At 48.3% G+C, this 123,362-nt stretch overlaps 1 protein-coding gene and 1 long non-coding RNA gene across 2 annotated transcripts; one reads left to right on the top strand and one right to left on the bottom strand.

Moving 5' to 3' along the window:
* Positions 1-29,470: 29,470 nt before the first annotated feature.
* Positions 29,471-111,392, top strand: Dpysl5 (dihydropyrimidinase like 5). The gene is made up of 13 exons (XM_059248587.1): positions 29,471-29,915; positions 62,506-62,770; positions 92,103-92,261; positions 93,128-93,307; positions 93,795-93,863; positions 96,352-96,396; positions 98,136-98,211; positions 99,309-99,465; positions 103,531-103,672; positions 106,425-106,567; positions 107,051-107,258; positions 109,301-109,469; positions 111,106-111,392. Exons 2-13 carry the CDS (start codon positions 62,510-62,512, stop codon positions 111,189-111,191), a joined length of 1,695 nt encoding a protein of 564 aa, XP_059104570.1. The 5' UTR covers positions 29,471-29,915; positions 62,506-62,509; the 3' UTR covers positions 111,192-111,392.
* LOC131897640 (uncharacterized) lies at positions 90,306-97,406 on the bottom strand. The gene is made up of 3 exons (XR_009375750.1): positions 96,901-97,406; positions 94,782-94,989; positions 90,306-90,409 (listed from the first exon to the last, which is right to left on the bottom strand). It is a non-coding gene; the product is annotated as an uncharacterized LOC131897640 (long non-coding RNA).
* Positions 111,393-123,362: the final 11,970 nt, after the last annotated feature.

Raw genomic sequence — 123,362 nt, 5'->3', positions numbered from 1 at the left:
GGGGGCTGGCGATGGCGGTTGTGTGGAATGTGCTGACTCAGTTTTGCCCCTGCGGTCTTAGGAGCTGCTGAGATCAGTGTCTACTTGTCCATCTGTTTTTTAACTTTCAAAAGTGTTGCTGCTGCTTTTGCCTCTGTGGTTCTCCCCCATCTTTGTGAGATTGCGATGATTTTCTTAACTCCATACAGAATCGTGTTTTGGCAATTTTCTTTCTTGACGGGAGAGAGCTGACTCCATGGTTTTCTGGGTTCTGTCTGTGCTGTCGAGAAGTCACGCCAGCCGTCACTCTTTGAAGCTAATACTATTTCCTTGATTTATCTTTTCTTCCGAGATTTCTCCTTGTTTCTGGTGCTCTGCAGTGTCATAATGCTGTGTCTAAATGCAGGCTTCTTTTTCTTACTTTGCGTGGCATTCATTGGGCCTCTTGAATATGAACTGATGTCTTTTCATCGGCCCTCGCCCGTTACCTCCGCAAATACTGCCTCTCCCCAGTCTCTCTCCTGAATCCCCAGTCACCTGCTCTTCAAGCCTTTCCCCTGCGTCCTCTGTCGATGCTTTCAGATGATTTCTTCTGCCCTACTTCATAATTCATTGAGGTTTTTTTCTGCAGCTATTCCTAATCCACCTTTAAACTTTTCCATTTTCTTTTCATTTCGTTTTGTTCTATTTTGAGACAGGGTCTCACTCTGCAGCCCTGGCTGGCCTGGCACTCACAGAGAGCTCCCTGTCTCTGCCTCCCAGTGCTGGGATTAAAGTGTCTGTCACCAGTTCTGTCCTTTGTCCATTTTCTTAATTTCAGTTGTTGTGGGGTTTGTTTTCTTTTGGTTTTAGTTTATTAGTTTTATGGTTATTATTTGGTTCTTTTCAGTTGTTACTGTTTTGTTTTGTTTTGTTTTTGAGACAGGGTCTCACATAGCCCAGGCTGGACCCAAGCCTGCAGTGTGGCCAAACATACCTTGAACTTCTTCTCCTGCCTCTGTTTCCCAGTGCTGGAGTGGTAGGCATGCATCACTATTCCTGACACCGCCATTCCCAAACCACTGTGCCTACCATTCCTTTTAATTTTTTATGTTACTTTTTATAGATTCTTGTTCCCTGCTGAAAACTCCAAGTCTGGCCTCTTTCTCTCTCTTTTAATAATGTAAGCAGAGTTGTTTCTGGGCTGTCTGATGGGTCTGATGTTTTGAGTCCCTGTGGATCTGTTTCTATATATGGTTTTAGTTAGTTCTCAGGTGTGGTCTCCTGTCTCTTCAATGCCTGTCACTTCTAGATGAAGAAAGGAAATGAGGTCTCAGGTGCCTTCTGGAGAGGGTCCTTTCTCTCCCACCAGCTACCTCGAGGCACTGAAAATCCATAACACCTCAATGACTTTCATTCACTCACTCCACAAGAGCAGCAGCTTTTTCTGGGTGGCATCCTGTGCTCCAGCCTCCACATCCCTGTTGAATTTATTCTAATGGTATTGTTTCTAGGAATTGAAAAATTCCACTAAAAAATGTGTGTGTGTGTGTGTGTGTGTGTGTGTGTGTGTGTGTGTGTTGTTTGTACTTTGATAGTATAAGTGTTTGTATCTGTGTGTGCAGAAGCCAGAGGTAACCTTGTCTATCGCTCCCCATCTTATTCCCTCGAGACAGGAACTCTTACTGAAACTGGAGCTGGCTATCCCTCAACTTCAGCAAGGCTGTAGATGGTAAGCCCCAGCAATCCTCCTGTCTCTAGCCTCCCCTACCATAGCTCCAGGGTTACGAGTGCATAAGGCCATTCTCAGCTGCTGGGGATGTCTTTCTGTATGCTGTGAATGTGTTGCTCTGCTTGATTGATAAATAAAATGCTGACTGGCCAGTAGCCAGGCAGGAAGTATAGTATAGGCGGGACAAGAGAGAGGAGAATTCTGGGAATTGAGAGGCTGAGTCAAGAGACGCTGCCAGCTGCTGCCGCCATGAGAAGCAAGATGTAAAGTACCAGTAAGCCACAAGCCACATGACAACTTATAGATTAATAGAAATGGGTTAATTTAAGATATAAGAACTAGATAGCAAGAAGCCTGCCACGGCCATACAGTTTATAAGTACTATAAGTCTCTGTGTGTTTACTTGGGTCTGAGCGGCTGCGGCCCGTGCAGGACTGGAGAAAACTCCAACTACACCCAGCTTTTTACTTGACTATCAGGGATCCGAACTTGGGTCCTCACGTTCGCATAGCAGGTACTTTAACAGCTGAGCCCTCTCCCCAGCTCCTCATTAGTTTTTTTTAATTGAAGTATTTGCATACCTTTGAAAGACGATCACAAATCACAACTTCACAGCTCTGAAACACCAATATAAAAGTGCTCAGATTGAGAATCAGACATTTCCAGCTTCCCAGAAGCCTGCCCTGGGCCCCACTCTGTAGATGGTTGCTTTACCAAGGGTAGTAATCCCAACTTACAGATCAGTGCAGGCTGTTGTTAGAAGAAATGGTAGAGGATGTATTCTCCTGAGTCCCCTCCATTTGTGAGATCTGTATTTTTTCATGCAGTCAATTCTCACGGCTGTGTAGACAACCCTTTACATGAGTTCTGCTTCCTTGGTTTCAAACAATCTCGATAAGGAAAATCTGGGGGGAAATGGCATCTGTGCTGAACATATACAGATTTTTTTTTCCTGTGACTTAGTCTCCCAAACAAGTGTAACGACCATTTTACATTGTGTTATGCATTAAAGTGGCACTGAAATGAGGTTGTGTATATGGAGAGGTGCATGTGGGTTATTCGCAAATGCTCTGCTTTAAACAAAAATAAATTAGTTCTTTCTCCTGTAGATCAGGCTAGCCTCCTGCCTCAGCTTCCCAAGCAGGCATTCACCACCATGTCAAGCTAAACTACAATGCCATTTTATATAAGGGACTTGAGTATCCATCCACATGAGATCTTGAAACCAATTCCCTGTAGGCACCAAGAAACAAATACAAAATATTCCACTGCATGGATATAGCCAAAACTGTATTGGATGCTTAGGGAGATTCATGTTTAAAGTTATTATAAGTGTTGGACGTTCATTCTGCTTAAAAATTTATGAGATGCAGTTATTTGTAAATGTTTTATAAATATTGTAAGGAAACCATTTCAATTCAAAAATATATTTCGAATTTCCACATAACTCTATGAATACGTATTTCATGCACTTTTGAGAGATGAGCCATAGCTAAAATTAGACCTTAAGGTCCACCATCCGTGGACAGTTATAAACCCCCACTCTAGAATTAGATGACCTATTTTGTCTCAAACCTCATATTCTGGATAAACACTGCATTTTGGGGAGTTTGTTTGTTTGTTTGTTTGTTTTGTTGTTGTTTTTTGAGACAGGGTCTCACTATGTAGCTCTGGCTGTCCTAGAGCTCACTATGTAGACCGGGCTGGCCTCAAACTTAGAGATATTCCTGCCTCCGTCTCCCAAGTGTTGGGATTAAAGGCGTGCACCACTATGCCCAGCTTAAATATTGCAATTCTTTTCTTTTCTTTTCTTTTTTTTTTTTTTTTTAATGCTGAATGCTGTTTATTGAAGGAGGGAAGAGGTCTTAAATACAGGCTTACAGCACAATGGGAGAACCCCAGAGGGCAGAAGTTCGCTACCGATGTTTTACGATCTTGCTTCTAAGCTGTTAACGCACATTATGCAGGATACACAGACAAGGAACTTCCCTTAAGCATTCAGGAGGGTGGAACCCCGCAGGGAATTAGCATAGGGAGGATATCAAGGTCGAGGTCAGCAAGCAAGGCAACAGTTACCCAAAACGGGGCCAGGGCAATTCTTTTCTATAGACATTTTTATATGTTCAAAGCTCACATGGCATGCATTTGTGGAATATCTGCCTCAATTCTCCATCCCATAGGACATCCTTCTACTTGAGTGAGAGTAGTGATGGGTTCGTCTTTCCAGTGATAATGCTCTTTAGCCCCCCACGTGTGCTCATGACGACAGACAGCACATCAGCCGGGCAGCAGAGTGTTTTACCAAGGGTTTCTCTCCCCTCCCCGACCCACACTGGGCCAATACTGCTGTCCCACATGATACCCAAGGGAAGAAGTTGATTCCTAATTGTTTCCAGGATCGATTTAAAGTTATTTCTGCAACCCCGGTTATTGCTGCAACCTTTAAATCCATGTCCCTGGGATTTGATTCAAGACACAATCTTGACTGCCTTGGCATCTCCCAGCCTCCCTCCTGACTCCAGTCTACTTGGCTTAACTCACCCCATCCAGTCGGCTCCCAAGTCCCTGTCTTCTTCCCAGCCCCGGCCAGCACCTTTCAAACGCCACTGGCCTTTAGCTACTTAGAGATTGAGTGCCTTTTTACAAAGAAAACAATCTTTCCCATTTATCCCCATGTACCTCGGACTCCTTGGCTGGGCTTGAGCTCGGAGTATCTGCGGCTCTGGGCTTTTACATGGGCTATGAGAGCAGAGCTTTAGTTGTGCGCAGTTATGGAATTTTCCAGGGCCGTGGTTCTGGGAGGCAAGATTGACTTTCTATCCTCAAGGTAGTGGCGTTCCCTGGGGGAGGAAAGTCAAAGGGTATCCAAGGCTCCACCTTTGGGTGGTGTGAGAGGCAGAGAGGCTCCAGGTGCTGAAAGGAAAGGCCAAGGCACTTCCCAGGGTTACACTAAATCCAAGACACTATGTCTCACGGTGTTTTTTCCTTTGAGCTAAAAGGTCCCTTTAGGAGGCCCCTCAGCTGTCTTTGTTCCCTATACCTTACGTTTAGCCCAGATCCATCACAGATTTCAGGGTCCAAAGGTATCTGAAGTCATTTAACCCAATCCTCTAGCAAATGTAAATGTCTTCTGTTAACCTAGCCTTTGTTCCCAAGTCTTACTTAGTATTAGGAGACTCAGTATTTACCCATGGGATCAAGTTTTAGAAAGCTGTCTTGACATTTAGTATGCACAGTGTAAAATATGCCCATAGTTTATTAATCATGCTCTCTGAGATCCCAGAAAACAATTGAATGTTGACTCCCTTTAACTAAGGAGAGGAAACATGTCCTCAATTGACGGATTATCATGGTCAGGATTAATGGGTGGTTGACTTACCACTATTCTTTTTAAAGTAGGTTGTGGGCTGGGGATGTAGCTCAGTTATTAGAGTCCTTGCCTGGTTCAATCCCCAGCACCACATAAACCGGGTTGGTGGCACACTTCTGTGATCGCAGAGCTCAGGAGGTGAAGGCCAGAGGATCAGAAGTTCAAGGTCATCCTTGGCTAAGTAGTGAATCTGAGGCCAGCCTGGAATACGTGAGGCCTTATCTAAAATGGACCCAGGCTGAACAGATGCTTCGTGCTTAAGAGCACTGGCTGCTCTTGCAGAGGACCCAGTTCCATTACCAGCACCCACATGACAACTCACAACCATCTGTAACTCCAGTGTCAAAAGATCCGGTTCCTTCTGGCCTCTGCAGGCACCAGGCATACAGGAGGTGCCCAGGTGTACATTATATTCAGACAAAACACCCATACACATAAAACAAAGTAAATAAAAAGTTTAAAACACCATAGATTTTATGGGGAATATACATTGACAGGAACATATCAAAGTCTGGTTCCTAAGTCTATGAGAGATGATTTGGGGACTGGTAGTGTATGTACAAGAGCTCTATAAACCCAGAAGAGATGTCTATGGGTTAACTGGAAATAAGGGAAGATGAACTTCCATTTTAAAAGGCATTGGCAACTGATGGAAACCACTCAAATGCTGTGGTATTTCATGATTCCTTGCTATATGCTATTTGGGAAAAGAAATCTGGGGATTTTACCTGACTCTGGGTGGATAGGTAAAGGTTCTCGATAGTTATTAGCCTGTGGTTTTCTCTTTTTTTCCTTCATTTTTTCCATGTATGTGTGTATATGTATGTTTTCATGTACATAGGCACACATCCTTCCTCTGTCAGACACTGTGTACCCTGGGTAAGGACAGACTGACATGGGCTGGAAGCCAGGACGGCAGAGATGCTTCCAAGCACCTGTCCTCCGTGGAGCAGGATAGATTGCAGCAGTCAGAAGGGACTGCTGTGGCCATGACCACACCTCCAGTGCCTGTGCGTCATGGGCGAAGAACTAGGGAACTAGGCCAGAGGCAAAGACACTGGGTAGGACATGTGATCACCAGAGAACTTCGCTCATTTCTTCAATTCTTGGGCATGTGTGCACATTCTTGCTTGCTAATTGTAAGCATGCTTTATTTAATATTTTCATGGTAGAACCTACAAACACCACGGTGTATATGCAAATCATCAAAATGTAGGTGAAATGTTAATATGAAACTAAGAGAAAGAAAGCATGCGCATGTCTTTTTTTTGTTTTGTTTTGTTTTGAGAAAGGGGTAGCCTCGAAGTCACTATGTAGCTGAGGCTGACTATGAATTGATGTAGCTGAGGCTGATTTTTGAATTGAGCCTCCCAAGTGCTGAAATTACAAGTGTGTGCTACTATGCATTTTGGTAAACATTATGGAGCAATGCAAACAGCAGGGCTTTTCCATGATATATCTCTCTTTCTACAAGTTAGATAGACATGCCGTACTGATTCAGAGTTGAGAAACGCAGCTCCGGAAATCCTGAGATGACCACCCCGTGCTGCCTTCCAGGAGGTTGGTAGGTTCTGTTTCCATGACAATGAGGTCAGCCAGGGGAAGCCGCAGAAGATGCTAGGAGACAACAGAGAACAACCTGGGTCCAAGTCTTTGTCAAAGCCACAGAGACGCATCTGGAGATCCCATTCTTCTCCCCTTTCCCGGCAGGCCCTCCCAGGAGCTGTCCCAGGGCTGGGGCTCTTTGTGCAAAGGGACCAGACATCACTGAGAAAGTAAGGAGCTCGGTTCTAACTCTGACAACACTGTTGCCATGCCTATTTGGCATCTTTACTTCATTTCCAGAGCTAAACTCAAAAGGCAGGGATTTCCCAGGTGACGGTGTTGTTCCTGGAGAGGGGAGCTCTTGGGTGACATGAAGCCATCCATGGGCTATAATCTGCACCTTTCTGTGACGGACCAGAAATGTTCAGCAGATGTCCCAGGAATAAATTGATGGGTTTTTTTTTCTTCAGAATTGAGTTTGCAGGCCAGCCTCTTTGCCTCAGCGTGGTCCTTGAGGGCATTTCCCAGTCTTTGAATTCTGCAGCGTTCCGAAACCACCAGGGAAGTCTGCAACTTCCCACGGGTACAAAACTCATGACTCTTCCCAACGATGTCTGGTGTTGCTGAGGTGCATCAGGCACACCAGGTACCCCATGCTGAGCCCAGGGAGGAGGGTTTGCACATTCCAAAGACACACATTGTGCCCTTTGACAGCTTCAGCCAAGTAGAGGAAGTCAGGAACAAGAGGCACTTCGTTCAATGGAACAAGGCTGAGGTGGAGGATATCTGTGACGCTCCTAGGAGATAGGTGGGTTCCTCTTCCTGAAGCTGGCTTAGCACCACAGCCTACGATGAAGACCTGCCTGCAAGGGGCTGTGTCTTGGCTTCTTTTCCTGTTGCTGTGATAAAACACCTTAAAAGCAATTTAAGAAAGGAAGGAGCTAGCCAGGCGGTGGTGGCGCACGCCTTTAATCCCAGCACTCGGGAGGCAGAGCCAGGCGGATCTCTGTGAGTTCGAGGCCAGCCTGGTCTACAGAGCGACATCCAGGACAGGAACCAAAACAACACAGGGAAACCCTGTCTTGAAACCCCCCCCCCAAAAAAAAGGAAGGAGCTATTTTAGTTTGTAGTTCAAGTCTGTCAAGGCAGCAGGACGTTGAAGCAGCTGGTCACATCTTTTTTTTTTTTTTTTTTTTTTTTTAAGATTTATTTATTTATTATGTATACAGCATGTATCCCTGCAGGCCAGAAGAGGGCACCAGATCTCACTATGGTTGTGAGCCACCATGTGGTTGCTGGGAATTGAACTCAGGACCTCTGGAAGAGCAGTCAGTGCTCTTAACCTCTGAGCCATCTCTCCAGCCCAGCTGGTCACATCTTATCCACAGTCAGAAGACAGCATTGAATGCACACTTCTCAGTTCCCTTTCTTCACTCATACAGTCCAAGACCCCAGCTAGGGAATGGTGCCACCCATAGTGGGCGGGTCTTCATACCTCAATAAATGCAGTCAAGATAATCCCCTGCAGACATTCTCAGAGGCCCAGCCAAATCCTATCAAGGTGACATTTAACATTAACCACCACAGGCTGTACAAATAGTCTTGGCTTCTATGGCAGGCTGCCTCCTCATCAATCCCCCCAGACTAAGAAATAAAGCAAACCTCCTGCATCCCACATGATTGCCTCAGTGAGTACTGCAAACTGCAAGTCAAAGCAGGTTACCTTAGGGAGCTCAGGCGTGTAAGAAGACCAGGTTCTGTCAGGATAGTTATCCTTGAAGGTCGGTAAACCACAGGTGTTACATTCCCTACCATATAACAGTTTCCTGGGGAAAAACCAACCAGGAGCCAAACCACTCACGGTATGTTGGGAGGGGTGGGGGCAGCACCGGGGAGTAAACGCATGAATCCTGAGTCTTCAGCCAGCAGAGGGCGCCATGCACCTCAAGATCAGGATGGGATAGGCTTGGCTGAGGACCAAAGCAACAGCTGCTGACAAACAGGATGTGCCCTTGGCTTCACAGGGCAGATACCAATAGCCCAGACATGGAGTACTAACCCCGAGAAGCCCTTACTACAATTCATTTTAAGGTCCTAAATGAAGCCAGTCACAGTTATGTGACAAAGGAGCCATTCTTCTCAGAAGAGCTGAGCAACTACACCCTAGAGTCTAAATTCAGTAAACGTAAGATTTTAGAATTATAGCCGGGCGGTGGTGGCGCATTTCCTTTAATCCCAGCACTCAGGAGGCAGAGGCAGGTGAATCTCTGTGAGTTTGAGGCCAGCCTGGTCTACAGAGCGAGTTCCAGGACAGGCTCCAAAGCTACACAGAGAAACCCTGTTTCGGAGGGGCGGGGGAGAATTATACTGGATGGCCCTTCAAGTCTATCCTGCACACACTCTTTGTTAAGAATGAAGACAGCGCCAAAGAAAGGAAAAGTCTTTTAGCTACAGTTGGCTCCACCCCAGGCTTTTGCAACACAGAGCCTTCGTATACGTGTTTGTCTTCCCAGTTCCTAGCCCAGGTCTCTTAGAATAAACACTGAATGAACAAATGAGCAGATGGATGGATGGATGGATGGATGGATGGATGGATGGATGGATGGATGGTTTGTGGCTGGAATGCATGTTATCCTATATGCATTAGAGTTTGAGTTTCATCCATCCATCATTTTAGGAATCCTTTAGTCCCAGATGTCTGATCCATGCAGGTTCATTTCACAGTTGGAATATCTAGAACCCAAAGTAAGGGGATTAGAGATAAGAGTTGGCACCAAAAATGCTTAATGTGTTTCCTTCCTTCCTTCCTTCCTTCCTTCCTTCCTTCCTTCCTTCCTTCCTTTCCTCCTTTCTTTTTTCTCCTTTCTTTCATTTGTTCATTTGTTCTTTCTTCCGTGTGTGTGTGTGTGTGTGTGTGTGTGTGTGTGTGTGTGTGTGTACATGCCTATGCAGGTGTGCCTGCCGCTGTGGGCCAGGGGAATCCAGTGACTGACACTGAGACATCTTCCTCTATGGCTCCCCACCTGTTTCCCCCAACAGGCGGTATTACTATTTATTTGGGGGCAGGGTCTTTCACTGGAGCTCTTCATTTCTGTTAGATTGGCTGGTCAGTGAGGCTCAGGTCTGCCTGTCTCTGACCCCCACACTGGGGTTATAAATGTGCACCACCACGCCCAGTTTTTAAGTAGGAGCTGGAGATCTGCACTTACTTAGGCCTCAAACATCACTGAGCTTCTTGCTCCCATGGTTAAACAAGCCAATCAATGCTGATGTGAGTCAGTTGTGTTAGTTTTGGGTTTTTTTTTTCTCCCAACCCCCTGTCTCTGCTTCTCTCTGTACACCACCATGGGGCTAGCAACTGTTTTAACCCCAGGATGTAGAATCTGATTAACACAATGAAGGGGAAGGCAAAGTATTTGACTCTGAGAAATCAAATTATAAGGAAAAGGTGCAGTCACTTCAGAGGGGTTTTTGGCAGCTGGAGGCCACTTGGTCTCTCACTGACCAACCCAGCAATGAGCTACAGGGGAAGAAATGTTAGCGCAGGCATGGTTACCAGCGTGCAGAAAACTGTTGGTGACCAAAGATGTGCCATGCTACAAGTGTGGATGGGTGGAGTGGAAACTGTCATTGAAGAAGATGGCATTGAGAGATGGGTAGACACTTCTCCTAGCAAGGTGTTTCGGGAGTGACCGAAGCTGTTGGAGGATACGCTGGGAAGCAAGGACCATATAAAACTCAAGATTACTCGGTACTGCGTGGAGCGGAAAATGAAAGAAGCCGTAGGTGTGGAAGAATATGAAGACTGCATTGGTGGAGACACATGGGGGTACCCTAGACACCAGGAAACAGTAAAAGTGTGCAAAGCCAAAATTAATGCTGGGGGCAAGAGGCAATTTTGCACACTAGAACTCACGCCTAGATGGCAGGACCGTGGTTGTTTGACTATAATGAGCAACAGCAACCTTTGACAGCTAGCTGAGCAGATACCCGGTCAAGGTCACACAAGGAGAACAGTGACTACTGAAAATGAGCCTCATGTCCTATCACCTCCAGTGTACTTCATTCAGCCACGTGACATGCTGAAATGACAAAATCACTGAGAGTTTCAGGAGAGAGAGAACATGGCATCTGTTTGTATGTTTTAATTTGGATAAGCTATTATTCCAGCCATAGACTACATAAGACAGCACACAATGTAAAACACAAGGCAGAACCTATTATTATTATTTATTATTATTTTAGACAGAGTCTCACTCTAGCCCTAGATGGCTTGGAACTCACTATGTGCCTCAAACTCACAGACATCTGCCTCTCTCTGCCTCTAGAGTGCTGGGATTAAAGGCCACCACACCCCTTGTGTTTCTGACTTTTAAAGAATTAACCCATAGCGGTGACCATTGACCGTATTCACCAATACGTAAAATTTCTCTCCTAAAGAGACTGCCATGTTTATGGATTACTAAACATAAAAACAAGCCATCAATTACAGGGAGCCGCACACAGGGGGTCCCCGATAAACAGCACCGAAGGAAGAATTGCTACTGAGTGTTGTTCCTCATTGCAAGGAATATATCAGAAGAGGAAGCAGACTGGACAGCCCGGAAATGCACACGCAGACAGATACAGAGGGAGGGGGAGGGAGGGAGGGAGGGAGAGAGGGAGGGAGGGAGAGGGGCTCATTCTCTGCTGTGTTGGATCACGCATAGATACACCAGAGATTTGAAAACACGCCTTTTGAGGACACCCTGGTGCTTCCTTGCAACTTCCCATGGAAACAACAGCAAGGAACCGGGAGGAGCTAGCATCAACCTGGAGCCAGATCCCACCACAAAACTCGAGAGACAGTGCAGCTAGTGCTTTGAATTAAAAGCTGTTCTCTTCAAGCTCTTTCATGGATTCCAAGACTCCTAGTCTGGGGGCGAGCAAGATGGCTCTGATGCTAAAGGCACTTCGATTGCCAGCTTGATGACCTGACTTTGTCCGCAGAACCCGCATGAAGTTGGAAGAAGAGAATGGACTCCATAAAATTGTCTTCTGATCTCTACACACATAACTGCGGCACGTGCACCTACCCTCTCTCGCCCACTCTACGCACTAATAATAAAGAAATGATTAAATACCCAAGCTTGGGGAAACTCTCAGTGTGTCTAGACAAACACCTGTGCCCGAGCCTCCTCCTCTCCTGTAACTTGTCTGGCCTCTGCTTGGATCCTCCACTGACTGGGAGCTACCTCCCAAGGTAGTCTATTCATCAACTGTTTCTACCCCATTGAGACGAAAGACCAGACCTCACACTTCTCTGGCATGACAGGCATCCCTATAAAAAAACAGAGAGAACCCTGTGAGACCTTCAATATCATGCTATTCAAAATGGCTGGAAAGAGAAGACACCAGGCCTAGACGGAGTCCCTCCCTAACTTAGTTACGGTTACTATTGCTGTGATGAAACACCATGACCAAAAGCAAGTTGGAGAGGAAAAGGTTTATGCTTCCACATCCGTAATCCATCACTGAAGGAAGTCAGGACAGGAACCTGGAGACAGGAGCTGATGCAGAGGCCATGGAGGAGTGCTGCTTACTGGCTTGCTCCCTCAGGCTTGCTCAGCCTGCTTTCTTATAGCATTCAAGACCCACCTGCCTGGGGTGGCCCCACCCACAATGGGCTGAGCCTTAACATATCAATCATTAATTAAGAAAATGCCTTACAGGCTTGCCTACAGCTTGATGTTATTGGGGGCATTTTCTCAATTAAGCCTCCCATCTCTCCAGTGTGTCAAGTTGACATAAAACTAGCCAGCACACTCCCTCAGACCTCTGTCATGGAGCCTCCTACCACCAAGTCTTTCCTTAATCACTCTTGTGGCCCTTAAGGACGTGGGCATCGGTGCTCAACTCCCGTCTCCTGTGAGGACAAGAAGGACCAAAGCTCTTGGGACCACCAAAGGTAAGTCCTAGAAGATATGGAGGCTGCTGGGGACCTTTCGTATGCCTGTCCTTGGCCACTGCCCTGACGTAGAGGACTGTGTTCAGCTGCAAACCTCCAGCTCACTCTTGCTTGATCTGGAAAGCTCCATTCCTCTCTCTCTCCAAATCCCGTCCTTTCAGAGAATCTCCAACAAAGAAAAGGCACCCAAAAGCCCAGTTCCCCCATCTTGGTAGCTGCGGCAGCTCCTACCCTAAAGTAGCCATTAGCCCAAGACCCCGCCTAAAGCGGTCGGCTTTTGACCACACTTGGGCACAAACCCAACTTGTGGAGGACACATCATCACTCCTCACTGACAGGTATATAAGCTCCCTGCTTCAGTTTGGCCATGTGACTTCTCCTGTCTGGATCTCTGGGGCTGGAGAACTCACTGGGGAGTTTCTTTGCTCAAATAAACCTGTTCTTTTACTTTTTCAATTTGGCTTGATCTGGCTTACTGCGTCAGCAGAGAAACCTATTATCGTTACAGAAAACCTATTAGACTAGCTTGAGGAATACCTCTAAAATATCCTGTTGGCCCTTGTTGTGGGTCAAATTGTTCCCTAAAAATCCATGATGTTGAAGGCCTAATCGCCAGTACCTTCAGAGTGTGTCTGTACTTGGGCAGAGTCTTTAAATCAATTGAGGTAAAATGAGGCCATTAGAGTGGTCCCAACCCAATGGGGTTGATGTCATTATAATGAGGATTAATTAATGCATATTATTAATTGATGCATAATTAACTTATAAGTGCATATACTAATATACTTTATTATGAGATTTTTACACATGTGTATAATGTAATTTGATTGTATTTGCCCTATGATCTACTCTTGTCCCCCACTCTTGCTCATCTCAATTAGTCCCCTGGAGCTTTTATGTCTTTTAAAATACATGCCTAAAAGAAAACATACAATGTTTGTATTTCTGAGTCTGGCTTCTTTTGCTGAACATGATAATCCCCAGTTCTATATCACTTCCTGGAAACTGCATCATTTTATCTTCCTTTATGGTTGAATAAAAATCCTTTTGTATGTTACTACATTTTGTGTCTGTTCATCTGTTCGCAGACTGACAGACAGATTCTAGGATGTGGCCATGTGATCAGTGCAGCAGTAAACACAGATGTGCAAGTGTCACTGGTGTGCTGGCTTAGGGTCCTGCTTAGTACATTCTCGAGGACTGTAGTTGGACCATGTGGTAGTTCTATTTTTAGTGTAGTTTTTTTGGAGGACCCTCCATTTCCATAGTGACTGCATTAATTTACATTTCCACTAAGAGAGTGTAAGGATTCCTCTTCATCAGCCCCTGCTTCCTCTCTAGCGTGTGTGTGTGTATATGTGTCTGTCTGTATGTCTGTAAGTTAGTGATGTGTCTGTGTGTGTGTCCATGTCTGTCTTTGTGTGTGTTTCTGTCTGTCTGTGTCTATCTGTATCTCTGTCTCTGTCTGTCTATTCGTGTGTGTGTGTGTGTGTGTGTGTGTGTTGTGTTGTGTGTGTGTCTGTCAGTTTGTCTGTGTGTTTCCTTGACAATAGCCATTCTAACTAGAGCCAAAAACTCCATGTAGTCTTGCTTAGGATTTCCCTAATGGCCGTGGATGGTGACATGTTTCCAAGGAGAGGAAAGGTATTCCGAGACAGAGGGAAACCATGTGATGTCTTGGGGCAAAGATGGCCATCTGCAAACCAAGAAGAGATCAGCCCTGAGAAGTCCTTGACCTCAGGCTGGCCGATAGCCCTGGACTTCTTCATTATGGCAGAATGATAGTTCTGCCGTCCTTCATTACGGCAGCCTCAGCGGACAACACGGCTCTCACCACCACCCGAACCTCCACCGTGTAGAGGCGGCCACAGAAGCCACACAGAACAGGTGTGCCCACAGAAACAGACCCTGGGCCCTCCCAGAGCGCCTGTATGGAGGAAAGAAAGAGAAAACGAAGCATCACCACAACAGCCCCCAGACAGCAACCGTGTCCATGCAAGAGAAAACACCAGCAGGAAGGCTGGACCCTGAGCCCCCTAGGGGTAGAGAGTTGTCCTGCGGAATCTGCAGAGGAAGGATTCTGTGTCCAATAAGGGAATGTAGACCCTGTGGTGAGACAAGAGACCCGAAATGCCACTGCTCAATCCTAACTCCACGGTGACAGGAGCCACACAGTGGGGAGAAGAGAGCCAGGAGAAGGCTGGGGAGGCAAATATGAACAAAAACGTGGTATGAAAGCATCGTCTGGAAGCTCCATTTTTGTACTTTAATTGTTTAAAAATTCTAATCTAAAAATTCAAAGAAAGGGAAACAGCATCAGGGCATGGGTGATGGGCGAAAATAAACCCGGTAGACCATCACACTGACAGCAGCTATTAGTTAATAAGAGCCATGAGGAGGCCTAGAGGCAGAGCACATTAACTCGGACCCCTCTGTGTTTCCAGAACTTTCATGTGAGCTGATGACCCTTTCTTCCCGGTCACAGCTGTGAGAGGGTGTCCAGAGCCGCGCTTTCCCCAGGAAATAATGAAGCATGTAGGTGACGGAATGGAGCCCTGACTTTGTACCTTCATGACCCTGGCCAGGGTGCTCCATTCCTTAATGATGACAGACCCTCCCTGCTGGAGCTGTGTTCTCGTAAGGATGAGGAAGAGCCTGGTGAGCTGAGGGAATGGCGCCTGCCTCCGTCATCACTGCTGTGTGGTACTAGTATTCGCAGAGGTTAGTTACCTCGGGCTAATTCAAGTAGATCCAAGGTGCAGCCGTAATTACCAGGGCACGGCTAGTGTGGCGGCTGGGCGGGTAAAGGTGCTCACCACGAAGTCTGGGAACATGAGTTCGGTCCTCAGCTTGCACATGGCGGGATGCAAGATCCAGACTCCCACGAGTCACCTCCTGACTTCCACACACTGTAGTGCGTGCACCCCTACACACACACACACACACACACACACACACACACACACACACAAATACATACATACATACCAGGAGAGGACAGCCTGGGATAGAGCAAATAGCATGGTAACATAAATAGGGTTTCTGCTTCAAATCTTCATCATAGGGAACCTGGTTCAGGACCACGTATGAGGGGAAAGCATGGGACAATAAGGAGGCCAGGCTCAGGGCCAGGAGCTCAGGGGTTTTAAGCACTTCCAAATGGTTGTCACTAACTATTGAGCAGGATTGGTCACCCTCAGTGGCAAAGCAGGGAGACTAAAGCGCTGTGACGTCTTGAATTTACTTGGTGCCTTCCTGCCAAGCAGATCAAAGCACTTCAAAGTAAGTTTTTTTTCTCAACTTCTGAGAAGAAGCCACTGAGGAAAATTCCAGTTCACCTACAACCTTCGGTATCATAATAAATCACCGCCAAGAGGTGACGATTCTCTCTGGTTTCCAGAAAGGTTTTCGCACATGTCCTCAGTGACACCCTGGGGAAATGAGCAGGGAAGACCGGCCCCATTTTCCAGAAGGGTAAAGCAGAGAGCTTGTGGGCCTGTTCCAGGGAAGCCATCATCCATCCCAGCTTGTTGCTGCTATTATCATGGCTCAGCATCATGCCACAAAGGTCACAGACAGAGCCAGTCCCTGAAGGCCAGAACAAGACTGGGAGGTGACCTCTGAGCACCATCCATGTGACTATTTCCTCCTCCTTAAGATATCCAGTGTCCTGGGTGATTTTGGGTGTCAACTTGACACAAGCTAGAGTCATCAGAGGAAGGAGCCTCAGCTGAGGAGATGCCTCCTGGAGATCCAGCTGTGAGGCATTTTCTCAATTAGTGATCAATGGGACAGGGCCCAGCCCATGGTAGGTGGTGCCATCCCTGGGTTGCTGGTCATGGGTTCTTTAAGACAGCAGGCTGAGCAAGCCAGTAAGCAGCACCTCTCCATGGCCTCTGCATCAGCTCCTGCCTCTGGGATCCCGCCCTGTTTGAGTTTCTGTCCTGCCTTCCTTCAGTGATGAACAGCAATGCTGAAGTGTAAGCCTAATAAAGCCTTTCCTACCAACTTGCTTATTGGTCATGGTGTTTGTTCTCAGCAATAGAAACCCTTAGACACCTAGTATTTCTGTTCCCAACACTTCCCCCTCATTTGCTCCTACAGGACTCTCCTACACACACACACACACACACACACACACACACACACACACAAACACACCCCTCTACTTACCCCTGCCTTTGCCTTCTGGCTTCCTGCAAGGACTCTTCTCCCCATCCATACGCACGGCCCTGTCAGTCCCCTCCCGTCCCAACACGCTTCCCCTGCATTAACCTTCACCCTTCCTGCCTTTACTCCTAACGACTCCCTGATCTAAGTGAAAATCACCCCCCACGGGCTACAAGCGCTGCGCTTCTACCCTGTGCCACCTGTGAGATGGACTCCGCTAGCCCAGCTTCCCAGCAGTGGCAGTTCTCTCGACCGGGACACCAGGCGTCCCCCAAGTTTCCTTATATACCTCACTTCTATCTTCTCCCGAGGTGTTGCGTCACTTTCCTGGAGAAATGTAAAGAAATGTCTGTTCATCCCGGGTAAAGAGGGCAATGGTAGACCAAAGAAAGGATTCCTCCCAAGTCCAGCTTGGGGGAACCAGGCTGGGTATCGGAGTTACAGGAGGAGCCTGCCCAGCCACACTGCTGTAAAGCCAATCCTTCCCCTTTCGTGTTGTGGCTATTGGGATCTCAGGAAGGAAGTAGACTTGAGAGGATCAAGGCCTGCTGAGCATCCCTGCAGGCTCTCCACACAGAAATGCAAATAACCCTGATCTCTTAGGGCTTGACCAGTTCAGTTTTCTTCCCTGTTGCCTTCCAATTCTGAGCTGCAGCTAGAAGTCCTTCCCCCTGCTTCCCACACCCAACGTGGCTTCCCAGGCTCTCACTCAAGATCCCTCACAGAGAGTCAAGCTTCACGAGGTTGTAGACTCACACTACTCTACCAGACTTTTTACATGGGTGCTGGAGAGCTAAGCCCAGGTCCCCAGGCTTGCACAGTAGATGCTTGACCAAGCGAGCCACCTCCCAACCTCCCAAGCCTCAGAACTCAGTTGTTTTGTTTTTGGTTTTTTGGTTTTTTGTCTCTGTGTAGCTTTCCTGGAACTCGCTTTGGAGACCAGGCTGGCCTCAGACTCACAGAGATCCACCTGCGTCTGCCTCCCGAGTGCTGGGATTAAAGGTATGCGCCACCACCGCCCGGCCAGAACTCAATCTTTATTCCAGGAGCTATTCAGTTGGAGTAAGAGTAGTGGCCGCAACTTAATCGCAGGGAATTATGATTCTCTGGGGGTGGAGTACATCTGCTATAAATTGGCTGGTTTTATCGGGGTAGTCTGTTGTACTCACCACAAACGGGAGGGGCCAGGGCAGGTCATGGGGCCCTCCCTGGTACCCACAAGAGCAGCCCATCCCCACCACACCTGGAAACCTTTTTCATGTCCAAGCATGAAGACTTGCTCACATTCGTGATCTTCTGAACCCACTGACATGCCCCAGTTCCTTCCCTCCAGAGCGCTGGGCTTCAGAACCCCAAAGGAGGGGTTGCCTCCTTTTCTTCTCTGCTTCTGGCAAGTGCCTGCCTTCTTTCCCAAGGAAATATTCATACAGCGTCTTCTCAGGCACAGCTGTCCGTGATTAAAGCAAATAAAAACCACTCCTTAATTTTGCCCTTCATTATGGTCATTTATGTTCTGGAACAAACTGACACTTGATGTGTGTCATCCAAAGGTCCTCAAAGGAGCCCTCAAGAGATCCTCTTGGGGGAGTTCATGAGGTCAAAACTATTTTCATAATCATAATAAAACATTGATTCTCCCCTCTTATTTTCTTTTGAGCCTTGAATGAGACTATAAGACGTGTGAGAAATGAGATTGCATGCCAAAGCAGATATGCGAATCCAGCAATCTTCTATTCAGCTACCCATTAAGATTTGAGAGTGCAAAATGATGCCACTTCTTATTTTTGTGGAAAACATAGTATTTTTCGTAAAATATGTTAGTATGCAGTGACTTCATCATTTCCAACAAACAAATGTTTTTTTTTTAATTCTGAATTAATTTTCTGTGTATTGATTATTAGTAACTGTAGCCCACTACCAAAAGCTCTTTGGTACCCTCAATAATTTTTAATGTATGCCGAGGTCCAACAACCAGAATGCCTGGGAATTGCCATATTAGGAAAAACTACTTCTCTGTCTCTCTCTCTCTCTCTCTCTCTCTCTCTCTCTCTCTCTCTCTCTCTCTTTAAGTATGCACACATAGTCTTACTTTTTTAAAAACTATTGTCTCTAGAATGTTCTCACATATCAGTGATAACCGACAATCAGAGTAATTTCTATTTCACAAAATCAGTGGCTGGAAAGCTAAGACATGTCTGTCACATACATATTTCTGAAGAACACATAACACAACTTTGCACGGCTGCACACACCCCTTTTATACCTTTTGAAAGTGACAGAAATGCATACCTTCAGCCGAGTGTGGTGGAGCGTGCCAGGAATCCCAGCACTCAGGAGACTGGAGCAGGAAGGCCAGAAGTTCTCAGTCATCCTTGGCCACACAGCAAGCTCTAGACCAGCCTGGGCTCCAGTGAGACCTTGCTGCAGACAGACAGACAGACAGACAGACAGACAGACAGACAGACTGTTAGAATCCCTTGACTGCTACTTTTCCCTTCATGACAAAATACCTGAGGGAAGCACCTTGAGGAAGGGTTTGTTTTGGCAATGGTCTGAGGGGTTCCGGTCCACCCTGATGGGAAAGAGATAGCAACAGGAGGGTGCTGGATGTCATTACGCTCATCATCAGGAAGCAGAGAGAGGGCAACCCCGGTGCTCATCTGGCTTCCCCTCTTTTCCTTTTTAGATGGCACCACTCCTCAGATTGAGGGGGAGTCTTTCCCAAGTTAAATTTCTCTGGGAACTCTCCCACAGACATAGCCATAGGTGTGTCTCCTAGGTGACTCCAAATCCGGTTGACAATGTAGACTAGTCATCATCTCATAGGCCTCAAAGCTAGACCTTCTCTATAATATACAAAACATAAAAAATGAGCACAATGTCTAACTGTAAAATTACATTGATACTTTGTGTCAGTATTCTTTATCATTTGGTATTAAGTAATCCATGGCTATTAATTAACTCTTAGATTTTTGCTGAAGGTTTTACACTACCCAAATATCATGGTAAAAATATTCAAGATAACATCTACAGAATTCAATTGCTGTTGGTGTAAAAGCTTATAGACATTACTGACACATAGATGCACAGACACATATGGTAGTTGAAACAGCTTTTATGGCAGACCAAGAGTACATGTAGGGGCTGACATGTAGCTCAGCCATAGAACACTAATCTCAAATCACCAGTCTCTGGTACTGCCTTATTGTTTGGTTGGTTGGTTGGTTGGTTGGTTGGTTGGTTGGTGGATCGTATGTAGGACAGGAGATTGAACCCAGGACCTTGCACATACTAGGTAGGTGCTCTACCACTGAGTTCTAACTCTAGCCCAATGCATTAGTCTCTGGGTTCCATCCCTAGAATCACACAAAAAAAGTAAGTCTGTACTTAACAATGAGTAAACACAAAATTTGCCAGTTCTGAGGTCAGGGACCTGTTTTTCTTCCCAGTGAGCATGGTTGTCTCAATTGATTTGTGCCCCAGATAGGCACATAAACAAAAAGAAATTCTGTCACCTTTCAACAGAAGAAAACAATTTCTATCATCCATCTATGGGGATCCTCAAACACTCAAGCTATAAATGTACATTTGCTGTCAAAATTGTTGCCACCAGGGGAATAACATTGGCCTGGCAGGCGTGAGAAGCAAAAGACAAAACCTGTAAAGAGGCTGATGAAGGAGAGACCACTCAGGTTCCCACTCCTGCTTGGGAGTGTCACGGTCTAAATTAGACATGTTCCCACAGGCTCACGTGTTTGGATGCTTGATCTCCAGCCGGAAGCCCTATCTGATGGGGTTCTAAAACCTGTGGGACATGGGCCCCAGCTGGGAGATGCAGGCCACTGGGGGTAGGGGTAGGGGGCTTTGAAGGATTATACCTACCTCTGCTTCCAATCTAAAGTTTCATACTTCCTGATCTATCAAGATGTGAAACGCTGCTACCTTGTGATCCCAACACTGTGGAGGCAGCTGTCCCGGCCACCTCACCTTCCTCACCATGACGCTTGTGCCTTTAAAACCACCAGCCCCAGGAAATCTCCCAGAAGTCTCTTCTGCCAGGTATTTGGTCAGAGCAACGAGAAAAGTAACTGAATATAAGTGATCATTCTGAAGGCCAAGGAGAGACAGGCCGTGCCAGCAGCCCTCAGGGGAGCTTCCCTGGCAACAGTTACCTGGTCCTGTCAGGTGACTTCACCGGGCACCTTGGTGAAGTCCCCCCACAGCCATTAAAAAACAATGGCTAAAATACATTTTTCAAATGACAAAATCATGACTCATGATTGGTTCATAATATAACAGGGAACACACATCAAAGACTTATTTAACTTAAGGATTGAGTGGGGACCCGTAACTTACACAAATTGGAGAAATTTGAGAGAAATTCAAAAGACAGAAAGCTGGAAATACTGAAAAGCACTGGCTGGCAGAGGCAGGACTGGCTTCTTCCATGGGGATCGAAGTCAGTTTCATCTTTTTTTTTCCAGGAAAAACTCACTTGCAGGCCTTGTAGACAGGCTTCCCACATTCCACAAAGTGGGGTTTCTTCCATTGCTGAGCTGCAGAGTCTCCAAAGACAAAGAACAGCACAGGCTCCTAAGAAGTGGAGAACCTAGGAAGGGTCTTCTAGAAATCTACGAGCTGTATTTTTTTTTAAGATTTATTTATTATGTGTACAGTGTTCTGCCTGCATGTGTCCCTGCAGGCCAGAAGAGGGCACCAGATCTCATTACAGATGGCTGTGAGCCACCATGTGGTTGCTGGGAATTGAACTCAGGACCTCTGGAAGAGCAGTCGGTGCTCTTAACTACTGAGCTATCTCTCCAGCCCACGAGCTGTATTTTTAAAAGTCAAAAAGCACCAATTAATTTTAAGAGCATAGTGTACTGAACCCAATCATTCCAACATGAAATTTCTGACGATGTACTGTGTGTTATGGGGGCACTTTTGAACTGTCTTTGTAATTCAGTGTGTACCAGGCTCGTCATATTTCAAGTGGCCATTGTGGTTTAGCAGCCTGATAAGTACTGTGAGACAACGTCTCATCCCAACAAAAGGCTACCCAGTCGCCATTTTGCATATTTAAAAGCCATTCAGATTTTTTTTCTGAAAAAAAAAATACAATGAGTTAAGACAGAAAGGTTTTATTTTTTTTGAGGCTAAACAAATGTCATTTAAAATATAATCTCATTTTTAATGAGAAAAAAATTATGCTAAGAGAGTGGAGAAATTAGTTAGACAAGGTGGCTTACACCTGTAATTTCAGCCCTTGGAAGATGGACACAGGAGGGTTCATCAGCCTTTCTAGGGTATCTGAGGCCAGCCTGGGCTACATGGGACCCTGTCTGTAAAAAAACAAAAGTGCATGGGAGAGGTGTGATGTCAAAATCTTTGCTGTGATTCTCTCTGAAGAAGGGAAATGTAGGTGTGGATTTTTTCCTTTTTTTTTTTTTAATTTATCCTCTATAATTTCCCCATAGCAAATAAACCTGCTTCTACAATAAAAAGAAATCAATAAAACGCAATTTTGAAAAGAGCACATTTCAAAGCTGCCAAGCTGGGTTTTATTTACCGTGAGCAAATTTTAGTGTACTATCAGGCCACATGCTCCCAGGCCATTTACGTTTCTGGAATGTTCTTTGGAGGTTATTCTTAAACCTAGGACCTTATGAGAAAAAAAGCCTCCAAAAATGATGAAATGAGGTTTGTGGCATGGAAAGAGAATGTTCTCAGGAAGACTCGGGGTCTACAGCAACATGGATAAACGTTGCTTTTCTTCCTTCTTCCCGCCTCTGACCACATGCAGGTCAAATAGCCTTTGAAGGCCAGTGTCCCATTCTTGACGACCATGCCCCGTGGATAGGCCATTCTGGTCTGGAGTCCAACCTCTAACCTCACCTGGACCTCTTCAAGTGTTATCCACTCTGGGATTTATTTTATCCCCAATATCCTGTCGTGTGAGCTCAGGGGACAAGGGACACACACCCGAGGTCCCCCACAGAATCCTGGACCCATAGCAATTCCTTTCTCACAGAGAATTGGCCCTCGGGACAGAGATCAGGGCTACCGTGCCCTTTAGCACACTGAGCACATCACAAACTACCATGAATACTTGCTGGGAGCTGGACCTGGACACACCTATAATCCCAACACTCAGGGGGCTGAGGCAGGAGGATTGTGAATTCAAGACCAGCCTGGGCTACATAGTGAGATCATGTCTCAAAACAAACAGCTTAGCGGCGGAGGGTCCTAGTGTCCGCGAGCCTCCCCCCGCCCCAACACTAGCCAGCTGCTAAGAGTATTTCTCCTACCATGATAAAAACAGTTTTCTTCCAGCCTTGTGGACTCTTTGACCACATTAAGTCGATAAGGAACTATGTGGGACAGAGCTTGGCACGCATAAAGATGTCCTCGGTGTTGGCTGCGTATGTCACTTGTACACAAGAACCCTCTCTATCAAAAGAGAGAAGGGGTGTTGAGAAGGGAGTCTTATGTTTGCCTATGAAGAGTGGCAACCTGGTCTTCTCCAGCGGTCAACCGAGAGGCTTCCTCTGGCAGCGGATGGGAGCGGGTGCAGAGACCCACAGCTGGACGTTACGTGGAGAGAGTCTAAACTGGAGGTCTCCATCGGGTCCCTCCCCTCAGCGCTCAGGGAACCCTGCAGAAGAAAGGCAGAGGAAAGATTGGAGTCAGGGGACGGAGGCCACCAGGAGAACACGTTGGCCCACTGCATCAACTGAGCAGGCCTCACAGGGGCTCACAGAGACTGAAGCAGCAAGCATAGAGCCTGCGTGGGTCTGCGCCAGGTCCTCTGCATACCTTATGGCCGTGAGCTTGGTGTTTTTGTGGGACTCCCGACAGGGGGCGCCGGTTTGTCTCTGGCTCTTCCGCCTGCTGTTAGAACTCTATTACTCCTACTGGGTTGCCTTGCTCAGCCTCCATATAGGGGCTTTTGCCTTGTCTTATTGTATCTTGTTTTGTCCTGTTTGGCTGTCGTCTCTTGGAGGCTGGCTCTTTGCTGAAGAGGAAATGTGGGGGGGTGGGGGGTGGATCTGGGGGAGGGGGACTGGGAAGAATGGAGGGAGGAGAAACTGTGGTTAGGATATATTGTGTGAGAGAAGAATGTTTTCCATTAAGAAAAAAAAGAATGGAATGGGGTCAATTAATATGATTTTTAGTATTTCTGGATGAAGCGAAGTCAGTGACATCCTTGACAGTAGATTCACACTTGGCACCACCCTCAGCCCCTGCCTGGAGGGCAGCTTCTGAGTCAGGGGAGAGGTATTCTTCCCCCGGGACACCAGGAAAATGAAGCCACACAAATTTAAGAAACTAATCTCTAGCAAGAAGCAAAGGTAACTCAATAGAAAATGAATGGCCTTCTCAACAAATGGCGCTGGAGCAAATGGGCATACTCATGCAAGAAAAATAATAGAGACACAGACATTATACCTTTAGCGTACAATGATTCAAAAATGGCCCAGAAAAGCCAGGTGTGGTGGCACCTTTAATCCCAGCATTCGGCAGGCAGAGGCAGGTGAATCTATGTGAATTGAGGCCAGCTTTGTCTATATAGTGAGTTCCAGGACAGCCAGAGCTATAGAGCGAGACTCGGTCTAAAACAAACAACAAACAAAACCAAAACTACCAGAGATGTAACTATACATTGTAAAGATAAAGAACTGCAAAGTCACGTCGACTGTTTAAGTGACTATGGGTGAGTACGTACGTGCGTGAGTGTATTAGTTACTTGTGATGTTACAAAACAGCTGGCCGAGTAAGTTAAGGAAAGAAGGGGTTTCTTTTGCCTCCTGGCTTGAAAATTCAGTACGTTTCGGAAGGAGATAGCTAGTCACATTGCCGGGCTGGCTTCCTGAGAGTATCGTTACTGTCCTCGTCGCTGTAACAAAATGCTTGACACACGCGATGGAAGGAAGGGTTGACTTGGGCTCTCAGCATGAGGCGATGATGCAGTTAGCTCATCGAGAGGGATGCAGGGACATGAAGAACAGCCGTGGCTGCGGTCAGACTGCATCCACACCGGTCAGGGAAGAGAGATGCACCCCTGCAAACCCCCTCCCTTTTCCAGCCCACGGCATGGCACCACCCACACTCAAGACAGGTCTTCCCTCCTGAGTTAAAACCTTTCAGAAAACACTCTAGATGTGTTTCCAACACAACTCTGAACCCATTCATATTGACAGTGAAGATTAACCATTGCAGAACGTTAAACTAATCACATAGTAATAGGTTCTTTTTTTTTTTTTTCCCCTGAGACAAGGTTTCTCTGTGTAGTTTTGGTGCCTGTCCTAGATCTCGCTCTGTAGACCAGGCTGGCCTCAAACTCACAGAGATCCACCTGCCTCTGCCCGCAAGTGCTGGGATTAAAGGTGTGTGCCACCACCGCCCGGCCGTAATAGGTTCTTTACTGCTTTCAAAAAATAAAATAAAATTGTATAAACTACTCGGGAGCAAAGGCTGGGCTTCTTTCCAATGTCCTCAGCCCCTCGGGGGAGGAGGGGGTTACTGAGGCAGTGTGCCGTGGGGTGTGACAGGTGCAGGACACAAAGATGACTGAAGATCTAGCTCTTACGCTCCCTGCTCTCCGAGGCAGTCGGAAGAGTTGCTTCCTCGCCCTCATTATTTATTATTCTTGCTTGGTACACAAGAGAATTTTGTGGAGGGAGAAGAGATCAGAAAACAAAGCTTCATTATCCTTGTCTGTATAATGCCGGCATTGTGAGACTCAGCAACTTCTAGGTGCCCTCCGTCTTGAGGAATCTTTGTGTGCGCGAAAGAAGTCCAAGTTTCCAGTTGTGGGTTTCAAAGACGGGGCTAGAGCAGCTCCAGTCATCCCGCGGGTTCTTCCAGGATGCGGGTTGCGACCATTCTGATCGGAAAAAGAAGACGAACTTTTATTTCCAATTTCCCATTGAAAAAATAAATATAGTAAATAAAATCACATTGTAGGCTAGAAGGCATGGTCTTTAATTTCTGGAGTGTTCTCTGCATTTCAGACAGTGATGGACACACTAGAACTAACTGATGTTTTCACCTCCAGCCCCTCTGGGTCCTCTCTCCTCTGTCCCCTGTGTCAGGCTGGATGGCTTACGTTTCATTTCTCACGGCCCCCATTTGTGTATCTGATTGTCTGTTTGCTGGGTGGTGACTGAATGCAGGACCTCACACATATAAGAACTCAGCCCTTGACACTCACCCGTCTCACCCCACCCCGTCTCTACAAATCTTTAGATCTTCTTCATGCTTTCTGTGCCCTTTCTTCCTCTCTCAGTATCCGTCTCTCTGTTTTCTTGTCCCTGTTCTGGCTCCTGCCCTGTGACAATGACCTAGATACAGAGGTTTGACTCTCAGCTCACAGTTATTTTAATGGCTAAATAGATTTCAAAGTGTTCTCCACATAGGGCTGTTGCTGAGGGATGTAAGGGAGTAGAAGGTGAAGAGAGCAGGCTGATGGAGAACCTTTTTGCAGGAGGTAGGGATTGAGACAGGGTCTTTCTGTGTAGTCCTGGCTGTCCCGGAGCTCACTATGAACTAGGTTGGCCTCAAATGCGCAGGGATCCACCTTCCTCTGCCTCCCAAGTGCTGGGATTAACGATGTGTACCACCACACCCTGCTCAGTTGAAGAAGGATCTTAATACCACTTCTCACTTGTCCTGGAGAACCCCTTTCCCAGAAGGAACCAAAGGAGAAACAGTTGAAACAGAAGGGGATGGACTGTCTGAGGCCAGTGGAATGTCAATAAGCCATCCAGGAACCATTTACTATTTACTCTGGAGAGTCAGCTTCCTGGGGTGACAGCAGGAGCAAGCAGCAGCTGAAGAGGTTGGCTTTCCATCAAGCAGATGTCCTTTGGAATTCTTCTCTTGCTCCCCAGAACAGTGCGACTTTCTGGGCATCTCAGAGTAAGTTGAACCGGTAAGAAATGATTCCTGTTACCTTGCTGAGTGGAGCTGTAAGGATGGAATGATGTGTTGTAGACTAACTGACCCTGTTTGTAGCCAAGAGTTTAAGTCCTTCCTCCTCCTTTTATAACAGCCCCCGACCTGTCCCTTGTTCTCATTTGTTGTAAGGTTATTTCAAACCTAGGGCATGTGGACTTGTAACAAGTAGCCTTGGGGTTTGTGGGGTCTGGCCCCAATCTCTGCCTATTCTCTTCTCTTCCCACCACCTCCGTTCACGGTTGACCTTGGCTTCTAAGCTTTGGGAAGGTCCTCAACTGTCTCCCAAACACCCCTAGGTTCCCTCACGATTCCCTCACCCACATCTTATACTCCTTTATCCTAAATTCTCAGAACCCTGCTCCGATCTACCCATCAAGTCAACAGCCACATGAAACATGGCTCCTCCATTCCATGGTGATGGGTTCAGAACCTGTTTCTCCCTCATCTGATTTCATCTTTTCTCCCCCCAAGACAGGGTTTCTCTGTGTAGCTTTGGAGCCTATCCTGGAAACCTCTTTGTAGACCAGGCTGGCCTCGAACTCACAGAGATCTGCCTGCCTCTGCCTCCTGAGTGCTGGGACCGCCCGGCTGATTTCCTCTTCTTATCTTTCATCTGACTTTATATAAGGAACTCTAGAGTAAATCACACCAAGCTGACCTTTGTGGCTATTCTTGTGGAAATGTCATGTGTCTTTATATCCCTCACATTGTTCTACGATTTTGAATAAATAACAGTTACATTTGTGAGTATGCTCTATGTATGCCAGACAGCGGGCTATGCCCTTTATACGAATTCCCTCATGAAATGCATGATGACTCTGGGTGCCATATGAAGAAGCTAAGATGGACTCCTTTTCCAAAGACAGGAACAAGGATTCAAATTCAAGAGATAGGTGGCTCTATGCTCTGAATTAAATCAAACAGAGAATAAATTAAACAAAAAAATAGCTGAAAATCAAGCACTGGGGATATCTGAGACCTCAGGTGGGTAAGGTTTTTATCGACGTTGTTGGCCGACTAGCAGTCAGAAGTAGGCAGGCTGGAGAAAGCAAACATTTAAATACAAGCCCAACCAAATGCTGCAGAAAACGCTTGCTGCCACCAGGGGGCTCCCTCCACCTTAGGCAAAAGGTGATCAGAGGCTCTTGCTGCTCTGAGCTAGCTGGGTGATTAACTACATCTTCCAGAGGCGCAAAGCCTTTTGCAAAAATTTCCCTGGACAGCTGGGGAGACCATAGGCAGGGCCACAAGCTGGAGCAATTTTCACAGACACATCCCAGGCTCTCTAGGGCTAGGGGTGTTTTGAGGATGGCCCTAAGCTTGACTGGAGGTTCCTTGCGCAAGTTCACTAACAAGAAAACACAGGACAGAGAGAAGGTAGAAAAAAAAACATTTTTCCTCTCAGAATTGGAGACGAAATAGAGCAAGCTGGCATCCCCTAGATCAGTGGTTCTCAATCTGGGAATCAAATGAAGGCCATTGGAAAACACAGATATTTGCATTATGATTCATAACAGTAGCAAAATTATACACATGAAGTAGCAACAAAACAATTTTATGGTTGGGGGTCACCGCAATACGAAGAACTGTATTAAAGGGTCGCAGCGTTAGGAAGGTTGAGAACCACTGCCCTAGATGCAAGCTGTGGGGCCCTAAACTCATCCAGAATGTATCGCCCAGTGGGACCCCCCACTTTGGAGGACTGGGGTTTCACAGCTGGTGTACATTTTGTTAAAATTCAGTGGATCCCGCTCCCTCCAACCGAAGTTATAAAAGCACGGTTTTCTTTGAAAACATCCCTGGTAGAGAAAAACACCTCAGGAAAGCAGCGGTGGGATTCACACCCACATCCCCACCCGCGGAACCAAGGGAAGCCCTGGGAGAAGCCCTCTTCTTCAACAGCGGATGGAGATCCCCAGGAATCCAGGGTAGGGGTGAGGGGCAGGACTGGTGTTGCATTTCAACACGGTTTTGCAACACCTTTGGGGTGACATCAGTTGAAAAGAGGCAAATTCTGAAGCCATGTTTAAGCTGTCAACACAGCTACAGACCGAGCTCAGGGAAAGCCTGGGGCGTTAGATTAGTTCAGGGAGAGGGGTTCCTCTGGCTCCTTTTACAGATTGTTTTGGTTAAATCAAGTGTGTACAAATGTGAAACTGAGCCAGGTGCGGTGGTGTACATCTGTAATCCCCGCACTCGAGAGACAGAGGCAGGAGGATCACTGCAGGTTCCAGGCTAGCGGGAGCTGCAGAACAAGACCGTTAAAACAACAGCCAGGAAATAAAACAAGAATAGGTGACGCCGATTGTGAACTGAGTTTAATACACACGCGCGCGCGCGAGCGAACACACACACACACACACAAGTACGCACGCACACTCCAGCAATTTCACTATCTTTTAAAGGAGATGCCAAAAATAGGGTAGGCATCTTGATCCTGGTCGCTGCCCTGGACAAAACTGCAGTCACCCAGAGACCTCAGAGCGCGCAGATGCGAACCGAGGCGACCCGGAGTGGCGGTTCCCGTGGTCTATGAGCACAGTTTTCCTGGGCCCACCACCCTCGCCTTCTCCAGCCTGCAATCCCGCCAGCGTCAGACTCGGTAGGGCGCTGACCCGGTGGCGCAAGTGGGGACCCGCAGCCTCGGAGAGCCGCCGCCGCTGCATTGTTTCAGCCCCTCGGGTGGGGTCTTGCAGGGGGAGGGGAGGCGATGTGTCCTCGGGAGCCGCCCCATACCCTCCCAGGGGACCCGTACAGCTGCGCGCCTCGGCGCCGGGGCTTTGTGAAGTGTCGCTAGTTACCATGGGACCCGAAAGAAACGCGGAGAATGGCGCTTAGAGGGCAGGGGGCTGTGGAGGTTCTGGGGCCGTGCCCTCTGTCCCCTCTCGGACCCCCGGCCCTGCAACAGGGACTGTCGGGATTTGTAGTCCCAAAGGCGGCGGCCGCGAGAAGGATGCGGGGCGCCGCTGGTCCCGCCTCCCCCTAACCTGCTGGCGCGAGGTGGCTAGCGCTGGGGCGGAGCCCTCGGATCCGTGATTGGCCCAGGCGGCTCCCAGCCCCCACCCTCGTCCCCACCCCCGCTCGCCACTCGGGACTCCAGCTCCAGGCGCGCAAGGCGGCCACCGAGCGAGCGCGCTAGCAGCCGCTCCCGCCCCGTGCATCCGCAGCTACCGCGCCGCGGCGAGACCCAGAGACCGACCGACGGACACGCACAGTCGCAGCATCCTGGAGGAGTGGGTGATGGCGAGGGGAGGGTGGTGGGCTTAACCTTCCCGGGGCCGGAGCATCCGTCCCGCTCTCTCTGTGTCGCCAAGAAGCGCACAAAAGGGAGGGAATTGGGATGCGCCTAGGCTCCCCGGGCCGCGGAGAGAGATGTTGAGGATTGGGGCAGCCATCCCGACTAAGGTGGGGCGCCAGTCGGGTTCTTTGTACGCCCACCGAGCTCGGCTTGGTGCCCTGCGGCGCCTTAAGGCGTTTAATGTGCGCTGGGGAGATTTTCAAATAACTAGAGTGAGGAGGCGGCCGAGTTGAAGGGGTTCACGCCTAGCCCCCAGTAGTCGCGCTGCCGTAGCTGGTCGTCGTAGAGTAAATGGCTAAAAGGGTGGGACTACCGAGGAGCATTTCTTGAGTGGCCGACCTGCCCTCCGGTATATCCCTGGATCGCCACTGTCCCTGGTTCCCACCCACCGCCTAGATGCACGTCCTTGGTTCCTTTCGCCTCCGGGTTGAGATCTGCCCAACCTGGACCAAACCTGGACCGTCTGTGTCTTCTGTCCCGCGGCAGAGCGGAGGCCTTCGAGGCACCTGCGGGAACCACAAAGGCCTCTTGCATCTGCCCAGCCCCTAGCGGCGCGGCCCTAGGACCCTCCGCTGGAGCCCTGTCGCCAAGTCTGCCACGCAGCATCGATCTTGGTGGGCGAGGGACGTCGACGCCCCGGGGCCTGGGGGGAGCTGGCTGGAGACTTAACCGCGAAGGGGACTAACGGGGGGCGGAGGCCTGGGTTTGAGCAAAAAAAAAAAAAAAAAAAAAGAAAAAAAAAAAAAGAAAGAAAGAAAACAAAAAACATAACCAGGGAGCTGGGTGGGGACAGGTGATCGAATCTGAGGGAGGAGGCCGTGGCTTGGGAAGGACTGAGGAGTGGATGGGGGGCGGGTCTGAAGCTCGGGCGCAGGTGGCGCGAGGCGAGGCTGGGCTGAAGAATGAAGAGGGGAGGAGAGACGAGGGAGGGTGGAGACCTCCCGGGTTTGTGGGGAGTAGACAGGCATGGGGAGGGGACTGACTGAGGCTGTGCAGGGGAGGGGTCCTCCATCGGGGGAGGGGCAGGCAGCCGAGGAGGGGCGAGTCTCCGCTCCAGGCCTGTCGCCGCACGGCCTGGGAGGCTGGCTGGGCGTGGTCCTTGGACTGGGCAAGGGAGCTCCGGTAGCGGGTCCCCGACGGGGCTGGGCTGGCTCGGCTAGGAGCTTTGTTTCTAAAGCTTGGAACAACCCGTGGGGACTCGTTTAGAATTTTATGATAATCCGCAGCGCCCCCCGGCACACCCTGTTCACGCTTAGCTGAAAGGCTTTGCCCAGCGGCAGATGCTGCCCGGGAGGCGGATGCGGCGGGGGATGGAGGGGGGGGGCGTCTCCCGCCCCGGAGACCCTGAGAACAATAGCCTGCATGGTGTCCGCCCGTCGTCGAAGCAAGACCCCCCCTGCCCCAGAATTCAAGTGCGTGGTGTTTTGGTGCAGAAAAGGCTCGGCGAGAAACCTCAGAGCACGTGCTTGTTATCTCTTGGGTTTGCCGTAGGGCACCTGGCACCCCTGGGAATTCTGAGTGGGAGTCGCATGTCGTCGTCGTCGTCCCCCCCCCCCCGCCCTGGGCTCGGAGCCTGGGGACAGCCGCCGGCCCCCCGGCTTCTAGTGTGGCTCGACCTGCCGCGTCTCTGTCCCCCGCCGCCCCGCCGTACGCGATTGACGAGTTTAGATAGTGGCGCGGAGCAGCAGCATGGCAGCGATGCTAGTCCCAGAGGCCGAAGGTCGCCGTGGTGCAAAACAGGCTTTGTCTGCCCAAACCGCCTTGAGCCCAAGTCTGGGGCCTGCTACGCTTCCTAAAGGAGCCCTCGGGGCTGGTGAGGTTTGGGGTAAATTGGGGAGAAGCCTTAGTGGTGGGGATTACGCGTCAAGGGTGCGGCTCTTGGGTTTTAGAACTTGCCACCGGGGACTCGGAGCTTTCTCTTGCCGGTGACCACACCCAAGCGAGGGCATCCTCTGCAGATTTCACCCATTTTGTCTGCCGACCTAAGAGTGAGAAGATAGGCGTGATGTAGGGGGTGGCTGCTTGCCCATAGGAAAGCTGATGATGAACCGAGAGTAAGCCCGCCGAGGTCTTCGGTCTAAACGCCCTCTCTATGGCGGGCGGGCTAAGCACCCCGTGTGTCAGGGGCACCCCCCTGACACGCGAACGAACAGCCGAAAGCCTGAATTCTGTTATTTGTCATTTTAATTCTGTGACTGAGAAGTTAAAGGTGAATCTTGGGCATAAAGTTCAATCATCACCGATTTGCAGAAGACAAAAAGCAAATCAGACAGGTTTTTCCTGCGAGATGGAAAGACTAAATTTCAAAACGTCATAGAACCGACGTTATGTAGGTTTGCTATCAAATTAACTAATGAGCCATTTGGCCCTCCTATGCTGGCCCTGACGGTGGAGGTGGATGGTCACCCACCTCTGGACCACTTCTCCGAGGACCTGACTATGGGAAATCAGTAAGTCAGAGCTCATTGGTTTTAAAAGGTGATGATTTGAGATGGTGCATCTTGGAATTTACAAAACTAGTCTCCAAAGGCTAGCTGGAATGCTGCTCACTGGATGTTTTTAACTACAGTTTTATTAAATCTTAACACACACACACACACACACACACACACACAAACACACTGTATATATCGATATGTATTTATATCTGAATACATTCATCCTGGTATATGAAAACTAGAATTTTAACATTGCAAAACCAGAAATCTGACAATAGCTTTTCTTGTAAAAGAGATGCTTTCCCCCCCCCCCTTTTCCCAAAAGGAAAACATTTTGAGAGGGACCGTTTTGTTGGTTTGCTTTTTTTTTTTTTTTGTAACAAACCTATGAATTTGGAGGTTTGTTTTGGTTTGGGTTTTTGGAGGCAATTTAACCCAAACTGGCTTCAAACTTGCAGCGATTCTTCCTCAGACTCCCTAGTGCCAAAATCATAAGCATGAGTCACCGTGTTGGCCAATCCTATGGATTTTTCAAGGTTTGATCCTATGAGAGTGCTCTGTGAACATCCAGCACAGCCCTCTGGAAGGAGTCTGTGAATAAGGGGTGTGCCCAGCTGGCTTCTGCAAGAAAGCGAGAGAGAAAGCAACCTCCCCATACCTCCCCCTGCTTCTGCTGGGGCTGCTCCTATGAAACCCTTAGAACATAGAACCCAGGAAGAACAGAGACAGGTGGCCCCAGAAAAGGACTTCTACGCTGCCATTCTTAACTCTCACTTCCATGAAACCAGGGACTTCAGTTAAGTTCACAATTGTAGTTGGCCCCGGGACCCCAGGAGTTTCCAGCATGGCCTCTGGGCGACTCTGGAATTAGCCTGTATAGTTGCTTGATCCCCACATGCTGCATGCTCCTGTCTCCGGCAACAGTTCACACAGCAAGGTGGATTTACACAGTTGACCAAAATCAACTGTGAACCCAGAGTGGCCTTCATCCGTGATATCTTCACCTCTCTCCATCTCCACCCTCCTTCTGCCGACACTTGGCTCCGAGGAGCAGGATTCAGATGCTCGGCGCCATGGGCAAATCTCCAAGGCAAAGGCAATCTATGTTCACCGATATTTTTCTTTTTAAGTAGAACTTAGCAAAGTAGTCGGGGTGGCAAGTTGGCATTGTAAGACTAGAGTATCCGAGACCCAGTGTGTCTTTCTCATACAAAAATAATTTCCAAGGTTCTGATGGGATCTGGCGCCTTTTCCCCTTTCCTCTCTAAACCACGGTTTCAGAACGAGTTCATGGGAGACCCTAGAGCCATTATACAGAATGCCTTGTCAATGTGAAGTACTGTAGAAAGAAACTGGTACCACATGATAGCAAAGAACCATACGTGTGTTTCATTAATTTTTTTTTAAGAAATCAGATATTTGATTTATTGCACTGCTTGTGGGTAAAGAAGAACTCATTTAAGATTGCTTCAGAACTTCTACAGGGAGCCAAAAGGTTGAAATGCTAAGGTATGAATTTTAGGGACTTCGATCTGTATGCCTGAAAGCAGCTGTCAATTTAGCAAAATAGATTCAGGAAGGTATGTTTGTGACTTGTTCCATTTCAGTCTCTGAAGCCTGTTTTATTTTAAAAATAAATTGACTAACGCTCAGCATCACTCGTGCCTATGAAGGACTGCTGTCAATCACTTGCTTCCTTATTCCTTCCGTATAGGCCTGTACTCATAATCAAGGCTCAGAGATAGTGTCCTGGTGGGAGAGCAGACCCTTCGCCGCCGCCGCCGCCGCCGCCGCCGCTGCTATTTCCTATCTTAGGTGAATTGTCTTTCAGATACAGTAAATGTAGTTGGTGGGTACAGTGTGTACCAGAGGATGAGATGATTTAATAGATGTGTGGACCTGAGAGCAGTGTCTGGCACCTAACAAGTAGCGCATAAAAATGATGTCACTACCACCACCGTCTCACTCTCCCCCATAACCCGTGCCCACAAGCAACATTTTGAGTTCTCGTTTGGTCTTTATTCCCCAGGAGAGGCTTTTCTGCCTTGTGATCTCACGAGTGGGAACACCGAGCGTGGTTAGGACTCCCTTCTGAAACCCCACCCTCGCAAATAGTAGGAATAGCATGACCTTAACACACAGCTGTTTAGAGCAGCTGAGAACTTGGAGAGTTTAAGAAAGTTCCAGAAGTGCACTGACCCCAAGTTTGGTGAATTGCCCCTACATATAGGGTTACCCTGCTGTCCTCCCCTCCCATACCACCCAAAGGAGCGACCTGGTACCTGAGGGATGCTGTCCCCGAGCTGTTCTGTCCTGGGAGGTGGGAAGAGTGATCATGCTTAGTTAATGGTAAAATGTTGGGAATCAAATAGCTCTAGTTTTCCAGCTAAGAACTATAGGTCCTGGGGCCGAGAAGGCTCAGTTGGAAAAGTGCTTGCTGGGCAGGCAGGAAGGCCTTATTCGGGATCCAGGTTAGAAGCCAGATGTAGTTTGTAATCTGGGGAGAGAGACAGGCTGACTCATTGGCCAACCAGGTTCAGTGGGACTCTGTCTCAGATAGAAATAAGATAGAAAGCCATGGAGGAACACACTCAGCGTTGACCTCTGGCCTCCTCTGTATCCCCGCCCATGCATATTCACCCAAAGTGTGTGTGCTCACGTCCACACAGATATGGACATACACACACACACACACACACACACACACACACACACACACACGCGCACCCCATGTAAAGAAATAAAGATCTCAGAATTGTTGACTTCCCAAACATTTTAAAAGCGTTTTCTCTACCCAGGAGTAGATCCCATGGTTATTACCAGTTTACAAATGAGGCCACAGAAATACGAAGGATCGCTCACCCAGAGAAAGAAGTGGTAGTCTGTGCTCAAACCCCGGGAGTCCGCTTACAGCTTGTGTTTTCGGATTGGCTTGGGAGCTAGCACGTCTGGTCCTTCATAGGGCAGGCTGATGGGTTAGAAGTATGGACGGGAGCCAATGGTCCAGTTGTAAGCTAAATCGCTTCTTGGTTTTCCTTGGGGGATGGCAGCCTGTGTTTTCTTTATTCACCTAATGAGATGAACACTGTTCACACGATTGAGGAAAGTCTCCTTTGCTTTCAGCCGACTGATGGCAGATGCTAAGCACACCCTCGGCATCCATTCTGGGCAACTTAGGTGGTGAACTCAGTACTTGGATGTGGTAGCCTAACCAAGGTGACACAAAATCCGACCATCTGCACATTCCATGCTCTTACACAACCCCAAGCTTAAAAAATATACTAGTTGGGTATAAGGTTTATAGCAGACTAAGAAATTTTCACGGGTACTGTGACACTCACCTGTCATCTCACTGCTTAGTAGGTAGAGAGATAAGAGAATCAGGAGTTAAGGCAGTGTATCAAATTCAGGGCTAGCCTCAGCTACATGAGACCTTGACTCAAAACTAAATAAATAAACAAACCAAAAAATAGAGGCTGGAGAGATTGTTAGTGGTTAAAAGTGCTTATCGCTCTTGCAGAGAAGTAGAGATCGGTTCTCAGCACCCACATGAGGCCACTTACAATTACATGTCCCTCCAGCTCCAGGAGATCGAATGTTCTCGCTTGGCCTCTGAGAACATCCTAATGGGCACACATTCAAGTAAAAATAAAGTTGATTTTTAAAGAAGACCGAAAATAAATGTAGTGAATTGAATGGTAGACCCTGAAATTACTCAGAAGTATACGTCACCATGTTTTTTTTTTGTTTTTTTTTTTTTTAAAGATTTATTTATTTATTATGTATACAGCATGTATGACTGCAGGCCAGAAGAGGGCACCAGATCTCATCACAGATGGTTGTGAGCCACCATGTGGTTGCTGGGAACCGAACTCAGGACCTCTGGAAGAGCAGTCAGTGCTCTTAACCTCTGAGCCATCTCTCCAGCCCCATACGTCACCATGTTTAAATTGGAATTTGTTTCTCTTTTCTCATCTGTTTTCAACACAAAATACTGCTCAGACTTAAGCACTTAATGGGCGGTACCAGAAGAGCAACTGGCTGACCGAGTTAGAGGATATTTCGTGGAATTTGTCCAGCCCCTGAGACCTCTGGCTCCTCATTTAAATTTGCAATCATTTGAGCTCAATGAAGTTAAGGTTTTTGTGAATGGCCAGTTTCTCTTAGGGAGGTTAAAAAAAAAAAGAGCATTTCTACAATCTGAATTGAGCATTGTCGCTTCCCGCCCCCTGACATCTGTCCATTTTCATTGGTTTGGCACAGTGTTTTGGGTCCGTCCCTGCATCAACTGTGTGTGACAGTGTGTGTGTGTGTGTGTGTGTGTGTGTGTGTCTCCCACACATTCCCAGTGCCCAGCACTCAGTCACACCACCTTTGTGTCACACCGGGGTCCGTTTCCAGGCTGCCCCTTTGTTGATTTCAAATCCGCCATTGGCTTGCAGGAATTTCTCAGGCCTGGGATCTTTATTCTCTCTCCTTTTGTCTGGTCCTGTGGTTCCCTTTGTCCTTCTGCAGAGCAAGGCCCTCTATTGATTCAGAAGCTGCCCTCCTTCCTCCTCGTGACTAATTTAGACCTCCGTCCGCGTGGACTGGTGTGCCTAGTCCGTCATAGAACCCAGATGCCACCTCGGATTTTAAAACCAAACAACTTCTTTCTAGCATGTGCAGAATCTGTCCCCATCTGAGAGATGTTACTTGGACTGGCTTAAGTTTGCCAGGTTCCCAAGTGGCAAAGCATATACATAAAATGGCAACTTTGGGAGAGATAGGCAGAGTGGCTGGGGATGTATTTGAATTACATTTGTGGGAGCTGGGGTTATAGCTCAATGATAGAGTGCTTGTCTAGCATATAAAAGGCTCTGATTCAAGCCCTAGTACCCCATCCCCAAATAGTTTTCAAATGGTTTATGGTCCATTGAGATGGCCCAGCAGGTAAAGACACTTACTGCCAAGCCTGACAACCTGAATTCAATCTCTGGAACCCACATGCCTTACCATGCATGTGCCCCCAATAAATAAACATCAAAAAAGAAAAAGTATGTATGTATGCTTGCTCAACCACTGAGATGTACTTCTAGGCATGCATGCACACACACACACACACACACACACACACACACACACACACACACACCCCTTTTTAGTGAAACCCAACAGATACTCAGAAAAACACCTAACTGTATAGCTTGATGATTTTTGCAAGCTAAACATAACAACATATAATAATCATCTTCAAAGGATCAGATGACCAAATAGTCAAAAACCCCATGCCTGCTTCCAGTTATTAACATTTCTTCCAGGGTAACCAGATACTCTTCTGACTTTTTTTTTTAACTTTTTAAAGTTTGTATATGTGTATGTGTGTATGTACATACGTACATATAGGCACATGTGCCATGGTAGGTGTGGACAGCTTTGGGGAGTGCTTTCTTGCCGTCCACCTGTAAACACAGGGTCTAGATTCTGCTGCTCTGCTTTCCACCTCTCATCTGGCCTTAGTAATGCTGGGATTATTGGTGACCACCACGACATCAGGCTGTTTACGTGGGTTCTGGAACAGCACTTGGATCGCCAGACTTGAAAAACTAGACTTTTCAACACTGAGTAATCTGTCTCCCAGCTCACAGTGCAGGTTAGCTTCACTCATTATTGAACAAGGGGAATCGTACAGTGGACACCCTTCCTGAGTGGCCCAGAGTTTTGTGCTATACCGCCTACAGCCACTGTTTAATTTACCCAGGTCCTTGCTGTGTGGTGTAAATTGTGGGAACACCCTGTAGTTTATTCACACATTGTTGATGACCATCTGGGTAGCTTTTAGTTTGGAGATATCGTGAACACTGCTACCATGAACGCTCAGGTGTGTGTCTTCATTGAACATGTGTCTCTCTGGAGTGTGTATTGAAAAGTGGAGTTGTTGGGTCAAGGGCATGCCTCTGTTGTTATAGTAAATTGTGTCAAACAGTAAGATAAGTGGTGAGCATTTTTAAAAAGATTATTACATTTTACTTTGTGTGTGTGTGTGTGTGTGTGTGTGTGTGTGTGTGTGTGTGTACATTGTAGTACACATGCACATGTCAGATGACAGTCTATGGGGTTGGTTCTCTCCTTCCACTTTGTGGGTCCCTGGGATGGAACTCGGGTTGTCAGCCTTAGTTCCAGGGACCTTTGTCCTCTGTCATGAGTCACCCCGCTGGCCCCAAACTCTTTATCTTTGAGCAAAAAGTAACACCTTAAGCTATGTCTCTTGAGTCCACAGTAGCCTGTCAGGAGGTACAATTTCATCCATAGCAACTGATAAGGGTTTTCTTTTCTTTTCTTTTCTTTTTTTTTTTTTTTTTTTTTGGAGCTGAGGATTGAACCCAGGGCCTTGTGCTTGCTAGGCAAGCGCTCTACCGCTGAGCTATATCCCCAACCCCTTGTTTTTCTTTTAAGATAGGGTATCGCTATGTAGTCCAGGCTGGTCTTGAACCCAGAGATTCACCTGCCTCTGCCTCCTAAGTGCTGGAATTACAGGCATATACTCCTGGGCCTGGCAATGATTCTTAAATATAGAGAAGTTATAAGTACATCTTAGTTTCTTGGCTTGATCAACTTCACAAATCTGTCTGATTAGAGATCTCTTTTCAGTGCTAGAGAGGAAACTGTGCCTTGTGCATGCTTGGCCAGAGTTCTGCCGCTGAACTACCTCCCCAGAGAATGGGTCCTAGACAGCCTCGTTGGCAAGATGGTCATCAAAGAGTTTGTGAGAAAGTTGGCATAAAGTTGTCTGAGGTGGTGCTGGAGAGATGGCTCAGTAGTGAAGAGCACTGGCTGCTCTTCCGGAGGACCCAGGTTCAATTCCCAGCACCCACATGGCAGCTCACAACTGTCTGTAACTCCAGTTCTAGTGTGTCCTATGCCCTCTTATGTCCTATGGCCTCTTCTGGCCTCCATGGGCACTTCATGCATGTGGCACACAGATGACATACACATAGATAAAACACCTATACACACAAAAATAGGTAATAAAACCTTTAAAAAATTGTCTGAGGTAATCAGTCAAGACCTGCAATAAGAATTTGGAAAGACAAAGGACCCAAAGAAAAAGCTGATTTTATCAGCAAGGTCTCTCTAAGGATGCTATCTCTCATTAGCAGGTAGCACCTAGAATTGGCCACTGTGAGAGAAATGAAATGATCTCCCTGTTGTGGAGAGAGGAGACAGTCCTGGGGCTTTGGGTACAGCCACAGTGTCTGAGAACACAGTGCCCACAGTCAGGAGCAGGAATGAATGCTGGCAGGTTAAGCTTAGTGTTGTTCGACTTTCTTGTCTGACTTTCTTGGACCGCCAACCTCCAAATAGTGTCACAGAGACTTTATTAATTATGAAGACTTGGCCTTTAGCATAGTCTTGTTCCCACCTAGCTCTTATAATTTAAATTAACCTGTTTCTATTAATCTACGTTCTGCCACATGGCTCGGTTACCTCTCCTCTGTACCTGTATGTCTGACATCCTCAGTGTCTCACTGGCCTCTCTTCGAGCGCCTGGATTCATCCCGAGTTCCTCTCTCTCTCCGGAAGTCCCGCCCGTTCTCTCCCGCCTGGCTATTGGCCATTCAGCTCTTTATTAAACCAATCACAGTGACATATCTTCACACAGTGTAAACAAGTCATTCCGCAACAGCTTAGTAACCAGGCATTTGGATGAGAACTTGACTTTCCTCGGAGCTAATATTTGAAATGAATTTCCTCTCTCAGGACTGCCTGTGTTTGCTGAGTGCCTACAACAGGCGCTGATCCATCCCCAGGAAGGAGCTAGCTCATGGGGAAGAGAAATGGGGCCTGCGCCTTCATCTCCCTAAAGCCTGTTTCTTTGTGAACTGAGGGGTTGTTAACACTGTCTTCACGGGTTTGTTGAGGGGCTAATGGGATGAGGTACTCAGAGCCGGAGGGGCGTTGTAAGTGTTTGGCAAGCAGAGCTAACGATACTGTCTAGGTGATAAGTCGGAGACTTTGAGCTGTGTAGAGATGCAGGTGCATAAGGACAGAGGGTCCGGGTGGAGCTGGGGTAAAGAACCTGTTAGAAGCACGGTGGGTGACCTGGGTGACCGAGGCCAGCACTGCGTGGTGTGGCCCTTCCCACTATGTGCGACCCATTCCAGAAGCCACTTCAGTTCATCCCGCGTTGCTCTCGCTGTGTTCTGTTTGAGTGAACTTGACGCATCCTAAGTCCTCCTTTTGGAAAAGCTCCCTGTGCCAACTGGCCCGTGGTCTTGGAGGTTTCTCTCCACCCAGGAAGGAGATGCCTCTTTTCCCTACTCTCCACCTCCAGAGGCATCTTCCTCAGAACCCGTCTGGGGAGCCTAGCCCTTTCCCACATGCTCCGTGGAGCTGAAGGCCCTTTCTGTCCGCCCCGAGCCTGTCACCCCAGTCAGCCCATTGTGTGTGTCAGGGTCAGCTCTGCTCTGTCACATCCCTATGTCTCAGTGCCCTTGCCACGACTAAATGTGGGCTCCAGAATGACCCCGTGAAATAGCTCTCGGTTCTTGGCCCCGGGCCCCCTTCACGATGTCCCTGATCAGCCACTTATCAGGCAGGACCAGCGTCCACAGTCCTGACACTCACACTCACTGTCCCCTGCCTGTCCTCTTCTTGATGCCCTCCTGAAAAACCTGAGCCTCCCCCACCCCCTTCACGCTTCACTCTACTGTGGAGGAGCATCCCAGCCCGAGAACCCATTTTCTTGACTTGCCCAGGCCAGCCTGGAATTTCTATACTTTCCTATTACTGCTTCAAGTTTGCCCTGGGCAGCCAAGAAAAAGCCCAAACCGAGGGAGCCAGGGCCTGGCCTGGAGCGGCTCTTTTATTATCTGGATTCAGACATGATCTGAATACCAAAAAGTCGCAATTCCATGGGCTTCTATTTGTTTGCCGAGTGGCACAAACACCACCACATTTTTTTTTTAGATTATTTATTTAATTTAATTTTTATTTTTATTTATTTATTTATTTATTTATTTTTTTTTTTTTCCGAGACAGGATTTCTCTGTATAGCTTTGCGCCTTTCCTGGAACTCACTTGGTAGCCCAGGCTGGCCTCGAACTCACTGAGATCCGCCTGCCTCTGCCTCCCGAGTGCTGGGATTAAAGGCGTTCGCCACCACCGCCACCCGGCTTATTTAATTTTATTTTACGTGCATTGGTGTGAAGGTATCAGATCTTCTGGAACGGGAGTTACAGACAGTTGTGAGCTGCCATGTGGGTGCTGGGAATTGAGCCCGGGTCCTCTGGAAGAGCAGCCAGTGCTCCTAACCCCTGAGCCATCTCCTCAGCCCCATCACCACCATATTCTATTATTAGGATACTTTCATTGCCCAGGAAGAAACCTCAGGCTCAACAGCAGTCACCCCCATTCCCCTCCCCCATGCATTTTCTCCTTGCCTCTTCACCCCCTAGCAACCATTCAGCTACTTCTGCCTGTGTGATTTGCCCATTTGGCCTTGTGTGGCCACTGAAGCCCCATGTTTCAATCACTTAAACAGTAAAGCGATGTCTTCACTCGAGTCCACAGTATACTCTTTTATTTTATTTTTTTGCTTTAATATAACGATTAAAGTCATTTGGGAAAGTGCATACTGTTAAACAGTTGCCCACCAAGCATGCTAAGGCTAGAACCTAGCTCAGTGGTTGAGGGCTTGTCTGTTATGTGTGAGGCCCTAGGTTCAATCCAAATTAAAGAAGAAGAGGAGAAGCCTGGTTATCTGGTGCCACGCTTTGAAAAGGACAGCTGATAGGACATCTAGACCTCTTTCTGTCCAGAGCAGGAACAAATCCCACAGTAGAATCCCTGAAGTAGATGGCTGACATCTAAGTAGCTCAGAAGGGAAAAGGTGATTGTGTTGTTTCCATCACCGTGGCAAAACCCCGAGAAAACAGATTTGCTTTGGATCACGGTTTCAGAGGGCTCACGGTGGGCTGGCGCCATTTGCCTGTGGTGAGGTAGAATATCATGGCAGCGGGAAGCTGCTCACCTCAGCAGAGTGACAAATAACAGTTATTTACAGCTGTAGGGCTGCCACGAAGAGAACCTTTTTTTGCTGAGCTGGTATTGGGGTGGTTTTGGTAGGGAAAGGGCTCCATGCAGAGGGCTAGGTGTGAAGTGCCCACAGATCTGAGGAGCTGGTGGGATCAGTGTGGCTGGGAAAGGGGGCTTGAGAGACAGAGAGAGGGAAACAGACAGAGAGAGAGGTTAAGGGCGGCCAAGACCATGCCATGACACTGTTTCATTTTTTTTTTCTTGGCTCTTCTTTACTGGCACCTATCGGCTTTCCAGAGTCCAGGGCTGCTAGGCCTGAGGAGTGGGGCTGGAGACGTGGGACATGAGCAGCCCTTGGCTTCATCGACATTAATTTGGGTGAAATTATTTACCTTAAAGCCCAGGCATTGCACTGAGTCTCTAGACTGCCCTCAAAAAGTACCTTCCTTTTCCTGTGCATTAAAAACTCCATGGCAATGCCTGGCCACGTTTGGCAAAGGTCTTTAGTATCTGTGTATGTTTAAGAAAACGCTGTGCATACATGCAATGCATCTATTTCCTGTGGACTTGGAGTAAAATAACATCACACATTATTCTTCCCCTTGGGTCGTTTGTGCTCCAAGTAGCTACCAAATAGCATGAGACACGTGGCCTCTCCTCGTCTGTAGCATCTTGTTCCAGTTAAGATGTCTCCATTTTTGTGTTGTCTCCAGAAAGGTCTAACACTTCAGTCTCCCTCAGCACCGTCTGAGACTGTCCTCATGCCAAACTTGTGCTCTCAATGCCTGCCAGTGTCAGGAGTCGCCTCACTGCTGCTTCCTTCCCATGCCCTCGACTGCTGCAGAGGCCGGACGTTTAGATTTGCTCCATTGTGCATTGCTCAATCCACACACTTTCTCTTGTTTGCACGTGCTGTTCCCATCAGTGTTTAAGAGCCCAGAGCTGTCACACGGACCGCACTCATTTTCCCAAGCCACTAACTATTTACTTAGGGACTTTCTTTCTTTCTTTCTTTTTTTTTGTTTTGTTTTGTTTTGTTTTTCGAGACAGGGTTTCTCTGTGTAGCTTTGCGCCTTTCCTGAAACTCACTTGGTAGCCCAGGCTGGCCTCGAACTCACAGAGATCCTCCTGGCTCTGCCTCCCGAGTGCTGGGATTAAAGGCGTGGGCCACCACCGCCCGGCTCATGGGACTTTATTTCTGTGACGCTGTCTCGGTTTCTTTTCCTGTGGCCGTGATAGGGGGAAAATGGTTCATTTTATCTCACAGTTCGAGGTAGGGAAGTCAAGGCTGCTGGAAGTTGAAGCAGCTGGTCACATCCCTGCTGCAGTCAGAAGTGAGCAGTACGTGCATGTGTGCCCTTCCGTTTCTTTTCTCCATTTACACACCGCAGCATCCCCACCCAGGGAAATGGAGCCACCCATAGTCAATACAGTCAGGATAATCCCCTACAGGCCCGTTTCCTAGGTGACGATAGACCATGGGTTCTCAACCTGTGGATCTCTTGACCCCTTTGGGGGCCGAATGACCCTTTCACAGGGGTCGAATATCAGTTATCCTGCATACCAGATATTTACATTACGATTCAAAACAGTAACAAAATTAGAGTTATGGAGTAGCAAGGAACATAATTGTATGGTTGGGGGGCAGCACATCGTGAGGAGCTGTATTACAGGGTGGCAGCAATGGGGAGGGTGAGAACCACTGCTCTAGACTAAGTCGACAGTCAACACAATCAAAGGCGTCTTTTACTTTATCAAGTTAATTGCACAGTATCAGAAAGCTGTCCTGTCCTTGGTGGTTGGGGTTTCCAGATTCAGCTGGAAAGGCTCCTCGGCTCCTTGGTTGGGGGTGTCATTTTGTGGATCATCCACCTTCTAGCGTTTATAATAGTGTTTTACATTCAGATAAATTCCAGGTGGATGACCGACTCGGGTGTACTATAAGGTGGGATGCAAATTTAATGTCCTTCCTGAATAATAAGCAGTTATGCCATCGTTGAGGGCATGCGTCATTTTTCTCATTGATGTGAATTATCACTTCAGCTAGAGCGCTTTGGAATCCGCCGCCAAGCGCTGTGTCCCCACGCATGATTTTGTCTAATCAGATGCTGCTGCCTCAGTTCTAACGACAGGGGTTTGAGAGAGTGTCAGAGCCCACAAAGGTTTCCTAGTGAGAGCTGAGCTTGCTTGACACAGCAGGGCTGCATTAGGGGATGGCTGGACCACGTGCATGGTCACCAGGTGTCTGGGATAGTCTGCACTTGGCTGTGCTGGGGGAGGTCTTTTGCTCCACCCCTTGGCATTCCTTTAAAAGCCCTTTAGAAGGGCTGGTGGGTTTTGATCCAGGCCCTCCTGAGGCTATCCTGTGTTTCTATCTGTCTCTCTATTTCTATCTAAATATTTCTCACTTCTCCCTCCTCAAGAGTACCCTGGGAGAAAAAGTGGGAGCTTGTCTCCCACAAGAGAGTGTATTTTAATACTTACTAAGGCAGTAGTCTTTAACAATCACCCATCTTAAAGATGCAGTCCATTGATGGTTAGAAATATGTAGCTGTGGGACTGGAGAGATGGCTTAGCAGTTAAGAGCCCTGGCTGCTCTTCCAGAGGACCGGGGTTCAATTCCCAGCATCCACATGGTAGCTCACAACTGTCTGTAGCTCCAGTTCCAGGGTGTCTGACACCCTCACACAGACACACATGAAGGCAAAACACCAATGTATATAAAATAAAAATAAATCATAAAAAAAGAAATATGTAGCCATGATAGTGAGGAAACCTTCTGTGACTGAAGGAATGAATCCTTTAGCCATTTACCATGACTTCTCCTCCCATCCCCAGCCCTAAGTGAAAAGTTTCCCTACCCTGATATTGGATTTCTCCGCCAACACAATAAATCAGATCAGGCCGAATTAAAGTCCGGTTTTTAAATCTGAGCAAAGCATTCCCGGGTGGTCTCAGAGGATGAGGGGAAACCACAAGGCCAGTCTTAAACACCCTGTAGGCTTGGTCTTTGAGCAGCTCCTAAGGAAACCACCAGTCAAAACAGATCCAAGTAGAGAAGGTGCTGTCTGTAGAGGTGCGCCTTTTCTGGACCAGTCCTGCTGCTGTTCTTCTTTATTATTAAGTGTTTTTATTTTTTTTTTAAACGTTTTCCCCTATTGCAAATATAACGTTTTCTCATTTTTTCTGTTACCCACTTGCTAGGAAAAAAAGTACCTACTGTATTTATCTTATTTTACTAATAAGATAATTTTACTAATAGAATATCAGGCCTTTTTGGTTTTTTTAAAGATATTTTATTTTATGTGTATGAGTGTTTGCCCGCATGTGTGTATATGAACCATGTATGTGCCTGGCTCTTGAGGAGACCCAAAAAGAGCACTGGATTTCCTAGAACTGGAGTTACAGAAGGTTGGGAGCCACCATAGGAGTGCTGGGAATCAAACCCGGGTCCTCTGGAAGAGCAGCCAATGCTCTTAGCCACTCAACCCCCTCTCCAGACCCCTACCATTAGTTTTTAAACTATGTAATTGTAATTAATTTACTCGTGTTTATCCTGAGGATTTTTCTTGCTGCATTTTCTAGTAGCCTTAAAATATTACTTAATAATAGTGGTTAGAAGAGTCACCCCCCCATCCTATTCCTGTCTATCTATTGTAATGACTACAACTGTGTGTGTGTATGTGTGTGTGTTGGTGTCTCATGTACTCTCTCTCTTTTTTTTTTTTTTTTTTTTTTGATTTTTCGAGACAGGGTTTTTCTGTGTAGCTTTGGGCCTTTCCTGGAACTCACTTGGTATTCCAGGCTGGCCTCGAACTCACAGAGATCCGCCTGGCTCTGCCTCCCGAGTGCTGGGATTAAAGGCGTGTGCCACCACCGCCCGGCTCCTCATGTACTCTCAAACTTGCTGTTTAGCCACAGAAACCCTTGGACTCCTGATGCCATCTCTCCAGATTGTAGGCGTGCACCACTACACTGATTCTTGTGTGCTGCTAGGGATGTAGCCCAGGTGCAGTGGTTTGAATAAGAATGGCCCCCATGGGCTCATTAGGGAGTGGAACTCTTTGAGAAGGATTGGGAGGTGTGGCCTTGTTGGAGGAAGTGTGTCACTGGGTGGGGGGTGATGGGCTCTGAGGTTCCAAAAGCCCGAGCCAGGCCCAGTATCTCTCTCTGTCCCCTCACCCTCTCTCCCTCTAGCTCACAGCCTACTGCTCAGGTGCCCTGTCTTCATGCCGCCACATTCTCTGCCATGATGACAATGAGCTAACCCTCCCAAACTGAGCAAGCCCCCCCCCCCAGTTAAATGCTTTCTTTCGTAAGAGTTGCCTTGATCTCTGTGTCTCTTCACAGCAATAGAGCAGTGACTAAGACACCAGGACCTTGTGCTTGCTAGACAAGTACTCTACCACTGAGCTACATCCCCTGCCCTGGAATATTTCTTTTTCATGTTTCGTGGGACGGTTTTGTGTTTTTTTCTTTTTCCTTGGAAACCTGGCCTCCTTATACTTCACAGTTCTGTTCCATGGTTGGAATTTTTACTTGGAGTGGCTTTTTGGCAAACTTTTCAGAACTTTTGTTCTGTTTACTTGCCTATTTTGGGGTGGATTTTTTGATGTAAAGAATGGTGCTCCATGATCACGAATTGTCCTTCTTTTGTGTGACAGACCTCAGGAGGCCAAAGCTTAATAAATCTTTTAATACTTCTATGCACCCTGTTTGCTAGACTATGTTTTACGTCCTTTATTGAATTATCTTGGCCTTTTTGTCAAAAATCAATTAACCCTCTGTAGGTGGTTCTATTTCTAGACTTTCTCCTATATCTTGCGTGTGTCTGTCTGGTCTCACACCAGTACCACACTACCTGGCCCTATAGCTTTATAGTAAATCTTGAAACAGGATTGCCTTCCTAATTTATCCTTTTTCAAAATTGGCTTGTTTATTCTAAGTACTAGATTCCTGTTGGAATCCGATTATCACTATCTCCAATGGCCTAATAGAACTTTGATTGCAAAGTCCTAGGGTGGATAGGGTGGATCCAGTGACCCCACTGGAGAGAATCGACTCCTTTGTAGGAAGTCTTTACAGCCTGCGAACTCATTGTGTTCCATTTTATTTTTTCTTGAATCTCAAATTCTAATACTGTATCATCTCATTATATAGATTTTACCTATATCCTGTTCAGTGTGCCTATTTAGATGTTATTTCAATGAGATGAACACATTTTAATGTGGAGACTGGTCTCACTCTGTCTACTTTCAGAGTGGCAATAGATTACTCGATTACCTCCACAGAATAAGGCCCAGTGGGACGAGCTAGGCCTGGAATAGCTGGGGTGGGGTAGAGGGGTGACAGGTGACAGACACTGGAACAGCTTCGCTCTCCTGGGAAGAGCAGCTGTGATGGAGGGGAACAGCTGGGCATAACCCGCAGGCGTGTGGTGTGGAAACAGGTGGGCAGGGACCATGGTGATGAGAACCTAGTGCAGGTAGGGAGGGGAGGCAGGCAGCTGATGTCAGGAAAGAGCGCCAACAGGAGAGTCCCCAAACACAGACAGACAAGCCTCTTCTCCCTGCAGGAGGGAATGTTAGCAAGCGAGAAGTACTTGCCACTTTACAGGAAATAAGATAGTAGCCCTTTACAACCAGGGCCCAGGGCCAGGAACTCAGCGCGTGACTGGGGAGCTGGGGTCTGACTGTCAGGGCCACAGAGTTGCTATCAAGGCTGGTCTAGCACAGTCTGGAGTCTCTCTGTGATGGACGCTAAACTTGCCTTAAGAGATGGTCCTTAGCTTCAGTCCAGAATGGCCAGGGACCAGGCACAAAGGAAGACTGGCCAGCTCTTCTGGGAGGTCAGGAGGGGTAAACAAGCATTGATAGGAAAGAATCGGAGTGTCTGACCATCAGTTCAGCACTACAGCTCTTGCGGCAGTGAAGTGGTGCTGGGGATGGGCTGTTCCCACGTTGGACTGGCTTTCGAGGGACAGCACGGGCATCTCTTCTGATATATATATAGCACATTCCTGCTCAAGACGCTTCATAACCCTGCCCTTGTCTGGAAGGGACGGCTCTGGAACACTGAAAGGTGACTTCCGCTCTGCAGACTCGCCCCCTAGGAAGAGCCTTGAAACTTCAGTCTATCACTTATCTCTTCCCCCATTTGTTCAAGGAAGGCAGCCTCCGGGTAGGCTGGATCACCGGGTGGGATGGGTGCCTGTTTTGCAGCCGTGTGGCACACGCCACATGTCCGAGGTTTCGAGAAGCACAGTGGAGAAAGGGGACCCACTCGCTACTGCTTGCCCATGTGGCCCTGCCATTTACTCTTCTCACTGAAGATGTCTTGCTGCTTAGGGCCAGGCAGGGTAAGGGTGACTTTCACTAAAGCTGGGGACACTGGAGCCAGGTGGAGGCAGAGCATGATGATCTTTGTTGGGACCAGTGAGATACCAAAGTAGAAATTGCCCATAGGCCAGAGGTTCTCAATCTGTGGGTCGCGACCCCCTTGGGGGGGTCACACATCGGATATCTAGCCTATCAGATATTTACATTACGATTCACAACGGTAGCAAAATGACAGTTATGAAGCAGCGATGAAATAGTTTTATGGTTGGGGAGAGTCACCACCCCATGAGGAGCTGTATTAGAGGGTCACAGTGTCACGAAGGTTGAGAACCACTGCAATAGGCCACTTGCTGCACACGTTCATTGTTAAATAAGTGTGCAAGAGGCAATAAGTAGGTCGCCGGGGAATTTGACTGCCCTGGCACAAGTTTCTTCCGTGCGTGTTTTTGTGCTGCTGACCCCACTAGCCAGGGCTGTTGCTAACTACGCAGCCACATTACTGTAAAAAAAGCCTTCAAATCCCAACGGCGAGGCGCGGCTTGTGTCTCGCCCCTCCCCATGTCTATGATACTATGCGGTGCGTATTACATATAGAATATTTTTATTTTGAGACAGGGTCCCGTGTCACCTGGGCCGGCCTCAAACTCACTTTGTAGCCAAGGATGACCTCGAACTTCTGATCCTCTCGTCTCCACTTCCTCTGGAGTGTTGGTAATATAGGCATGCGCCACCGGCCCTAGTTTTCTGCAGTTCTGAGGGTCAAACCCAAGGCTCTCTGCATGCGCTGTATCTGCTGAGCTACATCCCCAGTTTTCAGCTTTTATTTATTTATTTATTTTAATTAAGATGCTTTAGCTAGGGCCGGGCGGTGGTGGCGCACGCCTTTAATGCCAGCACTCGGGAGGCAGAGGCATCTCTGTGAGTTCGAGGCCAGCCTGGTCTATAGAGCGAGATCCAGGACAGGCACCAAAACTACACAGAGAAACCTGTCTCGAAAAAAAAAAAAAAAAAAAAAAAAAGATGCTTTAGCTAGCATTCAAAATCAAGTTTTCACTATGACATTTTCATACTTACATATCACTGTACTCCGTTCATATTCACCCCATTACTCTCCCTTGTCTCCCCTTCCCCTCATTTTTATGGTGTCTGTCTGTGTGTGTGTGTGTGTGTGTGTGTGTGTGTGTGTGTGTCTGTGTGTGTGTGGCTCAGGCAGTCTTGAACTTGTAGTGGAGCCCAGACTGACCTCGAACTCACAGTCCACTTGTGTCTGCCCCCCAAGTGCTGGGATTGTAGGCGTGTGTCGCCAGCCCTGCTGTGGTGCCTGCCTTGCTCACTCACTCTGGGCGTTGTTCCTTTTCCTCTGAGCACTCGTGACAGGTATAAAATGGAAGCTCACCTTGATTTGCATTTCTCTGAATATTAATAAAGGTGAGCATCTTTTCATTTTCTTGTTAGCTATATGTGTTCTCCTCTCCCAAGAGCTTGCTGCTCCAATTCTTCTGTCTTCTCTATTGGAGGATTTTTCCTCTGATGATGTGTAAGCAGGCCTATATGCTGCAAATGTTAATCCTTGATTTTATGTTGGGAACATGTCAGGACCCATTTTTATTTATTTTTATGGAAAGCACTTTGTAGTACCTTTTGCAGTATTACAATTTCCCAGTATCATATAGTCTTAGCTAAATCAATCTTATTCTTTCTGGTTTTGGATTCCACTGCAGAAATACCCATCAAGTTTATAAATACCTCTTCTACGTTTTCTTCCAGTGTGCTTTTTTTTTTTTTTTTTTTTTAATCTAATGATGACACTTCTTTGCTCAAGACCCTGGCAAACCTTCCTGCTGCTCTCAGAGTCCTGGCCACGTGTGGGCCCTGCCCTTTAGATTCCCACGCATAACATGCACCAGTTGTCCAATGCACAGAGCCAAATGGCCTCTGGGGCTGGCTCCTGTCTGAAATTCCCTTGCTTGGCCTCTCCCATGCCCCAGGGAGCTAAACAACCACCAAGTTTCAGCTCAGAAGCATTTCCTAGAGGCGGTCCTCTGCTCCAGTCAGAGATGAGTGTGTACCCACCTTTCTTAGGGCTGACATACCTCGTCTGGTTTCCATCTCATATTGGAACTCTCTGACTATGCCTTTATTCCTGCTATAAACGTCTGACTCATTGATTGTTAATGCTACCTGTCACCTTGTACAGTGCCATCATATGGTAGGCAGTGACCTTGTTTCTGCTTGTTTGTTTTGTTTTTTTGTCCCGTCCCCGTGTGAGTGTGTGTGTGTGTGTGTGTGTGTGTGTGTGTGTGTGAGAGAGAGAGAGAGAGAGAGAGAGAGAGAGAGTGTGTGTGTGTGTGTGTGCGTGTGTGTGTGTGTATCTGTCCCAGCTATGATAAAATACCTGTAGGAAACAACTTAAAGGAAAATGTGTTTGGCTCGGAGTGTGAGAGGATGGCACCTGGCATGAGGGGGGAGGGCACAGTGGAGTCCGTGGCAGTGGACCATGAGGCTGCTTGCTCACATCTCACACATCACACAGCAGAGAGCTCAGGCCTTAAGCAGATGGCTGTCACCTTCAAGGCTCACCTCCCCATGACCCAGTCCCCTAGCTAAGTTCCACCTCCTAAAGGTTCCACAGCCTCCACCACACAGTGCCACCAGCCAGGGACCAAGTCTTCAAACACACGGGGCAGAGGAGGGGGTCCCCACCGAACTGTGGCACCCTGTCTCTGTAATCTGGATTACAGTTTAGCAGGATCACTGTTAGAGCAGTGTAGAGAGATCCACACACCAATTAGAGTATTCATGAAGTAGCAATGTCGTAGTTCAGGTAAGCTGTAAGGGTCCGGCTTGAGCCTAGTGAGACAGATGGAAAACATCTGTTTAGTAGACAGGAATGAGCTGAAAGTGCTTGAGTGCCATGCTGAATTTGAGGTGTCTCCTAAACAGTCCACGTGAGAGAGAGAGAGAGAGGGTCAATGTGGTAGCCCATTAGCACCATCCAGACCTTGGATTATTATATAATTATTTAGAATTACTCCTGTCCTTACCCCTTTTCACAAAGCCTGTGACCTTGCCTGGTCATTACCACCACATTATCCGCCGAGTGAAATTAGCATCCCATTGCCAGCTGTGAGGCAGGCACCCTGAAGTGCCATGTACTAGAGTAGCAGTACTCAGGGCCAGGTCTCTGTTCTCTGCCTCCTCCTTATCATTATGGGTTAGTTGCCTCTCCTGACTGGACTAAGGGATTTCAAGAAAGAAAGCAACAATCAGCTTTTTGAAAAATTGTATTTATTTAATTTTCAAGACAGACCCTGGCTATGTATAGCTTGGATGTCCCCCTCCATTCTTTCCCTAAAAACATTCGATCCCTTCCTACCTCTGTTCCTTCCTTTTCTATTCTGCCGGCCACCTAGTTAACTCAGAGCATCCTCAGCCCCGACTGCCATGGACATGGCTTTTCTGCCTCCAGGCAGCTAAAGATCCTAAGACCGGCGTCCCATCACATTTTTATCCATGCCTTACATTGGCTGCTGCACTAGCTGCTGCTCACACCCCATGAGCTGTGTCCCTCAGAGCTGCTGCTGCTGGCTCTGCACTCCTAGACTTTACCCCGTGTCTCGAAGCAGCTTCCTCATCCCAGACCCACTTCTAAGGCCCCAAGACTATGAACGAACTTGCCACCCCAGCCCACACTGTTTGCTCCTTCCAGAAAAATGAGAGGATGCCTCCGTGGTCCTCTCCCAAGTCCTTGGCCCGCCACTGGCCCACAGGACTCTCACTGAGAAGCCTTCTTGACCATTTCTTTTGGCTGTTCTTATGACCAGCTCATCTTATGACCAACCCTTGATGCATGCAAAGCGCCATCCCGCTGGCTTATCCGTCCTCCAGCCCTTCTTTTCTCTCAGAAGGATGAAGTGGATTCTGCAAGGCTCAACTGTCAAAGGACTGAGTCCTAGGAACTCGCTCAACCTTCCTCGGCCACAGCAAGAGTCACAATGGTTGCCTCAGAGGGCTCTTGTAAGCGTTATTGAGGCTGACATGCCGAGGCGCTCAAGAGTTGGGACGCACTGATAGTGCTGATGTCACCCGACAGCCACAGCTGTGTGTTCACAGGGGTGAAATCAATTCCAAGGCTCCTGGCTCTACCTTATGCTGAAACCCACCCCGTTTCCTCCTCTCTCACATCCTCGGAAGCCTTGGTCTCTTCACTCACTCCCTGATTGTGTCCCTCCAAGACAGGGGCCCATCCTGATTTTGTTTTGTTTTTAATTTTAAATGTTTAATGAATTACATCTAAGAATTCATTTAACGGTTTAAAGACAAATTCGAAGCCAATGTCTGTCTGTCACACCCAGCTGTGTGACAGGAGGTCTTGAGCCCACCGCCACAGTCCCCTCTCCTTACCTGACAAATAGAATTACTGTCCTGACCTCACGGGCCATGGGGCCCCTGGCTTTTCTCCACATTTCACCACAATATGCCTAACCGCTCTAATTCACTCTTGCCTGGTTCAATCATTGTATTAATGAGGTCATTCTGTATCCACGCGTTTGTGTGTACCTTGTCCCCTCTAATACTGTTTGCAAGGATTGCATATGGCAATAATTAGTTCATACTAATTTTCAGTCGAAATGAGGAAAAAATGGAGTTCTTTTTATCTTCCAGTTCAATCTAAATCTAGATTTTTAGAAGGTAGTCCAGGCTTGTGGTAATTTTGCAGTTAGGAAAACTTGGGTTTTGTTTTTAATGATTTGTTTACTTTTGTGAGCATTGGTGTTTTGCCTGCACGTATGTCTCTCTGAGGGTGTCAGATCACCTGGAACTGGAGCTACAGACAGCTGGGAGCTGCCATGTGGGCGCTGGGAATTGAACCTGGGTCCTCAGGAAGAGCAGCCAGCGCTCTTAACCGCTGAGCCATCTCTCCAGCCCTGGGTTTTTGTTGTGTTGTTGTTGTTGTTTTCCCGCTTGTGGCTATCAATATCAGAACATAGGTCTCCACTTGAGAAGAATCCGTTGCCTGTTCCCTCCTGGCTCGGGACATCTGGCCCTCCACACCGTGGCTGGCTTCCGGGAAGCCGCCACTCTGGAGGTCTTAGAGCCGCAGCTGCTTCCTTCAAAGGGTGCTGGGGAAATTCTTTCTAGGGTCTGGAGACAGCTGGCTGGGGCCCTGGAGAGCTCAGCAGAGCTGAAGAATCTGCCGGGGATCAGGGAGGGGACTGTGGGATGGTAGTGAACGCTGGTCCCTGGTTTGGGGTATTTTCTGGCTAAAGCCTCAGTCAGGGTCTAGAGTCCTTGTCCCCCATGTGTACATACCTCTGTCAGCCTTCTCTGGGGTCTGGGGGACCAGGATTGTGAACGTGGGGTTTCGTTGTACTTACATTTCTTCAGAATACTTGACCTCTAGACATTTAGAAAAAGCCAGTGTCTGCCTCCGTGGTCAAGGCAGTACCCAGGGATGTACAAGATGCCTATGGGCATCGATGCACAGTGAAGGTTACCTGTCCCAATCTATCCCAACCCACCCCCAACACACAAGCACACATGCATGCACACACTCTCTCTCTCTCTCTCTCTCTCTCCTCGCACACACACACACACACACACACACACACACACACACACACACACACACGTTGAACTCTGGCTTCTGACAGCTGCCAGTTTCTCCCCCGTGCCTTACAGCTAACCTCGCTGAACAAGTGTTCTGTGATCCACTTCTTCCCACCCTCTCACAGCTAATCCTTGGGAATGTAGCCTCTGTCCTCTTCAGACTGCTGCTGGCTCATTAGGGCCGGCCATGCCGATCCAGGCCAATCCAGATGAACTGCTGGGATTAAAACCTCTTACTTGATCTTAGCCTGTTAAGGACTCGGTGCCCTTGGATTCCACTTCCTGAAGCGACTTGTTCCTTTATCTCCTCCCCGGCCTGGGTGGAGGAGGCAGCTGCTCTTGGCTGGGTGGGGTTTGTAGCAGCAGCTCCTTTGCCCTGAGTTAGTTTTTAAACTTTTCCAAATACAAAATACCTGGTCCAGCCATCACATGGACATCCTAAGAGCAGGGCTCTCTTCCTTGAAAGCCTCTTAGGGTGCTGGCTCTAAGTCCAGTCACCTCAGGCCTCTCCCACTTTCTTTGTGGTGCAGTGGCCCAGGAGGGACACTACTACAGACAGAGATGCTCTGTGGTCCCCAGTTTCCAACACCCTGTGCCAGTCCTCCACCTAAACGATACCCTCTACGGGCCTGATGCTGCCCAACCTCCAAGTTAAAGAAATAGGTCCCGGGGGACATTAAGAGGATTCTTTATTAGCCAGTCTGGACTATTAATATGTTTGTGGGTACAAAGGACCCAAGATGATGTCACAACTTTCTAGTTGCTTGTCTAGGTACCCCTTGTCTGTATTTAGCCTTTCTTCGTGTCCAGATCCCTGGTGTCCAGATCCCCAACCAGTCTTTGGAGGTCCCAGACAAAATACAGAAGAGCTGCCCTTTGGTCCTCTCAGTTCCTCTCCCCATGATGATGAGGTTCTGCTTGCAGAATCCCTCAAAACATTTTGCCTGAGTCTCCCAGCTGACCCAAATCAGGCCTGTCTGTCATTCAAGCCAGCTCTCCTGGGCAGTCACACTGGCCTGGGGCTCACAGAAAAGTCCAGTTTTCTGGGAAAATTGACAGGATAATAAAATTTGTTTCAGCCGAGCTGAGTCCCTACTGCCTGTGGAACATTCCAGAAGGGTCTGGTGGGTACCTGGATAATAAGAAATGGAATGGGTTTGTAGATTGCTGCTTATTTAAAAAAAAAAAAAAGGAAGGAAGGAAGGAAGGGAGGAAAGAGAACCAGGGTTGGTGAAGAGCTTGGCCCAGGGCAGGTGGAGTTTGCTTGTGGAACATCAGGAGAAAGACACAGGAGTGGAACAGCTGTGGCTTTTTCTTCTTCTTCTAACTCTTCTTCTTCTTCTTCTCCTTCTTCTTCTTCTTCTTCTTCTTCTTCTTCTTCTTCTTCTTCTTCTTCTTCTTCTTCTCCTTCTTCTCCTCCTCCTCCTCCTCCTCCTCCTCCTCCTCCTCCTTCTTCTTCTTTGGTCACCTAGTTGTCATTGACACCAAGGAGTGCTTGCCTCTCTCAGAGGAGCTGCTGGGACTTGGCTGATGGCAGTGCAGAGCTGCAGGGCCACCTGTCCTTACCTGCATGCCTTACTTGTATGTCCTAAATATTCTGAGTTTTAGTTTAATGCTGGAGATTGAACCCAGGACCTCCCACATGTTAAATGCATGTTCTACCCCTGAGCTGACCCCATAAAAACCATTTAAAATCTACTCAATTGTTGATAAAATTATTAAGAATTAATTATAAAATTTTATTGTGTTTTATATTAGCTAAGTACTATTTTGTGCTTTATAAATTTAGAAGTCAATTTTACTTTAAAAAAAAATTGGGACTAGAGAGATGGTTCGGTTGGTAAGAGCACTGGCTGCTCTCCCAGAGGACCCAGGTTCAGTTCCCAGCACCCACGTGGCAGCTCACAACTGTCTGTAACTCCAGTTCCAGGGGATCTGAGGCCTTGTTCTAATGTTCATAGGTACCAGTCATGTACATGATACGCAGACAGACAAGCAAACACCCACACATCTAATTTACCATATTTAATTTATTAACTTAAACTCAGCATTCCCCCACATGCCTTCAAGTTCCTGACTCTGCTTTTCAGGATCTGTTGAAGCTTTGATTTGTTGTTATGTTTTTAACTCAAAAGCAGATCCTTCCCTGAGTGGCTCGAGGGTGCTGGTCAACTCTCCCAGTACGCCCTTCCTTTTTTTATCCTTTCGCTTTTCCGGTGCCAAGATCAAACCAAGAGTCCCACGTACTAGGCAAGCTGTACCACTGAGCCACACCCCCGTATCCTCACATCCTTTGAGGATGGCTCTCTCATGGAGAAAGCTGCTAAATACCACGTCTCTGTTGCTTTCTTTTGTGCTGATTAGAAGGAAAAATAGCTGCAGGTTTTTCTGTTCACGTTATTCTGAAACAGCTGTGAGTGTTGACCCCAAGGCAAGTGGTAACTACTTAAGCTCGACACCAGCCAGCTCATGTCAGCTTCCGATCGCACCAGCTTCTTTCAGCCCTCAAATTGCCACCCCCAGCTAACAGTTGGGTTAGTTTTTTTTTTTTTTTCTTTTTTTTCTTTTTTAATGTCTTAGGGTCAGGTTATATGGCAAGCCACAGTCACTGCCCGCCCCCCACATCTCCCCCCCCCCCCCCGCCTTCTCTCCCCTCACTTTGCAAAACAGAAGCAGGCTTTATTAAGACTCGTCACAGAAACATGAAGAAATCAAGCGAAAGAGACACACCCCAGAGTGGGCAGGGTTCCCAAGGGAGGAAACAAGTCCCCACACACTTTTGTGCCGGATTCTCTCAAAAGAGGAAACAGGAGCCAACCAGTGCCTGTTAAAAATGAGAATCTATGTCTTAAAAGCCGATGCCGAGCTTGTGTTGAGGCCCTGGTGCGGGAAGGGGCCCCGTGGCACCCCTGTGCCCCTGCAGCCTCCAGCTGAACTGCTGCGGGGAAGGGCGGGCCAGCTGCGCGGCACAGACCGTGCGGGCTTCCCTTGTCTGGCGCCTCCCCACAGGCCCGGGGTGCTGCGGAAGGTGATGACAGCAGACGTTTCCAAAGGGCAGCAGGCCCGGGGTCAGCATTTCCTTGGCAGAACACCGCCGCCTTCGAGGAGTCCAGGGTGTGAGTCTTTCGTGGCTGCTGCCTTCACCTTGACGGTCTCTGTAGGCAGGATGCTCCCGGGGCAGATTCTGCATTGGGAACGCCCACCTGCCGTTTCCAAGGGGCGGGGCTTCTGCCGTTCAGCAAGACTGTTGCTGGATAGCGGTTAATTGTTGCTATTTTGAACCCGAAGAGGCTCTCTTGGAAAGATCTCGCTTCCTGCTCACAGTGTTGCCTCCCGCCCAGAAAGCCCGGATCCCAGCTTGACATGTCCCCTCAGCACTCACCCGGGACTGAGTGAGGAAATACAGACACCAGGCCACAGAATCAGGAAATCTGGGGATGCAAGCTGTGTGCGGTTAGATAAATCTTGGCACATCAAGATAGGCACCATCTTGCTGTTGAAGGCCTCACTGCTCATGAATAAATTTTAGAATTTTTCAGATGCCTCGGTTTGCAGGGGAACACTACCCTTGTCCCTCCTGGAGAATCCTTTGTTGATAAAAGTCCGGAGACTGGCGAGAAAGTCTCACCAAACTGGACAATGGGTGCAGTTCTGGAATGCCATTCTTTATTCCTTCTAATGGCTTTAACTATCTGGCTTTTTTTTTTTTTAAATCATTTCTGCCGGAGACAGACATGTGTTCTAAATTCTTTTGCCTTCACAGACAAATGACCGTTTGATTAAAATTTTTGTTGTTGTTAAATGTATGGGCCAGAAGCCGCTAAATGCAGTGACATTTATTTCAAGGCCCAGTTGTCTCTTAATGGTGATTTAATTATAATGTCCATTACAGTCTAATGTGATGTTTAGTCTATTCAGAATGACAGAGGGAAAAGCATGGATTTGGTGATTTGACAGTTCTGAAGCCTGGGAGTGCTGAGGTCAAGGTACCCACTGATTTGGTTTTTGGTGAGGGTTCTGTTCCTGGCTTTTGGGGACAAATGCGTTTATGTTGTGTCCTCATGGGGAGGAGAGTAAGAGCGAGATATCAGACTTCTTCTTCTAATAAAGATAGTCATCCCACCCATAAGGGTTTCACCTTGTAACCCAATTACCTCCCAGAGGCTCCACCTCTAAGTACCATCCACAGCCCCGGGGATTCAGGTTTCAAGCTTGGGAGGGAGACACACAGCGTTCACTCTGTAATGTGTAACCAACCTGTGGGCCAGATATGGGCTCTGTCTATGGAGTCCCAGCGTGATTGGGGGATAAACTGGGTGATCTGGTAAAAATCAATACTGACATTCTGTATGGTGTCCCTGTTCTTTTGATTGGAACCTTCTGACTAGAATGCTGCCTGGGCGAGCTGGCTCCGCCAGAGCAGAGGGACAGAATAGGCAGGGGCATTGACGGCGCTAAAGAAGATTTGAAGGCTATTACAATTGATGGTGCTAAAGAGAGTATATTACAATTGCCTTCAAACCTCGCCCTTTTGGACCAGCGTATCCACGCCGACTCCATTCTGTCCCAGACCCTTCCACATGCAGACGGCTGGCAAAGCTGTGGACAGATGCCAGGAACACCCTTCTTTTGTTTAGTTCAGCAGAGCTGAGCAGGGCAAGCTGTAGGAACAGGTGCTAATGAGGTTACGGGGGAGGTGAGAGGCATAATGAATGTCAACAGCCCACAGCAGGGGGACCTGGAAGGGCTTGGCATCTTGGCGACACAGACTTGAAAATGTAGAAACCAGTGGGAGGATCCTGATGTCAGAAGGCTTCCCTACCATCACTGAACAAGCTGCTCTCCCCCATGCCAGCTCTGGTCTGGTAGACTGGGAAAGGCACCCAGTTTGAACCAGTATCCGTCAGTGTTTATCTCTTTACCGTTCGGTGAGTCTGCGAAATGGTTACCCATGTCTCCCTCACACAGCAGGCTGGATTTCCTCAGAGCAGGCCCTGGGTCTTTTCCACAATTGTGTCCAGTTAAAAAAAAAAAAGGAACGAAATTACAAACGATTTCAGTATTGCATTTAAAGAAATAGTCTCCAGATGCTTGAGCAGGGATATGCTAAACAACTTTGCCTCGGTATTATCTGAACAAGGCTGGGCAGGTTGAGGGTGTTCCAGGATAACAGTCCACTGTGCCAGGGGGAACCAGAAGTCAGGATGGTGCTTACGGAACTGGGTCCAATCCTGCCTCAAGGCTAGGCTGTGGTTAATACCTAAGTGGCTCCACTGGGTAGCTGTAGATCTCCGAGCTAGGCCGTCCTGCTCCATATTGGTAGCATAGCTCAAGGCTTAGAGTGTGTGCATTCGTATTTGTATGCCAAGGATGCTGTAACAAAATGTCACAGACTGGGTGGAGTAAACAGTGAAAACTTAACTTGCTTCTAGTTCTGAGGCTGGAAGTCTAATTTGGGAAGGGCCTAGCTGGTAGATGGCCACCTTCTCAGTGTTTTCATAAGGATTTCCATGTTTATTTATTTATTTATCTATCTATTTATTTATTTGTTTGTTTGTTTACTTTAGGTTTTTCGAGACAGGGTTTCTCTGTGTAGCTTTGCACCTTTCCTGGATCTTGTTCTGTAGACCAGGCTGGCCCCGCCAGGCCCGTGTTTATTTTTTTAACATTCTTAGAAAGAAAAAGAAAAAGAAGAAGAAAAAATGACCATCTAGTCTCTCTGACAAGGGCACAGATCCCATCAGGTCAGGGTTTCTTCAGCCTATTTATAACCTCATTTAACTTTAGAGATTCATCTGCAGATACAGCCCCCTGCCCCTGGGGGATAAGGCTTTGGCATACACACTCCAGGGTGGGGAGATATGAGGGGAAGGGCAGATGAAATCCTGAGTAAATACATGTTGTTGACACCAGGACGCCATGTCAAGGACCCCAATGCCTCAGGCTCACGGAAATGGCAAGGCCTTCCCGAGGCCTGTGTGCGGATGTTGACGGTGTGTGCAGTGTCAATCACAGCTCCCTCCTCCTGTGGATGAGTAATGAAAGAGTTTCCCCCTCAGTGGTTCTAAGTGCAGTCCAGCCTGACTCTCCAAGCCTGGCCCAGCCCTGGAGGATGGTGTCTCCAGACCGGGGAAAATGTAGGATTACCTGCTAGTCTTCAGGGGAGCTGTCAGGGCGACATTTGCCTTCTAACCCGGAAGTAGTGGGGAAAAACCACGTGTTTAGATGGGCAGCCCAGAGAGAAGGGGAGGGTGTGCTGGAGCCCTCTGAACAGCGATGGCTTTTCTGAGAAAGGAGGGCATGGGCCGAGTCCCGCCAGCTGGCCTGGATCAGTTTACATCCCTCTTGGCTCTCTTTAGAAAAAAAAAAAAAAAAGCTTTCAAACATCAGTTGGGCACATTGGTGCAAGCCTTTAGTCTTTGGAGGCAGAGGTAAATGGATCTCTGAGAGTTCAAGGCCAGCCTGGTCTACACAGGAAGTTGCAATTCAGCCAGAGCAACCTAGGGAGACCCTTTCTCAAAACAACAGAAAAGCTCAAACAAACAAACAAACAAACCCAGCAAACAGGGAGAGTCAGAGGAGGTGCCTTCATAGAGAGGACAGTAGGATCGAGTCCTGAAGGACCAGACATTTACCATGTATGAAAGTGGACTTCAAGCTGGGTATAGTGGCGCGTGCCTTTAATCACAGCACTCAGGAGGCGGAGGCAGATGAATCTCTGTAAGTTCTGGTCTACAGAGTGAATTCCAAGCCATTCAAGGCTACATAGTGAGATGATGTCTAAAAAAAAAAAAAGAGTTCATGTGAGTCCTAAATCTCTGGGGTTACATGCTTGGCCATAGGTCATAGGTGTTTTTTCAACAGTTCAGCAAGTTTACTACTTGGTAGCAGCCAGCTGCCACGGCTTCATGGGTAGTAGACTTTTGAGGCCTATCCAGGGCCATGAAGGCCACTGACTATATGAAGAATGTCACGAGTTAGACAGTCATGGGGTTTGGAGAATGTGGCTCTCTGAGACATGCCCTGGGAGCCATGTATACCATAGAGGTCTGGAGAGAGACTGGTCATATGAGCCAGATTGGCTGACCTGGTTATTTGTTAGTCACAAATTCCTTAGCAATTTCAGCTTTCTCACCTGTAAAATGTGACTCCAAAAAGTAAAATTTTGGAAATAAAAGTAAATAGTGGGTATGGGAATATTTTAAACTCATATAGCAAGCTGGCATAGGGTTACATACTTGAAACCCCAATACTTGGGAGGTAGGTTGGAAAGAACAAAGTTCAAGGCCAGCCAGGACTACAGAGGGCTATATAAATTCAGATAGCGTTTTTGGAAAGGTAAGAAGCGATGTCTCAGGGGCTGGAAAAATGACTTGATCAATAAAGCGCTTGCGCACAAGCATGGGAACCTGAGGTCGGTCTCCAACACCCATGTGGAAAGCTGGGTGTGGTGGTACATCCTGGGGATCCCAGAACCCAACAGCAGAGACAGGAGAATCCTGGGGTCTGCTGCCAGCCAGCCTCGCCTAACTGGAAAGCTCCGAATCCAGGTGAAAGAGCCTTTCTCAAGAAACTCAGTAAATGGGGCTGGAGAGATGGCTCAGAGGTTCAAAGTTCTAGCTTTTCTTCCAGAGGACCAGGGTTTGACTCCCAGCACCCATATGGTGGTTCACAATTATCCTTAACCCAAGTTCCATGAGTTCCTACAACCCTCTTCTGACTTCCTTGGGCACCAGGCACATACATGGTACACATACATATATATGTAGGTAAAATACTTATATGCATAAAATAAATAAACCTAAGAACAAACTTTTAAAAAAAAAGACAGTGAGCAATGCCTGAGGAGTAACACCATGGTTGACCTCTGACCTCCACATGTGTTTACACCCATGCATGGGTAACTTGTATACACCAAAAAGTGATGTTTCTGTGGGCCCCAGGGAAATGAGATCAGGGAAAGGCTTGTGATTGACGCTTCCCATAGGACCGGTATTTTCAGGCTACCCGTCTGTATTCCCTGGCTGTGAAATTGAGCTCCGAGAGGAAGGGATGGGCTTCAGGGCCTCTGAAGTGTCACTGGATGAAGTGACCTTAACCAGATTCCACTTCCCTCCCGCAGGAACATGCTTGCCAATTCGGCCAGTGTGCGGATTCTCATCAAGGGAGGCAAGGTGGTGAACGATGATTGTACCCACGAGGCAGACGTCTACATCGAGAACGGCATCATCCAGCAGGTGGGCCGTGAGCTCATGATCCCCGGAGGGGCCAAGGTGATTGACGCCACCGGGAAACTGGTGATCCCCGGGGGGATTGACACCAGCACCCACTTCCACCAGACCTTCATGAACGCCACGTGTGTGGACGACTTCTACCATGGGACCAAGGTAATGCTCCTTTGTGCCCAAAGTGACTTTCCCATTGTTGCTGAATCCTGTTTCTGGGACTGCTCCAGATGAGACCCACGTGAACCAATACTTCCCAATACTGCCACAAGGGCTGGAGAGATGGCCCCAAACCCCCGTGGTCCTGCACCCTAAATTCCCCAAGCTCGGGACTCTCCCTGTGAGACTCTTTCTCTGGGGTCTCAGGTGTTCCTGCTGCTAAACAGTGACTGACAGGTCCCCCAAGCCCATCCTGAGGATTCTAGCTGGAGCTTGAGGGACAAGAGAGGCTGGGCTCTGGGGAGACATCCCTATAGGTTTGTCCATCCAAGGCCTATGGAGGTCTCCCTGGGGTGAAGACACACCCACTTCCGAACCTCCCAGAGGGTCACACATCACAAGAGCCGCCGCCTAGCCTCTGAGCTGAGGTAAGATGTTTCCTGGCTCTGAGGACGGCCTCAGCCTGGCGGAGAAAAGGCAGCGGACGCTCTGCCTTCTCCTCAGAGAACCTCCCTGCATTCTGCAGGCCATGCTGCACTGGGGAAACAGGAAACCCCATCCTCATAAACCTGGGGTCCTTTGCAGGATGCTGTGGTGGCCCTTAGGACTTTTCTTAAGTGTATCTGGTCACCACCCTGAGCACTAAGGCCAGGCCTGTTTTGTTTGTGGTTATTCTCTTTCTTTTCAGCTTTTCAAGGCAGGGCTTCTCTGTGTAACAGCCCTGGCTGTCCTGGAACTCGCTTTGTAGACCAGATTGGCCTTGAACTCAGAGATCCGCCTGCTTCTTCCTCCTGAGTGCTGGGATTAAAGGTGTGCGACACCACGGCCCGGCTGTTTGTGGTTATTTTCATTGCCCATTTTATTAAGGTACAATGTACACACAGAGACATGCACAGGCACCCAGAGTTGTCACACCTGAGCATGCTCTTGTTACCAGCTCCCTTTTAATGAACCCAGAAGCCCCGCCCAGTCTCCATCAGGGGTAACCACTATCCTGACTTCAAATACTACAGATTTTTTAATATGACAGTGAGGTATTATTCACAAATCATACAATACACTATGTGAAGTATGCAAGGGGGTGGGGGACACATCTGTGATCCCCGAACTTGAGAGACTGCAGTGGGGGGGGGCGATTGTCGAAAGTTTGAGGTCAGACTGGGTTCAGCCAGGGCTACATAGAAAATGTCTCAAAATGAATAAATAAAACCGAAGCAGCTGAGTCAATGGTTTTTAGTATGTTTGTTATAGGTTGGTTTTTCAGTGTTTAACCTAAGGTTCTTTATGTCAATGAAATCCACTGGTGGTTTTTTTTTTTTTTGGTTTTTCGAGACAGGGTTTCTCTGTGTAGCTTTGCGCCTTTCCTGGAACTCACTCTGTAGCCCAGGCTGGCCTCGAACTCACAGAGATCCGCCTGCCTCTGCCTCCCGCACCAGTGCTGGGATTAAAGGCGTGCGCCACCACCGCCTGGCGAAATCCACTAGTTTTTTTTTCACTCAAAACTTCCTGCATGTTGCTGCACGTTGTCGTCTGTTGAGTGTCCCGGCTTTGTGGCATTCCACACAGAACTCACCCACCCTGCTGTCAGTGAACATCTGGTCCTACAGTACTGTTGCTATGGATGTGGCTGTGGCTGTCTTTTGGCCAGCACGCATGTGCACAGTGCTGTGCATATCCCTGGGGATATAACTGTCAGGTCAAGGTATGTTTCACAGACATGTTCAGCACTCGTAGGCACTGCTCAGTAGCTTCCAAACTGGTTAGGGCAACTTCAACCCTAGCAGGCAGTGTGGAAGCCACGATGATTGACATTGATTGACATGACCGCTCGAGTCTTGGGGCCCCTTCTGTAGGATGCTCAGGCCTTGAACCAAAAATCACAGCTTGCTGGTTGCTGCCCCTGCTTTTGGGAGACCTTTAATGCTGCGCCGGCTGCCACCCTGTCACTGTGCTTTCCGCCAGCCTCGCAGAGGTCGGGGTGGCCTTCTCTGTCCTCTTTTCCACACAGTCTGGCCAGGGCCTCATTAGCCAGGAGTGACAGGCTTTCCCCTGAGAGCCTCCAGCTCTTTATAACTGATCAAGAGTTCTGTGCAAGGTGGAAGGGAACCCTTGATCATTTCCAACCTGTTCATCCATTAGGACAGAAAATACCAGAGAACATCCAAAGGCCTCTGTGGGATTAAAGGCCCCAGTTCTGCGGGTGTGGGCTGCTGCAGACACCCCCACGCTGTGTAGTGGGAATTTAAATTGTAGACACCCCTCCCCCAAGCCATCTCCTGGTGACAGCGACACCTGTAAATGGATTTGTGTGTGTGCGCGCACGCATGCGCATGTATCTGTCTACGTGTCCATGTGTGGTGTGCATGTAGAGGTAAGAGGATGACTTGGGTTCTCTCCATTACATGGGTTCTGGCACTGGAAATTACGTTGCCAGGATGGTATAGCAAATATCTTCCCCTGCTGACCCATCTCGCTGGCCTCTAAATGAATTTTTTCCATCCATCTCCTAAGCAAGCCTCTATGCCCCCCCCTTCCTATTGTCCACCATTTAGGTAACAAAGGCCCTCACCTCCTCAGAAGTTCTGCCTCACGTCTCCCAAGAAGGGACTAATTCCCTGACCTCTCCTTCACTGACCCCCACATCTCCCCTCCAGTTGCCGCTCCTACAGCAAACATTCCGATTCCCTGTCTCAATGAGTCCCTAGCAGACAGCTGCTTCCTTGCTGACACTGACTGACAGGGACCTGTGGGTTTAATTATGCCAACTTGGCCTTCATGCAAAGGCTGTACACTCCGGATAAATGGCCACCGATCTGCTTAGCTCGCACAGGGAAAGACTCATTGACTCCAAGGGTCTGAGTTTACAATAGAATCACAGGCCGGAGGAAAAGCTCCTGTGTGATTGGCCAGCAGAGCAGAGAGGGATTGAATTGCATCTCTTCTTGCGTGTGGGTTCCTGGCAGACCCACTTGGGTCTTGAACCCTGCACCTCCATGCCCTCCTCAAAGTTTGCATGCTTGATGTTTGGAGACCAGCCATCAGGCCTGGGGAGGGGGGAAGTAGTTGAAAGCCTGGCTTTGCCAGGAGCATCTGGGTCTCCATTGTGCCGGGTCTGAGGAGAATTCTCTGCCGTGCTGTAGCAAGCCAGCGGCAGGCTCTGCCTTGCTCTCCCACTCACAGCTCCGTCACTTGATCCACTATTCTCCTGCCTGCCCCAGGCACCACCTCCCCCACACCGCTCCAACCCACAGGCTTCCCCTCCAGCGGGACCAACTACTTGGAATAATCCAGATCCCATTCCGGAAGGCTGTTTCCCACCGTGGGGAGGCAGATGTAGAGAAGGAAACGTCCAGTGGCCCCGTTGTGTTGGCTAAGGGGGTGGGATCATCCTCTGTGTGTGTACTTCATGTGGTGCCGCCGAGAACAGTCACATGGGTGCTTGACTGCTGCCACTCAGTGGTTCTCATGGCCACGTGCAATCATCAGTATCAGTTATTTTAAAAATATGTGTGTGTGTGTCTGCCTGTCTGTCTGTGTGTCTGTGTATGTGTTTTGCCTCCATGTATGTCTGTGGATCCCCTGGAACTGGAGTTAAAGATGGTTGTGAGCTGCCATGTGGGTACTGGAAATTGAACCCCGGTCCTTTGGAAGAGCAGCCAGTGCTCTTAACTCCCCAGTCCAAAATCCGTTTTTTTAATAGGCACCAACCAGCCTCTTCACGAACATGCTGATAGATGGGCAGACGTACCCTGTGTGCCTCCCGTGCTTCGTCCAAAAACTATTCTAAGGACCACGGCCTGGGCAGGCTGATGGCTATCAGTCCTTGGGAGCAACTTTCATTATTAGAACCACTTGGGGAGTTTTTAACAGATGCCAGTAGCAGACCCTAGCCCAGACCAATTAAATCAGGTCTGCCCCCGCCCTCATCCGTGTTTTATTTTTCAAGGTACCCTGGGGACTCTAACCACTGGCAGGAAGACTGTTGGGAACTTTCTTGGCTGTTGGGAATGGCACTGTGCCTTGGCTGCGCTATGATGCCCATCTGACTGGTCCCCAACTTTGGTGCCAAGGCTGACAGCTGAATTCCATTTGATGGCATAGCCTGCCTGCCAATCTTATTTGCATCTGTTTTTCCACTCACATTCCAGGCTCCTACACACGGGCTCCCAAATCCCAGCCTAAGCCTGCTGCCCCTACACTTTCTGAGCGCCCCTGGCACCGTAGTCTACCTTTCTATACGTGCCCTGCAGAAGTCATCATAGAGAAGTGGGCTGCTAGTGAGAGCAGTCATTAAACAGAATGGTGGCTGGGACTGGCCCACTTCCTGGAGGTCCCAGAGACAACTTCCTTCCTGTGCTGAGGGCTGTCCCGTCACAGAGACCACCTTCCGTGAAAAAGTCAGCATCGAGGGATTTTTACAGTCAGCCTGTCGGGGAGGAGTGTTTGTCGGATGTGGGACAGGCCTGGGGGCTGTTAAGTGGCATAAACTAAAATGGACTGTCATGTCCCCACCCTCCCTTTCCATCTCCCACTACAGAGCCTACCTGGTAGGGTCCTGAGACATGCCAGGCTCCTAAATGAACTCCCTGGGATGTTCAGCCTTGTCAACATCATTCCCAAGGAACCCGTTGGCCCACTGGGCAGGTTGGTTTTGCCTCTGAAGTTTACTCTCTTGAAATTAAACCTTTCAAATGGCGGCTTATTGCCTTTCTTTTTGCTTTGACCCCAGTTTCTGTCTAATTCTGGCTAAAATAATGTTTCTAGTCTTTAAGTACTGCAGTAACGCTTCCTGCCTGTGGGAATCCAGACTCACATGGTCTTCTTCATTAACTGATGTTCCTAAGTTCAGGTATTTCCTCATCCCTGAACAAAGCTGGGCGAGACCTTTGAATTCATGTAATTCTATTCCCTGTTGGTATGGAGACTGAGGGAGGAGGAATGCATCACCCCCCCCACACACACACCTGCCCAGTCCCAAAGCTAATTGAATCAGAACATAGGTTTCTCAGAATTAGGTATTGTTTTTGTTTTGTTTTGTTGTTTGTTTTGAGACAGGGTCTCACTATGTAACCCTGACTGTCCTGGAACTCATTTTGTAAACAACGCCGGCCTTGAACTCACATTATTCTACTTGCCTCTGCCTCCCGAGTGCTGGGATTAAAGATGTGCACTACCAGCCAGGCGGTGGTGGCTCACGCCTTTAATCCCAGCACTCGGGAGGCAGAGCCAGGTGGATTTCTGTGAGTTCGAGGCCAGCCTGGGCTACCAAGTGAGTCCCAGGAAAGGCGCAAAGCTACACAGAGAAACCCTGTCTTAAAAAAAAAAAAAAAAGATGTGCACTACCACACCTGGTGGAACTGGGTCTTTTTTTCAAAAACTCTCTCAGGAGCTCCTGAAATCGTTAGTGGTTCTCAACCTGTGGGTTGTGACCCCTTTGGAGTCAAAATACTCTTCCACAGGGGTTATATGTCAGATATCGTGCATATCACATATTTACATTACTGTTCATAACAGGAGCAAAATTACAGTGCAAAATAATTTTAAGGTTGTGGGTCACCACAATATAAGAAAGTGTATTAGGCTGCAGCATTAGGAAGGTTGAAAACCACTGCGTTAAACAGTGTACAACCTTATGACCTTTTGTACAACCTTATGACCTCTTAGTGGACCACACACAAATAATTTTCTTGGCACTCCATGCATTTTAAGTTGTCTGGACCAGAGAAAGATATCACAGAACTGGCCCACGAGACAGAAGCTGTTGAGCCCTCCACCCACCCAAGATGGCAGCCTGATTATCCCCGTGTTGACGATCATGTGGATGTCAGCACTTTGGGACAGGATAGGTCATACCATTCTAAATGTTAACGAGGTGGTACACAGCTAATACCTCACCCAGCATTTGAGATGCTCCAGGTAGGGTTTACTCCTTCAAACCTAGGCCATCTTCCAGTGGCTTTGGTTCCCTGAGGAAAGATCCATTCACTTTGGCTTTACCATGGAAGTGGTCTACAATCTTTTCTTTAGAGATTTATTTTATTTCTATTATTTGTATGTGTGTGTGTGTGTGTGTGCATATATATGTGCACATGTGTGTGGTGCTCGCCGAGGCCAAAAGAGAACACAAGATTCCCTGACCTGGAGTTACAGGTAGTCATCAGCTACTGGATGTGGGTGCTGTGGACTGCATGCAATCCTCTACTAGTGGGTTAGCACTCTTAACTGCTGAGCCGTCTCTCCGGCCCCTCTTCCGCCCTTCTGAATACCCTCGCTGCCTGTATCTCTGGCTCTGCCACCGTGGCGCCTTCACCAGCCTTCTTGGGGCGTCATTCCTCATCTCTCAGCAGCTGCTGCTGTGCCATGCTGCCCTCCTGGCTGCCCGCCACCTCTCTGGCCTGGCTGTGCTGGTTGGGATCAGCGTAGCTCAGCCCTTCTTTCTGCCTTGCTGTCTAGGTCACCTGCGGTCGAACCAGGAGAGTTCTGTGAGTGCTTCATGGTATGACTCTCCCTTCCTAGACACCTGGAAGAAACTCCGTCCCCTTCCCCAATGGTGCCTAGTCCACTTACAAAGAATATGTTAATTTTCTGTGTAACTAATTACTGTATTCGTCGTAATTTACAATAGCCATTTATTAGCTGTTTAGTAGGTTGGAGATTTGGACACAGGTCCTCTGCCACCCACAGTCTCACAAGCTATCATCAAGGTATCACTGGAGTTTAGGGCGCTCTTACGCTAGTGGTAGAGTTCCATTTCTTGCAGTTGGAGGCGGCTGAGGTCCCTGTCCTTGTTGGCTCCTAGCCGAGGGCTGATCTCAGCGCCTTAGTGGCTGCCCGCAATGCCTTGCCTCACACCCCACTCATCTTCGAAGCCACTCTTGTCTCAAATCCCCCTCTGCCATCAAATCCCTAGCCAGAATCTCTCCCATCAGGATAAGCCTTGACCCAGGATAGGTTCACCTAGTTAACTGAGGTCCACTTAAAGAGTTTGCTCCCGCCGGGCGGTGGAGGCGCACGCCTTTAATCCCAGCACTTGGGAGGCAGAGGCAGGTGGATCTCTGTGAGTTCGAGGCCAGCCTGGGCTACAGAGTGAGATCCAGGACAGGCTCCAAAGCTACACAGAGAAACCCTGTCTCAGAGAGAGAGAGAGAGAGAGAGAGAGAGAGAGAGAGAGAGAGAGAGAGAGAGAGAGAGAGAGAGAGAGAGAGAGAGAGAGAGAGAGAGAGAGAGAGAGAGAGAGAGAGAGAGAGAGAGAGGAGAGAGAGAGGAGAGAGAGAGAGAGAGAGAGAGAGAGAGAGAGAGAGAGAGAGAGAGAGAGAGAGAGAGAGAGGTGGCTTGCTGTCTGGAAGACAGCATACCTGCACTCACCAGTTTCATTAACTACTTAAGCTTTTTAAAGATTCTGCCCCTGGGCTGGGGAGATGATGGCACGGTGGATAAAGTATGAGGACCTGCCTTGGATCCTTAATGCCCACATGAAACCCAGGCACAGCAGCACAAACTTGTGACCTCACTGCTGGGGTTGGTCACATGGACCCCGAGAGGTTGCTGGCCAGCTAGTCCATCCAAACGGCAAGCTCCAGGTTCCTCCAGGTTCAGTGAGAGACCCTGTCTCAAAAAATGAGGTAAAGAGCAATGAAGACAGACACTCAGCATCAACCTCTGGCCTCCATCCAGATGAGCGCACTGGTGCACACACTCGTGTACACATGCATGCCACACACAGACATAAATAGATAAAGAAGGTTGTACAAATACATTTCAAAACTTTTAAGTTAGTTTTATCCATTCATCGCTTCTCGGCCTTTTGGCTAAGATCGGGTGCAGATTTATTCATGTTTTTATGCGTGAGGGTTTTGCCTGTGTGTTTATTTGGGCGCCATGTGCATGGTTGGTGCCCAAGGAGGTCATTGGATCCCCTGGAACTAGAGTTGCCACTCCAGTCCATCTGAGGTACCCTTCCTCAGTACCCCCAGTGTCACACTTCCTACAGTGACTTCAGGCCCAGCCTCGTCGTTGTCCTGGGCTCTGAGATTGCTTTCTGAGTTAAGTTTCTCTCTCAGCCAGGTGGAAGACTCTGAGGGCCAGGGACCATGGTTTTGTGTGGTCTGTGACTGCCTGAAGGCTCACACAGCCCTCACCACACAACTACTGACTGTCAGCTCATTGTAGTAGTTAGGAGTGGAGCTGAGGCACGCTGCCCAAGCTTGAGCGTCAGCTCCACCTTCGAAGACTGTGGTTTACACAAGTTAATGTCTCCTGGTCGCTCGATGTCCTTATCTGGAAAACAGATTATTAATGGCCCTTCGTTTACATTTATTGAGTTACTATTTGTGAAGAACGTAAAACAGCACTTGATGCATATTAAGCATTAAATAAGCATTTGTTAAATGCATATATTGATCGTGTTGACTAAAGGCAGAGCCTTGAAAACCTGTTTGTAGCTGGGCAGTGATGGTGCATGTCTTTAATCCCAGCACTCAGGAGTCAGAGGCAGGAGGATCTCTGAGTTTGAGGCCAGCCTGGTCTATAGAGTGAGTTCCAGGACAGGCAGGGCTACACAGAGAAACCTTGTCTCAAAAAAAAAAAAAAGGAAAAAGAAAAAAAAAGAAAAAGAAAGCCTACTTATGGTGGTCTCTCATATGCATTAAAGCCGTGGGCATCAGTTAGGAACTGAAAAATTGGATTCTATTTCTACTGTTAGGGTACCTTGCTTAACAAAACCTTGCTGGCAATTTTCAGTCTGCCTGCACATTGATTGGCAGCCCAAAATGGAGGAAGGCCAGGTTGGTCTTTTGTAGAACAAGTGTAAGAGAGATCTGTCATTTCTTATTTCAGTTTTTACCTCTGATTGGAAAGGACCCCCTTTGCTGACCTCCGTCCTGCTTCCCAGAATAAAGGGCGTTTGCAAAGAATTTATCAATACGGAGCGATCACTGCATTTTGAAATCTGGAGACCAGAATAGAGCTTAACACGCCCATGTGCGCCTTAAAAGACTTCCAGACCCAATACAAGAAGCTCTGTGTTTTCCACTTGGCCTCAGACATTTTAGAAAGAAGAGCTGATGGGATGGGTCAACCTGTAAAAGTGCTTGCTGCCCGAGTTCAGTCCCTGAGACCCACACGACAGAAGAAAGAGAGAACTGACTCCCAAAAGTTGTCCTCTCACCTCCAGGCATGTGCCATGGTACTGCACACACACACACACACACACACACACACACAAATACAATTTTTTTAATTTAAAAAGAAGACAATTGTGTGTGTACTCCAGTGATCCCTGTTGCATTCAAGTGATGCTGTTTCTTATTTATTCTTTCCTTAAAGCCTTTATATTTTTACTCTTTGTTAATGTATTTTCTTTGATATTTCGAAAGAGATTTTATGGGGTGTGTGTTGTGTGTGTGTGGTGTATGTGTGCATGCACATATGTGGATGTGTGTGTCCGTGTGTATGCATGTGCACACACCCATCCGTGTGCATTTGGAGGCCAGAGGAGGATGCCAAGGGTTCTCTTCTATTGCTCTCCACCTTTCACTTGAGACAGGCTCTGTCACTGCCCCTGAAGCTCACTTTTGACTAGGCTGACTGGACAGCAAGGTCCCAGGATCCACCTGTCTCCACTTCCCACCCCTGGGGTGACAGGCACATGCAGCCAGGCCTGGTTTTTACATAGGTGCTGGGGGTTTGAACTCAGGTCCACACGTTTACCTGACAGGCGCTCTATACACGAACCCACCTCCCCAGTTCCCCAAAAACATTTTAACGTGGTCTTGCGCACAACTTCAGAAGCACTCAGTTGCAAGTCTCTGCCCTCCCAAGCCTTGCTGAGGTTCCCTCTGGAGTCGCCATATTCCTGTATTGAACAGGCAGTGCGGGTCTTAGGATGGCCATGCATGCAGACACTGACTCTACCCCCCTGGGGTGTGTGTGTGTGTCCCGGGGGGTTCCATCCTTGCTTTTCTGTTCCTACGGCCAACAGTGTTATCCTCTCTGTTAGAACGCTTTTACTTAAAGGCTAGGAATCATGTAGCTCAGTTGGTAGAGCGCTTATCTAGCGTGCACGAGGCCCTTGAGTTCATTCCTTAGTACCACATAAACTGGCCGTGGTGGGCAATGCCTGCAATCCAAGCACCTGGGAGGTAGAGGCAGAAGGATCCAGGAGTTCAAGGTCAGCCTCAGCTGGTTTGAAGCCAGCTGGGCTTCATGAGACCCTGTCCCACCAACGAACAAGACAAGAAAAGTCTTCAAAGCTGGAGGATGCTTACCTAGTGACTATAAAAGATGAGGCTGTGACCTGACTACAGGAACAGCTTTCTCACTGACCGATACTCAGTTCTGGTGCAAGCTCTCCTCACACACCCCTAGGCATCCTTGTGGTCACACATCTACACACGAAATGACAGAGCTGGAAAACGACATTGGGAGTGAATTAATTCCACCTCTAGCCACAAATTGCTTTTCCTGTTTAGATTTAAGTACCATAATATTTTCAATTAATATTTAAGAATTCAACGAAGCTTGCTATCTTATTGGCGAGGGCTATCCTTGGGGAGAGCCTGTATAGAAAGTAACGGTTACGATTGGGTACTCGGGGCTCTCCCCCATCCCTTTTTTTTACACCAATGTAGAGATAGCTCAGCCATTATTAGCACTGGCTGATCTTCCAGAGGTCCTGGGTTCAATTCCCAGCAACCACATGGGGGCTCACAACCATCTGTAATGAGATCTGGCACCCTCTTCTGGCATTGAGGCGTACATGCAGGCAGAACACTATATACATCATAAATAAATCTTTCAAAAAATAAATAAATAACTTGGGCTGGAGAAATGGTTCAGCAGTCAAGAGCATTTATGGCTCTTGCAGAAGACCTGGTTCAGTTCCCAGCACCCACATGGCCACTCATAACCACTTTAACTCCTGTGCCAGGGAATTTGATGCCCTCTTCCGGCCTCTGCCAGTGCTGCGTGCACTTGAGGCACAGACATACCCAACAGCAAAGCAACATACACATAAAATAAAAGTAAATAAGTCTTTAAGAAAAGAAAACACACCGGGCGGTGGTGGCGCACGCCTTTAATCCCAGCACTCGGGAGGCAGAGGCAGGTGGATCTCTGTGAGTTCGAGGCCAGCCTGGGGTACAGAGTGAGTTCCAGGACAGCCAGGGCTACACAGAGAAACCCCATCTTGAGGGAAAAAGAAGAAAGAGAAAAAAGAAAACAAGTTTATTAACAATATTATATATTTATCAGTATACAATAAGCTACATATTTTTATTTTTATTTTTTTGAAGTTAAAATATATCATTTTCTCCCTTCCCTTTCTTCCAGCTCTTCCCGTATACCCTCCCCCTTACTCTATCTCAAAATTACAGCCTCCTTTTCTATAATTGTTGCTCTGTGTGTGTGTGTGTGTGTGTGTGTGTGTTCCTAAATAAATAAATACAACCTGCTCAGTCCTTAGAGTGTTACTTGTATGTATATGGCTTTAGAGCTGACTATTTAGTATAGAAAATATTTTAAAAATATATTTTTAAATATAGAAAATATTTTAAAAATATATTTATTATATACACAGTGTTCTGCCTGCATGCCAGAAGAGGGCACCAGATCTCATTATAGATGGTTGTGAGCCACCATTACAGATGGGTGCTGGGAATTGAACTCAGGACCTCTGGAAAAGCAGCCAGTGTTCTTAACCTCTGAGCCATCTCTCCAGCACCAAAGCTGCACATACAGTGTAGTACCTTTTGATATATGTATATACTGGCATGGCATTCCAGTTAACATAAGAAACATCTGCCATCCCCTCCCAGAGCTTCTTAATGTCCTTGTAATCTTTCCAACTACTTCTGACCTCCCAGGCCCCAGGTAGTCGATATGGGTTAGTTTGTATTTCCCAGCATTTCTGTATATATGGGATGACGAAACACGTATCCTTACTCCCCCCCCCCCTTTTTAAATCTGCTTTCTGGCTTTTACTATTAAGCTTGCACTATTAGCTATTAGTTATCATCACAGATGCTGCTCTGAGCTTCTGTGTCTATGTGTTCGTATGGACATGAGCTAACATTTCCCTTTGGAAAGTACCTAGCAGTGAATGTCTCAGTCACACTGTGGGTGTATGTTTGGCTTTTTAGGAAATCGTCAAACTGGTTCCCACGCTGATTGCAACAGTTTATGTTCCTCCCAGCAGATGCTCTGCCTCTTCGCAGTCATTCATCACGGTCCGCTTGTTGAATTTTAGCCGTGCTCATGTGTGCTGCAACTCCTTGGACTATTAATTTGCATTTCCCTAACGACTGTGTCTGAATAGTTTTCCATGCTCATCTGCCCGTGTGTACCTTTGGTGAAGTATCTGATGCCTTTGCAAGTTCTCTTTTCTTTTCTTTTCTTTTCTTTTTTTTTTTTTTCTTTTTTTTTTTTTTTTTTTTTTTTGGTTTTTCAAGACAGGGTTTTCTCTGTGTAGCTTTGGCGCCTTTCCTGGATCTCGATCTGTAGACCAGGCTGGCCTCGAACTGACAGAGATCCACCTGCCTCTGCCTCCCAGATGCTGGGATTAAAGGTGTGCGCCACCACAGCTGGATGACACAAGAGTTTCTTTTGTTTCTGCTGCATCCACTGAGCCGCCTGGCCCTGGACTTTGGGGGAGTCTCCCCTCTCTGTCTCCCATTTTCCCTGGACAAGCTTTAGGATTACAGATGTATCTGACTTTTACGCGGGTTCTGGGGATTCGAACTCAGGTCCTCATGCTTAGACAGCAAGTGCTTTTCTCACTGAGCCCTCTTCCAGGCCCCTCAGCAATGACTTTTAGAGGGCAGAAGTTTTTTTATTTTGAAGTTCCGTGTGTTGATTTCTTTTTCGTATTCATTTATTTGTTGTAGAATTGGATCCATGCTCACTAAGATTTTCTCCTGTATTTTTTTAAGGTATTATTTTTATTTTATGTGTATGGGTTTTTTCCCTATGTATTAGTTAGGGTTCTTATTGCTGTGAAGAGACACCATGACCACAGCAACTCTTATAAAGAAAACATCTCCTTGGGCTGGCTCGCTTACAGTTTCAGAGGTTCAGTCCATTATCATCATGGCGGGGAGCATGGCAGCGTGCAGGCAGACATGGTGCTGGAAGAATAGCTGAGAGTCCTACATCTTACAGGCAACAGGAAGTCAACTGAGACACCAGGCAGTATCTTGAGTGTTGGAAACCTTAAAGCCCACCCCCACGGTGACACACTTCCTCCAACAAAAGCCTTACCTCCTAATAGTGCCACTCCCTATGAGACTATGGGGGCCAATCAGTTACATTCAAACTACTGTACCTCGCATGTATGTATGTGTACCACGTTCATGCCTGGTGCTCAAGGAAGCCAGAAAAAGACACCAGATCCCCTGAGACTGGAGTTACAGATGGGTGTGAGCCACCATGTGGGCACTGGGAACTGAACCCAGGTCCACTGGAAGAGCAGCCAGTGCTTAACAGTTGAGCCGTCTCTCCAACTCTCCTGTATTTTCTTTTAGTCGATTTTTTGCTGTTTGAACTAAATGCCACAAACTTTGTAAAGAATAGAGGCAGATCGGCGCATGGTTCTGGAGGTTAGGAATTCCCAGAGCATGGCACTGAATCTGTTGAGGAACATCTTGCTACATTATAACACGACAAAAGCCATCACATGGCAAGAGAGGGCAGTTGTGCCGGACTGGTCACTCTGACTCTTTAAAAAGCCACCGCTATTAACGTGGGGGCCCGATCTTCATGACTCCATTGAGTCCTAATGTATTTCCCAGAGGCTCCACCTCCAAAACCATCAACATAGGAATTTAAGGATTACACTTGTAACATGAACTTTTCTTGCTTGTCCTGTAAGACAGGTTCTTGGGTCTACAGCACAGGTTGGGTTTGAACTCTCAATCTTCCTGCCTCTGCCTTCCAAGTCCTGGGATTATAGGCATGCACCACTATATCTGACCAGCATGTGTCTTTGGAGAGACACATTCAAATCATTAGGGTTTTCTTCTATCATTTTAGCCTCAGATAAGTAGGCCTGTGGCCATTTGAAGTTAGTTTTTTCTGCACAGCACACAGTAAGGGTTGGTGTTCAGGTTTCTTATACGAGACTCTCAAGGTGCCCTAACACCATTTATATAAAAGATTATCTACCCCCTGTTAATAGCCAGCGGATCACAGATATGGGGGCCTAGCTCTGGGATGTGTGTGTGTGTGTGTGTGTGTGTGTGTGAGAGAGAGAGAGAGAGAGAGAGAGAGAGAGAGATCCTTCACCAATTTGTCTGTCTCTACACCAGAACCACATACTTGGTTATTACAGCTTTAAGAAAGTTCTTCAGAGCAGGTAGCACTAACCCGTCTGTCCCTCATTTCAAAGCTGCCTTTGCCCATCCGCATACACAGAAGCCGCCATTTTTAGTGCAGGCTCTGAACCTTTAAGAACTGTGAACTGAGAGTATAAGCCAGGCACCTGGCAAATATTCTTGGTCCCTAGCACAGTTCCTCCCCAGGTAGATAAGAATTAATCATTTTTATTCTTTTGGAGACATGGTCTCCTGTAGCCCGGGCTAGCCTTGAACTCACTATGTACCTGAGGGTGACCTCGATCTTCTGAGCCTTCTGCTGTACCTCGCAGGTGCGAGGATTCAGGCGTGTGCCACCGTGCTTGTTTGTCACGGTGCCGACATTGAACCCAGGGCTTTGTGGTATGCCAGGTGAGCTCTCCACCAACCACTACATTCCCAGACCTTTTAAGTTCCTTACGTTACTCCAAGAGAAATAATAATAATAAATAATGGTATGATTATAGATAGCGATGTAAATGGATGTATGGCCTTTGTATAACCTGGTTCCGGTTTGAAGTGTGAAAATACGACAGCAACCTGGGAGACAGTTCATTCTGCGCTCCCTATGCCCTACATTCAGGATCCGTGGGTCGGCTAGAGGATCCCGAACCAACTAGACAAGGGTAACTTCCCAGACTGAAAGTTTTAAGCACTGGCAGGTTCCCAGTGTGATCCATTTCCCATCAGGCCTGAGCAAGCTTCTCTTTTCGTGCTCACTTGCTTGACTCTCCCTTTGCCAGACGTGACACACACTTGGACTTCCATCTGTCATCTCTAAGCCCCAGACTCAGTGGCCCTGAGGTGGTCTGTTTTCCCTGCCATGTGAAAAACACAGAGTTCAAAATGGGGCATATTCAGCACCCAGTAGGCTGGGATCTCAGACCCCTGCTAGCACCTGGAAGCATATAGCTCCCCCCAGGACCTGAAGCTTTCCCCTGCATCCTCTTGTTTTGATAGCAGGGCTCCTGACCCCATGCCTGAGCCGTGAGGCTGTGACTTGCTGTTCAGAGATCCCCTCTGTTTGTCCAGCAGGCACCTGATTTGGCCTTCAGAAGCCAGCTGAGGAAGACCTTGCGATCTGTCCTTCCTGGGTGGGAGGCTGGGCCTCAGAGGTTACATCACTTGCCAGGTGGATAAACGCAGGGCAGGCCTGGCATCCTTCCTTTACAGCTTCGTGGCGTTGTTACCACTTAGCCGTGGGACTAAATGAAGGTCCCCTTGAAACAAACGTTGAACAGAGAGCAATTGGGGTTACACGTATTTCATTCTGAACTGCTGCTGGTCAGCCCTCCTCTCGGGCATCTGTGGACAGCCTGGGCTTTTACTAAGCATCCGTGTGGCCTGCTGGTCTGTCAACTTTCCCACTTTGAGATCAGGAGGTGCTCTGCTGAAGAGCAGGGTGACAAAGGGTCCCTCTGTGCCGCTCCACTTTAGAGCCATTTCCACAGGCCCCTTGGCTTCTGGAGCGCTGGCAGCCACGTTCCTTCTGCCACACAGCTCCCTTTGAGGATCATCTCCGGTCTCCATGGCAACCGCATGTCGGGAGACAGTCTGTGCCGTGCTGGGGCTTTGTATTAAACACAATGAATTTAAATCGGGTGCTCGGCTGTGAAGATAATCATTCTGGATCAGAGCGAGGCCCCGGGCTCCTCATTTCGTAATTTTAAATGTTGGTACAATTCTCGCTGTTAGCCCTGTAATTCAAGCCCCAGCCACACCCTCTCCTCTATGACAGCTAGGTCTCCTTTCCTTCACACTCTTTGCCGTTCTTGGAATTTTGGAAGTGGGGAGCCCCTCGGTCATGCAGGGCTAGCCTGAGCTGCGGGGTGATTAAACTGGAAGGAGTCCGGAGCTGTGGTCAAATGGGATCTCATTCAGTTTGCCTGTGGGGTGACCTTGAAGCCCCACTTTAAAAGGAGAGGAGTAACCCCTAGCCTACAAGAATTTTTAAAAATTCCCCTGGTAAGTATAGCTAACATAAATCTTCCCACTTTAACCGTGTCTAGGTATATCATTCTGTGGGATTCAGGCACGTTCATTTGGACACATGGCCACCAATGTGTCCAGAGCTTTGAGTCTTAATTGCAGCTCCACACCACTCAGGGCTAACCCCTGTCCCCTCTTTCTTCCTTGTAACACCACCATTCTGCCTTCTGTCCCTGAGAGCGTGCCTACTCAAGTTCTGCGTTTGAGTGGCATGGGACAGTGCTTGTCCGCCGCGGCTACTTCTTTCCCTTAGCGCAATGCCTTCTAGGTTCATCCGGGTTGTAGCATGTCAGAGTACTCCATTGTATGCATAGACCACATGTTCTTATCCGCTCATCTGTGACAGTGGATGGAGTCTTGGGTTACCCCCATTTTTTTTTTTTTAGCTATTGTGAGTGGGTGTACACATGTCTGTTCAAGTCCCCACTTGTAATTACAGGGCATTTTCTATTGTTGTTGAGACAAAAATCTCACTATGCGTCCCTGGCTAGCCTAGAATGCACTATTATTGAGTGACCAAACCCTGAGGAGATGAAACACCTATGTTTACTCACCCCAGATAGGGATCCCAGGAGAGACAGAATGGATACCCCCGAAGTCCAACTCGGTAACCAATGAGTTTTCTTGGGGTTACTTACAGGAGTGTGGGTGAAAGTTTACTTACAGGAGCAGACATGACTCAGACAGCTGCATCACTAAAGCTCACCCCGCCCCCCAGCATGAGTGACAGCTCACAGGGCGGGGGACCTGGAGCTCACTGCACAGTCTGCAGGCAGCCCAGCAGGTCAGAGTGAACTTTCTAGTGCTTCAGTTGCCCTCAGCCTCTTCCAGGCCGCTCAGCTGGTCTGGTCTCAGAATCTTCTTAGCAGCTTGGCTTGTCTGGGCATCTTCTTGGCAGCTTTTACGGCTTACTCTGGCAGGGCGGGACCTAGTGAATCTGGTCAGTTTCAGGGACTTCCTGAAGCTATTTTGAGTTGTTGTTGTTGTCGTTGTTTTAACCTTCTAGGTTAAAGAGCCTCCCTGCAGGATGAGTGTTACAATCTCACAGGAAACTGTTACACAACAGCTATGTAGACCAGGCTGGCCCCCAACTCAAACAGGGACCCACTTCTGTGGCAAGGTATACACTACTATTTCCAATTTACAGAACCTTTTAAAAAAGAAAGCGAATCTTTTATTTATTCTTGGGCAGTTTCCTACATGTATACAATATATCTTGATCATACTTGCCCCCAACTCCTCCTTCCTACTCCCTCTATACCTTTCAACATAGCCCCTGCCCACCCTCATGATTTAATTTTTTTAACAACCATTGAGTCCAGCTGGTGCTGCCCACTGGCATGCTGGCTGAGCTTGTTGGCGTGAGCATGTGTGGGAAACCAGAGCTGCAGGGACTCGTGCATGCAACAGCCATGTCGTGACCAGACAGGTGCGTTTCCCAGCACCCCCGCCCCATCGTCCGCCTTTTGCTCTCTTTCCATCCTCTCTTCCTCGGTGTTCCCTGAGCCTTGAGGAGGTCGATACAGATGTCCCATTGAGAGACGCACATTCAACAGTCACTTGTTTTCAGTCCTTTGGCCAGCTATGAGTATGGAGCCGTTCTGAGGATCAAAAGCAATCGTAAACATTAAGAACGCTGCACACAGTAGGCTATCAGTATTTTATTTCTTCTGAAGTTAAACCTAGGAATTACTATCACAGTAGACCGATGACTTCAGTGAGGGTGACGATGTCTTGCTGTGCTAGTGACAGGCTGTGTCTGTCTCCCTGGCTAGCCTTGCAGAGATTCCTTCATTCTGGGACTTAAAAGGGAATGTCTTAACCATGGGCATGTGTGTCATACCTCACAAAAAAATCACACATGCTTTTATAGTCCTCCCACCAACTGATATTCATGTATTCGTAACTTCCAAAATGGAAAAGGAAAAAAAAACAAAAAACAAAAAAAACAGTTAAGCCCTCTGTGTACACTTCCTTGTTCACAGTCTATTTTAAGCACACCCTCCGGGAAACCCTGAAGCTGGGGTGGGACAGCTCGAGGCACCCCACACCTGTTAGCACAGGAGAGCGTGGGCTTGGTAGTACAAATGCCTAGATTGCAGCCTGGCTGGTCTCCGAAAATCTGGGATGATGGCCACGTCTGCCACATGCAGCTGTGAAGATTAGAGAGACCTACTCCTGAATCCATCCATGCGTGGAGCATCCATCCGTGTGTGGAGCCATGAAGGACAGGACCTTGGAACGGTTTGGGGTCTAATTTCACCAAGTCTTCTGTAGGAAGCACTCTCTTGCTGCCCTGGAGCCGTCCAAGCGTGAGACCCATCTTGGAAGCGTCTTTCACTGTGGGATCTGCAGTGAGCCTTACCGGGCTCCTGCCAATGGGCCTATCGCCGGCCAACCCCGCTGCACACAACAGCCCCAGCTAGAGCAGTTCCCTTTGTGTAGTGGAATTTGTGTCGGAAGGGGAGGAGAACAGGGGCCCGTGGCCAGCCTCCTTCTGACCAGTGCAAGGCCTGCATGCTCCCAACAGCACTCTTTATTAAAAGATGAAAGGAAAAGAAAGCTTGGATTTCATAGCGATTTGCTGCAGGCTGTGGGTGTGCACCTGCTGAGCTGGAACCAACGGATAAGAAGCTCACTGTGTCCGAGTGACAGAGGGCCCTGCTTTTGACTGTTTAAATGCTCCTGGAAGCCAGGGAGTCCGGGGGTGTCAATGCCTTGGCTTCTAGAGCTGGGACTCCTCAGGAATCCCTTGCTAGTCTTCCAGTTCTTGTCTGGGCCTGTGACCCAACACTGTTTGGCTACCTCATGGGTCTAAACCGGGACTCTTTTCCCTCTGAGCCCTAACCTTTTCCCAGGAAATCTGTACCCAATGACTCCTCTGTTTAACCAAAGCCCGACAGCTCTGGGCACCAACTCAGACGCCCTCAAAACAAACCAAGGTCCTCACTTCTAGCAGCAACCATTCCTCTGCCAGGGATGCCTCCTTCAGAGAATGGTGCCACAGCCACCCAGGCTGGAACTTCCTTACCCAGTGTCTTAGATAGTGTCCTATTGCTGTGAAGAGACACCATGACCAGGGAAACTCTTATAAAGGAAAGCGTTTAGTTGGGGCTGGCTTACAGTTCAGAGGTTTAGTCCATTATCATCATGGTGGGAAGCGTAGTGGCCTGCAGGCAGACGTGGTGCTGGAGGAGGAGCTGAGAGTTCTACATTCGGATGGGCAGGCAGCAGGAAGAGACAGTGAGCCACTGGACCTGGCTTGAGCTTCTGAAACCTCAAAGCCGGTCCCCAGTGACACACTTCCTCCAACAAGGCCACACCTACTCTGACAAGGTCCCACCTCCAATAATGCCGCTCCCTGTGAGTCTATGGGGGCTATTTTCTTTCTTTCTTTCTTTATATGCATTAGTGTTTTGACATGGGTCTCTGGAGTTAGACAGTTGTGAGCTGCCGTGTGGGTCCTGGGAGTTGAACCCAGGTCCTCTGGAAGAGCAGTCACTGCTCTTAAGCCATCTCTCCAGCCCATATGGGGACTATTTTCATTCACACCAGCACACCCAGGGTCCGAGGACACTTCACTGCTACAACTGAAAGTCTAGTTCGGGCCTGCCAGCCCCTAGTCCCACCCTGTACCTCATTGCCCCCAGGTCCCGTGCATCGTCATCGCACTGCATTTCTAGAAAAGTCAAGCGCGCAGAGGGGTCTAGGATCATGACCCAGAGGACGCGTGTCTGCCTAGAAGGCGTGGGGCCCTGGGTTCAATCCACACCACTGCTTTAACCGTGTGTGGTGGCATGTGTCTGTCATACCAGCGCTGGAGAGGTAGGGGCAGACGGTTCAAAAGGTCATGGTCACCTTCAACTATTTGGGCATGTTTGAGGTTAGCGACACCTTCAGTCCAAATAAAATTTAACCTGCCCCAGGACCCCTCTTCATTTTGTGTCTGAGCTGGATTTCTGCCTGGCTCCTCGACCCCTATGTCGATCATTCTTGGCTGTCCCTGCTCAGCTACCTCAGCCTGCTTTCCCTTGCCCCAGCTCCTGGCCTTGGGTGAGCCCGGTGACTCCCCTAAAGTGAATTCGCACGTGCTTTTCTTGAACCTCATCCCGGCTCACGCCAGCTTTCAGGGCATTTGGCCTCACTTCCTGTTCTGCTAGGAAGTCTGGGACCGAGAATGTGCCGCCTCAGCCCTCCCCATCGTGGCCCCTGGGGGGGTCTCCTTCTGTATCCACACCCCCTCCCAAATGGATGGCAAGAAGTAGCCCAGCCTAACAGGTGTGAATAGCAACTTAGCTTCCTCATCTGACCAAAGGGGATAGTGTACCTTTTTCATAAGCTGTCATCAAAAATATGTATACAGTAAGTGCTCAGTTACGTTAGTAACAGCAATTTTTGTCTCCACTTGAATGTCCCTTAATCAGCTCTATCCCATTTTATTAAAAACTCCCTCCCCCTGCACATTTGATCCCCTTCTCCTAATACTCAGCCTCGCCTGCTACTTATTTTGCTCCTCCGGTGTCAAAACTTGCTTCTCCAGGAAGTGTGTTTCACGTTCACCCTTCCCATCCCAGTCCCAAAATTCAGACCAGTCATCCCCACGCTGCCACTGAACTCTCACACAGAGTAACACTTTTGTCTGATTGTCATGGTCGTCATCTGAGGCTGGCTGTGGCTGCGTCTAGCTTACAGCAAAAACCAAGGAGAGCCAGGTGGCAGTGGCAGTGGCGCACGCCTTTAATCCCAGCACCCGGGAGGCAGAGCCAGGCGGATCTCTGTGAGTTCGAGGCCAGCCTGGGCTACAGAGCGAGATCCAGGACAGGCACCAAAACTACAGAGAAACCCTGTCTCGAAAAAAAACAAGAGAAAAAAAATCAAGGAGAAACGCATCCCAGTTCTCAAAACAGCCTCTTCCTGGGCCATAGACATGTCGAGGGATGGGAGTGAGGCCAGGGTTCTTTCTCTCTACAGGTGCTCCTGGCCCACATTTCCTGATCCCCGTCATTGCTACCACCTCGGTAAATACAGGTTGACAACATTGCTAATTGCATGAATTCCAGGTTAATCAAGGTTCATGCACTCGGTCCTAGTCAGAATTCCCTCAGCCCAAACCAAACAGGTCCATTCTCCATCCTCTTCCTGTGCCTTCCCCCCGACTTTGCCACACCACATCCTGCTCTGGTTGTCATACCCACCTCCCTGGCCCAGTGTGACCCTCCCTTCCTCGAGTCCTCTTGAAAGTGACGTTCTCCATCATCCTTGAGGACTTTGTCTTGTACGGGCTTGTGTCCCCATAGCATCCTGAAGTCGTTTCGACTGGGAATGAGCATTTCCCCCTCATTCTGTTTCCCAGTTGGACTCTGCTCCAAAAGGTGTTTATATTCTTGCTAATGAAGCCCCAGCTCCACAGAGGACAAATGACGTCACTTCCAAGTCACAGTTTATTGAGCTCCCGTGTGCAGGCACAGGGCTGGGTACTTGACATGCATGATGGCACTGAATTCTTTTTTTTTTTTTCTCCCTGCATTAGTGTGTTATATGCGGCCAGATTTGGCAGCAAGCATCCAAACCCCGCCCCCCCCCCAGCCATCTCTCCAGCCCCTCCTCTTAATTCTCATAGTCACCCCCATGAGGGCTCTCTTCCCACCTCCGTGTGTAAAATGAGCATATGGAGTTCAGAGTGGTTAAAAATTGCTCAAGGGTGTAACAGCTACTAAGTTACAGAACGGGGGTAGGGGGGGACTTTACTGAAAAGTCAGGGTTAATGAAAGCGAAAAGAGATGGAAATTTATAAAGTGTAATTTAAGAAAGAATTTGGAAGGAAAAATGAAGTCAGATTTTCACATAGTGCAGGCCAGTCTCAAATGTGTATGTAGCTGAGGCTGCCCATGAACTCTTCGGCATCCTCCTGACTCCGCCTCCCAGGTGCTCAGGTTGAGGTGTACACCACTACATGCGCCTCTGGAATAGGATTTAAGCCTCCATCTGCCCTTCCGCCCCAAGTCTGATTCATGCCGGGGTAATTTTGCCTCTGGGTTTAGTATTTGAGTCCCTGAAGTGTCAGGCACACAGAGAGGAATGTGTTTACCCTAAGGTGTGTTGTGAATGGAACGCTGCCGGTTTCCTCTGAAGAAAGTGGTAAGGTGTGAGTTTTTGATACAGGAATGCTGCGGATGCGCGCACTAAAAAAAGGTCATGACGACATAGGGTACATAGTGAGTCCCAGGTCAGCCAGAGCTACTACACCGGGAGACTGTGTCTCAGAAACAAACAACAACAACAACAATGCATTGCTGTCCAAGGGTTAGTTTCCAAGAAGGCCAACGAGCACCAGACGACTAAAAGTGAAGGACGTTTCCCCATGTAACATAGAAACCACCGAGCCAGTGGTCTTTTTCAGTCCTTATAGAGGCTGTGAATGTTTTTAAAAGTGAAAGAATTTGGCCATTCTTGAGAAGCAGATTCACGTGAACAAATGCTAGCTTCAGCAACTGCATGGAGATGCGTTTACAAAGCAGAGCTGCACGGGCCTGATTACTGTTGCTGCAATGAAATACTTCCGGCTGCGTGATTTGTGCTGAAAAAGGCTTAGTTTGGCTTGTGATTCTGGAGGTCTAAGGCCGAGGGGCTGCGTCTGGTGGTGGCCTTTTTTGCCAGCAGCGTCCTAAGAGAGTGCAGGGTGTCACATTGCAAGAGACAGAGGAGACAAGTATGTGGCTATCTATTCTCTGGTCTTTCTTCCTGTAAGACCATCAGTATTAAGTCATGAGGCCACACTCCATGACCTTATTTTAATCGCCTCCTAAATCCCCCCACTTCTAAACATGGTAATAGGATTGTTTCTACCCTTCTGGTATCTCTCAGTGGGGATTCAATTTTGATACACAAGGACCACTGGGAAGTGGCATTCAAATTATATCCAAACCATAGCAACATCAGATACCTTGTCATTTGAATCTCAGTATAACTCCCTGTAAAGTGGGTTTTCCTTGGGCCATACATCTGTAAAGCAGTATCGCAACGTTTCTCTTACATACACACCCTTGTGATTCTGCATCTGGGAGTGTGCGCATTAGGGAAAACCGGTGGATTGGCCTTGGCCCAAGTACCTTCTCAACAGCAGAGGACAATGGTTAGTTTAGTTAGTTAGTTAGTTAGTTAGTTAGTTAGTTAGTTTGTTTGTTTTTGCCTTGACCTGTTCATTCTTGGCCCTGGAGCAAGACAGCCACATTGGATGGGGAAGCATTGTGGGAGGAGGTCAGGGGGGATCACTATAGGAAACTGGAGGAAACAGTAAGATCTGTAGCAATGTGATAGATTTTAAGAGAATGTCCCTTCAAAGCACTTTGCCCTGAGAAAGCTAAGGAGGACCAATTCATTGTTCCATCCTGTGTCCAAAAATAAACCCCTAAATGACTGTAGTATCTGCGCAGTTTGAGGGTGGGTGTCCGGTGAGCATGCAGCCCCCTGCATTTCCCCCATAGGGTGCTCTGATGGAATGGCCTTCTGACGTATGAAGATGACATGCATAAAAGGTTGAATTTTAGTACCGGTTCCTAGTCTTGGCTAAGTCTATGCCTGGAAACCGTGTCATAAAGTGGATTATCATTAAGTATGATTAGCGGTTTTCGAGAACGAATAAAAGTGGCATTCCTGGGCATCAAATGAATCCAGATTTACCCAGCAGTATGCCGTACATGTCAAGAACAAAATATCAGTAGCCTTTTGGAAGTAGTAAAATGATGTTTCACGCCCTGCCAAAAGTGCACCATGGTGTATTGTGACTACTGGTTAGATAAATGGGCTTCATGTCCACATTAATTGATAGAGATGTGAAGTCCTACAATAAGGGGAAAGTCATGTCCATGGAAGGCCTGGTTGTACAGAAGTGTGTGTATGTGTGTAAACGCACGCAAAAGGCTTGGATTGCTCCATGGACAGTTTTGGTCAGCCACCAAGTTCAAGGAGTCCTTGATGGGTTCAGCTCTTCCCTGGTCAGGCCTGGGTTGTTGAAGGTCTGCAGGCCCCATGAAGTTGCACTTCCACTTCCTACCTGCCGGTGTGCATCTGAGTGTGGGCTCTGCTCACACATGCGTGAGGATGTTCAAGCATGAGGTGAAGCAGTTCATGTCCACGGGAACAAGTTGCCAAGGGATACGGACCACTTGATAGCATCGTGTGCTAGATAAACACAGAGAAGTACGTCAGCCTCAGAGCAGGTAATAGTGGAGACCATTGGGGATATCAGAATTAATATTTCATTTAGAAAGTACCTCAGGCTGGAGAGACACTCAGCAAATAAGCCACTTGCCATAGCGTGAGGTGGGTGTGTGAGCTCTCCCATAATCCCAGCATTTTGTGAAGTTCAGTGACAGGAACCCTGGGGCAAGCTGGCTAGACTAGTCAAAAGTGCAAGTCTTGGGCTCAGCGAAAGACTCTGCCTCAGTAAACACAGTGGAGAGCAGTTAAGATGCATAACTGATGTCAGTTTTTGGCCCTCACGTGCAGCCACACATATGCAAATGTATGTTTGAACACACAGATGCACACAAGAGAATGCACAAATGAACACATGTGCACACACACACACACACATGTAAATGCATGCCTGAACACGAAGATGCCCACATATGAACATGAAGCCACACATGCGCACACACTACGGACACATACATATCCAAATACACAAAAAAAATCTCATCTGGGGTGTATCTCAGTGGTAAAGCAAGGGTTTAACATATGAGAGACCCTAGATTTGACCTCTCCCGCTGCCCCCCCATGATATTTTTAATAAAAATTAAAAGTTTAAAATATCTGAAGCAAAAATTATAAAATTACTAGTATCTGATAAATGTATGTGATAGGTTATATGGGCAGGTTTTTAGTCTTCTGTGACATTATTCTGCATCTGAAATATCTCATAACTGCAACATCTTTTACACATGGAGACATGGCTAACTACATTTAGTTTTAGCATCTTCCAAACTGATTTGTATAATGCGTATTATAAAGATGACATTGCTTTCCGTGTATGTTGTAAAATTAACATATCCCGTTGAGTAGATTTTAGAAAAGAAGGAAAAACAAACTACTCAGGACCAGTCACCCCAAAACAGCCATCATTAATGTACTTGGCATGCTTCCTCCCATGTTTCCTGTGTGTGACTTAGCATAGCTCCAAGCCTCGTGTGAACACACCGAATCTGCTTCTCTGCTCCCTGCAGTATTGCCCTTTTTTGTTATTACTTAGCCTCTGTGCTGGCTAGCGTTTTGTTTACTTGACACAAGCTAGAGTCATTTGAGAAGAGGAATCCAACTGAGAAAATGCCCCCACCAGATTGGCCTGGGGGCATTTTTTTTTTTTTTTTTGATTGCTGATGGATGTGGGAGGTCATCCCACTGTGGGTGGCACCACCCCCGGGCTGGTGGTCTTGGGGTGTATTAGAAGCAGGTTGAGCAAGCCGTGGCTTTACATCAGCTCTGCCTTGAGTTGCTGCCCAGACGTCCTTTGAGGATGGACTGCGATGTGGAACTTTCCTCCCCCAAGGTACTTTTGTGGGTGGTGTTTCATCACAGCAATAGAACCCCTAAGACAGCATCCATGATCATCATCTTAACTGCCTGTCGCTAAGCATCATGCACAGCTCACCTAAGCAACAGTTTTTGTGTAAAGAGTCATGATATGTGACAGGCCCACAGCCAAGTATCCTTAAACACGTCCTTCCGAAAGCATGGGGACAGGACAGGGCCTTGATCAGTGATGATCTCTGCAAGGCCTTTAAGTGGGGTGACGATGAAAAGGTCTATCACTTCTGTGATGTCCTGTTCTTGTGAACACGGAGCCCAAGGCATTCATCCTGGGCATCAGAACTGTGCCTGTTTGAAAGGTCGGTTCTGGCCGGGCGGTGGTGGCGCACGCCTTTAATCCCAGCACTCGGGAGGCAAAGCCAGGTGGATCTCTGTGAGTTCGAGGCCAGCCTGGGCTACCAAGTGAGTCCCAGGAAAGGCGCAAAGCTACACAGAGAAACCCTGTTTCAAAAAACCAAAAAAAAAAAAAAAAAAAAGAAAGGTCGGCTCTGTGTTTGTGTGTGTGTGTGTGTGTGTTTGAGTGTGTGTGTGTGAGTGTGTGTGTGAGTGTGTGTGTGTGTGTGTTCCAAGTATCCCGTAGCTGCTACCCTGCAGGTGTGCATGCATATGTGTGGTTCTGCATGTGGAGGTGCAGAGGGGGCCCATGGCTGCTCCAGATGACAGCCAGTAGGCAGGGAAGTCAATACCACCACTCTGCACGTTTTCAAGAACTCTTCAGTTCCCATAGTTAGACTCCAGAGGATGCTGCTTGGGGTCTCTGGCGACTTGTACTCCTTTCCCACAGGGCTCAGAGGCTGTGTCTGCCTAGAACCCCGGTAACCCATATCTACACCATTGCTGGTCCCTGGAATTCCTTGACTAAAAGCCAGGAGCCGTTCCAGGATCTACACAAGCCTACCCTCTCTTCTTGGGGATCAGAACACAAATATGTGTACACTAGGTCTGAGGGTAGCATTTTACAGCAATGGACAGTTTTTAGGCCTGTGTGCTCAGCCTGTATCCAGGATGGAAGTTGTGAGATAGGGCAGACTCCAGGGGAAGTCAGTGTCTCTGCTTTGTAGCTCGGGTTCAGAGGCCCTTGGAAGGAGGATAACGGTTTATTAGCCTGATGTGTACGGTCATGCATTTGAAAATTTGCAAATGAATTGCCTTTTCTACCCTTGCCTCGGGGATCCTGACTCCTTTACCAGTGTTCTCCGTGGGTCCGTTTTTTTTCCCCATCCCTGGCTGCCGCTGTGCTGTGCGGAAGGGACAGCCCTGGAGACCCAAAGAACAAAACAATTTAGGGAGTACAATGCTAGTACGCCAGACGCCCCCGTGTGCACGTGGACAGGCAAGAAAGGCATGGCAGACCGAAACAGAGTACATCCACCTGCTGTGAGGATGAATCAGCCCGGCGGGATCCAGCAGAACCAGGAACAGAAGCCAGCTCGTAAACTACAATCTGTGCCCCACCCCCTCCTCTCCTACCCCCCCACCCCGGTCCTTCGTGTATTACACAGAGCTAGCGCCCTCTGTTGGCTGCTTTAAGCAATGCAAGAAATCAGACCGCGGAGACGCTGAGATTTTTTTTTTTCATTCTTAATTGTTTGGCTGTGGGACTCTTTTTTTTTTTTTTTTTTTTCCCCCTTCTGGTGCCTTAGTCCCCAGCAGTTTCTCTGATTTGGGATCACGGAATTTGACTTTATAGAGACGTCAGCTTCATCGGGCTTTTTCACCCCTATGGAAAAGAATGGAATTAGGATGATTAAACACACCCATCAAGATGGCCCTTTACCTCTCCATAAGTGAGATTTGACTCTCTCTTCCAATTGTCTAGCCAGGAGGTCAGCTCCGTGTGTGAAGAGCCCTCTCTTGGTTATTTTAATCAATAACAGCAGGGTTTGGGAACAGCACGTTTACCTGAAGCATCCTTTGGGAAATGTCAGTTTCAGAAGTTCACAAAAGTCACATGTTCAAGCAAGTTTTCCTTTTTGAGTAATAGAGGAATTTAGTATGGGTTTAATCACTTTTTTCCTGGGGGTTTGCCTTGTGATTGTGAGTGAGGCTTCTTAAAATTTTCTTTTTAGGGGCTGAGGAGATGGCTCCGTGATCAGAATGTTTACCTCACTAGTGTGAGGACTAGAATTCGGATTCCCAGAACCCAGCCTGGAAAGGTGGAGTCAGGAGACCCCAGAGCAAACCTGCTAGCCGGACTGGCTATACCAGCAAGCTCTGGGTTTGATTGAGACACCTTGTTTAGTGGCTAAGATGGAAGAGCAATCGAGGATGATTCTCAACATCCACATTGAGTTTCCACACACATGTACACCCACGTGCATACACACACACACACACACTTGTGCCCACATACATGCAATGAGGCACGCACAAACACACATGAGAAATGAGGCGGGGGGGGGGGGGAGGGATCTTTTAGAAGTAGTAGCTTGTGGAGCCTGTGAATTGAGTCACCTTTCACTAGTAAATTAGACGTGCATCTAGAAGTGGTCTAGCCCAGACAAGACAGATAGAAGTGAAGCTACGAGGCGGATCTTTGTGAGTTTGAGGCTAGCCTGGTCTACAGAGTCAGTTTCGAGACAGCCAGGGCTACACAGAGAAACTGCCTTGAAAAGAAAGAAAGGGGGGCGGGAGGAAGAGGAGAAAGGAAGGAAGAAAGGAAGGGAGGGAAGGAGGGAGGGAGGAAGGAAGAAAATAAAGCTAATATGCTAGCAGAAGGGAAAAGAGGACTAAAGGGCTGATGTTGAAGATGTAAATGAATTTTAAGTAAAACAGCCTCAGAGTAAGTGACAGAATAAAACAATAACTTCATACTACTGTATTACACACACTATGGTTTAATGTAAGTGTGTGACTAGATCACCAAGTTTTATCTTACACACTACGGTTTAATGTGTGTGTGTGACTAGATCACCAAGTTTTATCTTACGCACTATGGTTTAATATGTGTGTGTGTGTAACTAGATCACCGAGTTTTATCTTACACACTATGGTTTAATGTGTGTGTGTGACTAGATCACCAAGTTTTATACATGAACCCTTGGTCATGCTTCACACCGTGACAGATATATACATATACTCGGGCCTTTGATTATGTTGTCTCTTTATTGAAGTTAGCCGAAAGTCACTTGGAGGGAGACCCTACTGGGAAGGTGGGATCTGGCCTTGTGACATCATGCTAAGTGCTTTTTCCAAAGGACCAGGTTGGAACTCTGCGTGGGGAAGAAGCGGGTTTGTTTGCTCTGAAGAAAATCATCCCTCGCACCTCTGAACCACCCCTTACAGTTTCCCAAGCCTCGCTGTGTTGGATCCTCACAATCTCCGCGGTTGTTCCAGGTGCACCCTGAGCAGCGTGTCTCACCTGACAGTGGCATGAGTGTGACAGAGTGTGACCTTTCCTCTTCTTCCTTCAGGCGGCACTCGTTGGAGGCACCACCATGATCATGGGCCATGTCCTGCCTGACAAGGAGACCTCCCTTGTGGAAGCCTACGAGAAGTGCAGGGCTCTGGCTGACCCCAAGGTCTGCTGTGACTATGCCCTCCATGTGGGGATCACCTGGTGGGCACCCAAGGTAACGGTGCTGATGGAACCCCCAAAGAAGACCCCAGTGGTCTGGTGCACAAAGGGGTGTGTAACTGAGCTGGCTGGGGCCTGATGCTCTTCTGTGTGTACAAACACTCCCCACCACCACTCTGGCGTCCCTATGTGCCAAACAAAACATTTAGGAGTCCATAAAGATGGTGGGGAGGGGGACTGTCCTGCCTATCTTAAAGGACCCATGGAGGGAAACCTGCTCCCTTTTCCCCCCAGGGTACTCTTGAGCAGGGAGAATGAGGATTATGTAGGTAGAAGTATAGAGGGGAGAAACAGATAGGAACACAGGATAGCCTCGGGAAGGCCTGGGCCAAAACCCACCGGCCCCTTCTGGCTCTTCTAAAGGGCTTTTCAAGGAACGCCAAGGGGTGGAGCATAAGACCTCCCCCAGCACAGCCAAGTGCAGACCATCCCAGACACCTGGTGACCATGCACGTGGTCCAGCCATCCCCTAATGCAGCCCTGCTGTGGACAGCAAGCTCGGGTCTCACTAGGAAGCTTTTGTGGGTTCCCACAACCCATTTTGCAGCATTCACAGTGAGCATCACATTGCAGCAGAGTCCAAGGCCATGGACCAAACTCGGGAGCGCTGGCTCCTTGCCCTGACTGCCGGGGCTCAGGATGTCCCGATGTGTACACGAGGTACCGTGAACAGCTGATGGGGAGGACCACGGAGCGGTCGGCTCAGGCACAGAGGGCTTGTGTGTGCTGGAGTTTACAGCGCTGAACTGAGGCCTCTGAGACAGTTAGCCTCAGCCCTTCTTGGTACTTCCTGGTCCGTCTCCTCACCGGGCCAGCACCTGCTAGTCCTCTCTGGCACTGACTTTGCATTTTGCTCTCCAGGTGAAAGCAGAAATGGAGACACTAGTGAGGGAGAAGGGGGTCAACTCCTTCCAGATGTTCATGACCTACAAGGACTTGTACATGCTTCGAGACAGTGAGCTGTACCAAGTGTTTCATGCCTGCAGGGACATTGGGGCGATCCCCCGAGTCCACGCTGAAAATGGGGAGCTCGTGGCTGAGGCAAGTCAGCAATGGAGGTTGTTGGGTGGGGGTGGGGCCAATGGACACAGCGCACAGGGACACCCTGGCCACTTGTCACTGTCCTTCAAGGTTCTCGTAATTCAAGTAATTAGATGGTGTGAGATGTGAACATCTGGGGTGCCAAATCTTGGTCTGAAATCCAAACTTTAAATGTGTGTGTGTGTGTGTGTGTGTGTGTGTGTGTGTGTGTGTGTGTTTGTATTAAAATATATATATTAAAGTCTCTCCTTATGTCCTTATAATCTAAGCGGTTTTTTAAGTCTTAGGTAATCATTTTGTATGAATGTTATGATGTAAGAAGTGAGGAGAGAATTAGGAGAAGTTTACAGCATGAGATCCCGGGGTTATTCTTTGGAAAGTGTGCGTTACAGAAGGAAGACATGCCTGGCATACTTTACTGCCCCTTAGGTTTGGTAGTTTCTTGTATCTCTGTAATTCAGTTGTCTTTCTCCTCACTATTATTCAGGGTGCTAAGGAGGCTCTAGATTTGGGCATCACAGGTCCAGAAGGAATCGAGATCAGCCGTCCAGAGGAGGTAGGAGAAAATTCCTGTGTCTACGGTCAATTTTTTTCATATAGACTTCCTGCATTCACTAGCTTTCTGTCACTGAAAATAAACCTGAGAGAAAACTTATTATTATTATTATTATTATTATTATTATTATTATTATTATTATTTTGTGCATGCTCATCGTTTCAAATAATTCAGTGGATGTTTCCACTTGGGCAGAACGTCATGGTGACAGGAATGTGTGGCAGAGGAGAGCTATTGACTTGATGATCAACCAGGAAGGAAGCAGACAGTGAAACAGGAAGTGGCCAGGGGAACTACCAAGGAAGGACCCATCCCTATGACCTCCTTCCTCCAGCTCAGCCATGCCTTATGTTTCTAGAAATACCACCACTATCTAGGGACCAAGAATTTGTATCATGAGACCATGGGAAACTTTATGTATTCAAACCGTAACACTCAGGCAATCTTTTAGAAGAAATGTCAAAAATATGTTACATAGCAAGCTTGAGGCCAGCCTGGGCTACATGAGACCCTCTCTCAGAAAATAAACAAAGAAAAATAGAATTATGTCATTTTCAGAGGGGAAACATATGTTGCATCATTTTCCCCCATGGGTGAAATTCCCATCTAGAAGCTTCCCAGGGGAAAAAACCTATACTGAGGGTACCTTGACCGTCCTTTGGAAGGACAGGGTAAACCCCGTCATGCCCCATTTAGTTCTAATCTCAAGGCTTTGGAGAGACCATTTCGAGGGTCACTTTATCCATAATTGAGTGCAGAGACAAAAGAGACAGACAGAGCCTTGGTGTGTTAGAAGAAAATTAAGCTCGAAGCCAGGACTCTGCGCTTTGGTGATGAGATTCTAACTGAGGAAGGCCTTGAGCCCTTCCCACCAAAAACAAATCACGGTGTCCATGCTCTCTCATCCATATTACTCACCAGGGTGGGCAGGAAAGGCCCTGCGGCCCTCTGCTTGTACCCCTGTGCGCACTTTCATAGGGCATTGACATGGATATCCAGTAGTCTGCTGCTGAGAGACTCTGCTCTGGTGGAGGCACGGTAGATAAAGGATACCTTCCTGTGCTGGTCCCCTGTTCAGACACAGTCACCATTCGCAACAGAAAGCAACCTCTCTTTTCTTCAAAGCCTAAAACGCAGAATAATGGGAGGACGGTGTGGAATCTGTATTCCCAGGTCCAGCAAGACTGAGGCAGGAAGAGCTCAGGTTCCAGGTGGGCCTGGGCTGGATAGCAAGAGCCTCTCTCTGGTCAATCAATCAATTATAGCGGGGTAGTAGTTGGAGCTCCAGGAGATCCGATGTGACATCCTACCATCACCCACGAGCCAACTTGGCTAGCCTTCTTCCCACCTTGGTCCTGTCCCTGCTAGTCACTGGTCTAAATGTAGGTCCTGCTTGGGCACCTCAGAATCTGTAGAGAAATATGCACCAGGGTTGGGAATGTAGCTCAGTTGATAGATGTTTGCCCAGCATGCATGAGATCCTGGATCTATACCCAACACCACATATGACTGAAAGTGGGGTATGCACCCACAATTCTAGCACTTGAGAGGAGTTCGAGGTCACCCTCTGCTATGTTGTGAGTGTAAGGACGGCCTAGGTTCCTGGAGACTCGGAGCACTTGCTCCACAGGGTGGATCTGTGACAAGGTTGACGCAGGGCCAACTCGGACTCAGGCTTGAGCTGTCTCTGCCAGGTAACAAGAGGAAGAGCCAGGCTTGGTAACAGCAATGATTGTTACAGTCAGCATCTACTGCTTAAGAGGGACGGACTTGGGTCTGTGCCAGAGCAGACTGACGGTCCAGAAAACATCTGACAGGGGTCTAGAAATGGTTTTCGTTGGCCCAGCAGGGACGGTGGGTAGAGTGATGCTGATCTCTGATGGATAAAGGCGAGGGATGCTGCAAACATCCTGCGGTGTGCAAACAGCCCCAACCATAGAGAATGCTTGGGCTCCAGGGTCAGTAATATTAGGGTACAGAAACTCGGATCTGGGCTAACCTCCATCTTGATGTGTGTGTACTGCATTTCTGTGGTAGCCACTGAGTGAATGCACTAGCAGACAGGGAGAGGTGAGACTCTTAAGTTGTTGTTTGCTTAATATCCTTTCATTGCCTTAAGACATTTTTAAAGATTTCATTATTACCTTGTGTATCGGGGGAGGGCGCCACAGGACGCCTGTGGCAGTCAGAGGACACCTCTGTCGTTTCCAAGCAACCATTTCATGTCACCTGGCTTGCCTGGCAAACACCGTTAGGGTACCAAGGTGCACCTGGTATCCTAAATCCTGGGACTGTCTTGCCACGGAGGTCCTAGTGGTTGGGGCCTGGTGTCTTGCCCCTTTTCCACACCAGTCCCTGTGGATGCAGCCAGCCCCTCCTGCTGCGGATGCTGCTCCAGTGCTCTCTGGACAGAGAGCTCTCAGGCAGATGTGGCTGGCTTGAAGGAGCCGGGACGGTTGGTTCTTTAATTGCCCCTTGTTTTCCACAGCTGGAAGCCGAGGCCACCCACCGCGTCATCACCATTGCAAACAGGGTAAGTCGTCGTCCCCCCACCCTCCCCACCCTCCCCACCCCCCCACCCCAGTCCTCCACACTGGGACCGTGGTGTGAACTCATTCTTGTCTGGAGGCCAGTGCCCCAAGTGGCTCCCGGGACCCCGGCTGAAGGGACGTGCATTAGTCCCAGAGTTCCTGGTGTGCATCCTGCCCGCCCCAGCTCTCTGCCCCGCGCATTGATGAAGCTGGAGCACTAAAGCGGAGATTCATTGCTCAAGTATAAGTGGCTTAGGGAGTTAGAATTGAACCCCGTGCCGCTGGGGCCTCTGTGTTCCAGCTTCTATCCCGGGTTTGATTCAGGAAAAGCCGTTAACAAGGCACTGGCGGAGCGTGGCGGGAACCAGCTAGAGATGGTGCCGGAAATCAGAGCCTTGCTCTTAATCTGATAAATACATGCTTTCAACCTCATGCACATCATGCACATCATGCCCCCTCTGATCCGCTACTTCATTATCTGAAATCCGAGTGGCGGCATCACTTACCCTGCTCCGTACAGCTGCCGGGGCTCAGGGGAACCAAAGCAAGGGAAAGTACTTTGTGCCATGGAAAGACCATCCTTTCCTGCAGGATGTCACTGAAGGGTCTGATTTGCTCAGATAATCTGAACTACCGGCTCTAGAAGGATAGATTTCCCATAGCGTGGTTCCCGGATGGTAAAATCAGCACCATGTCAGAATTACAGATTCAGATAAACAAGCTCTTGAGCTCCAGAGAAACCCAGTAAATCAGAAACTGGGATAGTGCCCAGCATTCTGTATTGAGAGGATGTCTGTTTTCTCCCAACCCCGTGATTCTAATGAGGGCTCCTGCTTGGGACCTTCCCCTCTGGAATGGCCTGGGCTGCCCAGAAGGATGGAAACACAGAAGTGTGGTCTTAGGAATGTAGAGGACAGGGAGGCTGCCTATCAACCAATCCTAGGATTAATCAGCTCATGCTAGGCACCTCAAAGCCCCTGTCTCCTAACTGGATAACCAGTGAAGGCACAGAATGGCGTCTCGGAAGGTTTCCTGTTAGCTCCTTAAAGGTCTGGACATTGTTCTGTTGTCATGACAACAGTTCTTACCAGATACTTCCTGGTGGACACCCAGCCCACAATCAGGAAGGGTCTGACCAACCATCAGCTCCTTGGATCTTAGTGCAAAAGTGCCCAAAGACATTAGGCCATGGGCTATGTTTGCACACTTCTGTAGAACAGCTGATGCATATGACAGTCCAGATGTTACAAGATCAGCTTTGTCCAGCCTAGCCTCTGAGCCTGGTTTTTTTCTCCTGGGTACATTCTGTCTGTTGATAAAGCGACCTTCGGACCACAGGCATCAAAATGTCAGATGTAGGATGTAACACATGACTGTTTCTGGGTCATCATGTTTATGAACAGAAAAAAAAATGAAGCAGGAAAAAACCCATGAGATCAGAGAAAATCTGAGGTTTAAACTCACCAGCTGCAGCCTGAGGTCACCTCCTGGACTAGTGGTCCCTGATGCTGGCTTCCGTCTGCTTCCGCCTTGCCCCACACAATTCTGAGCGCCCTGTTGTGTGCTCAGACCACCAGCCCTGCATCCCGAGCGTGAACTCTCATCTAGGGATGAGTGACGCGTGACACACAGGGATATATGTTGGTACAGGGCTGATGGAGGGGTGGTTTGGGTGCGTGGCAGCTTTCGGGGCGGGGGAAGGGGGCAGGTACCGCGACTTCCTGCTGTCTCTTGTCTTCAGACTCACTGTCCCATCTACCTGGTCAATGTGTCCAGCATCTCGGCTGGGGATGTGATCGCAACTGCTAAGATGCAAGGTAAGTGTCCTGGTACTTCGTGCTGTGGGATCAGAGGAGGAGAAGGGTCCGTCAGCTCCCGTTCTGCCCGGCTTGACTGCTGAGACCAGGGCTAGCCTGCCCTTCCCATGTCTTCTCAGAGCGCCCTGAGCTAGCCTGGGCTCAGTAGATCCAAACCAGCCCTTCTCCTCACATGTGTATGCATAGCAGCTTTCCGGAAATGTCTGTTACCTTGACCAGGTCAAGTAAAATTACAGTCCTAAATTGACTCATTAATTGATGTCCTTTGGGTCTGTTATGTTGAACTAACAGCTACCTTGGGAACTAACAAAATGCTAAACCCGTTCCAGTGGGCATGTGGGGGGGGGGCCTGGGGGAGCAGGGTGAAATAACAGTGTGTGGGCCCCCAACTTCCCTTTCCCACCACTTGAACCCTGTATCTGACCCTCGAGGGGCATTTGTGTGACTCCCAGTACAGACCTCCTGGTAGTACTCAAGCTTGTAGCCTGGGGTACTGGTAAGGGGTACTTATCAGGGGTACTGGTAACAGAAGAAACAGAGTCAGTGTAGAACCCTGTGGGTGTAAGTCAGAAGCGTGGGTGCCACAGCCTTCATAACCTTTTGACTTCTGGGCCCCACATCCTGCCTCTCCTTCAGCTGAGGTCCCTTGAGGGGTCCCAGCTGGACTGTTGGCTCAGCTTGCTGATGGACCCTTCCCCTGACTTTCTGACTTCCGAATCTGCTTCTGGATTTCACTCCAGCAGCTCCCAGAACCAGCACATCCCCTGCCTGCCCAGAGAACAGCCTGGACTGCCCACTAGGCCTGGCAATCCGTGCATGCCCTACCATCACCCTGCCTCACTCCCCCACTGCTATCCGTACACAGCCAGGCCACACTAGACTCCTCAAAATTCTCTCCTATGCTCCCTGGCCTCGAAGTCCACACCTGTCTCTGCCCAGGGTCAGCCCAATAAGAAAGTCTCTGGGCCTTTCATGCCTAAGCTGGGGCAAGCCTTTTCCTGTTTGCTTTCGACTCCTTTACCTGTGTAGCGAGATGTGCAGCCCAACCACCTCACAGACCAGGGCCTTCCTGGTTATGCTTTCGACTCTCCTTCCAGGGAAAGTGGTGCTGGCCGAGACCACCAACGCACATGCCACGCTCACAGGCTTGCATTACTACCACCAGGACTGGTCCCATGCAGCTGCCTACGTCACGGTGCCTCCTCTGAGACTGGACACCAACACTTCCACCTACCTCATGAGCCTGCTGGCCAAGTAAGGGGTTGGAGTCGCACAGCACTCCACACAGGGGGCCTCCACATAGGTCTTTCGGGTGATGTCTTCCAACTCTAGAAACCAAACTTGACCTGGGTTTGGTTCTGTTGGGCCCTCGGGGTGATTTTTCTTGAACCTGTCCCCAGCTGTCCCTTGCTCTATCCTTTGAGCGTCTCTGACAACTTGATTTGGAGTGAGACCATTGACCAGCATTTCAGAGGCCATTGACACCTCACCCTGAAGCCCAGTGGGGAGCTGGGGGTAGGACCTATCCTCCAGCTTCCTGACTAGTCACTTTGTTACTGCAATACCTGAGAGAGCCAACTTTTAAAAGAAAAAGGGCTTCTTTTAGCTCCTTTCCAGAGATACCGTCCTCCATGAAGGCTTTGGGAGCAGGCTGCTAGGACTCCACATCTCAGTGGGTCAAGAGACAAGAGAGCGGAGAAGTGCAGAGAGTTACCTGATTTTCTTTCCTTTTTATTCATCCCAGATTTTCAGCTCTCAGGATAGTACAGCTTGTATTCTTCCTCCCTCAGTCCTTTCTAGAAAAACCCTCACAGACACACCCAAAGGCGTACCTCACACATGCCCTTGCAGCTCTTACTTCAATCCGGTTGGCGTGGAGGTTAGCCATGCTTACTGTGACCTCTCCCTATTATTGCCTCAGTTTCTCCCTCCTTGTGTGTCCCTTCCTCCTGCTGTGCATTCCTTCCTTCTTTCTGTCCTCTTCCCCGTCTTTCTCCATCCCTGTGATACCCTCTTCTCCCGACCTCCATTCTCAATCCCCGCTCTGTCTAATGCTCAACCCCAACCTGAAGAAAACAGCCCAAGGAACGTTCTGGATTTGGCAAGCCACCGTCATGAAAAGGTTGGTTTTGTTTCAGGGACAGCTCGCAGCTTCTTTAGCCTCTGCTAGTGGCATTCTGGGAAGAGACATTTCTTTCTCTTCCCTTTGGCTGTTAAAAGTCCTGTCTAGCTTATAGTTGGCTCCTTGACCAATTCCCGTCGCCGCCGCCCCCCCCCCCCCCCCAGCTCTCTCCGCTCATGCTGGAGCAGGTGGAGGAGGAATGAAGGTGGGAACATCTTCTCCCTGCCCAGGCGTGTTTCTCAGTCAGCTTCCAGTACCAGCAAGGGCCCTGGTGAGGCCACTTACTCCAGGACACTTTCTGTAGTGCCCCAGCCCGCAGGAACCTCATGGGGCTTGACTATCGCTTTGGTGGGAGAGCAGGCTAGACCACCTGTGTCTCACCCAGAGCTTGGATGTAGGCTAGATTAGCAGGGACAGTGTCCCAAAGTCCCTCTCAGCCCCTGGAAGAGAAGTCTGTCGTCTTCCAGCCCTGACGTGAAGTTTGGGTTTCCGGAGAGGGTAAGAGGCACACATAACTAAGCTATACTGGTCAACGTGTGGTCTTGCCCAACATTGACTCATCACTGTCCAGCTCCAATCTCTCCTTAAAAGATAGTCTGGCAAGTTGTCCGATCAGTGGGAAATCTCTTTGCAGAGAGACAAGTTTTTCCTCTTTTTCCCCAAGCTTCCAGCCAGTCTCTCAGCATGAAGGTTTCTGGGGAAACTCTACTTTCTTGGGGTCCATTGTTTCAAGAGTCTGATAGCCAAATGGAGGTACCCACGTGACCCAATAAATAAAGTGGAGAGCCACTGTGGAAGACACGTGATGGCAGCTTTGGGCCTCTGCATGCATGCATGCACACATGTGCAGCCACACACATGCAAACACACACAACAACCATTTTTACATATTAAAAAATAATACTGTAATAAAGACTAGGTTCAAAGTCAGAGTGTCCTTTGAAATATTCCACTTGCTACAAAAAAAATTTGCCAAAGGAACAAAAATACAGTAAGTGTTCAGTCTACCTATACTCAAACAGACAGGAAAAGGAAGCATTATTCATTGAATAATTAATTGACTTTAATTATTTAAATATATTCTCATGTAAGAATTATGATGTCATATGGTAGAGAAATAGTCTTAGTTCCTTTTTAATCAGTGCACATTATAAATGTGTGCTATTTTATAGGATTCAGGGCACAATTTTAACTATTTATAGGAATTTATGATTCCTATAATTTTCTCCTGTAACATGTTGTTGGTATACTTTATGTGATGAAGAATGCTAGCTGGTAAACCCAGACATCAGTTACCTTTCCTACAAGAGAATCTGAGGGCCAGAGAGGTGGCTCAGCAGTTAAGAGCACTGACTGCTCTTCCAGAGGACCCGAGTTCAAGTCCCAGCACCCACCATAGCAGTTCACAATTGTCTGTAACTCCAGTCCCAGGGGACCAGAGGGTCTCTTCTGGCTGCTCAGGCACTGCATCTATATAATGCGGAGCTATACATTCAGTCAAAACACCCATAAAATAAAAAGGAATTAAAAAAAAAAGAGAGAGAGAGAGAGAGAATCTGAGTTGCTCACCCATCATTTCCTTTATGGTGTCATTTCCCAGGTTAAGCTTGAATAAAAAGTACAAGCCACATTTGTCCTTTATTTTCAAGTCTGGTTTCCTGGGCAGGTAAAGACAATGGCCACCAAACCTGACACCTGAAGTTTAATCCCCAGAACCCACATGTTAGAAGGAAAGCTGTCTTCTGATCTCCATGCTTATGCACGCGCGCGCGCGCGCGCGCGCGCGCGCGCGCACGCACACACGCACGCACGCACGCACGCACAAATAAATAGATAAATAATAACTACAAAAATTAAAATTTTACTACTATTCATTCACACTTGCTGAGTGGTACCTGCTTCTGAGGAAGTTAGGTGCTCATTTAAAGGGTGGGCGTTGAGCCTGAGTTTCGGGATCCCTGATCTGTTCCCCATTATTCTTTTGGAATCCCCCCTAGTCTAAGCCTCACCTGGGTATCTGAGGATCTCTGAGAAGAGAGCAAACCCTTAGATCTCATCATTTCTTGTGGCCTCTGCAGGTGCAGAGGGTATGGGGAGGCTCAGGGGTTCTAGAACACTCTTGTTCTCCGGACATCTCATCCTGTCCCTGTAGCCTAGGCTGAGGTCAGCCCTACCACCCAAAGAGCTGAGTCATCTTGCTGTGGACTTGCCAGGGACATTAGTCTTTGGCAAGAGCCTTAACTGTTGGGCCTGCCAGGTCTGGGGAAAGACAGCCCTCTGTGTAGCCTGACCGGTAACTGTCCAAGAGCCTCAAAATCTGCCCCCAGACCACATCACACCCTGTTCGGCTCCCCGGGCCCCTTCAGAGTGGGCAGCCCATTTAGCCCATGTGCTTATCCCCAAGACATGAGACCCTCGGGGGCTCTACAGGGCACTCCCAGCAGTGTCCCTGGTTCCGCATCATCTTGCAGCAGCCAAGTTCCTGCGAGGGTTGCTTTGCCCTGGTGGCATAAGCATCCTCATCACTGCGTCTTCCGGTCCAGAAATCTCTGAAGGGAGGGGCGTCCATCTGTCTGCCTCCCTCCCTCTTTGGCAGAGAGCTGGCCACAGCATGCTTCTCTGAGTACCCTTCCCTGGTTCTGTATCCGCCTGAAGACCTTGTCATGGATGGCACTGGTGAACTGGTCATCAGCTTCCAGACAGTGGCTTGTTAAATCTTGGGACGCTTTCTCTTGAGCGCTGTGGCTCCCAGCCACTTAGCAAGTCTAGCACTGAACTTGGAAAAGCTTTGTCAAGCACCTACTATGTATGTCCTGCTGGGACAGTGTGGGGCCAGCGAGCTGGTGAGAACGAGTTGGCATGTGAGCCCTGGACATTAAGATCACTTCTGCCATCTCACCCCAGCTAAGCTCTAAATGGTGGGCAAGTCCTCCGCCCACTATCTTAACAATCACCAACCCAAGTATTTGCAGAAGTCTCGCGGAACATGCCCCGCGCATATGCCAATTCTATAGATGGGTAAATTGTTCACTTAAATGAAAGGAACAAACCACTAGCAATCACTCAGCAAGGAAGCAGCAAGATCAGGTTGGAAATGGATCCTCTAGGTTCCCAAGCCCAGGCTTTCCCCTCAACCTGTCCCCACCCCCTGGGACATCGGTCTCCTGTCCCCTCACTCGTCACTTTTCTCTCCCCAGTGACACGCTGAATATTGTGGCATCAGATCACCGGCCATTCACCACAAAGCAGAAAGCCATGGGCAAGGAAGACTTCACCAAGATCCCACACGGTGTGAGCGGCGTGCAGGATCGAATGAGCGTGATCTGGGAGAGGGGAGTGGTAGGTGTCTGCAGTCTTGCCCGCACTGAAGATCCCAGCCAGGCCCACTCTTAGGGGGTGTGTTAGTCAGGGTTCTCTAGAGGGACAGAACTGATAGAGTGAACATACACACACACACACACACACACACACACACACACACACACACGTATATACAGGATCTTGAAGAGTACCTCACAGGCTGGTCCAACAATGTCTGTCTCCCAACAGAAAGTCCAAGAATCCAGTACTCATTCAGCCCCATGAGGCTGGATGTCTCAGCTGGTCTGTAGTATATGTTGGTATCCCAACAAAGTAGGCTCTAATATCAGTGAAGGAATGCTTCAGCAGCAGTTTAGATGAACTTGCCAGCAAGAGTGAGGACAAGCAGGCAAAGAGAAAAAGCTTCCTTCTTCCACGTCCATATATACCAGAGAGTATGGCCCAGCATCAGGGTGGACCTGCCAACCTCAAATAATCCAGTCAAGAAAAATCCCTCACAGGTGTGCCTAGCTGCCTGGGTTTTAGTTAATTCCAGTCAAGAGTCAAGTTGACCACCAAGACTAGTCTTCGCAGGAGAGCTGACCCAGTCACAGCTCGCTCCTGTGTTACCCAACAGCAAGGCAAAGAGGTTGGTAGTGTCAGAAGGTGGCAGAGGTCATGTTTAGTTAATGTAGTGTCACCTCACACTTATATGCGGGGGAGGCTCACCCCATTTCATTAGAAAGTGGTAGGACCTGTTATTGACATGTGAAAAGTTCAGAAAAGCATAAGGAAAAAAATTCCATACATTTGCTACCTAGAACGTTAGCATTTTGGTGTACTTCTGAAGTTCAGCGCATGTACTGGATCTTTCCTTCTGGTTTTGGAGGCAGGATCTCGCTCTGTAGACATGTTTGGCCTTGAATGTTGGGCGGTCTTCCTGCTTCATCCTCCCAAGAGCTAGGATTTTAGGTGGAGGCCACTGTGCCTGGCTACATACATTATTTTAGTAACTGGATTCATCTTGATTTTCTTCATATTCTAAGTCATTGTGAGTGTCTTCCTAGAACTCTACAAAGTTGTGGGCTTTTTTTTTTTTTTTTTTTTTTTTTTTTGGTTTTTCAAGACAGAGTTTCTCTGTGTAGCTTTGCGCCTTTCCTGGAACTTAGTTGGTAGCCCAGGCTGGCCTCGAACTCACAGAGATCCGCCTGGCTCTGCCTCCCGAGTGCTGGGATTAAAGGCGTGCGCCACCACCGCCCGGCAAGTTGTGGGCTTTTTATTTTTTTTTTTATTTTTATTTTTTTTTTTTAAAGATTTATTTATTTATTTTGTATACAGCATGTATGACCAGAAGAGGGCACCAGATCTCTTTACAGATGGCTGTGAGCCACCATGTGGTTGCTGGGAATTGAACTCAGGACCTCTGGAAGAGCAGTCAGTGCTCTTAACCTCTGAGCCATCTCTCCAGCCCTGTGGGCTTTTTAAAAAGCTGGTTTTTGCTACTTGTGATCTAGCTTAGCTCTTCATACACACTAGGCTGGAACTCCACCACTACCTACGTCTCTAGGCTCAAAGCGTCTTTTTTTTTAAATTACGACGTAATACTCCCTCCAATGGGAATACTATATTTAATTCTTCCTTTGAAACTTTTGGCTATTTCCGGTTTTCACACTTCAAATGCTGCTGTAGGAGAGTCCTTGTTCGAGAACGTCACCATTTCTAATTACTTCCTTAGGACAGATTTCTAGAAGGGGATTTTTGGGTCAAGGGATATGAATATAAAGTTCTGGGTATATTTTGTCTAATTGAATTTCAAAACAGATAGGGGCTGGAATTTCATTTGAATGCCACCTGTTCTGCCCATGGAGAGTAAGTGTTTTTCGGTCTTGGTCTATCATGGAAAACTCCTAACACTCAGTATGAGCTCAAAGAGATTTGAAGTCATAAACACTAAGCCATCTGCTCAGGGTGAGGCTGGGACCTAGGTCAGGGCATGTCCCTTGAGGAGAGATCCACAGCGGCAGGGCAGGTAGCTCTCTCAGAACACATCTACAGTGTCAGGTGGTCCACAGTCCACAAAACATTAAGTGGAAAAGTCTAAAAACAGTTTGTAAGTTTGGGGGAGTTGTTTATTTGTTTGAAACAGGGTTTCACACTGTACCCTAGGCTGGCCTGGAACTCATTCTGTAACCCAGGCTGGCCTTAAATTCACAAGAGTCCTACCTCAGCTTTCCCAGAGCTAAAATCACAGGCATGCGCTACCACAGCCTATACTGTAAGTATTAAATAGTTTCTGTTACAGTGTATTGTTCAATTATTCTAATAGTTCTTGTCAGCTTCCTGCTGTGCCTAACTTTGGAGTTAACTTGGTCGTAGGTGTGCACGTATATGAAGTAAGCCTAGTGTGAATAGAGCTCGGTTCCATGTAGTTTCAGGCGTCCTGTGTGGGCCTTGGAAGAATACCAGCAAACGAGAGGACGTAAGCTTTTGCGCATGAAGGGAAGCCCTTTAGTCATCCCAAGTGGGCGTATAAGTGGAGCTTGTCTTAGGAGGTGCATTTGTCCCAGGCACGCAGCCTTTGGCTCAAGTCACCAGGGTGTCTGGGTGAGGGATAAAGGGACAAGCAGGCCCTCAAGCCCTGCCAGTGGGACAGTGCCAATAGCGCTGTTTACCTTGGGACCACAGCTGTGGCCCTCTGAGCTAGAAGAGACCACAGGCTGGGTAGCAAGTGCCGGGGAAGGGAGCCACACATCCGGAGCCGGGCTGAGTTGACACTTTTACCTCGGTCCAGGTTGGAGGGAAGATGGATGAGAACCGCTTCGTAGCCGTCACCAGTTCCAACGCAGCCAAGATTCTCAACCTGTATCCTCGCAAAGGCCGCATCATCCCCGGAGCCGATGCCGATGTGGTGGTGTGGGACCCGGAAGCCACAAAGTAAAGCTTGCCGCTAGTCTCCTGGGACTAGGAGGACTGGGGATTTTTAAGAACTTGTATTACAGAACTGCAAAGGCGAATTATCTTTGCAGCATTTCAAGTGTAGAGGAATGTGATAGTGACATGCTGGTGATTGTCTGCCTCCCGAGCTCATGTATAAACCATTCCTTTGTATACCCATGTCCAATGTCTCTGTCCCCTCTTCTAAGGACACCAGGCAGACGGGAAAAGTACACACATTTTATATACAAAAGTGTATAACCTCCTTTTGCATTAATTCTCTAAAGGCTCTGGGCCCAAATATGGTCCCATTCTGAGATGCTGGGGGTAAAATTTTCAACACAAGAATTGTGAGGGGATGGAATTAAGCCCATATCAGACAGTTCTAGGTATCATTCCTTCCCACGGGGCAGCGTCTCTTTGCATCAAGCTGTACTGTCTTTACCTGTGCTCAGATCTTGTCCCGCCCTCCTCTCCCACCAGGACCATCTCAGCCAGCACCCAGGTGCAGGGTGGAGACTTCAATCTGTATGAGAACATGCGCTGCCATGGCGTACCCCTGGTCACCATCAGCAGGGGGCGTGTCGTGTATGAGAACGGCGTCTTCATGTGTGCGGAGGGCACTGGCAAGTTCTGTCCTCTGCGGTCTTTCCCAGACATTGTCTATAAGAAGCTGGTGCAGAGAGAGAAGGTAAGGCAGGGAAGGAAGGAAGATGTGAGGGATGAGGTCAAGGCCCCTGTTGGGGGGCATCTTTGCTTCCCTCCATTACCTCTCATGTTGTATGTTATTTTTGAATCAATGTGACCAGAATACCTTAAGAGAGGAAAGGAGCTGGGTGGTGTTGGTGGCGCACGCCTTTAATCCCAGCACTCGGGAGGCAGAGCCAGGCAGATCTCTGTGAGTTCGAGGCCAACCTGGGCTACAGAGTGAGCTCCAGGAAGGGTGCAAAGCTACACAGAGAAACCTAAAAAGAGAGAGAGAGAGAGAGAGAGAGAGAGAGAGAGAGAGAGAGAGAGAGAGGGGAAAGGGTTAACGGATCCCATGATTTCAGAAAGTTTTAACGTAACCTGGTGCAGTTTATGATAATGGAGTGTGTAGAGAGGTGGTTCTCAGCACATCAGATATTTGCATTATGATTCAAAACAGTAGCAAAATTATAGTTATGAAGTAGCAATGAAGTGATTTTATGGTTGGGGGGGTGGAACTATAACATAAGGAGCTGTATTAAAGGGTCGCAGCATTAGGCAGGTTGAGAAACCCTGGTAGAGTGATTGTTCACATGCAGCAGGCAGGGAAGAAGCCGGAAGCCAGAACTAGAGGCCAGCTAGGAGCCTTCAAAGCCCCACCCCAGTGACCGACTTCAGCCAGCCAAGTCCCATCTCCGGAAGATTCCAGGGCCTCCAGCCAGGGAATAAACGTTCAGAATGTGAACCTGGGGGCAGGGGGGATTTCAGATTCAAGCCCTAACACACTATTTTCTCTGGATGCTATCTAACACCATCCATTCAGGAGCGTATGTGGCGGTTGGAGAATGCTGGTTTCCACTTCCCACTTTGCATAGATCTATTGTTATTATTGTTGTTGTTGTTGTTGTTGTTATTAATGTGTGCATGTGTTTCTGTACACATGTATGTATATACCTGTGAGTATGTATATACTCCAGGGTGCCCATGGAGGTCAGAGGGTACTGATGTCCCTGGAGCTAGAGTTACTAGTGATTGTGAGTCACCTCACATGGGTACTGGGAATTGAACTCATGACCTCTGCACACCTTTAACCTCTGAGCCATCGCTACAATCTCAATAGATACATTTTTTTTTTTTTTTTTTTGGTTTTCAAGACAGGGTTTCTCTGTGTAGTTTTGGTGCCTGTCCTGGATCTCGCTCTGTAGACCAGGCTGTCCTCGAACTCACAGAGATCCACCTGGCTCTGCCTCCCGAGTGCTGGGATGAAAGGCGTGCGCCGCCGCCGCCGCCGCCGCCGCCGCCGCCGCCGCCGCCACCACCACCACCACCCGGCTTAGATGAAATTTAAATGGGAAAGCAGATAGGGGCCAGATTGCTGCAACTGTGCACTGGAGGTCCATCCCGAAGGACACAGTGCTCACATCTCTGCTACTGCTGCTGCTCCCTCAGCCATTGGCAGACACTCCGACACACTTTGTCCCCCTCACTTTTAATATAGTGAGTCACCATAACTGACCTGGGCCAGGACAGCTAGCTCTAAGTGACAGAGCTGAGGTTGGAACCTTGGTGGTCTGGTTTGTGCAGTGTGACTCCTAACCCTTTATTGAGTACTGCTTCTGGCGGTGTCCCGTGTCCGAACCAACTGTACCTAGCGGAAGTTTTCACTGCACTGTCAGACCACAGTAAAAAAAAAAGGTCTGGCCTGTTGGGAGCCTGGCCTGGTCAGGACACCTCTGCATGCGCCCGGATGTTTACTGTGGAGGAGTTCCTCAACTGGATCCCTGCCAAAACTCCCCTGGAAGGATTCCACCCACGTGGAGGGCAGAGACGGAGGCGCTTCCTGCACATGCGCACCTGTACGTGCAATGCACACACTCATCTTATGCAGAAGCAAGAAGGGCATTCTTCAGCACTTGGACTGCAGAAGCAAGAAGCCCTGTCCCCTGTGTGTCTTGGGTCCTGTGTGTCATACATAGCATGTGTTGACAGAGAAGGCTGCTGCTGTGTGCAGGGGGCCCTGACGTCCTTGTCTTTTCTCTTCACTAGACCTTAAAAGTGAGGGGAGTGGACCGCACTCCCTACCTAGGGGACGTCGCCGTTGTTGTCCACCCTGGGAAAAAAGAGATGGGAACGCCCCTGGCAGACACTCCCACGCGGCCGGTCACCCGGCATGGGGGCATGCGGGACCTTCATGAATCGAGCTTCAGCCTTTCTGGTAAGGGTGAGAGGGTGTGGCAGGAGCTGGCAGGCAGGAGGGAGGCCCCGGGCAGTGGGCTGCAGGCTGTAGGTCCTTCGTAGAGGCATGAGGACATGCAGCGTGTGCTGTTAGAGACATAGGCTGACGGCTGGGAGGACAGGGAGAGCTTACCAGCTGCTAGATAGGCCACGGGCCACCAGATGCTCTCTCTGGCGCTGTTTTCATCCCTTGAGACACCTTGAAGACATTGCATACAGGGTACCCCAGAAACATCCAGACTAGCCAGTGGCCTCTTCTGCCCCAGTCCAAGAGCGTGACACAGTAGAGCTCAACTTGTCTGTCATCTCTCTTCCAGCCCCAAGTCTTAATCTGTTGGAAATGGGGAGCACTGAATAATGCCCTACTGCGATCTCTGGGACACTAGACCCTTCCTTCTGAGCCTTAGAATTCCAGAGGGTGGGACCTTTGGAGTGTAGGTATTTCATTTTCCAAAATAGTTACCAGTTTCCATTTTAGTCTCTGGCTATGTAGATGGATTTCTAAACAGTCTTATTAAATAAGAAACACAGAGCCAAACACAGGGGTGCAAGCCGTAGAGATCGGAGTGATAATGAGAGCCACCTGCTCACCTTAGCTCACCACGCCGCCATAGCTTCCCAAGTGAACCTTTCTTCCTGTCTAACCTGTGCCTTTATTGCCTTGCTGTTCTGCCTTCTCATTGGCTCTTAGCCCAACCACCTCACTTCCTTGTCACTGCCTGTCTATACAGACCTCCAGGTCTCTATGGTTGGTATTGGGATTAAAGGCGTGTGTCACCATGCTTGGCTGTGTCCGTGAACACACAGAGACTCTGCCTGCCATGTGATTGGACTAAGGACGTGAGCTACCACCCCCTGACTTTTGTTTATGGCTGGCTATATCCTCTGATCTCCAGGCAAACTTTATGTGTTAACATATAAATAAAATATCACCACATTTCAGCACAAATAAAATATCACCATAGGCCTACTCACTGAGACCTGTGTGCGAAGGTCTGTGTGGTAACTGGCTAAGGCCGTGGTCTAACAGCACAAGTATGCCGTTCATGCGAGTGAGTGGGGATTGCCCAGAAAGTAGGCTCTGAGTCAGGAAAACCCGGGTTCAAACCCAGGCTCCTCAAACCCCTTAGACTGGAAAACGTGGAAATTATATGTTACCCCTGAGCCCTAGTTTCCTCATCCAGACACTGGAATAGAGTCCGCAGGGTTAGATGACTGATAACTGGGATCAGGGGAACAGCTCAGTCAGTAAAGCACTTGTCTTGCAAACACAAGGACCTGGGTTCAATTCCCAGAAGCCATGTTGAAAAAGCTAGGCATGGGGCTGGAGGGCCGGCTCTGCAGTTAAGCGCGTGTACTGCTCATCCAGAGGACTTGTGTTCAGTTCCCAGTTTCCCAGCACTCACTGCCCGCTGCCCAGCAGCCCACAGCCCCTAATTCCGGCGCCAGGAGAATCCAGCACCTCCTCGGGCACACGCACAGCTCCAGTCTTAAAATAGGTGGACAGCCTTCTCTTAAGGGAGGGATGGGAGAGGTCTGAGCCTCAGTGGAGACAGGGGGCCTTGTTAACCCAGGCAGCGTCTGCGTGGTTGACCTTTCCTGCTTCCTTCCTGCAGGTTCTCAGATTGATGACCACGTTCCAAAGCGGGCCTCAGCCCGGATCCTCGCGCCCCCTGGAGGCAGGTCGAGCGGTATTTGGTAAAGGCTCTGACCAGCTCCCCCAAGTGAGGCTGTTCCACCGTCACCCACCTGCGCACCTTCCGGTCACGGCTGCAGTGGGTGGGAGAGGCTGGGCAGGGCAGCGCACTACCAGTGGGGGCTCCAGGAAGCGGAGAGCCCTCCCCTTGTCTGAACACGATCCACGGGGCTTTGACCCGCCCCTAACGAGGCACTTTGAGCTGTTCCCTCCTGCTCTGCTCCTTCCTTCCACGGCCCCCGGGGTGTCTCTGGGCCCCAGAGACCACACTATGCACCGCACCCGATGCGTAGCGCCCGGCCCCGCCCCACCTCTCTCCACAACCTCCCGTGCTGGCTCTGGGAAGGCCCGGACTTTAGTGCCCTGCCCTGCTGCCCACCCAGACAGGTGTCCAGAGCACTTTAGCAGATGTGTTTTTATAAGTAAGGGCCTTCCCCACTCACCCCTTAGGTCCCGTGGTGACATTTCCCAAGCCAGACAGGTGTCAGCTCCCCCAGCCATGCCCAAGATGTCCCATCTCTCCCGACTCAGCCCTAGCCCTGTGTGGGTTCGGTCGGGACACCCTGGATGTGGCTGTGGTCGGGACACCCTGTGCCCTTTGCTAGCCTCTGTTCCACTCCCTACCCGCACCCTCTGGGAGTCTCGGGCCCCAGGAGGGTAGCTGGGTGGGCATGGGGCTGGTGCCAGGCGCGTGTAAATGGTTTTGTTTTGCACGTTCGGTTTGCGCAGTGGTTTGGTTTGACTTGTTTGTGCACCCTGTGGAAAATAACGGTGCTTTGTGTCACTAGCATATAGCATAGAATCGGGAATAGATTTGGTTCTTAGGAGATGCTGCACTCACCACCAACCAGACAGTACAGGACAGCGGCGGGGGCAGGCTGTGCCCCTGGCCCCGTCTCTCCAATCCAGGGTCCTTTCTGCTACCTACCAGAAGCCCTGGACCATGCCTCCCCTGTCCCACACCCCTGCCTCTTGCCACCCTCTCCTCCTTCCCCTCCATTCAGATGGTCCTGGATGCTGACCCTGGGGACCTCCAGGCAGCAGGGTGGCCCCTCTCTCGTCTCTGCTCCTGATCACTCCCAGCACTAACCCCACACCCCTACCCTCACACCCCTACACAGCTTCCCATAACTTGCCCCTGCTGGTCAAGGCCTAGCTACTCCTCCTGCGTGACTAGCAAGAGGCCCCGTACCTGCTGAGAGACGGGGAGTAGGAGAGGGTTGGCCGACGGCCACCAGGGAAGGGGCTTCAGCACACGAGGTCTAGCTGGAGAATCCACCCCACTGCACGAGTGCTGGAGGATCCTGAAGGATTGTGCACTCAACACCAGGCTCTTGTCCACTACTGGTTAGGCCCACCCTGTCTCAGAAGCTCCTCGGAGGCTCTCATAGGCGGCCACACAGTCGGAGAAGCGGCCCAGCTGTTGGCCTTTGATAAGCCTCATTCCCCGCTTGGGAAGTGGTCTCCCTTTGTGTTTGAGCTTCCCAAACTTGCCAGAGGCCCCCGGAGATCTTGGCACCCATCCCTGCACATTTTGTGGTACTTTGGGCGTATCAAAGCACTTCCGTGTATCAGCTCTCACGCCTCCTGATGGTGGATTGCCTACCACTCTCCCCCAGTGTACAGACAAAAAAAAAAAAAAGGCCCAGAGGCCCCAAAAGTTAAGGCCAGCTGGCCCCAGAAGTGTCCACGACTGCCCTTATGACCTTGGCTGTCTAACCTAGCTGTGGAAAACAGTTGTCAGGTCCACCAGGAGTTTAACCAGAGAGAATGCTTTCTCCCTGGGGATGCATTCTGCCTTGCTTTGCACAAGTCGATTTTATCTTTATTGTGAGCAGACTAATGTATGCCCTTGGGTTGAGCCTGGACGAGAAGTGTTGGGAACTGGTGTGTGGTTTCAGTTGCATCCTCATCCTTATTGACCTCACCTAGGAGCTGAAATGATAACCCAGAGAACTGAGGTAGCCATTGGAACAGTAGGTAATGACCCCGGAAAAGCCTTCATGGGTAACAAAAACAGAGATACTGATCCCTGGTACAGTCTTAGCCTCTCTCCTCCTCCTCTTCTTCTTTTTGAAACAAAGTCTTGCCTATGTAGCCTGGCCTTGAACCCACAGCAATCCTGCCTTGGTTTCCCAAGTCCTGGAATTACCTAGCTATACGTCATCTTTGTCTATTTCTGCCCTTGCTTGGTCATGGGCCTTGGGCAGATGCCAAAGATCCGTGGGGTGGTAGGGCCAGTGAGGCAGGGCACCTTGGTTGGGCCAGGAAAGCTTTACCTGAGTGCCTCCACCCGAGACGTGCGTGACGTGGGGCGGTGGGAGAGTACGCGTTCAAGTGGCTTCTGTGGACCCTTCCACTTCATCGCCCCCCCCCCAGACCCAAGTCCACCCTTCCATAGACTGTGTGCTCACCCAGGAGCTTCTGGATGTGAATCAGGAGGCTCTGGGAGCTGAATAAACCATCACCCCCCAGTGTCCACTCCCTGCCCCGTGCAGAGCTCCAGCCAACCCCATCACAGATCCAGGGGCTGCTGGCTGGAACGAAAGGGGTCTCTGGTTGCACCGAATGCAGCTCTCAAACTGGTCTTGTACTTTCTGAATAAATACTGTTGTTCTTGCCTTAGCTGCTCTCTAGGTTTGTGGGGTTAACTCACCAGAAAATTGTGCTACTGTGTGTGTGTGTGCGCGTGCGCGTGCGTGTGCGTGTGTGTAGTGCTAGGAGTCCACAGTAGGTCTCTTGTCAAGCCAATGCCGTGATGAGGGCATCTCTTATATTGACCACCCTAACCAAACCCCCTCCAGCTGCTGAGGTGGCGGGCACAGCCTGGGGTCAGAACGGAGCTGTCAGCGGCACCCCAGCACCCAAAGGACTTCCTCCTCTGTAAATGTCATGGTGCTAAGATCGTGTCCATCCCAAGATGACACATGGGCCTGTGCTTTAGTCACCGTTTGAGGCAAAACACCAAACAGCCCAACACGTTGTGTTCTGGTGCAGGTTTGTATTAAACTGTAGCTCCTTCTCACTCGGCCTCTGTTGTGTTTATTCAAGAAGCAGCCTGGCAGAAAGCCTCCTCTACAGCGGCTGTGTGGCGCTTCCGTTGCTAGGCGAAACAGCTTTGATCCATCACTCTGATCCGGTGGCAGCTCACCGGGAGGTCTGGGCAAGGTCTGGAGATATAAAAATAAAAAGTTTAAAAATACACAGTTGATTTAAGGGTCATCCCTCTCCCAGGAGCCCAGAATTTCTGATGGTGGAAAAGCAAAAATTCAGCCAGATTTCCTGGGACGGTTGGCATGTTCTCTGAAGTAGGAAGGGAAAAAATTGAGGAGACATTAGAAACGAAAAGAAGGATCTAGAACTCCCCCACCTAACCTTTGACACTTCTTTTCCTGGCTACCATTTTGGAAGCCTCCAGCCTTCATTCCATTCAGCAGAAGCTGACGGACTGACTATATCCTCATAAAGACATGATGGGGTCATCCCCAGGCCCCAGTGTGTCTTTGAATGGCTTTTGCCTGCTCACTAGCTTGCTAGAACCCCACCTTTGAGTCTGGCCACTGGGCCCTCCAAACCCCTGGGATGTTGGGAGGGATTATCCCATTAAACTCACACTGAAGTGAATGAGGTACGAGCTGTAGTCATAGCATTTGGACGGTTTCAGCAGGTGGATCATGAGTATGAGGCCAGCCTGGGTCACACGTAAGCAGACCTTGTCTCTAAGAGTAAGCGTAACGTTCATTTTAGTACTGTGGGGTACCTTGTGCTGATTTCTTAACCCCCAAAGACAACTCTAATGAGGAAATAATTCTAGATAGTGGAGGAAGTCTTGGTTGGTTCTACCTAACTCTCTCCAAATTATAGCAAATATAAGGGTTGGGGGGAAAGACACAACCTTTAGTCCCAGCACTCGGGAGGCAAAGGCAGGCAGAGCAGCAGAGCGAGACCCTGTTTCAACAAACAAAAAGAAAAGGCACCCTCACGTGTTATAGGCCATTTGCAAGGCATGAGGCAGTGTACAGACACACACTTGGGAAGACCCCGGATACCTCAGTATGTGTACAGTCGAAAAGGGACCACAGGTTTGGACTTGAAAATTGGGATCAGACAGGAGGATCTACAGTCTGGAGAGACTCCATCCAGTCAGCACTATGCAGCCATTAGCCATGATCTCTTAACTTGGAATTACAGGTTATGGGAATAGGGGCACAAGTGACCTTAAGAACTGTGGGAGGGGCTTATGGAAACCCTGGGTTTGAAGAAGAAACGCTATGATACCGGAAAGGGTAGACATTATTGTCCTAAATGGTAAAAAAAGACTTTTGTTTTATTTCCTTTTTTTTTTTTTTTTTTTTTTTTGAGACAGCATCTCACTATGTAGCTCAGGCAGGCCTGGAACCATGTAGACCAGGCTGGCTTTGAACCCACAGAGATTAAAGGTACACACCCCTACACCTGGCAATGAGAAGCGTTCACACAACATTGCCAACAAGCAACAAATTGAACTTAAAACATTTAAAAGTTTAAAGTTTGCTTTAAAAACACCTTGCTCTTCTCAGTGTCTACCTTTAGAGTGACATCCGCATCCTGTATGAGCATTGTTTCCTGGCTAGTCACATGGATGCATTTGAAAATTGCATCCTTGAAGTGCAAAATTTTCACTTTTTTTTTTAGAAGGAAACTATCCTTTTGAGACTGGGATTTCTGTGCATCGTTTCTCATTGGACAGACTGACAACATGGTTATAGATATTAAATCCGTCTGAGAGAAAACTCCCTGTAAATCCAAGGTCACCAAACTGAAAACTGACGCATGCTTTGGTGACATCGGCTGGCCAGTGCCTCTTGAGTTGCTGGAATTCTTCATTGTAAACTGGCCTGAGTTTGGCGGGATTGGTGACCCTGGAGTTCCTTTCTTAATCAGCGCTCAGCAGCACCGGCCATGCCACATTCCAAGGCACCTGAGGGGTTAACTTCACTAACAGACTTCTCAATAAAGGCTTTGACCCTTCATCCCTGAGGGAACCAAAGCTACTGGATACAGCTCCCAAGAGGACCAGATGTGTTTTGAGTCCCAAGGACAAGATCTTTCAGTGGCAAGGCCTTGCATACCTGCTCTTGTGGCAGTGGGTCATCTGAAAGAATTCCTGGTGGCCCAGAAGAAGAACTTCAGGCCAGTCGTGGGTATCTTTTTTTTTTTTTTTTTTGGTTTTTCGAGACAGGGTTTCTCTGTGTAGCTTTGCGCCTTTACTGGAACTCACTTGGTAGTCCAGGCTGGCCTCGAACTCACAGAGATCCGCCTGGCTCTGCCTTCCGAGTGCTGGGATTAAAGGCGTGCGCCACCACCGCCCGGCCAGTCGTGGGTATCTTAAGAGGAGTTGCTATGTGGGGACTGCTGTTCTGATGTTCAACAGGTCTCCGTGAGTAAACCATCTGCGACGTGACCTAGGGATGTCTTTCCTCGGAACACCTTTTTGTAATGCCTCCTTGATGCCCGGACTGTGGTTGTGAAACTCCCAGGAATTGGTACCAGAGGCAATAAAGAATGCCGCCTTCCATTTGTGATTCTGTTCTTCATCTACAACACATTCATCTGGTGGCATGGTCCTGAGAACTGGTATCCCAGTTCTGTTCATTAAGCAAAGCCAATACTTGGTACTGGATTACTTGGTGTGAGCAAAGTGGGGTTCCCTTCTATACCCTTGGACTGAAGTTGCTCATCCAGCCCAGTGGCTCTCAGCCAGGGTCGGTTTTGTCCTCCAGGAGACAAGAACAGGGAATATTTGGACGTCCTTTCGGCTGTCATGACTTAGGGGAGTAGGGCTACTGGAATCCTGTGGATACCGCTCCAGGACACTGCTGAGCATCCTACTCGGGAGGTACTCAGAGCAGCCACCACATAAGGAATTGTTCAACTGAATTGTCAACAGCACTAAGCTGGACAAACTCTGGTCTAGCTTAATGATGAAATGAGATCATTGCTTTAGAAAACTGTACGAGGAAATTTAAGAAGGAGGAGAGAGGCAGACTTAAGTTAATGACACAACCCTGTATGCAAGACATTCTGGACAAAAAAAAAACCCACCATGAACAGAGCTGGACCACAGCATCCCAGTTGCAGTCAGAGGTGGGACCCCAGGGAGTCCTACCATGTTCTTTCCCACGGCTTTACCGGTCAGTCCTCTGCCACCAAGATCAGGAACCATGTTGTACAAGGTCCTGCTTGACCACTGCACAATGCTACAGGAAACAGAAGGCTGCACTTGCGGATCTGAGTGAGGTTCTAAAGGCGGAGAGAGGGGACATAGCACGTGGCAGCCTGATCGTTGTCATATCTCAATTGCTCAACCATGACATCTATAGACTTTTCTTTTATACCTGGTGTAAACTAAGCCCCTCTCCAGGAAACATCTTGTGGTCCGTAGGGGAAAGGGCCCTTCTGAAACTCAAGGAAGGGTGCTTGGGAGAGGGAATTGGGCATTGTGGCTAAAGCAAAATTCAAAAAGAGTACGTGGAGCCAGGTGGTGGTGGTGCACGCCTTTAATCCCAGCACTCAGGAGGCAGAGGCAGGCGGATCTCTGTGTGTTCGAGGCCAGCCTAGGCTATAGAGTGAGTTCCAGGACAGGCTCCAAAGCTACACAGAGAAACCCTGTCTCGAAAAACCAAAAAAAAAAAAAAAAAAAAAAAAAAAACATGAAGGGTGACACACTACACACCATGTATCCAGTAGAGTCTGACCTGTTTCCTCGACATCTTTTTCTCAAATGTTTAAGTGTAAGGCAGACAAACAACTTCTAAGATCTAAGTGTCCAGCTTGATAAATCTGGAGAAAAGGAATGTGTAGCTGGAGACAGAACATTGCCAGGACCTGAGAAATCTGCTTTGTGACCATTCCTGTACTACCAGTGCCCCCTTCTCCCATGGATCTGCTTGTGAATCTTTGCTGCCAAATCAGTGTCATCACACACACACACACACACACACACACACACACACACACACACAGATAACTACTTCCCTGGCAAATGAGTGTTGTCTAGTTTTGAACTCTGATTAATGGAATCATACAATGCATATTCTTTGTCCTGGCTCCGTTTCTCCACATTAAGTTTTTTAGATGTAAAGGACACATCTTGTCCTTTGTTTAAGATGGAAGGGCCGACTTTGGCAGCAATGTGTACCACACTGGAACTTACATACAGGGTGAAAGCATATATGTGTACACACACACACACACACACACACACACACACACACACACACACGAAGGATATATGTGGAGTGCTTTCCTGTTGGTGTAGGGTGAGACTTGTGTAATTCAAAAGTGAAATTAAGAAAGCAATTCTAGTTATAGTAGCACTAAAAGAATCACGGGAGGGCTGGAGAGAAGACTCCGTGGTGCTTGCTTCTCTTGGAAAGGACCCAGATTCAGTTCCCAGCACCCACGTGGCAGCTTGAAACAAATGGTAGCTGCAGTCTGAGGGAATCTGATGCCCTCTTCCGACTGTCTCAGGCTCCTGCACATACATTCACATACATACACTCAGGCACACAAATGTACACGTAGTGTTTTTAAAGTTAAAAAGAACAGAGTGTTTAGCAATAAATTTAGCAAGACAAACTCAACAGTTGTACTCTGAAAACCATGAAACTGTTGAAAATGTTTTAAAGAGCTAAATACATGAAAAGTCATTCTGTGGTCAGGAAGCAGATGACTTCTTATCATGAAAGTGGTCATATTCTGAAAATGGACCCTCAGATTCTGTATAATCCCCATCAGAACCCAAGCTATAAACATGGATATCTGGTTTTTAAATTCATTTGAAACTGCAAAGGACTTGGAAGAGTAAACTAAGGAAAATCCTAAAAGGAGCTGGTGAAATGGTCATTAAGCCACTTATGAACATGGAGCCCCCAGTGACTAACTGTCTTTCAGAAGCCTTCCCTCTTAAATATTCCTCCACATCCACCCTGCCACACTGAGGACCAAGCTTCCAACACCACAGCCTTTGGGAGATACACTCAAACCATAGCAAGGACACACCCAAGGTGGCAGGAGAGGAGATATCCTAAACACACACATGGTCCCCTTCAGCTATCAGACTATTGAGACAAGGAATGAGCTCTAAGGAACTGACGTTTCCCCCAGGAGTCTCATTCTGGGGAAGGAAAAGCCTGAGACCTTGACCTCAGGCAGAGGGGAACTTGTCTCCTGGAAGGAGATTGCACACTATGCAGGACAGACTGAGAGCAAACGGTAGAAGTCAGTGATGGGTCAGTGATGGGCAGGACCACATCCTGACCGGAAATGCCCAGTTATGCATACCTTTTGACCTCTATTTAAACCTCACATCAGTACTCCAAAGATGGATTCAGGGCACCATTGGTCCTTATTTGTTCTTCCCAGTCTGGACACATTGAATAAATCCTTTTCTACTTGTTACTATTATTCACTTGTTGATTGGTCTGTTGAGGAGGACGGCCCAATCTTGCTTGTTAGAGTTGCCAGGGTCCAGGCTCTGACCTTAACAACTTCAGTGGCAATATCAAGATATTGCTCACACACACACACACACACACACACACACACACACACACACAGAGAGAGAGAGAGAGAGAGAGAGTCTCATTTGACATGTAAATTTTTTTTAGATTCCACTGAAATTAAGTATATATATATACATATATACACATATATATATACATATATATGTTTTCCATGTCATATGTACGGATCTGGTATACACACACACACACACACACACACACACACACACACACACACAGAGAGAGAGAGAGAGAGAGAGAGAGAGAGAGAGAGAGAGAGAGAGAGAATCTTACTTCGTGACTTGGAAGGTGTGGAGAACAACAGGAGAAGCCAAGGATTCTGGGAGAGGAAATCCCGTGGTATTCACCTCCACTGGCATGCTTTGGCTGGAGCAGTAGCTGCCAGAAAGGTGAATCGTCCCTTGTCCATCCACTTCCACGCCTAGCTGGACCTCCTTGTCTACCATGGCTTTTCCAGGTTGTGTGGGCTGGACTCCAGCCATAGTACTACCCAGAAAGACCTCCAGATGGCGCTTTAAACTCATCAATGACCACTTTGGCTTAAGCAACAGGCCATTAGGACGTGAACAGCTAAGGTTAAAGGAAAAACAGCCAGTTTCTAAGCTTGGTCCTGGACCCTCAGAGGGGCTTAAGGTGGTGCAGCCAGCAAATGAATGAGGGACCATACCAGTTTTTCCCACACCTGGACAACTTTTAAGAGAACTGTCTCACTCAGGAGGCAGAGGCTGGCGGATCACTGTGATTTCGAGGCATGCCTAATCTATAGAGTGAGTTCCAGGACAGCCAGGGCTACACAGAGAAACCCGGTCTTGAAAAACCAAAAAAAGAAAAAAAAAACTTGTCTTTTTCAAAACCAATCTCCAATGAATAAAACAGGACAGCCACTAAAATTTGAACTTCACATAAAAATAAGTATGTCACAAATAGTGCTTGTGACATGCTAAACTACAAAAAAGAAGGAGGAGAAGGAGGAGGAGGAGGAGGAGGAGAAGAAGAAGAAGAAGAAGAAAAGAAGAAGAAAAGAAGAAGAGGAAGAAGAAGAAGAAGAAGAAGAAGAAGAAGAAGAAGAAGAAAGGAAAAATCAGAGATTCACATTTAATTAAGGTGTCATATATTCACCTAGCAATTTATGTCTGGCTTACTGAATGTTCCACCTCCCCTTTAATAAGTGCCTACGGATCGTCTACTGGGCCTTCTTTAGATCGTGCAAAAGTAAACCAAGGACCACTCCTACGTTTAGAAGTGCGATGGAGACAAGACGGATTGACAAATGGTTGTAGTCAGAAGAAGTAGAGCCACGCACGGGATGGAGGGGAAAGTGTGGGTTCCAGTGCTGGCTGTGAGTTCAGAACCCTACTTCTGACGTCCACTAGCCATGTGATCTTAGGCAAGTGATTAACTTCTCCGGGCCTTTGATGTGAAAGTGGGAGTGTCACCACTGTTGGGAAGTGACGGGGAACGCTGCCACGGCAGAGCCAGAGGAGGTAACCCTGAAACTGGTGTTGAGCAGTGGGTGGGTGTTTACCTGAGGAGAGGGCACCCACAGCTAAAGTCTCAGCCATGAAGCAGCTGTTTTCTCGTGCAACTCCAAGTAGTTATTTTCATATGTGTCGAGCAGCATTGACATGGGAAGGACATAAAAAGAGTGGAGAGTAAATAAAAATGGTTGCTAGGGATCAAATCGTGTGTCTACTGTATGAAGAAGCCTGAACTTTTCTCTTTAAGCAAGTGCTTCCCAAACCCCATCATTAAAGGGCCCCTAAAGACAGGGGCAGTGTTGTGTGAAGAACATCTTAGCTGGAACCCCAGATCTTCAAAAATCTTGTGGTTTTGCCTTCTATTTCATGTCATTTCAATGTAAACAATATTATTAGCCAGCAGGTGATGGTGAACACCTTTAATCCTAGCACTCAGGAGGCAGAGGCAAGTGGATCTCTGTGAGTTCGAGGCCAGCCTGGTCTACAGAGCGAGATCCAGGAAAAGGCACAAAGCTACACAGAGAAACCCTGTCTCAAAAAACCAAAAAAAAAAAAAAAAAAAAAAAGTAAAACAAACGAACAAACAAACAAAAGGATATTGTTGTCCTTACTCTCTAGACAAAACAAAACCCTGGAGAACGGGTATCTCGTCTATAGCTCTTCCACCTGGGGGATTATATGAATTTCCCAAAAGCCAGTTTGTGAGGGAAAGCCATGGGGATGTAAGCCTAGGGTTATGTGAAAGGCTTTAGCTGTAGAAAGAGCCCTAAGGCAATGGATGGTGTTGAGGGTGGATCAGAAATGGAGAGACTGACAGGGAGAACAGGTGTGAGATAATACAGTATCCGAGGTGGGAGATGGCCATGGTGAGAGAGAGAAAGGAGGAAACAGAGAGAGATGGGTGACATTTCAGAAGTAGAATTGATTATAACACAAAATCATCCTGGGGGTTAGGGAGAAAGGGTGGATTAGGATCAGGACCAGGCTTTTTGACATCACCAATGGTGTATTGGTGGGTGGGAGGGGAAATCTACTTAAGCATACTGAGCTTTTGATGTCAGAGAGACATCAGAGTCTAAGACTCAGGAGAATGTGTAGGATGGAGATGCACAGGTCCAGAGGTCAGAGGAAACGATGAGACCATTCAGGGAACGTGTAGGAAGAGAAGAAAGCAGACAGAATGGTAGTCTGGAACAAGGGGAATTATTGTTGGAAGAGGGCAGAGTTTCAGTTTTACAAGATGAAAGGGTCCTTCAGATGAATGGTGGTGATGGGAACCCGGGGGACCACCCAGTGTTTGAGGTTACATTATGGGACAAGGTAGAACGGAAAAAGAAATGTCAAAAATGTCATGATAGAGCATCAAACAAACAGGCAATGAAAGAAAACATGAACACATTGCATTCCATGAACATTTTTAAAAAACTGGTGCATAAAAAAACAGCATCAACAGAGTGAAAAGGAACCCACAGAATGAGAGAAATTATTTGCAATTTATGTATCTGATAAGAGGTTAATTGCCAGAAAACACTCTGAATACTGAACAAGGGGGGGGGAATCACAATTCAAAAATGGGAAAAAGAATTCTAGGAGACATTCCCCCGCCCCCACAAATGTACAAGTAGCCAATCGCATATGAAATAGTCTCCAAGTTAAAGACAAAATCCAATTATAATGAGATTGCAGCTCACAGACGTTATGACAGCTACCAAAAACCAGAAACTAGCAATGTTTCCTCTGAAAATGTAAAAACAGAACTACCCTGAGTTTCAACAATTCCACTTCTGAGAATATACCCCCAAATAATTTAAAACAAGGTCTCAAAGAGATGTTTGTATGCCTGTGTTTACAGTAGCATATAGTACAATATCCAAAGGGTGGGTACAAGCCAACTGTTCACTGATGGGCAAATGGATAAGTGAAGTGTGATATGAACACACAATGCCACATCATTCAGCCTTTATAAGGAGGGAAGTCAGGTGTGGCACACACCTGTAACCCAGCACTTGGGAGGCAGAGGCAGAAGAATCAAGAGTTCAAGGCCAGCTTCAACTACATAGTGAGTTTAATCTGGCTACTTAAAACCTTATTTCAAAATAAATAAATAGACAAATAGAAGGACGTCTCTGTCA

Source organism: Peromyscus eremicus, chromosome 22, assembly GCF_949786415.1.
Source record: "Peromyscus eremicus chromosome 22, PerEre_H2_v1, whole genome shotgun sequence".
Classification (NCBI taxonomy): domain Eukaryota; kingdom Metazoa; phylum Chordata; class Mammalia; order Rodentia; family Cricetidae; genus Peromyscus; species Peromyscus eremicus.
The sequence above is the reverse complement of the archived record's forward strand: the minus strand, read 5'-3'. Positions and strand labels throughout refer to the sequence as shown.

Bases quoted from the DNA above. Each gene is read 5' to 3' on its own strand.
- Dpysl5 (XM_059248587.1), top strand. From the start codon at position 62,510: ATGCTTGCCAATTCGGCCAGTGTGCGGATTCTCATCAAGGGAGGCAAG. The intron at 62,771-92,102 runs GTAATGCTCCTT...TTCTTCCTTCAG, and splicing joins ACTTCTACCATGGGACCAAG to GCGGCACTCGTTGGAGGCAC. The intron at 107,259-109,300 runs GTAAGGCAGGGA...TCTCTTCACTAG, and splicing joins AGCTGGTGCAGAGAGAGAAG to ACCTTAAAAGTGAGGGGAGT.